The sequence below is a fragment of the Balaenoptera ricei genome, chromosome 15 (assembly GCF_028023285.1).
Source record: "Balaenoptera ricei isolate mBalRic1 chromosome 15, mBalRic1.hap2, whole genome shotgun sequence".
Taxonomy (NCBI): Eukaryota; Metazoa; Chordata; class Mammalia; order Artiodactyla; family Balaenopteridae; genus Balaenoptera; species Balaenoptera ricei.
Genome location: NC_082653.1, coordinates 88,642,904 through 88,778,407, shown reverse-complemented (window position 1 = coordinate 88,778,407; position 135,504 = coordinate 88,642,904). Strand labels below are relative to the sequence as shown.

General features: G+C 63.0%; 5 protein-coding genes across 19 annotated transcripts; 1 reads left to right on the top strand and 4 right to left on the bottom strand.

The window, feature by feature from the left end:
* Positions 1 to 16,953: 16,953 nt before the first annotated feature.
* MICALL2 (MICAL like 2) lies at positions 16,954 to 37,850 on the bottom strand. 3 transcript variants are annotated; one of them, XM_059897065.1, is made up of 17 exons: positions 37,525 to 37,850; positions 29,283 to 29,331; positions 26,872 to 27,013; positions 25,909 to 26,066; positions 25,125 to 25,237; positions 24,131 to 24,904; positions 22,264 to 22,532; positions 21,532 to 21,616; positions 20,523 to 20,677; positions 19,925 to 20,089; positions 19,301 to 19,365; positions 19,091 to 19,214; positions 18,883 to 18,976; positions 18,700 to 18,773; positions 18,017 to 18,131; positions 17,517 to 17,563; positions 16,954 to 17,164 (listed from the first exon to the last, which is right to left on the bottom strand). In XM_059897065.1, the coding sequence occupies exons 1-17, from the start codon at positions 37,665 to 37,667 to the stop codon at positions 17,070 to 17,072; spliced, it is 2,667 nt and encodes an 888-aa protein (XP_059753048.1). In that variant the 5' UTR covers positions 37,668 to 37,850; the 3' UTR covers positions 16,954 to 17,069. The 3 variants fall into 3 exon arrangements, with proteins under 3 accessions (XP_059753048.1, XP_059753049.1, XP_059753050.1); XM_059897066.1 differs by having other exon boundaries at positions 19,091 to 19,190; XM_059897067.1 differs by having other exon boundaries at positions 25,942 to 26,066.
* Positions 37,851 to 47,199: 9,349 nt separating this feature from the next.
* Positions 47,200 to 76,455, bottom strand: INTS1 (integrator complex subunit 1). 3 transcript variants are annotated; one of them, XM_059898920.1, is made up of 47 exons: positions 76,077 to 76,455; positions 75,209 to 75,499; positions 72,802 to 72,998; positions 72,576 to 72,713; positions 72,189 to 72,348; positions 71,930 to 72,035; positions 71,644 to 71,830; positions 71,412 to 71,557; positions 71,181 to 71,322; positions 70,747 to 70,923; positions 69,997 to 70,105; positions 69,275 to 69,395; positions 68,789 to 68,866; positions 68,034 to 68,191; positions 67,293 to 67,389; positions 64,931 to 65,022; positions 64,691 to 64,751; positions 63,412 to 63,609; positions 63,007 to 63,136; positions 62,514 to 62,693; positions 62,225 to 62,374; positions 61,637 to 61,816; positions 61,455 to 61,559; positions 60,296 to 60,463; positions 60,066 to 60,219; positions 59,048 to 59,209; positions 58,262 to 58,408; positions 57,896 to 57,994; positions 57,505 to 57,629; positions 56,867 to 57,121; positions 56,191 to 56,350; positions 55,811 to 55,951; positions 55,473 to 55,647; positions 55,254 to 55,377; positions 54,400 to 54,530; positions 53,798 to 53,885; positions 53,464 to 53,690; positions 53,114 to 53,237; positions 52,037 to 52,170; positions 51,476 to 51,668; positions 50,813 to 50,940; positions 50,420 to 50,532; positions 49,554 to 49,667; positions 48,471 to 48,541; positions 48,008 to 48,099; positions 47,736 to 47,845; positions 47,200 to 47,557 (listed from the first exon to the last, which is right to left on the bottom strand). In XM_059898920.1, exons 1-47 carry the CDS (start codon positions 76,132 to 76,134, stop codon positions 47,442 to 47,444), a joined length of 6,612 nt encoding a protein of 2,203 aa, XP_059754903.1. In that variant the 5' UTR covers positions 76,135 to 76,455; the 3' UTR covers positions 47,200 to 47,441. The 3 variants fall into 3 exon arrangements, with proteins under 3 accessions (XP_059754903.1, XP_059754904.1, XP_059754905.1); XM_059898921.1 differs by having other exon boundaries at positions 60,108 to 60,219; XM_059898922.1 differs by having other exon boundaries at positions 60,296 to 60,406.
* Positions 76,456 to 93,836: 17,381 nt separating this feature from the next.
* MAFK (MAF bZIP transcription factor K) lies at positions 93,837 to 105,452 on the top strand. Of its 5 annotated transcripts, none has more exons than XM_059898297.1 (4): positions 97,264 to 97,433; positions 97,967 to 98,159; positions 101,892 to 101,971; positions 102,808 to 105,452. In XM_059898297.1, the coding sequence occupies exons 3-4, from the start codon at positions 101,936 to 101,938 to the stop codon at positions 103,240 to 103,242; spliced, it is 471 nt and encodes a 156-aa protein (XP_059754280.1). In that variant the 5' UTR covers positions 97,264 to 97,433; positions 97,967 to 98,159; positions 101,892 to 101,935; the 3' UTR covers positions 103,243 to 105,452. The 5 variants fall into 5 exon arrangements, with proteins under 5 accessions (XP_059754277.1, XP_059754280.1, XP_059754279.1 ...); XM_059898296.1 differs by having other exon boundaries at positions 97,264 to 97,465; XM_059898294.1 differs by lacking the exons at positions 97,264 to 97,433; positions 97,967 to 98,159 and adding an exon at positions 93,837 to 94,003.
* TMEM184A (transmembrane protein 184A) lies at positions 104,955 to 116,105 on the bottom strand. Of its 6 annotated transcripts, none has more exons than XM_059898290.1 (10): positions 115,872 to 116,105; positions 115,040 to 115,295; positions 112,254 to 112,419; positions 111,660 to 111,750; positions 111,474 to 111,549; positions 111,273 to 111,364; positions 110,330 to 110,499; positions 109,660 to 109,857; positions 108,551 to 108,843; positions 104,955 to 108,033 (listed from the first exon to the last, which is right to left on the bottom strand). In XM_059898290.1, exons 2-9 carry the CDS (start codon positions 115,214 to 115,216, stop codon positions 108,584 to 108,586), a joined length of 1,230 nt encoding a protein of 409 aa, XP_059754273.1. In that variant the 5' UTR covers positions 115,217 to 115,295; positions 115,872 to 116,105; the 3' UTR covers positions 104,955 to 108,033; positions 108,551 to 108,583. The 6 variants fall into 6 exon arrangements, with proteins under 6 accessions (XP_059754273.1, XP_059754275.1, XP_059754271.1 ...); XM_059898292.1 differs by having other exon boundaries at positions 108,572 to 108,843; XM_059898288.1 differs by having other exon boundaries at positions 104,955 to 108,843.
* Positions 116,106 to 123,413: 7,308 nt separating this feature from the next.
* PSMG3 (proteasome assembly chaperone 3) lies at positions 123,414 to 125,369 on the bottom strand. Of its 2 annotated transcripts, none has more exons than XM_059896594.1 (3): positions 125,351 to 125,369; positions 124,470 to 124,707; positions 123,414 to 123,909 (listed from the first exon to the last, which is right to left on the bottom strand). In XM_059896594.1, exons 2-3 carry the CDS (start codon positions 124,683 to 124,685, stop codon positions 123,757 to 123,759), a joined length of 369 nt encoding a protein of 122 aa, XP_059752577.1. In that variant the 5' UTR covers positions 124,686 to 124,707; positions 125,351 to 125,369; the 3' UTR covers positions 123,414 to 123,756. The 2 variants fall into 2 exon arrangements, with proteins under 2 accessions (XP_059752577.1, XP_059752576.1); XM_059896593.1 differs by lacking the exon at positions 125,351 to 125,369 and adding an exon at positions 124,906 to 125,344.
* Positions 125,370 to 135,504: the final 10,135 nt, after the last annotated feature.

The window sequence follows — 135,504 nt, the reverse complement described above, 5'->3', positions numbered from 1 at the left end:
CATCCGTGCACAGCGTGTCCGGCTCTGCACGAGGAATACCTGCTTCGCGGACCCGGCAGGGCCTCACCGCCCGCGCCCCTTAGGAAAAGCCGCAGCTCCACCTGCCGGCCGTGCTCCGGGCTGCACAGAGGGCGCGGGGCGGGGCGCGAGGCCCCGCCCCTCCACCCGAGGCCCCGCCCCGACGAGTCCGGCCTCGCCGAGACCCCGCCCTCTTATCCCCGCCCCCACCAGGCCACACCTCCCGGTGCCCCGCCCCCGCCCCTGGGGACGTGGCTCGGGAGGCGGCTCTGGGACCTTGACCCACTGGTGCCTCGGAGAGGCGGGCACCTGGGTCTGGGCTTTTGAGGTCCCGGCTGAAGTGGGGACAACTGCGAGGATTAAACACGCACCAGGGGGACAGTGAGCGCACCGCCCCGATATGGCCCCATTTCACAGATGCGGAAAACAGTCACCCGCCAAGGTCCCACGGGGGGCGAGGCCGAGCGGGCTTTGAGCCCGGCAGCCTGGGTGCAGTGTGCATTCAGCCACGACCAGCAAAGTGAGATGTATTTGTTAACTATTAACTATTAATGAACCCATTCGCCCTCACACCGCTTTGTGGAGGTACGCTGACAGCCGCTGCAGGAGTGAAGGGCTGAGAATTGCCTGTATCCGGAAGTGACCTGGCAAGACTCACCCCCGCCTTCTGGGCAGTCTCCAGTACCTGACGTGGGCAGGAATTTGGGGTGCGGGCGGGAACGGTCAGGATTTCAGAGCAAAGTCAGTAGTGCTTGACCCCCTATAGGCTTCAGTTTCCACACTGTACAGTGGGGTGGGTAGGGGGAGCCAGAATAGACATTTTCTCAGGTTCTGTCCCTGCGGCTCGCCCCCCACCCCCAAGGCACTGCAGGATGCCAGGAATCCGTGAAGGACTGAGCTGGTGCAGGGACTGGGGGTTCAGGTGGTCTATCCCCTGGCCCAGCCCCCCGAGGGGTCCCTCCCGATGCCCATGGCTGTCCCTGACGGGAAGCTTGAGCGCCTCTGCCGGCATCTGCTGCCCAGGGCCCCACCCCCTCCATCCCCCTCCATCCGCCTCCATCCCCCTCCATCCCCCTCCATCCCCCTCCATCCCCCTCCAAGGAGGAGGCATCTCCGAGGGTACGGGGCTGCCAGGGGCAGGTGGCGTCGCCCCGGTGCCAGCCCAGCTGAAATCGCCAGAGGAGCCGGCAGAGCCTGCTGCCCCAGAAAGCCTCTTCCAAGTGCATGCAGCCCTGCCCCGGGGCGGCCAGGAGGTCATGCTGGGGAGACCCGGAGGTGGGGGGCAGGGGCAACTGCCGGCCTGGCTCAGCAATATCCCTGACAAGCTTGACCTTGGGCAAGGCCCTCTGCCTGGCCTCCTCCTCTCCTGGGCCCCAGGCCCCTGTTAGCCGAACTCCTGGCCACCAGCTACCGTGTCACTCGGGGGCCCAGTCACACACAGCTCCATTCACACCCCAACTGTGCCCCTGACTGGCTGTGTGGCCTCGGGCAGGTCGCCTCCCTTCTCTGAGCCTCAACGGCCTCGTCTGGAAAATGCGCTGACACCTGGGCTGGCTCTGGCCGGCGTGTGGGCCCAGAACCGGAGCCCGGAGCAGAGGAGGGCAGTTCTGCAGCCCTGGGTCTGACTACAGCAGGTCTCAGGAGGTCCCACCGTGCACGGGTGCAGCATCGGACGCAGGCCACTGCTGTCCACTCCGTCCTCACAACTGGCCCAAGAGTCAGGCCAGAGTGCCCTCCCAAGGAAGTGACGAGTCAGCTGTAAGCAGGATCGAAGTGGATCACGGCACCCCATCCTCAGGCCCAGGGGTCCCCCCGTCTCACACCTGGCCTGGCCCGGGTCCTGGACACTGGGACTTCTGGAGAGAGGAAGTCCACACAGTTCGCAGATACTTGGAACGTGGCTCCTCCTCCCAGACAGGGGCGCAGCTGAGCACTTCAGCCCATTTTATGGACGGGCAGCCCAAGGCTGAGGCAGAGCTGGGGGGGGACCCCGAAGTGTGCGTGCCTCTGAAGCCCACCGCCGTCTGGACACAGCATGGGTGGCACAGCCACCCGGCCCCGCTAGCGCCCGGCACGTGGCACCTGCGGCCCCTTTCACCACGGTCACATCCCCACACCGACGCACAGGCCCCTCTGGGGCCCCAGAGAACAGCAGGAGCAGAGAGGTCGGGCACCTGCTTTCCTCCATCCTTGGGTTCAATCCCCAGCCTGCTCAGGTCAAGGAGGCCTGAGGCCAAGGGCTCAGAACTAATGTCCCTCCAGGCTGTAACCATTTGCCCAATCCCCCTCACACACACATGTGCACACACATATGCATACAGGTGTGCCCAGGCTCACACCTGCCCACCCACCCGCCACAGGTGTGCCTGCTAGGGTGAGCTGAGTCAGGCACCTACTTTTGTACGTTCAGACACTGGGCAGCCAATATAACCCTACAAACATCCACTGCAGTTGCTGGATGGATGGAAGGATAGATGGGGCAGGAGGGACAGACAGATGGACAAATGGAAGAGTGGCTGGTGGGTAGAGAGACTAAAACTAAGAGTGACCAAGTACACTGCTGACACCCCCTTGTTTCCCGGTGGAGGTGGGTTACTCTGAGGCCTGCTATGAGCCCATTTCATAGATGAGGCAACAGAGGCAGGAGGTAGGAAGTGACTGGCACAGGGTCATACAGCGAGCTCTCAGTGACGCCCAGGACCTAGTCCTCAGGGAGGCACCTGCCTGGCCTAAGTGGCACAGGTGGTGTCGGCACCACAGCCACGCAGATCCCCTGAGACCACAGATGGGCACCCAGGGCACTCTGGCACCTCCGGCAGTCCTATCCTGGCGGTCCACCTCCTCCCCTGGGCCTGCATGTCAGGCCTCAGTGACCTGAGGACCTGCCCCACCCACCTCTCTAGAGCCCCCCTCACCACATGGGCCAGACACGAGGGGCTCAGAAGCAGGGCACGGTGGGACGAAGGGCGGGAACTCTGCCCACTCACGGCAATCACAGTGCAGCGTTACACGGGAGCTGGTAATTAAACACTGGAGCATCATCAGACACCCCAGCACGGTGCCTGATGAATTAATTACCAGAACACCAGACCCCCCACTTTTCAGCCTCCCCACTGAGTGTGGAGTGGTGGCCCTGAGCTCTCAAGTGGGGGAGACATTCTAGGACAGCAGATCCCACCCTCACGGCCTCCGCAGCCCTCCGCAGGCCCCCTCCCGCCCCCAGCTCCGTCAGCCACCCACGCCCATCCAAGCGCCCAGGCCAGAAACCGAGGTCCTCCTGGCCCCGCTCCCCAACTGCTCCAGACTCAGCTCCTGAGCCGCCCACCTGCCCCTCCCCTCACCGTCCTCTGGCCACCCCAGCCCCTCTCCCCCTCCCCTCCTGCACCCGAGTCCCGTCCATCCCACCCTAAAGGGCCTGGACGCAGCCACTGCCCACACTGGCCTCCTGCTCCCCCACACCACCTCCCCAGGCAGCCAGACTCATATTCTCAAAACCCAGATCTGATGGTGGGAATCTTCCTCCAGAAACCCAGAACCCCAGTCTAACCACGGGGAAAAGCTCGGACAAACCCAAATCGAGGGGCGCCCTGAAAAATACCTGACTAGTACTCCTCAAACCTGCCAAGGTCCTCAAAAGCAACGACAGTCACAAAACAAAGGAGGCCAAGGAGACGTGAGGACGAAATGCATGTGGGATCCTGGAACAGAAAAGGGGATTAGCGAAAACGAGGAAATCTAAGTAGAGCGTGGGATTAACTACCAGGAAGGTACCAGCCAAGGTGTCTCAGCGCTGACACCCACCGGAGTGACGTAAGGTGTTAACATGAGGGGGAATGGCGTGCGCGTGAGCAGGGACCCTCCGTGCTGTCTTTGCAACTGCTCTGTAAATCTAAACTATTGTAAAATAAAAATTTGTTTCAAAATGAGAGAGTACGTACAAGGGATCTGATTAAAGTACAGTGAAATGTTCACAGTTGTTTAATCTTGGTGGTGGGTCAATAAGTATCTATTATATTGTTTTCTGTGTGTTTGAAATGTCTCATAATTCAACATTTAAGAAAAAACAAACCCAGATCCAATATGTCACCCTGGCCTGACACCCTCCAAAGTCTCCCTTGAACTTCAGGATTAAGTGCAAAATTCTTAACCCCGCCCACAAGACAGAACAGGACCCTCCCATCCGCCACTCTGCCCCTGACATCACACAGGGCCTGGCCAATCCCAGTGTCTGGCCGCCTGATGTCACGCAGGGCCCGGTGCCTTCCCTTCCGCCCTGTTCTGGCCCCTGGACCAGGCTCCCCTTCTGCAACTCTGGCAGGTTCAGCCTTGGCAGGGAGGGGTCACAGGTCCCAGACCACCGTGAGGTCACCTCACTGGACATCACTGGTTGTGGTTCACGAAGCCCTTCCCTCCCCCAGGCCTGGGTCTGGGGGCCACCTGTGAGGCAGGCATCGTTCTCCCATTTCACAGATGGGGAAGCTGAGGCTGCCCAGTGATCAGAGGGATGTGGGCTAGAGTCCAGAGTCTGTCCCCCGGACCAGCGCTCTCCACCACGCTGCCCTCCCGGCCGTGGTTTCCCACCTGTGAAATGTTCCAGGGGCCATGAATGCAGCCTGCTGCCCAGCCTGGGTGGAAGAAATTGTCAGGCCCTTGTGTTCTGGGCCCTGTTACCTCTCCCCCCTCGGGTGAAGGACACCATATTAATCAATCGATCCATCAACTGATTACTTAGGCAAAAATTTCCTGAGCACCTAGTATGCGCCAAGCCCTGGGGATACAGCAGCAACAGATCAAGGCCCTGCCATCGTGGGGCTTGTGTTCTGTGTCAGGGCGGGGGGCGCACAGTAAGCAAGCAGGCGCATGATGTACTGACTGGAGGTGTGTGACCGAACACAGGAGGGAGAGCGGATGGGACATCATGGGAGGGTTCCTGGGAGACCCCCTGAAAAACCAAGATGTCCTTGAGGAGGTGAGGGAGCCAAGCAACGACTCCAGGAGGGACATCCCAGGCTGGCAAGAGCAGATGCAAAGGCCCTGAGGCAGGAGCTCACCTGCCCTCTCTGAGAACAGCAGAGAGGCCGGCGCTGCTGGAGCAGAGTGAGGGGACGCGAGGAGAGTGGTGAGGGCGGCTACTAACCCCAGGGCCCCCTGGGTGAAAAGCCCCCCGGGAGGACACAGGTGGTCACAGGCCACAAAAGGCCAGGCTGCTGGAGTCTAAGGACCGGCCAGCTGGTGGACCCTGGGTGTCATGGGCACCAACGGCACCGGGCTCATCCACCATCTTCAGAGGTGCCTCTGGTTTGGTGAATGTCCCCCCACCACCAACCCCACCACAGGACTGGCAGGGAAATGGTCTTCAGCGTCTGCACAGACCAACTCCCGTCGTACCAAAGGGAAACCGAGGCCCCGAGGCATAAGCCCTGGCTCAGATCCCTCAGAAACTCAGAACAAGCTGCTGGGACCAGCTCTTGGGTCCCCTGCTTCCTCGGCCAGGTGTGTACAGGTTGGCAGGCAGGTGCGTTGCTTACCTGGTGGGCGGGTGTCCCAAGGCACAGCAGAGTGTTTTGGTGGGAGAACTTGGCCCTGTGAGGCCACGGCCCTGTGAGGCCAGCTGGGCCCACCAACTTGGCTTCAAGAAAGGGAAACTGAGGCCCCAAGAGGGCCTGCCCCTTCCTAAGATGCTCCAGTGCACCTGGGTCAGCTGGCCCCCCATCTTCCTGCCCTACCGCCCGGCCTCGTGACAAAAAGAAGCCTGGGCCTGGGGCTGCGGCCCACCCTGGACTCACCCTGCCCCAGCCTCCGAGGAACAATTTACCTTTCAGAGCCGGTCCAAGATATTAATTAAGATAAATCTACCTCAATTTTGAGATTCTCTTATCATGTAATTTATCAAAATTATGTTAATTATTTCTGTAGGGCAGCAAAATTATTACCTCTTTTGTGTCTGATTTGTATTAATATTCATAATTTAATAATTCAGCATCCTGGCCATCTGGTCCTGGAGCAGCTCCCTCCCATCCCTCAGTCCCAGCCGAAGCGTCCCCACCGCACCCGCCCAGTGTCCCTGGGGCTGGGCCTGCCCCTCCCCACGCCTTCCGCGTCCAGCCCGGTGGCCACTGCCCCCCGCCGCCCGCCCCAGGCCCGCCCGCCCCCAGCGCCCGCAGGTTGGAGCGCAGGTACCGCGCACACGCCGCCACCCTCGCCTGGCAGGTGAGCCAAGCTGAATTGACATTTTCCACACTTTGTGAGTTTTACACTGTAATTTGACATAATTAATGCCTACATTACTGCTGATAATTTAGCTAGTTAATTAAACTCGGAGGAGATAATTAAGGAAAGGCTACTGCTTGGATTGCTAATTGTTTTTGTCATTATTTCAGGGGCCGACAGCTGCCGGCTGAGTCATCCTGTTTTGTCAGCTGACGGGTCATGTGACACAGGGGTCCCCCGGGGGCCCCCCCACTTCCAGGGGAGGGAGGCACGCAGCCGGCTACCTGGCTGCTGCCTGGAGCCCCGCCAAGCACTGCTGGCCAGTCCCGCCCTTCCCCCTTCTCCCCTCCCCACCTGCCCTCCCACTCCCCCTCCTCCCCTCCCCCCTCCTCCCCCTCCCCTCCTCCCCTCCCCCCTCCTCCCCCTCCCCCCCACACGGAGCCCCTGCCTGAGAGCTGGCCTGGGGTCACTCGAAGGTCAGCCTGAGCAAGCCAGAGGATGTTGGGGGGACCCCTCCCAGCCCCACATCCAAGCCCAAGGGCTGAAGTGGCCCTGGCAGCACCCCAGTCTTCTGCAATGGTCAGAAAGGAGGTAGGACTTCCTGGGCCCACTGGAAGTCAGAATAGATTATCCCACATGGCAGAGAATGACGGGAGATTGTGGGAGCAGGGGAGGGGGAGAGAGGACGGTGGGGCGGGGCTGTGAGCCCAGCTCTTTGACATTGATGGGGTGGGCGGAGCTGGGTTTGGAGAAGTTCTCTGACTCTGCTCCAACCCTACCAAGGCCCCATGCCACCCACCCACCTGGTGGCAGGTAGATCTGAAACCAGAGGAAAGGGGGAGCTGCTGAGCTCCCCACCCCGCCACGGGCCACACTCCCTGGGACCGGCCGACAGCACCTCCTGCATACAAAGTCACCTGCAAACAGGACAGCGTGGGGTGTGTCGCTGTCACCCGGTGTCTCCATTTTGCAGGGAAGCCGGGGCCCTGCTCGAGGCCACACCACAGACCGGATGCAGGCCCTGTGGAGGGCGGGGAGCAGGAGGACAGACGCTGGGCCCAGAGCCACACGGTCCCGGATGCGCTGGGACAGCAGCTCTGCCCCCTGAGCAGGCCCTGAGGAGGGTATGACTGTGTGTGCAGGGCCAGGTCCTCATCTTCATGGGGCTCACAGGCTGGGTGGGGGCACACACAGGCAAGGGGAAAGGGCCGCACCACGTAGCTGGGCATCCTCAGGGTGCTCAACTTGGCTATCGGAACATGCAAGACAGAGGCTCAAACAATCCTGGTTTATTATCCCTCAGAACAAGAAGTCTACATGTAAGAAGGTTCTAGATTGGCTAATTCAGGGCTCAGCGACAGCCACGGGATGTCAACTAAGACCCAGGAGGCTTCCCTGTTTCTGCCCTGCCAGTCTCTGCTTGGTGGCCATATCCTCCCACATGGTCCCAAGCTGGCTGCTGCGGCACCGTGAATCTCAAGTCCCACCATGGCACCCCACATCCCAGAAGACATCCAGCAAAGATGGGAGGAGAGCAGTGTCCCACATAATCATATTATTGTCTTAATGGGCCTAGAGAGGCCCATTAAGACAATAATTTGTCTGTCCTAATTGCAGAGAGGCCTAGAAACTCGAGGTTTTCTCCTGCTGAGCCTCCTACTTCCTTTCCGCTGTTGGCAAGAGCTTTAACTTGGACCAAAGGAACTGGCTTTCCTCTCACAGCAAAGCTCCTTTGTGGAATGCTTAATCAGTTTAGATGCCTCGCCTTGGACAAAAGTGCTCTTTTAGCAAATCCAAAATGTCCTTCCACTAGCTTTCAGGTTGGCTGCCTTCACCCCAAACTCACCTCTCTCGTATGACTTACCAAAAGCCACAAGAAGTAGTCAATTAATACTGATATTCTGAATATTTTCCTACTATTTTCGCAGCCTTGATGAATTTGTGGTCTGGGATCCAAGGTACCACAGGTAACAGCTATACCTAATTTTACGTGAGATCATCACAATGATCACCAGCCTCCCAACCAGAACATGAGCCTCACTGCCCGGTACCCGCCGGCCCCCCCTTAGACAATTCCACATCTGAGGTTCTGTTCGTTGTCACACCCCCACTCCTGGAAATAAATTCCAAATCATCTGCAAATATCAGAAAATCTGAGTAAAAGTTTAACCAGAAAGGAGATTATTTTCCCATATGTGGTGGGTTGAATGGTGTGCCCCCCACAAAAGTTCATGTCCACCCAGAACCTCAGAATGTGACTTTATTTGGAAATGGGGTCATTAGGGTGCACCCTAATGCATTGTGACTGGTGTCCTTGTTAAAAGGAGGCATCTGGACACAGATGCAGACAGACTGACGGCCACAGGAAGCGATTGGAGGGAGACAGCCACAAACCAAAACACCAAGGATTGCTGGCAACACCAGGAGCTGAAGAGAGGCCTGGAACAGACTCTCCCTCACAGCCTTAGCAGGAGCCAACCCCACCGACACCTTGGTTTCAGACTTCTAGCCTCCAGGGCTGCAAGAAAATTAATTTCTGGGTTTTTTTGGCTGTGCCGCATGGCTTGTGGGATCTTAGTTCCCCGACCAGGGATGAAACCTGGGCCCTCGGCAGTGGAAGTGCAGAGTCCTAACCACAGGACCGCTGGGGAATTCCCAAATTTCTGTTTTTTTAAGTTACCAAGTTTGTGGTATTTTGTTTTGGCAGCCCTAGGAAATTCATACACCATAAGAAATCCAGAGATAGGGAGGTTCTAGGACTAGCTAATTCAATGATGTCATGAAAGACCCAGGTGTCTTCAATGTTTCTGCCCTGTCATCCTCAACATATCAGCCATGTTCCCCCTCATGGTCACAAAACAGCTGCTGCAGCACCATGCATCCAGACAGGTATGCTATCCTCCAGCAAAAAAGAGGGTGTGTCCTCCCGGTGGTGCCTCCTTTATTGGGGATGAGAAGGGCCATGATTGGCTTGAATTAAATATGATTCATTTCCTAGGGTTGGGGAGGGGGCCATTTCTCCTGAGCCTACAGGACGGGGTGGGGTTGGGGGGCGACATCCAAACAAAACAGGGAAAACCAGCAATGTCTGCCATCATGCATACCCAGGGTCCCGGGAGTGAGTGGCAGACGAGACTGCAGCACACAGAGGCAGGAGGGGAATGTTGTGGGGTCTCTGGGGGGAAGGGGGAAGCAGGTAGAAATAGGTCCCCTGTGGGTGACTGGGCAGCAGACGCTCGGCCCTGCCCGCTGCAGCCTACTCAGAGCTCGACTTTGGGCACTGGCCGCCCTCGCCGCCAGACAGCGTGGCCCCTGGACCCCCGGCACCATCACCCACACCTGCCCAAGGGAACCACGAAATCATCCGTGTGTGTCTCTGGCTCACCTTCAGGACTCAGGGCCCAGCTGGGTCCCACAACTGCCCCCGGGTGCCGGAGCAGGCGGGGAGGGCCTGTGGCCTCAGCAAGCCTGCGAATTATCCTGTTAGGGGTTGACTTGCCTCCCAAAAGATATGCTGAAGTCCCAACCCCCAGAAGCTATGAAATGGGGTCTTTGCAGGTGTGATTGGTCAAGATGGGCAGACGCTGGACCGGGGTGGTCTGCAGTCCGATGACCGGGGTCCTTATAAGAAGAGGGGAGTCTGGACGCAGACCGGCAGGGAGAAGAGGGCCGTGCGAGGACACTGGTGGGTGGGAGCGAGGCGGCCGCGAGCGGAGGAGCGCCAGAGGCCCCGGGAGCTGGAGGAGGCCGGAGGGACGTCCCCCGGAGCCCTCAGGCAGAGGCAGCCCTGCCCGCACCTCAGTCCTGGACTTCTGGGAAAGGATAAACTGCCCCTCTTGCAAGCCCCCCCGCCTAGGGCGCTTGGTTACAGCTGCCCCCACCCCGGGACGCTCAGAATCCCCAGGACCCTGCGGCCTACGTGGAGGCCTGGACGCAGACGACGCTCCCTGGTGCCTCTGCAGCCCGGCGCGGCCACGCCGCGAAATTCTGCGCGCAGAGCACGTCACGCTGAGCCGCGCTGGGTGGGGTGGGGGCGACCCGAGCTGCCCCCACGTGCTCCCCCTTTCCCTGATCACGGGGTTCCCACCTAAAGCTGCTCCCCAGCCGAGTCCGAGCTGCAGCCAGAACCCCCTCCTGACTCAGGGCCCCTGCACAGCTGCCGCCCGCATCCGTCCCCCGACCCCCTCACCCTGCCCGCCTCTCCTGGGCCGTCCCTTCCCGCGGAGCCCCCTCCGGGACTGCAGCTCCCCGTGCTTGCCGTCCCGTGCGCCGAGCCCTCAGGGCAGGAGCTGGCCTCCGGTCTGCGGGTGGAGCCCGGTGCGCGGACGTGCCGTGACCCCTCGCTGCACGGGCAGGGCGTGGCGCTGCGGGCCCCGCACGGCGTCTCCCCCCGCAACAAGCGGAGGTTTCTCCCCCCGGGGGCGGGGGTCTCGGCACGAGGGTGGACTCCCTGCAGCGTAGCGGGGAGACCCCGAGGGTTTCAGCCTCTTGGGCGAGTTGGGAGCGCGGGGAGACGCCCAGAGGACCAGGGGAGAAGAAAGCTCAGATTCGGGAAACATTTTGAGAGAAAATGGACAGGGAGTGGACAGAGCGGGGCGGGGGCGGGGCCGGGGGGCGATGGCAGTGCCCACACCCCAGAGGCGATGAGGAATGAAGGGACACAGAGCTGGCACAGGCGGACACCCCAAAACTGGCAAACGAGATCGTGATGAGCCACTGACATGGTCAGTAGCCCCCGCCCACCAGAGGGAGAACGCAAGCCACGACTGCAAGGGCCGTGTGTGTGATTTTGAATTTTCTAGTCGTTGCATTTAAAAAAAAAGTAAGAGGGACTTCCCTGGTGGTCCAGTAGCTAAGACTCTACACTCCCCATGCAGGGGGCCCGGGTTGGATCCCTGGTCGGGGAACTAGATCCCGCATGCCGCAACTAAAGATCCTGCGTGCAGCCAAATAAAGAAATAAATATTAAAAAAAAAAAAAGTAAGAGACGAGATTGGTTTTGATAACATATCTTAGTGAATCCGATATATATGAAATGTGTCCATCTCAACATGTGATCAATATATAATTCTGTAAGCGAGCTGTCATATCCTTTCTGGGGGCTCAGTGTTGGAAATCCCGCGTGTCTCTCACTCTGAGGGCGCGTCTTACCTCGGACCGGCCGCACCGCAGGTGCCCGATGGCCACACGTGTTGCGCCCGCTGTCACCGTCCCCCGGGGCCATCTGAACGCCCCTCTTCCGCGGACTGACAGGCAGGGGCTCTGTCGGAACTCAAGGCTGCGGCAGAGCACCTTTTGCTCCCAGGAAGCCCAGCAGACCAGGCCCCGTCCTCAAGGCCACACCTCTGTTCTCCCACCAGCCCGCCCTCTGTCCCCCAGCCCTGGGGACCTTCCTTCCTGGACTTCTGCCCCCCTCCCCGTGCCCTCGCTGGCCCCTCGGCTTGTCCCTCACCGTGCCACCAATTCCTGCATCTTCCCCCCGCCCGTCCTAGACACAGCATTTTACAGCTAGAACTGCCCCCGTCCCGAGCGGAGCCGCGGGCCCTGACCCCAGCCCCCCTCACCCCCACCACGTGCTCACAGAGGGGGCGGGTCCACCCCAGGCGCCGGCCCCAGAGCCTGACGCCTCCGCGCACCCGTCCTATCACCTCTTTCCAGAAAGTTCTCCCTCATCAATAAATGAGAATAGAAATGGCCCATATGGAAATATTGTTGTCAAAACCACTGATTAAGTTTTACACAACCAGTGTGAGAGCAAATGAAAAGGTTTTAACTTTAATTTAAGGAAAGAGGAATATGATATAATTTCAATTTGTGATAAGATGTTCTCAAGACTGCGTTTCGATTGGATTATATCCTCGCGGACTTTGTGAAGTGTCAGCTGCAGGTGAAGGTGCGGGGGATGTTCGTTATTAACAACGTAATGGGCCAGCGTTCATGCCATCTGCCTTCAGCAGCATCTCCTGGGCCCACCTGAGAGACCTCGTTAGCTCAGAACCTGGAACTCCGGCCTGGGACGGGAGGGCCTGGGGAGGCACCTAGGTGGACCCGCAGAGGGGCCCTCAGGACCTGCCCTAGCCACCTGGGCACAGGCCTCTGCTGGGAGGGGAGGTAGGGGGCGGAGGCCCAGGGTGGGGGGAGCCCAGAAGTCAGAGCTCCTGACTTGGGGGTGAACGGGAGCCAAAGCACCCTCGGGGGGGAGGGAGGTCCCAGTTTGCAGAGGCAGCGTGCAGAAGGGCGGGGTCGGCAGCGCATGTCTGGTAGGAGGAGGGGCTGGGACCCCTGTCCTCTGGCTGCACCCCTCCCGGGGGTTTGGGGGCCTGCTGGGCCGAGGGGATGCAACCACCCCAAGCTCACGTCCACCACCCACAGCACAGCTCCGGGTACGCGGGCTCCAGAATGCCGTGACCTGACCTCACGGCCCCAACGCCCCCTTTGGGACTTCATGAGCCCCCAGCCACTCGTGTGCACGCCCCTAGGCCTACCCCGCGTCCACCACAGGCAGGGAAGCCCCTCCCAGGGCAGGACAGACCCCGGTGGGAAGCGAACGGGGTGGTCCGTGGGCCCCGGGGAGGCCCCTCCCCTGAGCAGGCCCGGCTCGACCCCTGGGCGCCTTCTCAGTGATTCCGCGATGAAGGCACAGCCAGCCCTGGGGTCAGTGGCCCAGGAGGGACCTGGTGGGTGTGAGGAAGCCTGGTCACACCTCGATGTGTCACGTAGAGACCTGAGCAGCCCTTTCTTTCCGGGACCCCGAGAGATGCTGGGATGTGAAGACACAAGACCACACAGAGATTCTGTTTGTGGGGCGACTGTGGCTCCCGCCCACGCTTAGCCAAACAGGGCTCCTCCCGTGGGGAGCTCCCAAACGGGAGGGGGCCCTGGCCGGGGGAGTCCAGGCTGTGCTCCCCGCACCTCCCAGACGGAGGCCAATGACACCAAAACCCAGGCCCCGGCCATGCACCTGCTTCCGGGGGGCCAACCCCTGCCTCCCCATCCCAGTGGTCCCCCTCTGCCAGCTCTGCCCACAAGGACAGCCCTGCTGTCCCCTCCTCCGCCTGCATCTGTCCTTTGTGCTGTGTGACCCAGGGAAGGCCCTTCCCCTCTCTGGGCCTCAACCCTTTCCTCTGGGAAAGGAGGGGAGTTGGCTGGGGGGTGGGCACAGGGAGCTCAGGTGCCATCCATGGGAAGGGCCAGGCCAGCCTCAGTTGTCACAGACCGAGACCACTGCCCTGTGCACACCCACTGGCCTCCACCCAGGCCCTGGCTGAGGGGGGAGGCTGGGACCAGCCAGTGGGGGATGCCGGGGTGAGGGAGGCAGGTGGGGACACCCCCTGGGGTCTCACAATTATTTACAGCCGCTGGGGCCTCATGTGCCTGCTAATCCCCCACTCCTGGCCAGGGGCCGCGTCGGATGGGGGTTGCCGAAGGGAGCCCCTCTCTCTGACGCTCCGGGGGTGGGGGCCTGCAGGCTGTGCAGACCCCTGCACAGGTGCGGGGGCAACAGCAGGTGGAAACTGAGGCTGGGGACGGGGTCGCAGCGTCCCGTGGGCCAAGCTCCCTCTGGGCCTGGGAGGCAGGGCCACCAGCTTTGAGATGCCCCAGAAAGCGCCCGAGCTCTTGAACCCCTTCCTGCATCATTCCCGTCTCTCTCAGGTCCAAGCGGGGTGGGAGGGGCCTGCTGTGTGCCCTCCCACAACCCGTGGCGCTCTGCCCACCTGAGCCCACGTACTTCTCCAGCCCCGGTGGGCCCCAACCACAGCAGGTCTGTGCCCGGCCCGGGGTTGAGGCAGGCGCTGTCCCCGGGGGGCTATGGGCACCCAGCAGCTTCGCTATCCCCCTTCCCAGGTGAGAAAACTGAGGCCGGAAAGGTCGGCCGAGTGGTCCAGCGTCACAGCTTGAGATGCAGGTTTCATTCATTCACTCAATCACTCACCGGACAAAGTGCGCTGAGCTCCACCACGTGCCAGGCACCGTCCCGCGTGCTGGGGACACAGCCCAGCTCCCTGACTAGGGGACGTGGAGCTCCATCTCAGAAGACAAAACACCCAAATTCCAAAGGTGACCTCCAAGTGCTGAAAACGGGCCCGGGCGATGGGCAGAGTCAGGGGCTCAGGGGAGCCTCTCCGAGGGGAGACCTGTCGTAAGGGGCCAGGCTTGTGGACGGCGGGGCTCCAGGCGGAGGGGCCGCAAGGGCAGGGCCCTGCGGTACGTCTTCCTGGAGGCCTTCCTGGAGGCCGGGGCGCACCATGAAGCAGAGGCAGCAGTGGGAGGAGGCCAGGGTGGAGGGACGGCGGGAGGCCGGCCAGCTTCCCCGGGGCAGGCAGGAGCCCCTGCTGGGTCGCTCCCCCCACCCTTCCTGCTGCAGCCACGCCGGCCCACTCCCCACCCTGAGTTCCCAACAGCCCAGACCCTCCACACGGCCAGGCCTTAGTCAGGGGTCGCCTCGGCCCTGAATGTCCTTCAGTTCAGGCCCCAGGCCCTCGGGGCTGCGGGGTGTGTGTGGGCGTGAGGGGCGCTGCCCAGGGAACAGCCCTCCCTGAACCACCCACCCCGGACCCCGTCCACGGATGGGAACATGGTTCCTCTGGGCCACGTCTGGGGAAAGGCCCTGATACGTATTAAGCACCTCCTGTATGCACAGACGGGATCTCAAAGCCCCAGGAGCCACTCAGCAGACAGGGGCTTGCGTCCAGCTGGGCCTCCCACTCGGTGCCATGCCCTGCCGTGCCCTGCCATGCCCGGCTCCCCTCTGGGGTGTGGACCCCCTTGCGGCTGTCGGGGTCCCTGGGGCGGGTGAGCACTGGCTGATTCTCTTCCAAGCTGGGGGGCAGCAGTGCAGCCAGGCCCCGCCTGTACCCTCAAGGGTGGTCCCATGGCCCCCCCTGCCCTGCCCCCTGGCTGAATGGACGTTGCATGACCTGGTAACTCCCCTGCCCCTGAGGACACCTCCGTGCCTGTCCTGCCGTGACCGGGTTGTACGCGGCCTGCTGGCAGCTTGGGGCCTGGGGACGTGACCACCAGAAGGGGCTCTGCTACCCGAAGCCCACCCAGTGCCCCCGGGGCGGCCTCTGGGCTCCCAGGGAGCAGCCGTGATGGAGGGCAGCGTGCGTGTCCCCAGCAGGACCAGCCCCAGTTGCCCACAGCCTAATGGGCTGGACAATACACCATCGGCGGAATCCTCCCTGCCCTGTCCTAAAGATGCCTCATACACCCCAGCCCACCCGGACTCCCAGGACCACGTGGAGGGCACAGCCCTGGGAGTGCTGGAGGCGGGCCTCATGCTCCAGTCCCAGGCCACAGCTAACTTGCTGTGTGACTCCAGGGGGGTCGCCTTGCCTCTCTGAGCCTCAGTTTCCTTATCAGTAAAATGGAGCTCCTTTCCTGAGTGGCCCTCTGCTTCCCCCTGGTGGTGAAGAGGCCACATTGCCGCAGGTCCCAGGTGGGGCATGCCTGGAAGGACAGTGTGGCTGGGGGGGGGTGGGGGGGGGCTCTCAGCTAAAGGGTCAGGCAGGCTGGTGCAGGCCGCCCTCCACGGCCCTCCTCCTAACACGCAAGTCCCACCAGGGCCTCTGCTCAGAACCGCCCGTGGCGCCCAGAACCTGAGGAAGGAAGCCAAGCTGCCCCACCTGGCCAAGTCCCTGCACGGTCCAGGCCCCACCGACCACTCAGGGCCACCCATCTCCCTCTATCACCCCACCCTCCAGTGGGGGGCTCGCTGTGATGGAGGGCAGCAGGCAGTTTCTGAGCTCCTCCACCATCACTGCTGGTCCAGACACAACCATGTGACCCCATCAACCTCACAGGCAACAAGCAACCCATCGGTCACCAAAGGCTCAGAGAGGGCAGGGCCCTAGCCCAAGGCCACACAGCTGAGCGGCACAGGCGTGACTGTGAATCCGTCTCCAGGCCAGGCAGCTGCCCTCCTCGTCCCAGATCACATCCTGACCTCAAGTTCCAAAAATCCCCACCTGAGACCCTCCACCACCCCGTAAAGGCAGCAAGGAGCGGCGAGACCTCCTGGGGCCCAACACACTCAGCCAGGGTCTCCCAGCTCTGTCCCCACCAGGACTCACGGGGTCCTGACCCAGCCTGCCACCAGGTGGGGGAGGACTGGCACTTTGCCATCGCTGAGGGTCCACCAGGACCACCATGAAGGGCTCTGCGGTGGCTGCAGACAGCACAGGAAGACACAGCTACAGCCGCCGTACACAGGTGAGGAAGCTGGCGCCCGGAGGGGAGGTTACGCTGCAGGTCTCCCGAGGGTGGGGGGCAGCGCTGCTGAGGCCTCGGGGCTGGGCCGCAAGCAGGCTCTGCTCCCTCAGTCCTTCCCTGCACGGCCGTGGCCCCCACCAGAAGTCGGGAAGGGCGGTGGGCCCCATTCCCTTGCTGGACGCCAGGAACTCGGTCCCAGGGCCCAGCCGGCCTCCGTCCTAAAGGTCAAGGTCACAGATCTTGACTGCGACCCCCACGTGGGGGTGGGGCCAGCACCGAGTGCAGCTTCGAGACCCGTCCTGTCCCAGTTCCTGTAAGGCTCGTGTCTAGCCTGTCCACGTAGCCAGGTCAGGAAGTGGCTCAAATGCCCGTCTCAGAGGGCCCGAGCCAAGCCCAGAGGGTCAGCGTCTTCTCAAGGCCATGGGCACATCCACGCTGGTGCAGAAACGGAACGTGGCCAAGACCCCTGGGCTGCCCAGGAGCGCGTGACCACACAGGACAGGGAACCCAGGCCACATGGTCAGTTTCTTTATTGAGGCTGCCCAGACCCCACAGAGAGGGCGGTGCAGCTCCCGCCGCCCACATTCCTTCCCCACCCGCGGGTGAAGGTCTGGAGCCCCGCCAGGCAGCTACTCGGGGGTCCTGCTTCTGCTCTTCGGGGACCAGATATTGGACAAGCGGAACCTGGGCTTCTTCCTCTGGTCCCCACCACTCCTCTGCAGGTCTGGGGGACAGACACAGAGGGGTCACTCGCCCACCTGATGGCCAGTGCCCTGCGGCCTTCCCTGCCACCCGCAGAGCCTCCCGGGCCCCAGCAGAGCCCAACCGGCTGCCCTCCCCTGGGGAACCACCGTGCACCTGCCCTTAGAGTGTCCACTGGGCTGGGCACGGCTGGAGGGCAAAGCACTCCCCTCACCCTGACCACAGGGCCATCCGTGCTTCTTGGATCCCTCAAGCGATGGGGAACTCACTCCCTTAGGGTGAGTCTGCCATGTGGGTCCCAGCACCCACTCCTACAGGAGGCCCAACTCCCCCTGGGTCCAGCCCAGCCCCGACCTCCCACGCCACCCAGTCACCCAGCTTCCGGATCATGTTCTGCAGCATCTCGTCCTCCTCCTGCTCCCTGAAACAGAACGGGCTGTGAGGACCACGCCCGCGGTGGGACCGCCTGGGCCGTCGTCACACCAGGGCCCTGAGCCCACCCAACACCAGGGGCACCTGCCCTCTCACCTGCCTGTAAGCCACACCCTGGCACCACCCTCTCCCCTCCCAGGGCAGGTGCCTGCCCCCTCGGGGCCCAGCCCCTCAGCAGTGACCTGGGGACAGGAGGGGCCTGGGTGCACAAGAGGCCTCATGGGGGAGAAGCTCGAAGACAGGCTGCCTGGCAGGGCCTGCCCTCGGCCTCACCTGCACGACGCACCTGGCGGGTCTCCTCCTCCCGATGATCATGATCGGGAGGGGGAGGTTCTGAGCGCGAGGTGAGAACCTGGGCCCCCCTCCCCTGGGCTCCACCCTCACTGGGCCCCAAGGCCCTGCCCTCCCCTGGGCTCTACCCTCCCCTGGGCCCCGCCCTCACCTGAGCCGGTCCTCATCCAGGAAGTCGATGATGTCACTGCGGTCGTTGACGGTGTTCACGTACTGGCTCAGCAGGTCCTGCTCCCGCTGCCGGTCCTGGGGGGACTTCAGACCCTCTGCAGGGACAGCTGGATCAGCCGGAGCCCTGCTGTCTCCACCCTGGTCAGGGACACAGTGACCCCACTCCCCAAGGGTCAGGCTCCTCCACTGGAGGAGGGGGTGGGGTCTTGGGGCCTATGGTGGGCTCTTGGCAACGCCGGTTGAATGAATAAGTGGACGTATGAATAAGTGAGTGGATGAATGAATGAATGAATGAGTGAATGAGTGCGCAAACGACCAGCCGTATCAGAGACTGGGCACTCACTACCCGCCCCCTGCACACATTAACTCAGTCCTCACAACAGCTGAAGGAGGTGGCACTAGAACTGCCCCCACTTTCCAGGGATGAAACCCAAGCACAGAGAGGTTGAGTGACTCAGCCAAGGACACACAGCCAGGAAGGGGAGGAGCTGGAACTCCACTGCAGCTCGAGAGAGAGTGTGCCATGATCGCCTCCTCCTGGCAGCCAGCCATGAGAGGGCCTTGGAAAGCCCACACCCATACCCACCTCCTGGGACTGAGACCCCCTCCCACCCCCTCCCACCCCCGCCGGCCTGGGCTCCACGCTGGGCGCGGGGGACGCACCCGGCTTGGCCATCAGCCGGCGCAGCTCCCCCTCGATGTCCAGCTGCTGTTCCTCCAGGCGCTGGTCCCTGGCCCTGCCGAGGTGACACGGATGTGAGCCCGGCCCGGCCACTGGCCTCCCCGCACCAGACAGGCCCGTGCGGAGAGGAGGGCTTTCCGGGAGGCCTCGGGGGGACCACGCACTTGTACATCAGCTCGGACTCCAGCCTCAGCAGCAGCTGCTTCTCGTGGATGAGCCGGAACCAGTCCACCATGAGGGCGTCCTCCGCGGCGGCGTCTGCGGAGAGGCGCTGGCTGGGCGCGGGGCGGGCGGGGCCTGCGCGGGGGCGGGGCCGGGGCCCAGGGTCGAGCTGGCGGAGGGGGTTGGGGAGGGGGTCGGCCCGGGGCTCACCCTCCTCGGCCGCACGCAGGCGCTTCTCCAGCTCCACGCCCCGGAGCTCCAGGGCGTCCAGCTGCTTCTCGATGTCCTGCACCTGCCGCTGGATCTCCTCCTGGGGCACGTAGTCAGGGTGCAGCTGGGGATGAGGACGTGGTGAGGGGGTGGGGGCGGGGGGCCCCCCGGGGCTGAGCCCCTCACCCACCTGCACCCTAGCCTACTCACCCTGACCGGGGAAGGCACTGACTCGCCAGGCGGAACAGGGATGCCGGCTGGGCCCGAGGGCCTCCCTGGAGAAGGGGCAGGACAGACCTCTTCAGGCACCGGGCCCAACGTGACCCAGGCGTGGTCTGGAAGGGGGCCTGACCCCCCACCCAGCCCCATCCTCCCGGGACACCCCCTACACCCCGGCTTCCCTGCTGCACCCAGCAGGCCCCTGGGCAGCCCCGGCTGGTGTCCAAAGGGCGAGAGCTCACGGACAGACCCAGGCCCCGTCCCCGAAGTCCCCGTGCCCACCCGAGCCCCTGCCCTCCTCCAGGTCAGCAGCATCGGACACGCTGCCAGCACCCCGGCCACCCTTCCCACCAGCTGCCAGGAGCAAACGCTCCATCGTCACCGAGCGTCTGCGGACTCAGGCACCAGGAGGCAGGTGAGGCCCCCTCCGGGCCTCCCTCCCCCGCCCCGCCTCCTCCAGGTGCGCGAGGCTGCTGGCCCCCAGGCTCGTCTTCCCTCCATTCTAGGCTCTGTGGGCTCCTATACATCCTCCAAACCCCCGCCGGGCACATCCTCCTAGAGGAGCCCCCTTCATCTGCACCCCAAGCAGGAACCAGGCGGCGTCCCTGGGCTGACCTGGTTTGCCCTGGGGAGGGGCTTTCTCCTCCTTCTTCTGGCTCCAGGCAGGGGCTTCCTTCCCCAAGGGCTCCGGCTGAAGCCAGTTGCCAGAAACATCCAGGCTGGCAGGGACCGCCAGCTTCCTGCGGCGGGATGGGGATTGCAACGGGGAGGGGGATGCAGCTGCCCACGGGTGGGGGACAGAGTCACATGTCAGGTCAGCAGGCCCGGCGCCCTCCCCCCACCGCTTCCCTGAGCTGGGCCCCCCCAGAGGGGCACCAACACGGGAGTCAGCCCTCACAGCCACGTCCTGCCTGACGGGAGGGGTCACGTCCACGGGAGGGGGAAGGGGCAGAATCCTGACCCCCAACAGCACACGGGGAAACGAGCCCAGTGGGTTGGTGACCTGTGCAAGGACGGCTGAGTGCTAAGAACAGACACGCACAGTCACGCACGTGCACAGGCATGCACACGCGCATTACACACACACACACACACACCCGCCAGAACCACCAGCTCCCCGGGCCAAGCAGGGCCACTGCCCCCAAGGAGGGGACCACCTAGACCCGGGTTGCCTGGCTGGGGACAGCCGGGGGGGGCTTTTGTCTGGCATTACCTAGGAGGCTGGTCCCGGCCGGGCCTGGTGTCCTGTCCACTCGCACAGGGGTCAGGGTGATGTGGACACCCCCCTGGGAGCTCCCAGAGACCTTCTGGGGTGCGTCACCCGCCCTCGGCTCTCCCAGGACCTGAGGCTCCTTCAGCTCCAGAGCCCTGAATGGGAGGCAAGAGGTCGGTGGGGCCGGGAGGCTGTCCAGCAGCCCTGTGCAGACAAGCCTGGGGGAGCAAGCCGGCCCGAAGCGGGGCCTCGCGGTGCCCCTCGGGCTCGCGTCCCCGACTCTCCCCCCTCCTGGAGCACAGGTGCATGTGGACAGGTGCACCTACGTCACAGGTGTGAGCATGTGTTCAGGTACCCACAGCCGATGCACACATGGGCACCGGCCCCACCCCTACCTGGGACCCCGAGCATGTGTGACGGACCCCCGCGGGGCACACGGGGCAGCTGCCACGCACAGCGGACCCGGACCAACATGGGCTCAGTCTCCTGTGTGACCCCAGCGGCTGTGACCTCATCCACGGAAGGCTGCAGTGGCCTTCTCTCCCTCTCCATCCTAACTGAGCTTTCTGGGGGGGCCGCCCCCTCCCCATAGTGAACGGGGGTCCCAGCCCAGCACCAGGGTCAGGCCTGGTGGGCGCACACCAGCGAACGTGCCCTCATTCCCCAGGGCCTCCAGACTGGTTCAGAGCGAGGATACCGAGGGTCCTGATGGACCCTCCCTGACCTTCCAAGTCCAGCTACCCGAGGGCACTTGGCCTGTGTCACTCAGGCTGGCACGAGCTGGTTTCTGCTTCTACAGCTGACACGCACGGTGAGACGTGCACAGAGCCCTGCTGTGGATGTCAGTTCACATCCTCCCGGTGTGTGTGTGTGCTGTCATTCACCTGCAGGCACGTGTGAAGCGCCTACTGTATGCCAGGCCCTGTGCGTGCCCCGGACACAGGCTCCTGTGCGCACAAACCCACGGCACGGGCATAGGTCCAGCGCCCCCAGCCCACCCACCCCTCACCTCTCAGCGGGGCTCTTCTTCTCCACGGGCTTCAGGCGGGCCCTCCATCCTGCCGGCCCGTCCTCCTGGGGGCTGGCACTCGGGCCTGGGTGGGGGTGAGGGGGGGTGGTCTGCTGGGAAAGGCTGCACCCCCCCCACCCCTTCTTCCTGCTGCCACCCCACCCTCAGGTACCCCTGCGGCCGGCCTGGCTCTCGGGATGGAGTGGGAAGAATGCTTCGCGTGGTGCGTGCTCTGAGCCAGCTCAGTGATACCACGGGTGCCCCTAAGAGACAGCCCAGCACCCAGAAGGGACCAACCCTGCAGTTCCGCAGAAAGTGTCCAAAACAGCCCAGAGCCCAAGGCCAGGGCAGTCAGGGGGGCTTCAGGGCCTTCAGAGCACAGGGCCACCGTCGCCAGGACAGGGCAGTGATGACAGACGCACGCGGACAGCGGCGGCCAACCCCACAGGAGCGGGGAGACCCCCCAGAGTGCGGCAAAGCGGGAGAGCAGCGTGGCTGCCCGCCGGGCGCTGTCACCAGGGGACAGCGGCGCTGCAGGGACTGGGCCACGCGGCGTCCGGCAGGCGGGTGATGGTGACACAGGGTGACGGATCCCCAGGCCGGACCCCGGGAGCCAGACTGTGCAACAGCAAACCGCGGCAGAACCACAGGCCAGGAGCAGAGCGGCCGCGACACACGGCGACAGCCTGGGCGCGGTGACCCCAGCTCCACCCATGACGTGGGGGCCCTTACCCTTGGCCCGCGGGGCCTCCGGCTTCAGCCTGGAGCCAGCGCCCGCCCCGACGGCCCCTGAGGGTGCAGCCGAGCCTTTCCTGCCCGCCTGGGGCGGCGCGGACACCCGCGAGGTGCTGCCCACGCTCAGGGGGGCCGGCGGCGCGGTCTTCTCAGCGGGGCTAAGGGCCTGCAGAGACACCGACTGGGACCGCTTGGCTGATGGACTTGCTCCTGGCCCTTCGGATCTGGGATGGGAACCGGGAGCAGGGCTGGTGGCGAGGGAGGGCCTGTGGGTGAGGGCGCAGGTGTCGGGCATGGGTGCATCCGGAAGCCCCCCGCCACGACCCCCAGGCAGAAGCCCCTCGGCCTCCCCTGGCAGCTGCTCCCCAGTGCCCACCCTCCCCTCCCGAGGGATGAGGCGGGCCGTAGGCAGACGTCACCCTCCTGTTCAACCCCGGCATCAGCTGACATTAACACACCCCCAGACGCACCGCGCCTAGGGCGCTGCCGTGGGGTCTGCCCCCCGGTGCCTCCCTCCTCCACCCACCCGCCCGCTCAGGAGCAGCTGGGCCTTCAGCGTGGAGGCCGAGCTCCATCCTGAGCCACATCCAGGAGGCCCGTACGCGGCCACCCTGCATCCCCCCCCACGTGCACACGTGCAGGAAGTAAGGCCGTCGGCAGGGTCCCCGGGCACCCCCGCAAGCCAGGGAAGCTCCTCCGTGTGCCCCGGGCCCCTTATGCGACCAGGTCCTCTCCCCCTGCTCCTCCCCCATCCCAGGCTGGACTCCCAGGAGGAGCCGGGCCAGGTGCGCCCCAGGGAGCACTCCCGGGAGAGCCCTTACACACCCTCACCCCCGACAGCCTCGGACACCGCTCAGCGCTGAGGCGGCAGGCGGGCCCGCTCTCCCCACCCCGTGCCCTCCCTGGGAGCCCCTGGCACCACCAGCTGGCCCAGCGGGGGTGAGCAGCTCCAAGCGGGGAAGGCCCCCCACAGGAGAGGCAGCACGAGGCAGTGGGCACAGCCGTCGCCAGCATGGTGTGGAGACTTGCTGGGTGACTATAGTGGGGCAAGCGGTGTCCCCCCAGATCCCCGCCCCCCGGAAGCTCAGGGTGTGACCTGACTTGGAAGCAGGCTCTTGGCAGGTAAAATCAAGTTAGGACGAGGTCATCCTGGACTACGGAGGCCCTGACACCGAAAACAAGCGCGAAAAGGAGAGGACAGACGCACAGAGAGGAGGCCGTGAAGACAGAGGAGACACGAGTCGAGGGCGGCGGGCGCCCCCCGGAGCTGGAGGAGGCAGAGGGAGCCCCCGCGAGCCTGCGGAGGGAGTGGCCCTGCCCACACCTGGAGTTCCGACTTTGGGCCTCCAGCTCTGTGAAGGAATAACGTCCGCTGTTCCAGCCACCCAGGCTCGGTGCTGTGTCCAGCAGCCCCAGGGCAGCAGCACGGCGACCCTCCTTCACCCCGTCACCCCGGCTGCTCCGTGTCCATTGTGCAGAAGGCACGAGGCCCTGGGCAGCCCCGCTCGGGTCAGACCAGCCAACGCTCGGACCACCCCCGGCCTCAGTTTCCTCATCTGTGAAATGTGTCCTCACGTAGGACTGGGTGCTGCCAGGCCCCGGGCGGCAGCGTCACTGCACCCGTGCCCCCAAGCACGTCAGACCGGCTCTACAGTGTACAGCCGTGTCCCCGTCCTGCCGGCCACCTGGCACTCTGCTCCCTCGTCTACGTCGCCACATTTCCCAGACGGGGAAACTGAGGCAGGGGACATGCAGCCCCGCCGTCACACAGCCCCGCAGGGCCAGAGCCCAGAAGCCCTCCCCGGCCGCCCCAGCCCCGCGGGCCTCCTGGGGCCGCAGCCCCTGCCCCTCCTCCTCCACCCACCTGCCGGGTGCCTGAGCGCCAGCCGCCCCCAGCTCGGGGAGCGCCTTCCGGAGGAAACTCAACGCCTGCTCCCTGCTGCCATCCCTGCAAGGAGCGTCCGCGGCAGCCGGGGCCCTGCCAGCCGGGCCGGGGCCGGGGCCGGCGCCAGGCGTCTGGAAGAACCTCTCCCGGGCCTGCTGCGTCCTGGAGGACGATGGGGTCCAGGCCGGGGCGCTCGCTGGGACCGGAGACGCTGGCCTTGAACTGAGCTTGGTCTGAGGGGCTGCCCCTCGGGGGGTTACCCGGCCTTGTGGTGTGGCCGGGCGAGAGTCCCGGGCACTCGGGGTCACGGCGGAACGAGGGCTGCCTGCCGGCGACGACCACCCCGTCGGAGAGCTGTTGGTCACGTGAGTGCTGGCCTTGCCACCCACGGGGCCCACCGAGAGCCTGGCCCCGGCTGGGCTCCCCGCGTGGACGTGGGAGCAGGCGGTGGCCGGAGGGTCAGCTGCAGCTGGAGGGGAACCTTTGGCAGTCAAGCTGCCCGCCGCGGGCCCCCACGCCGGCGGCCTGGCCTTTGGCCCTGCGTCTCTCTGCCCGCTCGCCTCCTGGGCCTTCTTCGGGGAGCCAGGGGTCTTGGGGTCCATGGACATGGCTCCAGGCCGCCTGGAGGTCAAGCCCGGCAACGTGGGGCCGGCAGAGGCGGTTTCAGGGTGGTGGCCGGAGCAGACGAAGACGCCGGGCTCTGCCGTGGCCTTGTAGGCCCCCGAGTGCAGCGTGTTGGAGCACTGCTTACACCTGCGGTGGGCGGGGAAACCGGAGGGGGCTCCAGCCACAGGCGCGTTCACTCGCGCCTCCCCAGAGCAGGCACACGTGGATCCCGGGTCCCCTCGTGCGGGTGGCGGCTCACTCAGCAAACACCTCTTCTCCCAGGCTCCCCCAGGGCCCTCATCCGGGCCGCTCGTCCCACCGGCACGCACACGGGTGCACACTCGCGCACACACGCACACGGGCCCACCTGAAGCAGCTCCGGTGGTACAGCTTCCCATCTGCCAAGTGCCGCTGCACAAGGTGCACGTGCTGCCCACAGACGCCACAGGTGCTGCTGACAGAGCCACCTGCAGCCTGGCCCTGGGGGGGGAAGCCATTGACGGGCCTGCCCCACCTTCCCTCCTCACAGCCACCCCGTCAGCGGCCAGAAGATCCCACTGTACAGACCGGAGAGCGGAGGTCCCGGAGAAGGCTCGTGCCCAGGCCGCCGGACTCTGCGTTCAGGGTCTCCAGCCTGGCCCAAGGGGAGCGGGCTGGGGGCTGACTTTGGGGGTCTCCGGGGGCCAGGAGGCAGATTCTGGCACCTCCTATTCCCACCCCAAGGTGCAGAAATCCTACCCAATCCCCAGTGCCCCGCCCCAAGTCATCACCCTGTCCTGTCTCCACCTCTGAAAAGTGGGGCAAGCCTACCTCACTTTGCAGGGCTGGCCTGGGAGTGAAGGACATGCCCACATGCTCTCCTGGCCCTACGGGGTGGGGGGACGGCCTAGGCAAGACACCCGCTCGGGGCCCTACTTGGCCTTTGGGGCCTCCCTGGCCTCGGTTTACCAGTCTGTACAACGGGGATCATATCCCGACCACCACTCGGGGAGCCAGTCCAGGGGGCAGCTGAGGCCGTGTCTGGGACCCGAGGGGATCCCACCCCACCCTGGGCACTGTGGGTGAGGGACACACTCAGGCCCAAGAGCCTCACTCAGTGGAAGCTGGTGGAAAACCCAAGAACCAGAGGGAGGGCGGGCCAGGGCGCTTACAGCCTTCCGCTGGACAGTGGGGTTTGTGCTGACCGGAGACAGCGGCTGCCCCCGGGCTGGGGTGGCCGAGGGCCTGGCAGGTTGGGACGGGGCCTTCTTTCCAGAGGGTTCCTCACTGGCGTCCGACAGGGGCCTCTTCACGCCGGCCATGCCCCCAACTGGCACGAGACATACAGGGTCAGGGGCCCCGGCCCCACATGCTGGCTCTGAAAGACTCTGGGGCCACCCCTGGTCCGGGTTCCCTGGGGGTGCCAGTGCCCAGCCCGAGACCTAGAGCGGGGGGTGGGGATGGGCGGCCCCTGCTCTCTGGGGGCCGGGGAGGGGTAGCCCCAGCGAGCATCCATTCCCAGCAGGGGCCTGGCCTCCCCCACGCTCCTCCCCTCCCCTCCGAGAGCCCGATCTGAGGTCAGGAAAAAGGGACTTTCTGTTTCTCCACCAAGTAGGGCTCTAAGGCAGGCTGGCCGTGCGCCCAGAGCGATTCCGGGGATTTCTAAGCCCGGGTGAGGCGGGGCGGGGCGGGGGGCTGGTGCTGAGCTGCTGGTGCACCAAGTGGCTGGAATGATGAACCCAGGCCGGCCCCTCCCCTGCCCGGCCTGCCCTCAGCCACCCTGCCAGGGCCAGCTGACCCCCAGCACCACGTGGGGGCCTCTGCAGCAGGGCCTGGGAGCCCACACAGGCCAGCCACGCCGCCCGAGGCAAGAGCTGTGCGCACAGATCCCAGGCGTGCAGACGGGCAAACCCAGGCCCAGGGAGGGAAAGGCGCGGAGCTGGGTGTGTCGCCCGGTGGACAGGGAGGGGGACGGCTGAGCCGGCTCCAGCAGGGGCAATGGGAGGCCTGGGGGCCTGGACCCGGCTCGTCACTTGCAGCAGGACGTGGAGGAGGTGGCAGCACCCACGGCGGTGCTGGCTGCGGGCTGGGGGGCCGGGCGAGGACCCGAGAGGGAGGGCCCTGCGGGCACTCACTGGGGGAGCGCCCGTGGAAGTAGTTGTAGTACTGGGACACGTAGGTCAGGACGCTCAGCCGGTCGGGCACCTTCAGGGCCACCATGTCCTCGGCGTCCAGCAAGGCCGGGATGCCGAGCTGCTCCTCAGCCACACGGAAGGCCTGGGGTGGGGGGGCGGTCAGTGGGGGGGCTGGGAGGCCCCTCCCCCGCCTCGGCCAGGCCGCCAGCTCCCCCCGGAGGGAAGGCGGGAGGGGCCCGAGGCGACAGAGCCGCTTGCAGCCCGGAAAGGTCTGGACTCAATCAGCCTGCACGGCCTCCCCGGCCTCGGTTTACCCGTCTGTACCACGGAGAGCACAGCCCAGTCACAGGACCGAAGGAGCTCTGGGGCCCGTCCCGGCGGGTCCTCGGTAACAGCAGCTGAGGCCATGGCCCGGTCCTGAGGGGGCCCTGCCCAGCTCGGGCTATTTGCTCTGGGACTTCAGCCCCAGGTCACCGTGGAGACCCCCTCAACAGCCCCCACACCCCTAAATCTGTACGCCCCTGGCCAGCACCGACCTTACAGGTCAGGGGGCAGCTTTCTCCATGGGAGGAGCCTTCCCCAGGCCAGGGGGAACACCTGTGTCCTAGGAGACAAAGCCGGGCAAGGGACACTCACTGGGCGGGGGTGGGCTCCCCGCCCTGGGGGACGCAGATCTCTGCTGCTGCTTCTTCCCCGCCCCCGCCACAGTTGCTTCCTCTGCCCTGACTCTGCAGTAGCCGGTGGGGGCTCCTCCCCTCCCTCCCTCCCCCATCCCCTTCCTCCCCTGCCCTCCCTCCCCTCCCTCCCCTCCTCTCCCCTCCCTCCCCTTCCTCCCCATCCCCTCCCTCCCTCCCTCCCCTCCCTCCCCTCCCTCCCCTGTCCCCTCCCTCCCCTGCCCTCCCTCCCTTCCCTCCCCTCCCCTCCCTCCTCTCCCCTCCCTCCTTCCCTCCCTCCTCTCCCCTCCCTCCTTCCCTCCCTCCTCTCCCCTCCCTCCTTCCCTCCCTCCTCTCCCCTCCCTCCCTGCTTCCTCTCCCTCTCCTCCCTCCCTTCCCCTGCCCTGCCAGCCCAGCGGGGCTCCTGCCTTCACACTCTAGCCCTCCCCTAAACTACCACGACCCCCACCTCAATCTTTGTGCATCTAAGACGAGGCCCCTGGGCTCCCAGACCCGCAGGCTCCAGCAGTGACCACCCCGCCACACTAGGAACAAAGGCCTCCTATTGCCTCTGACTCCTTCAAAATATTGACTTGGCCAAAAAGTTCGTTTGGGTTTTTCCGTAGGATCTTATAGTAAAACCTGAACGAACTTTTCGGCCAACCCAATATACCCAGAAGCTGGCCACTCCGGCTGCCAGCGCCGGCCCCCTAACCCCGCCCTGCTGTCTGCACAGAGCCTGCGGAAGCGAGCAGCTCCTGTCGCGCAGCAGCCTTCAGAGAAGAAGCCAAGTCCCCCCACACCCCAGCCTCCTCTCTGTCCCAGCCTCCCCGCCGCCCACCCGTCCCTCTGTTCCCGCCGCACCCCCCTTGCTGCTTCCCACAAGCTTGGTGCCCTCCAGCCCCAGAGCCTTCACCCCTGCAGCCCCCTCTCCTTCGTCTTCGCCCAGCGTCCCTGCCCCTCACCACGCCCCCACCCCACCTCTTCCCTGCGGCTCCCGTTCCCGCCCGCACGCTATCTGTGGTCAGCGTGGCCCGACGACCCTGTCACGGTGGACACATCCTACTCTCAGCCATCCACGTGTGGCTAGTGAGTGCCTGAAACGTGGCCAGTGCAGCTGAGGAACTGAATGTGTCATTTTCTTTCATCTCAGTTAAGTTAAATTTAAATTCCAATCGCCAGCACCGGGGGTGCTGCCCCCAGACTCGCAGACCTGACGGGGGCGGGCGTCCTGCTCGCGGCTGCACCCCGGCAGGGGCCACAACGGAAGCGCAGAGGACACGGGCCAAGTTTCTGGGCATCAGCCCCGTGGGGTCACGGAGCTCATTTTGCAGCAGGGAAGCTGAGGCTGGCCGGCACGGGGTGGGGTCCCACAGCAGGATGGCTGGGCAGGACGTGAACCCAGCCAGCCTGAGAGCGGGTCCATCCCCGGACCCACCTGGGGGCCCTGCCCCACAGAGCCACCTCTGACCCTGCTCTGCCTTGGGTGGGAAGGAGGGTCCGGCCCTCCCCTCCCCTCCCCTCCCCACCAAGAAAAAGAGGGACCAGGAGGCCTGGCTACGAGATCAGGGGCTATTCTGGGGAGCTGCGGTTGCCCAGCTCGGGACAGGCTGTAGAGCCCGGCGGCGAGTGCCCGGCCTCCCCCTGCCCACCTGTGGGCAGCAGTGACTCCGCGGCTACCCCGTGGGAGGCTGTGCCCACTCGGGTCCCTGGGACACGGGCTGGGGACGGCGCAAACCGGGCTGAGAAGGCACTCACCAGTTTGTTGTTCTCGTAAATGTTTTCCTTCCTGAGGGCATCGAAGTTTCTGGAAAATTAAAACACAAGTGTTCAAAGTAGCTCAGGGTCCAAAAAGGGAGGGGCCACAAGGGCCTCAAAGGTCATCTTGCCCAAAGGGGGAAACCGAGGCCAGGGGTGGGGCAGTGAAGGAGCGAGGTCACACAGCGACCAAGAGGAGGGCTGGGCACCAGGCCTCAGGTTCTGGCCCTGCCCTGGGCCCGGGGATGCCGTCCAGCACCTCCCGTGACCTGGGGCCCAACGGCCCACACGGGCCCCCAGCTGCAGACTCCACCCCTCGCCCTGCAGAGGCTGAGCCCCACCTCCGCACCGCCCAGTTAGGTGTAGCTGGAAGCAGGCCCTGGGTGGCCGAGCGGGCGGCCCAGCCAGGGCCCAGCTCAGGGTGGGCTGCTTCCCCCTGGGCAGCTCACGGGCCTGGTGGGTCACGGGAGGCCGATGTCCTGGGGTTGAAGGGCTCCTGTGGGCGGAGCTCCACGCTGCCCACTGGTCAGGGCAAGCCGGGCCCTCGTTCCACCTCCCGGTTCCCACCATTTGCTTTATTTACCCAGCGCCTCCCATGAGCGCAGCTGTTCTCAGCTCTTTAAAAATATCAACTCGCACCTGCAGACGCCATCAATGCCCGCCTCTCACAGATGAGGCGATGTGGCACAGAGAGGCTCCGTGACTTGCCTGAGGTCACACAGCGGGAAAGCAGGACCAGAGCAGGGCCTCGGCCCCAGCGTCCAGGTGTTTGGGGTTCGAACGCACCCACCAGGTGCCCAGCCGTCCTCCCGAGGGGGCAGACCCTCAAGGCTGAGAATATTAGAGCCCCCGCTGCCTCCCACACACACTTGACCATAGGGGTGCAGGGGCCCCAGGCCCGGCCAGAATGGTAGGCCTCCCCGGAGAGGCCAGGAGCACAGCGATCGTTCCGAAAGGAGGAGAAGCCCAGCGCCAGCTCCAGGCCGGGCCCGGCACTCCACACACACGCCCGGCACAGCACACCTGGGAGGGAGCTCCGACCGGAAAACACAGCCAGACCCCAGCAGGCGGCCGGCCCAGCACGGGACGTTCGGCCACGCGGCCCAACGCCTTCGGGAGGGCTGGTTAAATACAGATCTGTCTGTCTGTCCGTGTGCTGGGCGGCAGCCTTGCCACTCTGAGGTCAACTGGCTTGTTCCCGAAGCCTCGTGGCACAGGAGAGAGCTGGGGGCAGGGCAGGGGGGCCCCATCCCGACTCATCCCGGCCGTGCTGTCTGACCCGGGCGGGCCCCCCTCTTCTCCTGGGGCCTCAGGGTCCCCGTCTAAGAGGGTGACCACAGCTTCTCATGGTGAATTTGAGGGCGTTGGCTCAAGGTCGGGCAGGTGGCAGACAGAGGGGGCAGGGGAGACCCTGCGGCCACCTGGCCTAGGATGGCCTGGCTCCCAGACCTGACCGTGCACTGACCCCACCTCCCTGACCCTGTGACATCCCCGGGAGGCCTATTACACAGATGAGGAAACTGAGGCTGGGGCAGCGGCTGGCCCTGGGCCACACTTCGGGGGTGGGAGGAGGACAGGGGCTGCGGTTGGCCCACCTCCCGCCTCAGGGGCCCCATCGGCCTCCAGCTGCCGTTCATCAACCTGCCCGGCTCTTCGGGAAGCCTCCCAGTTTCCGCCTGGACCACCTCCCAGGTAACATGTTCCAGATGTGAGACCACCCCAGGAGAACAGAGGGTGCTTTGTGCCCAGGACAGGACGGCGGACAGACCTGTCTGTGGGGGACAAATGGCCGGAGGAGTGGGAGGGTGGGCGTGGCAGCCCGACACCCAGCGATGTCCACGGCACGTGGAGTGGCCGGGCTCCGTCCGCCACCCCGGGGGCTCTCAGCCATGCAGGCCCCTCCATCCTCAGCGACTGGGGTCTTGGGAGCGCCTCTCCCTCCCTCCCCCCACCACCCCTTTGAAAGCTCAATCTCTTCTCCAGACCTGCCCAGGGTCACTGACCGAAACGGCCGTGTCCTCAGCAAGATGCCCGGTGCTGGAGGGCAGGATAACAAGGTCTGTTTTGTCTCCAAACAAGAAGGAGAAGGAAGCCCTCTGCCCCCTGCATTGGCCTCGGTCCCCCTGGGGGGCTCCAACGGCTCCGTCTTGCGATCTGGGGCAGCCAGCTGCCCCCAGCGCCCTCTCTGCCTGCAGACCCAGAGTGAGGGTCTCAGAGCTCAGCGTAAATCAGGGCACCCACGACGCGGTGCCAGCCCCCCTGAGCAGAGTCAAAGGCATGCTGGCCAGAGGGTGCAGAATTGCCCTTCCACTCAAGTTCAAGGACCACCACCCTCAGCACCAAAGCCAAGCTGCCTCCCTGGACCCACAAGCCTCCACGGCTGGGCCGGACCACCCTGGCCAGTCCCATGACTACCACGCCCCTCCCAGACTGAGCTCCCTCCAAGCACCCCAGGGCCTTGGCTCACGCTGCTGCCCGTGCCCAGAGTGCCCCTGCCCATCTCCCGAGGCCTGAGCTCACGTCCCCTCAGCAGGGGGTTCCGCCAGCATCAACTGGGTCCCTGAGAGCTGCGGGGCCGGAGCTCTGAGGCCAGCGGGCTGGCAAAGACGGGCGAGGGGTCAGAACTGCCTCGCAAATCCCTTCAGAGAGCGCCAAGGAGAGGCCCGCCCGTCCCCGTCAGGAAGTCCAACGGGACCAGGTTTCTGCCAGCAGGCGAACCCCTGGTGGGATGGGCTGAATTGTCCCCCAAAAGAGGCCCGATGGAGTCCTAACCCCCACGACCTCAGGACGTGACCTTATTTGGAAACAGGGACTTTACAGAATCAAGTTAAAGTGGGCCACTGGGGGCCCTAATCCAAAATGACTGGTGTCCTCACAAACAGGGGAAATTTGGACGCAGAGATGTGCAGAGAGGGAGGACGAGGAGGAGGCCTGGGGAGCAGACAGCATCTGCACACCCAGAGCGGAGGCCCCAGAAGGAACCAGCCCTGCTGACACCCGCCCTGGGCTCCTGGACGGAACGGGTGGACGGCTCCTTTCTGTGGTCTCAGCTGCCCATTTGCAGGACCTTGATCAGCAGGCCTCACGGGCTGATACCTTGGGCTGGCCTCAGGGAGGCGGCCGGCTTGCGTTTAAGGCCTTGCAGGATCAAACTGCATCAGCATCTTCATCCGAGAACCTGCGCACCGGCGGGTGGGGACCGAGGGCACCCTCCCCAGGTAGATCATTTTTTTAGGTGAACTCCTGTATTTAAAATCGGGGATGTTCTGGAAATTCCCAGTGGTCCAGTGGTTAGAACTCCGCGCTTCCACTGCAGGGGGCACAGGTTCGATCCCTGGTCGGGGAACTAAGATCCCACAAGCCGCTTGGTATGGCCAAAAATAAAAATAAAAAAATAAAAATCAGGTATGTTCTGATATGACTCCAAGGTACCTGCCTGGGGCCAGGCACACAGCTGGCACTCTGTGAACGGTGCTGATGAGTTAGTTTGTCCAGTGCTTGCTGAGTGAGGGGCCTTCGGTGGCACTTGTTTACTCTTTCAGCACCGGCCTAATGAATGAGCTCACTGGGTCTGTGTGCCGTGCCCTGCCCTGGCCGGCGCCGGGCCTGGCTGAGAGAGCCCGAGGCACGCACGGCCCCTCCCGGCCTGCTTCCCGCCGGCCACAGCTGACCAGGGCTGCTGACCTCCTCCTGCCCCCAACGCCTCAGGGGCTCTTGGGAATGTGTACCCCCTTCCAAATTCCTGGAGAGCTGACCTCACGCTGTTTATTTCCTGGAACTAAATGCAACGGCACAGGGGTGGGCGCTGGGACTGGGGGCGGAGTGGGGTGCGGGGGCAGATGACAGAGGCCCAGCCTTTTTTCCGGGCATCCCCAGCACATCTGGAGTTAATCCCACCGGGAAGGGGAGCAGAGAGGGAGAGTGAGAGACAGACAGACAGACAGAGAGGCTGAAATACAGATGGAGGGAGACATGGGTACCAAAGTGCCCAGAGATGAGACAGGAGAGCCCACAGGGCAGAAGCGGCGGGGAGGCAGGGTTCAGGGACAGAGACACCAAGGCAGACACCCTGGAAGAGGCCAGGGGAGAGGGTGGACGGAGGAAGCGCCCGAGGCGGGACGGGGAGAACGGGTCCCCCCTGCTGCAGGCCTTCCTCAGGCTGGCGCAGACCCCGACCCCGACCCCGACCAGGGCCCAGCCAGGAGGGGCCAGCCCGGGGCTCCTGCAGCGGCCTAAGGGGGAGTCAGGGGGGCGTCGGGCCGAGCCCCTTCTCAGCCGCAGGCCCCCAGGCCAAGAACAGAGGCCGCTGTCCCCAGGCGGCTTCCTGCTGACCACGAAGCCGGCGTGGGAGGGGAGGCCGGCGCGGACCCGGGGCCCAGCCCCCTCTGCTCCGGCCCAGGAAGCGGCTTCCGGGTGCCGGCCTCCGGGGGTGAGTCTCCTGACACCCCACGACGGTGCGTCTCCAAGAGCAGCCAGGGAGCCGCCCCCACTTCTGGCCCAGCCTGGCGGGGCCCAAGAGCTGCAGGGAAAGGTCAGGTCGCCCCCCACGGGACTGAGGAGCGGGGGAGGCCCGGCGAGTTTACACAGAACCCACTCCCTGACCCCCGACCCCTCCGCGGCTCCCAGAGGGCCGGCCGCCAGCACCCCTCCCGCCCCAACGGCCCCGGAGAAGGAAGCCCAGCCCCTGCCTCTGGGAAGGGCTGCAGCCCTGGCGTCTTGCCTGCCCCCCCTCCGCCCGCCCTCCCGGCCTCCTGGAGCTTCAGTCCCTCCTGGTCCGGCTAGAGGGGAAGGAACACTCCAGCCCCACAGGTTTACAGCCCGGAGGCAGGAAGGGTGTGTTTGTTTTGAGCGGTTCCTGCGCTCACCTGGCCGCTCCTCGGCTGGCGGGCGGCGGGCGGATGTGGCGTCACTGGGGAAACAGACCCTGTGGGCGGCGGGCACCTCCAGGCCCACCTGCGAAAACTACAGCTATGGGGTGGGCACCTACAGCTATGGGGTGGGCACCTTCAGCTATGGGGTGGGCACCTACAGCTATGGGGTGGGCACCTTCAGCTATGGGGTGGGCCCGGTGGCCGGCCAGGTGCGGGGATGGGCCGGGCGGATCTCTGGGTGAGCCTGAGACCCCCACAGCTGTCCGTGTCCCCAGGGGGCGGCCACTGCAGGGCACAGGTGAACTCGCAGACCCCGGTGGACAGCGCCAGCGCGAGGACAGCCAGGCGGCCGGAGTCCCCAGCCGGCGGGCTCAGCGCCCGGCTCCTCCTTTCACAGCTGCTCTCCTCCGCTGGGGGCCAGGAGGAAGCAGGCTCACGGGAGCAGGAAGGTCAGGGATGAGATAAAGGGAAGGACTTCTTGGTGGCAAAGCTGGGAGACAGGGAGACAGGATGTCCACTTTCCTGCTGCCGGAGGGTCTTCACAGGATGGGGAGGGTGGGGGTGAGTGTCACCGAGTCTGAGCTCGGGGGCTCCCCTGGGAGGACGGCCACCCCACGAGGTTCCTGCGTGTTTCCTCCCCTTCGTGCACCACGGGGAGCCGGTGGGGTGGCTCAGGGCTTCTTGGTGAGACTACCCCTCCCCCAGCCACCAACTTGCCCAGAGGCATCGCGGGGACCAGAGGTGGCGGAGGGGTATTTAAGGCACAGACACAGGCCCGTGACACACATGGGCCCACACGCACGGGATTCGATCAGCCGGTACCTGTGGAGCCCCTTCTGGGCCCCGCCACGTATGGGAGCCTGACTGGTTCTCCACTGCTGCCTCAACGACTGTCCGCAAACTGGGCGCCTTAGAATAACAGACATTTATTCTGTCCCTCCCAGTCTGGAGACCAGAAGTCTGACATCAAGGTGTCAGCAGGGCCAAGCTCCCTCCGGAAGCTCAGGGGGAGATTCTGTTCCTTGTCCCTCCCAGCCGCTGGTGGCCTTCCCTGTCTGTGGCCACGTGCCTCCATCTCTGCCCCCGTGGCCTCCTCCTCCCAGGCACCTGCAGAGCCCTCACCTGGCAGCAACGGCCATACTTGCTGGGCCCCAAGCGGACCTCCCTCATCCACTGACCTCCGACTGCGTGCTGTTAACTACTGAGCGCGTGTCACGTGCCAGACGTCGTCCAGGCACCGGGGACACAGCAGTGAACAAAGCAGACAGACATCCCCACCCTCTGGAGCTGAAAGTCCAGTGGAGGCAGGTGGCCAATGACCAAGCCAGCAGTAAGTGAGATAACTCACTCCCGTGTGCGAGGGTGCGGCCTCCTCCTCCTCCTCCCAGCGTCCTCCGTGCACAGCCTTCACCACCCTCTGGAGCTGCCTTGAGCTTCTGTTCATTTATCTGTTTGCTGTCTGGCTCTGTACCTAAACCGTCACTCCCTGAGGCAGGGGCCAAGGCCACCTGGTACAGTACACAGTGCTGTGTATACAGCAGGCACTCAGTAATGGCTATGTGAACTGCTGTAAGACACCAGCTTGTGCCAGCATGTGGACACACCCACACGTGCACGCCTGTGATCACCCGCGGGCAGTGCGTGCTGGGACAGGTGCACGCGCACACACACACACACACACACACACACACACACACACACACAGAGGTCTCTAACCCCAGCACAGCTGGGAACAGATGGAAGCTCCCAGGGCTCGGAAAGGCCCCAAATCTCCATTTACTCCCACGCGGCGTCCTGAGGTTGCTGGGCTGGCAGAGGGCGGCACCCTCTTTCCCGCCAACGGCGGACTTCTCCCGCTGACCCGGTCCGGGCTCCCTGGGGTCAGCCACCAGCCAGCCTCCCGGGGACCCTGCCTGGCCCAGGCTCCACTGCCAGTCCGTCTCCCAGTCTCCCAGTCTCCACGACCCCGCGCCCCGGCCCCCCACAATCAAAGCTCAGCTCCGGGTGTTCAGAGTGGAAGCGCATGCTGCCCCGACATCTGGCTCTGAGGGCAACTAGGGCAAATCCGCGGGCAGCGAGCAGAGAGGGCTCCCCACGCCGCCCCACAGATGCGTTTCACAACCCCAGGGGGAGGAGGAAATCCATGCAGGCCTCTTTCTTAAGACTAGCTTCCCCATAGAGGGCGGTGCTTGGGGACAGTCCCTGGGCGTACAGCGGACATCTGGGTGCAGGGAAGGAGCCCCATGTGCCCGCCCTGGTTCTGCCTGACATGCTCTGTGTCCTGAACAAGGCTGTCTCCTCTCTGGGCCTCAGTTTCCCCGTCTGTACAGCAAGAGGCCCAAGGGCAGCACTGAGAAGGTGCTGCCTCTGGCTGCTCCCAGCCCGAGCCCTCCCTGGCAAACACGCTCCACCCACCCCTGGTTCCAGCCATGACTTCTCAGGAGAACACTTTTAACATTTGACAAACAGCATGCTTTTTCCAGGAGGCGTCTTCCAAGGACACCCTTCCTGAGCCTCCATCCGCCCAGCCCAGGCACCCTCCCTGGCAGCTGTACTCATTGTGAATTCTCACGAGGCAGGGGGGCCAGGGCCTCACAGCACAGAGCTGTCCCAGCAAGCCAGGTCCCAGTCACAGCCAAAGAGCGTTTGCTGAGTGAATAACAGACGGAGCGGGTCCAGGGCGGGGACAAGATCTGGCAACAAGGCTGGGCCAACCTCCCAGCCTCGACCCCTAGACCCTCCTGGGGGGAGACGACCTAGCCCCCTCCCCTCCCCACCTCCCAAGGCTCCCATCTTATGCCCCATCACCCTAGGGTAAGGAGGCCCGGCCAAGGGGACCTGGGGGCTGGGTGTCTCAAGCTTCCTGCTCTGCATTGGCCCCTCCCCCACAGTGACCCTGGGCTGCATTCCTAAAGGTGCCGGAACAGGCTGGGGGACGGCCAGTACCACACAGTAAGACCCGAGTGCCCCACACCCCCTGATCTGGTAGGTAGGTCCCAGGACAGTGGGGGTCTCAGAGGGCCCAGAAGGGCAGCTATGCCGGCCCTTTCCCAGGGAGACCGACGGGGAGGGCTGGCTGTGGCCGGAGCCCAGGACGCTGGCCTGAGTCACGGACTGACTGACTAAGCCAGCGGGGGCGGCCGGACGTCCTGGCTCCGGCCCAGCTCCACTTGGTGGTCGGGCAAACTGAGGCGCTGCAGGGGCCACGGGGCGGGCGTGCCTGCAGGGTCCGGCTCCGCTCGGCCCCAGAGCGTCCCACCAGGCCCTGGGCCGGGAGTTCTGACCGCGGCCCATTGCCCCGTCCGCAGTCCGAGCAGCCCGGCCTCAGTTTCCCAGCCGGAGGCCGGCACGCGGGGAGCGGGCGCACTCACATGAGGTCGGGCCGGTGGCGGTGCAGGATGGCGCAGAAGGCCAGGCCGTCGCGGAACGACGTGGTCATGTTGGTGATGCTCACGTCCCGGTAGCCCTCGCACTGCTGCCGGCACCACTGCTGCAGCGCTGTGATGGCCGCCATGAGGGCAGCGGCGTCCGCCCGGCCGGCGCCGGGGCTCCGAGAGCGCTCCCGGGGGCTGCGGCCCGGCCCGAGCCCGGGGCAGACGAGGAGCCCGCCCCAGAGCGCCGGGAGGACTAGGAGCCGGCGGGAGCGCGGCGGGACTCAGCCCGCCAGCCCCTGTCCCCGGCAAGGCCACGCCTCCGCCACCACAAGGCCCCGCCTTCCAGGCGCCGCTCCTCCCGGCCACGCCCCCGCCGCACAAGGCCCCGCCCCATCAGGTCCCACTCCTCCCGGCCAGGCTCCGCCCCGGAAAGGCCCCGCCCCCGAGACGGGACCGGCCCCGGCCCCACTAGGCCAGGGGCAAGGCTCCGGCCTCGAACAGGCCCCGCCCCCTATAGACCACGCCCAAGGCCCCGCCCGCCACTCGCCTCCCTCCCTCCCAGGGGTCCGCGGGAGGCTTCGAGACTGTCTTTCTTTTCAACGCCTCCGCCACCACCCTCCTGGAGCAGTGCGGTCAAGGCCACTTTACAGAAGGGGAAACAGATCTGCCCGAGGTGCAGCCGGGCAGGCCGGCTGGTGGCCCCCACCCCCGCCCGGAGCGAAGCAGGAACGCCCGTCGCATTTCTGGGCTTTGAAAGGATTTTCCCATCCGCCCTCTCTTGCCGGCGGGCATGTGAATCTCCCGGATTCACGGAAGAGGCAGCGGAGGCTGGGGAAGGGGCATGGTGCCCGAGGTGGCCCTGCGGGGGGCGGGGGGGGGGGCGACTCCCTCCAGGAGTCTCCCCGCCTGCGGCCTGTGCGCACGGGCTGCTCCTTGGGCCTGAGACCCCTCGGGGGTCTTGGTGTCCTGATCTGTTTCCCAGTTTTCCACTTTGAGCATCTGTGACCCAAGTCATTAAGGAAAAGTACCTCTTGTGGGGACCTCAGTTATTGGGCTGCTCCCCTCCACATTCTCGGGGAAACCTGTCTGTGGGCATGGGGACAGACAGCCAGAAACACTGACACCAGACAAGTGAAGTGGCCCCGCCCACCCGGCCCCAGGCCCAGGGCTTGTCCAGACAGGGCCTGGCAGGAGGGAAGGTGTTTTCCTGAGATAGGCCTGGCAGAGGGGCAGGGTGGCTTCTGCGCCCACTTGCAGGAGCGGAGACAGTCTTCCAGTCCAGAGCCAGCTCTTCCCTGCAGCTGGACCCTGTGGTGGCGAGCTCCCCGTCACAGGGGGCAAGCAGGCGCTAGACAGGGAGCCCCTGTGACCTGGGACTGTCGCTGGCTGTGGATGCTGCCCTGCCCTGAGGTTTCCCAGCTAGAGGACAAAGGGCAATGTCCTGCCAGTTCCGTTGGCCTGGTGGCTAGTCCCAGAACCAGGAGCCAAGTGGGTTTTCCTGACCCCCAGGGCAGCATTTAGGAGAACTGGAAAAGCCGGTGAGGTCGGGTAAAGCCAAGGTCGGGGGCGGGGGGCGGTGGTCACAGGGCTGGACGAGAGGCAGACAGGGCTGGGGGCTCAGAAGGAAGAGGAGGAGGTGGCCAGAGCTCTGATTTTGAGGAGTTTAAGCTGCACTCTTGCCTCCACTGGCCACCACGTGGCCGCCTCTGGGGACAGTGACTTGGGAGGCGGCATTTGTGGGGGTGTCCCCATCAGCACCTCACACACAGCACGTCCTTCTGCCGGCCCTGCTCCTCTTCAGGGCCCCCCAGTCCAGGACACCCCCAGCCTACCCACTTCTCCCCACTGCGGCCACCAACGTCTTGCCCCTGACCACTGGTCAGTCTCCCTCGGCTCCCTCCTGCCCTCTGGCCACCATAGTCCACCCCTCCCCAGCAGCCAAGGGATCTTTCGAGAAGGCCAGTTGGACAAGCCCTTCCTTGCTTGGCCTCTGCAGCGCTCTGAATGAAGTCGGGGCCCCTTATCACATCTCCAGCTGCTCCCTGGCCTGCCCTGCCCTGCTGGCCTCAGAGCCTCCACCCCTCTTGCCTCCTGCACTCAGCCACTCCTGGTCCTCCCAGACCCCCAGCCAGCCCCACCCACAGCCAGCCCACGGCGTCCTGCCAGCTGCTGGGAACACAAGCCTGGGCAAGCTCCTTGGCCCCTGTCCTCTCACTGCCCACATCCTGTCCTGCAGGAAGCTGACCACTGCCACCACCTCCACGGGCACCAGCTGGTGTGAGCCTGGGTTTCTACAGGAATCTTCTAACCATGGCTCTGCTTCTGGCTTGCCACCTGCAGTCTATTCTCAACACAAAATCTTTGATGACCACGGGAGCCAGAACTTGCCCCTGCCACTTCTCCAGCCCCTCCTCTTCACAAGGAAAGCACGGTCCTCAGCATGGGCCATTGTTACCTCTCCCATCTCCCCTCCTACGACCGCCCCAGGACCTCAGCACTCGCCATTTCCTATGCCTGGTCCGATGTTTCCAGCCTCCCTTTCAGGTCAGGGGGGCTGTTGTGGCTGAGTTCTGGCCAATGGAGGTGATGGATGCACCTCACACTCTAAATCTTCCCCGGTCTGCTGGCCAGAGGCAAAGGACCTACTAGATGATGGGGCCACAGGTGGACGAGCTTGGACACTGCAGGGTCAGGCAGAAGGTCATCACTGACCCGGGACATCCAGATTGGCCTCTGGGTGAGAAATGCAGGCCGGGTCCAGTTGCTGGAACTTTGGGACCTGTTTGTTACAGCAGCTAGCATTCTTACCCTGACTGAGACACATACACAGATAAACGCAAAATTGCCCCTGTGACAGTGCTCCAAGGGACACACGATGCCATTAGGTGGTGAAGAAGGGGCCCTTGTCTTGGTTCAGAGGCCGGAGATGGCTTCCCTGGGGAGGGGACATGAGAACTGAGACCTGAAGGGTAAGTGGGAATTGGCTTGTCACAGAGGAAAGGGAAGAGTGTCCCAGGCAGAGGCCCTGCAGCAGGAACAAAGTCACAGAGGAGTACCCGAGGAATGGAGGAACTGGGCAGGAGGCGGGGTGCGGCTGGAGAAAGGGTCGGGGAGGGCTTCTAGCATTTTCACGCCCATTTTCTCACTTAATGCTTAAAGCCACTCTTTAAAAGTGGGTTGACCCTACCCATTCTGCAGCTCAAGAAAATTAGGTTCTGAGGAGAGAGGAGACCAGTGGATCAGCCAGGCAGAGCTGGGACCTAGGACCCAGCATGGTGGAGGGCCCAAGGAACCCGGGTCAACCCAGGCCGCTGCCCTGCCCGAGCGGCTGCCCTTGTCTGGGTCAGAACTTCCAGGCCAGGTGTCTCAATTCCCCCCCCTCCTGCTTTCCAGCACGTGTTCAGACCCCTCGGTGATGATGGGGGCCCCTCCCCGGGAGGAAGGCTGGCAAGGACATTGCTGGGGACCCAGGGTCAATCCGGACCAGGGCAGCACTAATTTGCATCCAAAAAGCCAGCTCCTAGAGGATGCACCGCCCACTGGGCCCCTAGGACGGTCCTTGGTGGTGGGAATGGGCACGACACCTTGGAGTGGTGGGGTGGGATCTGTAGACCCTTTAACTGGTAGATTGAGCCCCAAGTAACAGATTTGACCAAGGCTGATGGCATGAGCTGGAACATAATCGGGGGCGCCTGTCCAAACACAGCAGATCTGGCGGTGCCCTGAGCCTTCAAGGCAGAGCGGGGAAACCAGGAGAGGCGGGGGGGGGGGGGGGGCACGAGAGAAAGAAGGGGGGAGGCATCCACCCATGCGGCCCTTCCCCCAGGACTTCTCAGAGCCTTCATCCCCTGCCGTGCACCGTGACCCCCAAGGGAGCGGCCACACCACACAGGGGTTCCCAAACTGACTTGCCCACAGAACCTCTGCTGCAGGGGTGTCTCAGGAAACGAGTGCCACACAGAACAGAACCGGGAGCCCTGGCTTGTGCAAAAGACATGCTTGGACTCCAGCGGGCAGGTCCGGGTTGGCAGCCTCGCTCAGCAGCTTTGCCCTGTCACCCTCACTTCTCTGAGCCTTCACAGCAAGCTGGGGGCCCTCATCCCCAGTAGCACCAGGCTGAGCTGTGGAAATGCGGCTCCCTGCCCCGGTAACAGTATTACCTAGCCAGGTAATTGTGATCGATGCCGCCCGTCTTTACATTGATTGGTTTGGACTAGTTAAGGATATCATTCACGTCACAATCGCACCCTGATGGTGCATCACCATCTCACCTCACCTTTAATACGTAAGTGAAAAAGGCAAATAGCGCTATCTAGGTTTGGCTTTCCTCAAGCTCGATCCATGAAAAACAATTAATTTTCATGGCCACTGTGGTTGTGAGAGATGGATGCTGGAGGGTGGTAAGCAGAGCCCCCCAGAGGGATGCCAGCCCCTTGCCGCCTGCAGCGGAACCACCTTGGGGGGTCACGTTGGCTTCACAGCAGAGCATCCAAGGGGTGTCCCCTCATTCCCCAGTTCCCAAGGCCACGGTTGGGTCAGCCAACGGCTCACGCAGGCGGCTGTGGATGCCCGCACCCCAGGCAGGAGGGAGCTGGAAGCTGTGACACCCCATTTTAAGGGGCCACCCATTAATTAATTAGGCCCAATGAATAATGCATGCTGCCTTGTGTATATTAATAGCATATTTATACAGCGTGCTACGGATAGTATACGTCCTAGTCCGAACACCTCACAAATAATTCACAACCCACTCCTTCCCAGGCTCCGGGGGAACCTGGCCAGTGCTTCGGCTGGGGCTCGTGGGTTGCTTCCAACAGCCAAATTTTACATTTCATTATAAATGGCTTTGCTGGGCATGTTGGTAACTTTTACATTTCCATCCACTTTATTATTAATGGCTTTCCCGAACTGTAGCAGCCCAACGCTGCACACGATGCGTTATAAATATTTTATCTGGCATCTATAGTCTGCCATTTATCATTTATAACGGGTTACAAAAACATTATAAAACATTTACCGCACATTTATAGATCATTTTTGGCTACCACGACGATGTGTTACAAATACATTATTAATCCTTCTCACGTCATTTATAGGAACCCCTTGTAATGGGGACTGGCCCTCCTGTCCCATTACCAGCGCGCAGGGGCTGGCAGGGGCACCAGGGAGCAGGACCAGGGCTGAAGGAAGCCTGGCCCTGCCTCCAATGGCTGTGTGTCCTTGGCCAGATCACAGCACCTCTCTGTTCATAAAGCAGGTCACAGTGACAGACACCCTTCACTGAGCACTTCCTCCATGCTCACAGTGCCCTGAGACTCAGGCGTTATTTTCACACCCCTTTTATAGATATGGAAGCAGAGGCGAGTGGTTTGCCCAAGGCCATAGTCAGGGAGCGCTGAGCTGGCCTCAGAGCCCTGGGGTGCCTCCAGAGTTACCTGCCCCAGGTCTGGGGGTGAGAGGTCAGTCAAGGCTGCCCCTGGCCTTGAAAGGAGGACTGGTGGACTCCAGGGGTGGAACACAGAGACTCAGGGTGAGGGTGCCCAGAGTGGGGGGACCCAGGGTGGGTGGCCTGGGGCGGGGGGACTTGCACTCTGGCCTCTGACCTGGCAGCCCCCCAGCTCCTGCCGCCATGTGCTTTGCCATCCCAAAGGCTCTCCTGGCCACGCTCTGGCCTGTGGGCGCCTGGGGTGCCGTCTGTGATGTGGACCCAGGATGAAGGGGTCCAAGGGGTCTTTGGGACCCAGCGTCTCGGGAGGCCCCCAGGAAGCTGGCCCAGGTGTGCCAAGCAGGTGGCAGTCAGCAGCTGCTTCCTCCATCACAGGGGTCAGTGGGGGCCTGGGCTCTGCAGCCAGAAGTCCCGCCCCATCCCACTCCTCTCCCCCCGTGTGGCCTGTGGCCACTCACTGGACAAACGGCCACTGAGCCCCACAGTCCCCTCCAGGCCACACTTTATACCCGGAGGGCAGACACAGGAGACCAGGGCTGTGGGCTCACCACCCACACGTGATGAGAGCTCTGTGCCCCGATGCAAGCTGAGAAGCCGAGTCCTCACCTGGAAAACCCCTGCTCATCCTCCAGCTCCTACTCAACCCTCCACCTTCTTGAAATAGCCCTTCCCAACTCCCCCAGGCACGAGCCTTGTGGGGTCTGACCTCTGGTCCCCCTGGGGGCCCAGCCTGGGCCTGGACTGGGGAGACGGCTACAGGGTGAGACCTGGACTCCAGTTCTGTCTGCCTGTCCTCCTTCCCCAGGGAGAGATGGGGCGGGCAGGCCCTGGGAGAGCCCTCAAGCCACACCCCTCCCTGCCAAGACACCTGAAGTAACCCCACCACGGCCTGGGTCAGAGTTTTAAGTGGCTCTGAGGAAGGAAACAGGGGAGAGGGGAGGGTCCTGGTTCAGGACCCCGGGGCAGTTCTACCCCATGTGACCTTGGACAACTAACTGTGCCTTACTGCCCTCATCTGTGAATTGGGGCCATAAGCCAGCCCTCCCAGTGCGAACGTGGGGGCCCTGGTGCTGGGAACCCTCGGGGGGAGACCTGGGGGCCCTGGGGCCCCAGCTGCCCATGCCTCTCTGGCCCTCTGCCCGGCTGCTGGCTGTCTGGCCTGTTTGAAGGTCAGGGTTCACCCCTTCCCAGGACTGAACATGAAGGAAACAGGTGAGCTCATCACCATGGCAACGCCGCACCCGGTCCCACCCTTCCCCACCTGCTGAAGCTGGTTGATGGGGTGCCCTTTGATCCTCCCTGGGGGGCCTCCCCTCCCCCAGAGCGAAGGGGACTGTGGGGTCTGAGCGGGACGCCTCGTTTTCTTGTCAGTGGGTGAGCGCAGCCCCTCTTAACAAGAGGGAGGCTGAGGCCCAGAGAGGGGAGCTCAGCTGCCAGGGTCACGTGCCAGGACAGGAGCCCAGGTGGGCTCCGCCCCGCCCCCTCCACCTCTCCTCCTTCCTGACGCTCAAGGAGCCCCTTCCCCAACCTGACCTTGGACGGGTCAACTTCCCAGGACTCGCAGGCTGTGAGCCAGGCGAGAGCAGCCCTGTGGAGAGCCCGGGGCTGGGGGCTGGGGTGGGACACCCGGGCTGACCTCACGTCTTTGCCCCAGCTCCCCCGGCCCGACCCCACCCCGGCTCCCGCCAGGTCCGGGTCTTTGGGATCTTGGAGGAGACTGGACTTCACTTCCTCCCTCACCTGCTCTGCACACCCCAGGCCAGGCAGACCCTGGCTGGATTGACAACTCCAACCACCCAGCCAGATCCCCCACCTCCCAGTGTGGCATAGAGCGACAGAGAACACACAGCACCTGTGGGGAGAAGGCACCTGACCTTGGGTGCAAGAAGCCTTCCTGGAGAAGGTGCCACAGGAGCTGAGAGCTGATGGAGTGGGAGCTGGCACAGTGGGCAGTGACGGGGGAGAGCGGCCCGTGCAAAGGCCCTGTGGCAGGAGGGAACGTGGCAAGCTTGGGCTTCACAGTGGACGTGGCTGGGTGCTGAGCTGAGGCAGAAGAGTTGGGATCCAGAAGGTTCTGCCTGGCTGTGCTCCTGTACCTTGGACCTCCCCGCGCAGCACCCAAGCCCCATTGCGCTCTGCGGGGCACGGGCTCTGGGTTCAGGCCCACACAGGGAGCTGGCACTCCAGCTCCCCACTCACGCTGTGTAGACAGGAGTAGGTCAGGTGGCCTTGACCCCAAGGGGGCTCACCCGGCCTCCAAAAGCCCACACTCACCCCACACACATGCACACCCACGCCCCTGCCCGCCACCCACTGGGCCCCCTGGGCCCCTTCTCCCCGAGGCCCTGGGCAGGGCGCAGCTGTGTGAAACGAGCTGGCGGGACGGTGTCCATGGCAACGCGGACCGTCCAAGGAGTGCTGCCCTGCGCGCCCGCTCTGCCGGCACCCTCCACGCCCCACCGCCCGTTCCCATGGGCCGTCCCCAAGGGTCCCGCTGCCCCCCACTTGCCAGGCAATGCTGCAGCGCCCAGGCTGGCAAGCACGGGTTCCGTGGGTACCGCCCGTGCACCAGCCACCTGCCCACAGCCCCGCCAGGATGTCTGCCTTTGCCCGCAGAAAGGTGAAGGTGGAGGGTAGTCAGAATCCTGGCTCCCCCAGAGCCAGGCCGCGTCCCACCCTCAGGCTCCCCCAGGCCTCGGCCCTGACATTGGTGGGACTGGGCAGGAAGGTGGTCCAAGGGCTCCCCCAGAGCCTGCCTCTGCCTGCTGGGCCCTCACACAGCCCAGCGTCATGGGTGAACTGCCCCAGCCCCCATCCTCCCAAACCCCAGGGGGCCTGTGCTCCCTTGGCTCTGGGTGAGGCGGTGGCACTTTGGGGCACGCAGGTGTCCCAACAGCTGTCACCCAAGCCCAGATGGGCAGGGCCGTGGCATCCTGCAAGTGGCATGGCACTTCCTGGTAGGGCACCCAGGGCAGGAGGCAGGAGGGGGCCCTTCAGCTCCATGTCCCTCTCTGCAGGGACTGCAGTGGGGCAGGAGCTGCCAGGAGTGGCGAAAGGCCAGTTCCACGTGCCCCTGAGCAAGAGCCACACAACGGGGGCCAAGAAACAAGCCAGACGGGACGGGGGGTCCTGGGGCTCCACCAAGGACCGGGCAGGACCTGGACACTGACGGGCTGTCGTACGGGCAGCGGCGTGCTGGCTGACCCGTCAGGGGCTCAGGGGCGAAGGGAGGCTGGTGAGAAGCAAGCACGGGGAGAAGGGAGGCTGGCAAGGCTGTGGCTGGCCAGGGGCCTGTGGGGCTAGGGGCACAGCCCTGTCCCTGGTGGGCACGGAAGCAGTGACTGCCCCCCACCCCACGAGGGTCTGTCCAGCCTCAAGCAGGCCGGACTGAAGAGCCTGGGTCTGTCTTTAGCCTCAGCGCCCCCTGGTGGCCCCAGCTGAGCAGGAGCCAGGCAGACGGGGACCCTTTTGGGGGGGGGGGCACCAGAACCTAGGGGCCATCAGGGAGACTGGGGCTCTGTCAAGTGCTGGGCGCTCACGGGAGCAATGGGAGGGAGGAGTGGGACGCCATCTGCGTCGAGCCTGGATGGGGTTGGGACGGCATTGCCCTCAGATGAGGACACTGGCCTGGAGAAGCCAGTGCCGCCTGGGGGGACCCCGGGGCCCTCACTAGAGGGAGCACTGCCCCCTGCCCTCAGAGTCCCAGGGCCAAGTTCTCGGGCGGAGCCCCGCCCCCGTCCCCTGCCCCAGCACCGCAGCTCCACGGGGAATGTGCCCCTCAGTGGCTGCACTGTGCCAGCCCTCACCCCGCGGCCAGCACGCGGAAGCTTCCTGGAGCGATGCCCGAAGCTGAGGGTCTCGGGGAACTGAGGTCCTTTTTGGGGTGGGAGAGAAGACTGCTCTGCCGACCCCCAGCAAGCCCCGCTCCCTCCAGGAGCTGACGAGGCCGAGCCCGTGGGCAGAGAGCTCAGGGGCAGGGGGCGCCTGGGCACTGTCAGCTCTCCCCCAACCCCGATGCTGCCTGAAAGCGGGGAGCTGGGTGGAGGGCAGGGAGGAAGGGCCGAGACTGTGCCCAGCAGGCAGGCGCCCTCCTGTCTCCAGACGGACACCGCCACGTGCCCACCAGGAGCAGGCAGGCTGGCCGGGCCCTGGGGGCAGGGCTCCAAGCTCCCAGGTCCCACTCACTCCCGGGGTCTCCAAGGAGGCAAACCACACAGGCAGCAGTATCGGGGAGTTCAAAACATTTCATTTGAACCCAGCCCCTCGCCTCGATTGTCTAGGAGGTCAGCATCCCTCCCAGCTGGGCCGTGCCCCCGCCACTCCGCAGGCGGGACAGCCTCCGGGGCAGACGGCCCCCCCCACTGCTGGCCAGGGGCGGCTGGGCGTCGGCTGAGTGCTGGCCCTGCCTGCCTTGGCGCTCCCGGAGACCACCAGGGGACCAGGCGTGCAGTCGGGCTGCGGCCCGGGCTCACATCACAGCCTCCATGTGCAGGATCCTCAGGGCCTCGGAGACCTGGGCGCTGGTGTCCATCTGGCCGTACATGCCCACCAGGAAGGCCCGGTGCAGCAGCGCGGCTGCATGCTCTGGGGACAGACGAAGACCCTGTCAGGATGCGCTGCCCTGACATCCTGGCCGCGGGGGCCAGGTCATCAGGCAGCTCTCAGAAGTGGAGCCTCTGGTCTTTCCCCGAGAGCCCGGGCCCGGGTACCGAGGCCTCCAGGGGCACCAGGGCCTGGGCGGGTGGGGTCGGGGCAGACTCACCCTGGCAGAGGAGGGTGTACTCCGGCAGGTTCCGGAGGGCCGTCTGCGCCACTTCAAAGTCCCGGCTGCCCAGGCAGTACATGAACGTGGGCAGGAAGTCGGCTGCGATGCTGAAAGAGCCACGTGCTCAGGTTGGCACCTCCCCCCGTGCCAAGACGGCCAAGGCCCCGACGCCTCCCCAGAGCCCCGTGCCAGGTCCCACCGGACAGGAGCAGCGGGAGGCCTGGCCCAGGGCACCGGGCGGGCCGCGGCGGCGGGTGACGCCGGCTCACCTGGGGTTGTTCTGGATGGAGCGCAGGGCCAGGCTGGAGGCCAGGTCGCGGCAGGACTCCTCAGCCGAGCTCATGAGCCGCTGCAGGCTCGTCTGCGGGGGCGGGGCGGGGTCAGCAGGGCCACCCTCCCGTGCCGGGGACCCCACTCCCTAAGCCCCCAGCCCCCTCAACACCCCCGTCGCTGGGCCCTGGGACCTCAGGCCCCATGAAGCACACAGGAGCTCCAGCACAGAGTGGAGGAGCGGCCGCCTCCGTTCTGGGCGGGACTGTGGGCATCTGGGGCGAGGCCGGGGTCTGACGTGGTGCCCGCCCCCGAAGCCCAGCCGCTGAGGGCTGAGCGGGGGGCACAGCAGGAAGGAGGGTGGGGGCGGCGTCCCTGTCCAGGGCCCAGCGTGGTTTTGCCCTCCTGCCCCAGCCTCTGACATGTGTCCCAGTTCCTCCGGGCACGTGGCAGCTCCCGCACCGAGAAGAAGCCCAGGATCTCGGGTCTCCGCCGGGACATCTCGTCCAGGTCGCTCAGAACCTCCAACAGATCTAAAATGGGTAGAAAGCGTGCTGTGAGGGCCAGGCTGCAGCTGCTGGGCTCGGGGGCGAACCTGTCCCCCACGCAGCCCAGAGGCAGGAGGGGTGGAGACCCGGGGCATCTCGTCCAGGTCGCTCAGAACCTCCAACAGATCTAAAATGGGTAGAAAGCGTGCTGTGAGGGCCAGGCTGCAGCTGCTGGGCTCGGGGGCGAACCTGTCCCCCACGCAGCCCAGAGGCAGGAGGGGTGGAGTCCCGGGGCCAGAGCCCGCTGCCCCACAGCGCACCTGCCGGGCAGGGACCCTGGCCCGGCCTCAGCACAGGCTCTGGCGGAGGAACCTGGGTCTACAGGTGCAGCACGGCTGCGCACAACATCAGCACCAGTGCCTCCTGGAGCTCCCATAGCACCTCTAGCGCTTGCTCAGGCCAGGGGGCCCCCAGCCCCTTGGGACGGAAAGCACTGGGGGTGCCGCTGCCTTCCCAACTACCGAGCCAGCGACCCCAAACCGGAGGTGCTGGTCGACCAGGCTTTCAGAGGTCTCTGAGGGGCCCAGGGATCTGCATCGGCACCACGCTCCCCAGATGTCTGCCCTGGCTGCCCCGAGGCCACGCTGCGGAAACACGGCCCTGCCCCTCCCCGCAGGTGGCCACCCAGGCCCTCGGCTCCCCCGTAGGGGACCAGGGGCTGTCGGCCAGCTCCCCGCCAGGCCCCTCTTCCTCGGTACCCATGGGGACTCCAGGGGGCTCCCCAGTGCCACTGGCCAGCAGAGGAGCCGCCCCCAGTCTCCAGCCCCGCTTCTCCCCCCGACCCCCCCTCTACCCACCCCTATTCCCACTCTGAGGAAAGAGCCCAGCCCCTCCCGGGACCTGGCAGGGGCCCTGCTGTCTTCTGGATGCCCCACCCAGGAGAAGCCTGGACGGCCAAGGGCCGCTGTGGGACCCAGGATGCCGGAGGGACAGAAAGGGAGGCCACCACCCACCGCGGGGCCGACTGGGCCTGGGGGAGTCAAACCCCCAAACTTACCCTCGACCGTCTGGCCCCGGGAAAGCCTCTTCACATAGGGGGCCATTTCAGCTGCAGTCAGAGGGGTGAAGAGGGAGATGCTGACCAGAGGCAGGGGGCCAGCCGAGCTCTCGTCTGCAAGACAGGAGGCCAGCGCTGTCAGGTGGAGACGTGGACAGCCCGCCCCAGGCCACTGTCCAGAGGGCCTGAGAGCCCCGGAAACACTCGACACCGAGGCCGCAGGATCCATGTGCGTAAGCGAGGGGCAGCCTTGCTGAGCAGCGCCCGGAATCACACCAGACCCCCAAAGATGCGGCCCCTGCCCTGGGCTGAGCACGGTGCCTGGTACACAACAGGCGCCCAATAGATGCGCTGAAACGATGAACCTGCTGGGAGCTGCCTGGGAGACGCGGCGCCTCTCTCTCCAGCCTCTCACCCACCACACCGTGCACGTGGCCTGCCCTGCCGCCCCCGGCACACAGCAGGTGCTCAATAAACGCGCCTGCGTGCAGAGCACTGTGCTAGGCGCGCCCGTGGGCGGCCGAGAGTCACACTCAACACCAGCGACTTGGCAAAACCAGGGCAGAATGGCCGTGAAGGGCCAGCATCGGACCTGGGCCCCGGGGCACTCGGCCCGTTCACAAATCCACCGCGTGCCCGCTAGACACAATGCTGCAGGTGCCGGGTCGCCCCACCGTAGGGGCCACAGGATGGAGACGGGGACGAGGACAGAGAACAGAGGGACTGGTTGGCCCCACAGAGGGCAGGTGCTGTAGGTCACGCTGGCCACAACACGACTCGGTGCTGTGCGCGTGTCACGGACCCGGGGCCAACGATGCCCGAGGGACGCCCAGGGCAGTCCAGCCTGCAGCCCCGGCCCCACTCACCCTCGCCCTCCTCGTCCAGGCCTCGGTCGGCCCTGCCGTCCCTGCTGGGAAGGCTCAGCCCCGCCAGCAACGACTTGAGCATCACCAGGTCACTGCTGTCGAAGGATAGGTCACTGGGGGAGCAAGGTTCTCCGTGAGGACCATGCCACAGGTGGGAGGCAAGCAGGGCCCCGTGGGCAGGGGCTCAAGAGGTGCCCCGGGGGCCGAGGGAGGAGGACGCCAGCTCAGCATGGCCCCGGCGCAGACCCAGCATCTACAGCCCTGCCGCCCCGGGCCCCGGCGCCGTGGGCAGTGTCCATCCCCGCCACCACGCCCCTTGGGAGCTCCCAGCCCTGAGCGCCACCACGACGGGACCCCGGCCGGAGAGGAGCCGTGCCAGACGCGCACACTCACTGGAGCGCGTCAGAGTGTTTCTGCAGGAAGGCGACGGCGGCCGGGGCGTTGCAGGTGATATACTTGTGGGTGAACTGCACGAACTTGCTGATGAAGGGGGCCAGGTGGCGGGAGGACTTCCTGTAGTTCTGCAAAGGGAAGCGCAAGGGGGGGAGCATTCAGGGCCTGAAGCATCCCGTCTTGCCCGCATCGTTCCCCCTGGGGCCTCACAGTACAGAGCCTGGACACCACCAACACGCTGCCCTCTGCCGGGCAGCATGTTAAGGTCCCTGAGGGTCAGGAGTGACCTTGTCCCTCATGAACCCTGAGGAGCGTGGGGTCTCCCCAGGCACGTGAGCAGCTGGGGGCCTCCCCCGGGTGAAGCTATCAGGCAGGCAGGTGGCCTGGCCCTGCCCCTGATGCAGCCAAGGGGCTGTGCCCTCACCCAGCCGCCTCAGGTGGACAAGGGGACGGACCCTCGGTCCTGGTCAGAAAGACCGGGGCTGCCAGAGTCGTGGGAGCAGGAGGGGGACGAGCCGAATGGGGAGAGAATTCAGAATGGTGGAAGGAGCAGGCAGGGCGAGCAGGGTCACCGGCTGAGAAGGGCGCAGGGAGAGGGACCAGGGCACCTGAGCCCTGGGGACTCCCGGGGCCCAGGGTCCGGAGGGTGGGCGGGGCACCCACCAGCAGCAGGCGGAGAAAGGAGAGCAGGCAGTCCCACAGCGCCCCCTGGTGCTCGCTCTGGAACACGCGCGGCTGCAGCAGCTCCAGGATGCCCAGCACGTGCAGGAAGAAGGTCAGGTGGTTCTGCTGCCGGAACTCCTGGAAGTTGAGGTGGTTGCGGCCGTGCAGCAGGGCGGCGATCATGGGCAGGTGCCTGCGGGCGACGCGTGCGCTCGGTGGTCCTGGCTCGTCTCCCCCCGCCCCCCGCGGGCCGACATCAACTTGCACGGGGAGACCGCCCGGAGCCCGCTAACCCCCGCCGTGATGTCGCGGGCCACTCACCTGACCCGCCCTCTCCCGCGTCCACCAGGCCCCTGCCCCCGAGACTCCGCGTAGCCAGGAAGCAGCCGAGGCCCCGGCTGCCCGTGACGGCACCAGCAGTGTCCGTCCACCCGCTCTTAGCCGCAGAGCCCGCCTCAAAGGAACGCCGGGTGTGGGGGCCGCTCCAGGCTGGGGCGGGGAGGGCACCCTGCCGGCGAGCTCTGCCCACTCAGGCTGCAGGTGGGACAGGCCAGGTGGTACCTGAGCAGCAGGATGGGGTGGGCCACAGCCAGCTTCCGACAGGCCATGTTGGCGTCGGCCACGCGGTTCTCGGCCGCCCGGGAGTCGCTGGTGTCCGCGAGGAGGGTGATGAAGCGGTGAATGAGGGCGTCCAGCTGAGAGGGACGGGGGTGGTCAGAGCCGGGGCCGCCCGCCCCCCGCCGAGTCCGTTGCCCGCCACTGCAGGGGCTACGATGGGGCTCACCGGGCGGCGTGCGCACCCCTGCTCCAAGGTCCCCAGACCCCAAGGCCCCGGCATGGTCCCTAAGGACCTACGCAGCGACCCAGAGAAACCTGTTCCCCCAGTGCTTTCTGATGCTCCTGGGGGTCAAATAGTGGCCAGAGCTCCCAGCCAATCTCAGCACTTGGTGTGTGAGGTCACCCTCTCCGCACAAACAGAATAAAAGCCCTACATTAGCTCGAGTGAGAAAAACCAACCTTACAAATAAAGCATAATTTCAGGTGTGTAAAACACATAACACACAAAACTGGAAGGAAGCACAACTGGAAAAACATCAACTTCCCTCCCCGTCCCGAGAAGCAGGGCAGGCGGCAGATCCGACTCCAGGGTCCAGCCCAGGGAACATGGGCAGGGGGCCCACCAGACACCCCTCCCCCCACCATCACCCAAGGGAGGTGAAGGCAGATGCCACGCAGACCCGCACACGGAGGCCCCACGCTGGGCCAAAGGCCAGTGCCACGGCAGGCAGCCAGGAAGGGATGGGGGTGCTGGGACGCATGCGACACCGTCACACACGCACCACGCAGCCTGTTGTAGTCAACGGTCCCTTATCAGGGAACGAGGGAGACACCCACTCTCCTCTGCTCCACACCCAGAGGACTTCTTGGAGGAGAGAAAGATCGTTTCCAGACCCTTCGAGAGGTCGGACAGGCGAGGGTGGCAGGGCAGGCTCTGCCCTCAGACATGCCATCGACCGACACTCACCCGGTGCCTTTTTTGTCTTTAGATCTGAGAAAAGGCATTTCTCTACCTCCCAGTTGGCGTTTCTACCTCCAAGTGAAGAACAAAGGCGGCCCGATGACCCCACAGGGCTTTACCTTGCAAACGCTGCTGCCGGCGGCCCCTTCGCTGTGCAGCAAGACGTCAGGCACAGGCACCCGGAGGTCTGGCCGCTGCAGGTAGAGGTACACGAGCAGGTCTCGGCAACGCCTGCCCAACACGCTGTGAGAGACCAGAGACCAGACTCGGGGTGGCCGTGGGACCAGGGAGCCGCTGTTCCCACTGCGGGCTGCGTGCAGAGCTGGTGTGCCAGGCCCCTCACCCCTACCCCACCCCCACTGGTGTCCTGGGCTCATTCCCACGGTGCTCACATCTGAGCCACGGCCTCCCATCACACAGGCAAGGGGACAGGCGGGGGGCTCCGGAGCCCGGGGTCCAGCACCCTCACCTGTCAGCCCACTGCTGGATGCAGCTCGTCAGGTGCACCGCCACCTTCCTGATGCCCTCGTTGTCACCGCGGCAGCAGCTGAGCAGCAGGGGCAGCCGGGCCTGGAGAAGGCTGCAGGCGCTGGCGTCCCCGTCCTGGCTCCTGGTCTCTGCCTCCGCCAGGATCAGCTCCACCAGGCCGATGAGCTCTGGGGCCTGGACCCGCAGCACCAACTCCTCCCGCCGCTTCTGCAGCCGGGCACCGCCAGTCAGGCCCGGGCGCGACGGGCGTGCCCGCATCTCGCCATGTCCACCCGCCACCCCACCCTGCGGGCAGGGGACACCCCAAAACCTGCCTGAGGGGTACGCTGGTCCCTGCCCTGCCAGATTCGAGGAATGTGGATGCAGGCCCAGAGGAAGTCCAGGGAGGCCGAGGGGTCAAACCTGGAGGACGCGAGGCGGCTTGGCTGAGCGTGAGGCACGTCTCCAGGCGGAGGGAGGAGGGGGATGGGGCGGGACGCTCCCTGCCAGCCGAGGGCCCAGGTCAGCTGTCAGGGGACGCGGGCTGCCCCACCTGGCCTCTCTGCAGCTCACGGTGGCAAAGCTAAGGTCGGCCCCGCCCCACCCCACGCTTGCAGCCGCGCACAGGGGCCTCTGGTGCCCCCGCAGCACAGCACGGACGCCAGCCATTCACACGACCGGAGGACAGTGAACCCGACTGTCTGCCTGCTGGTCACCCAGAGAAGGGACACGGGGCCAGGCAAGAGAGCCCCGGTTCCTGAGGAAGCCGGCAGGGAAGGGTGCTGGATCAGATCCCCGCAAGGCCCCCGACGCTGCCCTCTGAACGCGGCTCCCGGAGGAGTCTGGGCAGGGCGGCCGCCACATGGCACCCCAAGGCCCACACTGCCTGCGGCAGGAACAGACCTGCCGGTGGGGGACAGGGATCTGGGGGACTCACCTCTCCTCCCGGCTCTTGCCCAGCAGGACGTGGATACACTGGTGCAGCGTGGGCCAGCCGGACTGGTGCGTGAGCAGGGCTAAGAGGTAGGGTCGGAAAGACGGCACCTGCGGCCCGGGAGGGCCTTTGCCCTGGGGAGGGAGGAAACCTGGGATGGTCCCCGCCGGGCTGATAGCTCCGCCGGGTAGCGTCAGCAGATGACAGCCCACGTGTGCCGGCACAGAGCAGAGGAAAGCGTCCGTTTTGAGGCAGATCCGAGGCTCCCGCCCGGGAAGCCACCCAGCCCGGCCGGTCACTCCGCAGATTAAACACGGGTTGAGCTGAATCCACTCCTCAGAGACCAGGAGACACGCGAACAAAACCCTGGGCGTGGGAACGCCTGGGCAGGCGGGGGGCGCGGAAGCATGACCGCCGCGGTCAGAAGCGCAGACCCGCCAGCACGCGGCGGGATCACGGGCAGGGGTTGCCCAGCCCCTCCCCCGCGACCTGGTCAGTGTATCCTCACCTTCCCCACGGCCAGATGAGCTGGGGGACCCCGCCACCCCCGCAGAGCCCTGACGTGGGCTCCGACCCCTCAGAGGACCCCACCCCTCGTCAGGGGGTGCTGAGCTCCACTCCCCCTACCGTCTCGTGCCCTGTGAGGACCTGAGCCCACAAAGGACCAACCCACCCCCCACCCGCCTCCGTGACCAGATCTGGCCAGTTGTGGTGACCCGCTCAGAGGAAACATGGGACCTGTCTGGCCACTGAGACCCAGGCCTCGGATCTGCTGGAAGCGAGAGAGAGGCAGCCCCCCCCGCCTGGGGCCGCCGCATGGACTGTGGCCCAGGGTGCCAGGTCCGCGCGAGGCCCACCTTGCTCTGGGAGAACAGCAGCCGCTGCTGCAGGTCAGGGCAGCTGCTGATCACCTCGGGGTCCAGCATCTCCAGCCAGTCGACGAGGAGCCCCGAGCAGGGTCCCAGCCGCACAGCCTCCAGGCTGCAGGGCAGGTGGGGTGGGCTCAGACGCGGCCGGCCAGGGCCGCACCCCGCCCCCGCTCCCGCTCCCAGCCGGCCACCGCCCCGCCGGCTCACCTGCAGCCGTCAGAGTCCTGCTTCCCCAGGGCCGGGGGCTCCCCCTTCTCCTGCAGCAGCAGTGAGCTCACCACGGCCACGGGCCCCGAGGCCGGGAAGGCGGAGGCCGCGGAGAAGAGCGCGGCCAGCAGCTCCTCCAGGTGAGGCGACCTCACGGCGACCAGACCCCGGAGGACTGAGGGGGGCAGAGAGGGCACCTGTGTCACTCGAGCTCAGGGGGCCACCGGACTCCAGGACAGACAGCCCCACCCCCGGGCCCTGTTCTGGGGGCGCCCAGGAGAGGGACCTGTGTGCGGGGTGGCGAGGCGGGGTCTTTGTGGCGCCTGGGGCCCGAGTACCTTTGCTGATAAGCTCGGGCTCCACGTCACACCCCTCCCCAGACTTGAGGGTGGCGGCGATGGCGCGGATGGTGGAGCTGACCACTTCCGGGTCCCCGCGGAACGTCAGGGCCTCCGCCAGGTGCAGGAACCCGCTCCGCACTGCAGGAGAGCGCCGTGTGACCCATGGGACTCCTGCCGGGGTGCCGGGCAGGCGACTCCCCTCGGCTCCCACACGTACGCTCCCCTCTGGGGGGCCTCCCCAGTGCCCCGACCCCCAAACCGCTGGGCCCCACTCACCCCGACGCCACCTGGGACCCCTCTGGGAACAAGGCCCTGGTCCCCTTGATGCGACGGCAGAGAGCCCAGGACCCCCGCCGGCACCATCGACCCCATCTCACCATCGCTGATCCGGCGTCGTGCCGAGTACTGGGCGGCAAACAGCTTGAGCTGGGCCTGCAGGGGCCCGGCCTCCACGGCGGGGCTGTCCAGCCACTGCAGGGTCTGCACGAGCACTTTGAGGAAGCGCGACGAGAAGCCGGTGTCCTGGGGCACGCAGCGCTGGGGACAGCGCAGCACGGCTCAGACACAGCCAGGGCCGGGCGGGGCCGTCCCGCCTGCCACAGCGGGGGCCCCTCCACCGCCCGTACCCGCAGCCCGCGAGGGGTCTGCTGCCGCCCGTCCCCATGGGGCACAGAGAGAAAACGATCGAGGAGGTAGCACGCACGTGGGCACAGACAGGGGCAGGTAAGGTGAACGTGGCAGAACTACTGGACCCAGGTGGTGGATGCGGGAAAGCCCAACACGCTCCCGCCCTGCTCGTGGGAAGTTTGTGTCACCCACGCAGGGCGTCTGTCCCCAGATCCGCAGCAAAAGCTGCATCTCTTCACTTAGGAGCAAGAGACGAGGCCCACAGGACAACGTCAGGACACCCAGTCAGCCGGGGCCCAAGCAGGCCTGGCCACAGAAGCCCCGAGCCTGGGGGGACGGGACAGGGGACTGAGGCCTTGGCCGCACGAGGCAGAGCCCGGGCGCGGGGACTCGGGGAGCGAGGCGCAGGGCTGTGCCAGGGCCTACCTGGTACTGGCAGAGCTGGCGCATCAGAGGGCAGGCGAGGAAGTGGTTCTGGTGCATGACCATGACCAGGGCGCCGCCGTGCGGGGAGTTCAGCAGGGTGGCGAGGGCCTGCAGGAGGCGCACCGCGACGCCCGGCACCTCGGGGCTCCCCTGGCGGACTCGCGCCAGCTCCCGGCCCAGGGCCTGCTGCAGCGCCAGGGCTACAGGGCGCGCGCTGGAGCTCTGCCACCGCGGGCTCGGGCTCAGCGGGAAGATCTGGTGAAAGGCAGCCATCAGGACCGCGCGGCTGGCAGATGGGGCCTTCCCCGAAGAGCCCTCCTCTCACCCCACACCCCGACCCCACGGAGGCTGCCGGCAGTTGGCACTGGTGTGCCCGGTCCCCAGCAGACTCTCCAGAGGGGCGTGGGGTGGGGGCCAAGGACTGGGACGAGGCCCGTGGCAACAGGCCCAGGAAAGAGCGCGTGGACCTGTGCACACACGTGCGCATACAGGTGTGTAAGCGTGAAGACGGAAACTGCGCACAGCTGCTCTGCAGCGCCTGTCACTGTGAGGAGCGGGCGAGAACACACGTGCCCAGGGAACCCCTGGCCGTGGATTCCAGGCGGGAGGAGGGACCGGGGAGGGAGGGTGTCCCGTACCTGCAGGAGCATGCCGGCCAGGTCGTCCTCGGGGCCCAGAACCCGCACCTGTGTCACGGCCCGGGTCCTGCCCTGGCCCGGTGGCTGCTCTGGGCTGCTTTTGGGTTTCGGCGCCTCCGTGCTGTCTGCAGGCAAGGAGGAGCAGGTCGGCTGAGAAGCCATCACGGCCAGCTGTGGCGGGGACCTTGCCAACCAAGGCCAGGCTCGCCCGGCAGCCCACCGCCCCGACAGGAGCTGGCTCACAGGCCCTGCAGAGGGCTCTCACCCCGGGACCCCCAGCCTCGCCAGGCCTGCCGAGGCCCACGAGGAACAGGGCCCGTAAACAGAAACCCGGACGCCGGCCAGAAGCAAACGTTCCCGAGTGGCCGTGCGAGCCGGGATGGGTGGGTACCTCGCCGGGCGGGCAGGGAGGCTGTGAGCAGGGAGTGGAAAGTCTGGCCTCCGGACGCCCCTCGCTCGTGCTGGACCTCGACCAGGTGAGCCATGTAATCTGCGGGGGGGCAGCCACGGGTAAACACGGGCCCCCAGGGAGGAGGGAAGCCCTCCGCACAGTGCCCGCAGAGCTCCAAGCCTCCCCAGGACCCGGGAAGCTGGGCGACAGGGTCTTTCCGCAGAGAATCAGGCAGCGCCCACAGCTCCCTCCACCCTCCAACCCGAGGGGTGGACGCAGCTCCACCTTCCTGCTCGCAGCCCCTGCCCCGGGGCTGTTCCACTCCACCCACAGCCTGGCTGCTCGGCCGAGGACCCCGGCTCTCACTCTTGTCCATGATGTTCTGCTCCAGGGTCTGGGGGTCGTGGGCCACCGCCTGGTCCAGATACTGGAGAAGTTTGCTCATGCTGGACACAGGGATGCCGAAGGACTGCACGAACAGCAGCAGCTGCTGGGGCTCCAGGTCCTGCAGGGCTGAGGGCGGCTCTCACTCAGTGACCGCCGCTGGTGACCCTGGCCCGCGGGGCCTGGTGGGGCCCCGGGCCCAGAGGGCAGCTCCAAGTGTGGCTGGTGGGTCCTCAGGCCCCCCACCCTGCATCCTGAGGCTGCGGGCCAGCCCTGCGCTCCCTCCAGCTCAGAGTCAAGGCTCCCCTGAGCGTGTCCTGCTGCGCTTCCCAAGCCAACCCACCCTCCAGCCAAGCCACCCCCCAAACTGCCCGGCCTGCCACCCCCGCTGGATACCACGCTGACCACCACCGGATGCCCTTCCTCCTTGCCGCAGGCTGCCCAAGGCCACTCTGCGTCCCAGAACCAGCTCCGAGGCCCCAGCCCCTCCTCCTCCCCTCCGAATTCCTGGACCACTTGGTCTTCGTTCCTCCTCCAGCACCGCTTCTCACTGGAGGCCCTTGGCCTCCCCGCCGGACCACAAGGGCTTGTGGGCAGCTGTCAGTGCACTGACAGATCCAAAAACATCTGCTGAATAACAGACGCCCCGGAACCCACCAGAGGCCCCCGAGCCGTCCTCTCTCATCGGCAACAGCTAGAACACACGCCCAGGCCTGCAGCAGGAGGCAAGACCTGGTCCTCCCCGCCCAAGCCCCGCCCAGGCCATACCAGCGTCCACCAGGCGCGGGACCTCCGAGCGGATCATGCGCAACTTCAGCCAGTCGGGCAGCAGCAGCGCCTCTTCCGACGTGTCCACCAGGAAGGCCGTGGGCAGGGGCTTCTTCTCTGGGAACCAGATGTCCAGCAGCGCCTGGAACTCACTGTCACCAGCTTTGGGAGAGACAACAGGGCAAGCACCAGGGCCGGCTCAGTGAGGCCTTCCCAGACCTCGCCACCCTAGGAGCTCCGGCTGCACCGAAGGCTGAAGGCTGAGGCCAGCGCGTCCTCGGTTTATAGGTGCGAACTGGGGCTTCAGAGGATGGAGAAGAATCTACCAAGAGCTGAGCGCGGCCCAGCGGCAGAGGCTTTGTGCAGTTGACTTGTGTAATCCTCACAATCGCGGCATTGCCCCGTCTCAGTCGAGGAAACGGAGGTGCAGAGCTGGCCAGGCCGCCCAGGGGACGGTGTGAGGCTGGGGCCAGCACGCTCCCTGGGCTCTGTGGGCTTGGCCAAACCGGCTCCTTCCAGGGCTCAGGCTGCACAAAGCCCCGGGCAGCCAGTAGGCCAGGCCGGCACGAGGCCAGCCTCCCCTGGACACAAGTAAGTGGCAGAGCAGCCCACGGCGTCAGCCACGGGGAGGGAAGGAGGGGCTGCCGGGCAGAGAGGTCTCAGGAGGCCGGAGGATCAGCCGGCTCTGGACACAGCCCACGGCCAGCGAGTCGAGGGCCACACCCCAGGCCTGTGGGGAGGACCTGGAGCTCACTGCTCTGGGCACCAGTGTCCCCTCAGCTGGGCAGCCCCACGTGGACACCTCCACCTCCAGAAGCCACAGTGCAAAGAGGAGCAGGCCCCGAGGTGCCCAGCAACACCCACGTGCGTCTCACGACGACAGGACAGCGTGTGGGCCGAGGCGGCACGGAGTTTGGAAACCCCCAGCCCATGGATCGGAAGGGCCGGCGGTGCCCGGGGTCCCGCCATGTGGAGGCTCGCGCGCGTGCCCCCAGGACGGGCAGGGAAGGGTACCTACCCCCACGGGAGACCCAGGCCCCACCGCCCGCGGGCTGCTCACCGCGGGGCGGGCCCAGCGTCAGGAGGATGACCATGGCGTGGACCACCAGGATGTGCATGGTGGCCGTCTCCCCGCTGGTCCAGCGCAGGAAGACCTGGTCTTGCGACTCCGACTGGAGGGGGAGGAAGGGGGTGAGCGGGCCGAGGTGAGGGCCACGGGGGCCGGCCCAGGGCGCCCGCCCGCCTTACCCAGCTGTAGACCTCCTCGCCCTCCTTGCTCTTGCGCATGCGCTGCACGTAGCGGGAGAAGATGGAGAGCAGGGCGGCCAGCACGGCGTCCGACTCGGCGCTGCAGGAGCGCTTGGAGAAGAGGTGGGACATGATGGTGGAGCGCTCCACGATGAGCCGGGCCACGTCCTGGGGGAGCACGGCGTCAGAGGGCGCGGGGCCCTCCTCCAGTCGTGCCTGGCCGACGGCCCCGTCCCCTCGGAAGGCCGCCCCGACGCCACGTCCGCTCTGCACAACCACCACCCCCCGACACCGGGCAGCAGGCCGATGACGGACAGAAGGGCCCCACATGCAGAGCCCTGCAGCCGCGCAGGGCTGTCAACTGCCAAGCGGGCGGGAGGGGCAGCAAGAAGTGACAGGCTCCCTGGAGAGGGCCGGCCCCGCACGGAGAGGAGAGCGAGCCATGGGGCAAGGCGCCATCTGCCCTCGAGCGACAGTAACACACGCTTCTCGAGACCCGAAGGGAAAGGCCGTCTGCAAACAGCCGGACACCACGTTTACTTGAAACCTGCAGCAGTGACGCGGGGCAGGCTGGCCCCTGGACCAGACTCAGAAGGGCGAGGCCTCCAGCCCGGACTTTTATTACTGTCCAGCCCCTTGACGAGGAGCCCAGGCTTGGACAGAATCCCCCTGCCCACCGACCTCTGTCTTCAGCCCGTTCCCTCACTCCCTCCACTCACGCATTCTACAAAGACCCAGGGCCTCCAGAAGCTCTGTCACTGTCAGCTGACCCGCTAGCGGAGTAGCAAGGTCAGAAGAAAGACGGCCGGAAAAGAGCAAGACGAAGTAGAAAACGGGCACGTGCTCAGCTCCCAGGGCCTCCCCGGCAGGGGGCGGGATGCGGGCCCCAGCCCCAGCCCCGGACTCCTGGGCTGGCCTCCTGCCCCTTGGCCTCCTGGGTTGGCCAAGCCACGCCTCCCCCAGCCCAGAGCCACAGAGGCAACCAGGCCTGGATGATCACAAGGGCACTGGGGGCTCCTGCCCTCGACCCCTGCTCCGGACAGAAGGTCACCAGCAAGGCAGCTGGGCGCTCAGAGCCCACAGCCAAGGGGTGGCCCCGCTGGCCCCGCAACCCGGCTGGGCTGGCCAGGGTCCCCCCGCCCCGCCCCGCCCCCCTCACCAGGGCCAGGTCGCTGTGCTGGCTCTGCTCCTCCACGGGCGTGTGCTGGGACAGGTAGACCAGGTAGGCGCTGATGGTCTGCGGGTCTGTCTCCATGTGGATGGCCTGGGGAGTGGGGGGAAGGAGGGCGTGTGAGCGCACGCCCCGCAGGGCTGCCCGCCGCCCGCCCTGCGGCCCCTCACCTGCTGCAGCGCCAGGGCGGTGGTGGTCCTGACGCTGTCGAACAGAGGCAACCTGGGCAGGTCTCGCAGCAGCCACTGGTAGCCCTGCAGCGCGTCCGAGTCGCCCGAGTCCTCCTCCATGGGGGGCTCCTTCTCCTCCCCGTCCCGCAGGCTGCCCTCCGAGAGCACCAGGGACAGGCCCTGCAAGCAGACATGCGCCCTGTCTCGGGGCCACCCAGTCCCTCTCAAACCCGCGCGAGGGGGCCGCTTCCCGGCAGAGACGTGGTGCGGTCAGAGCTGCCACGACTGGGGCGGAAGGAGCGCTACCGGCTCCCCTGGAAAACCGTCGCCAGCACCTTGGGAAGCACGGCAGGACGGCGACTGAACTGCTCTCGGGACGTTTCCCATTACCACCGAGGAAGGGGGCCCAGATAGGGGAAAAGGGCTCTGAGCCCTGCACGGTTTATGACTGCGCCCTTTCTGTGTCCGGAAGTCAGCTAGGATAAAAGTCTGGGTGAGTAGAGATGCTCATCGTAACGAAAGAGGACAGAACCGTGCCGGGGCGAGCAGGGGAGCGCGGGGAGAGCGGGCCGAGGCCGGCCGTCGCACCTTCATGGCCAGCACCCGGGACGCCAGCTGGGAGGAGCCGAGGCGCCGCAGAAAGTAGTCCAGCACCTCGCACGTGGTCTGCTCGTCGGCCCTGGGGCCCAGCAGCAGGTCCTGCAGGCGGCCCAGCAGCTGCCGCTGCTTCTGCTGCCTCTGCAGGGACAGGGGGCCTCAGGGTGGGCCTCCAGGGCCGGTGGGGACCCGGCTGGGCTGGGGCCGGGGCCGGGGCTGGGGCGGGGGCGGGGCCGGGGCGGGGTGGGGCGGGGCCGGGGGGCGGGGCCGGGGCTCCGACCTGCCGCTTCTTGGCCTTCTGCTCTTTGCTCTCGCCCTCCTCCTCCTCCTCCCCGGAGGCGGGCTCGTCGGCAGCGTCGTGCAGCAGGAACTCGCACAGGCACTGCACGGGCAGCACGTCCAGGGAGCCCTCGCTGGACTGCACCAGGTCGGCCAGCCAGGGCATGGACTGGGAGGAGGCCTGGGCAGGGCGGCAGCCACGCGGCTCTTTCCGGTTAATCCTGCCGCGGCCCCTCCCGACCCACCTGCCCGCCATCCAGCGGGGACTCCCGAGGCGGCCCTGTGTGCGCCCCGCCGGCAACGTGCCACGGCCGCCAGCTGTGCTGGGAGCGATGTGCACGCCCAGGAGCCCGTCGCCACGTAGCCCTGTCTCTGGGTGTGCCCTCTTCTGGCCACGGTCTCATCTAACGCCACAGCCCGCTGACGCCCCTAGAAGGTTCCCCGCCCGCCCGCCTGCAGCCAGCCTCCTCCTTCCAGACCCCGGCGGGACTCACCTGCCTCTGGATGATGTTGAGGAGGAAGTCCGGGTTCCGGCTCCGACACAGCAGGTGCCCGAGGCGGAGGGACTGGTTGAGGCCTTTCACCTGCTCCAGGACGTGAGGGGGAGGCCTCCGGGGCGGCCCTCTGAAAGTTCCACAAGACCCAAGCGTGTCGAAGCCGCAAGCGCAGGGCTCCCCAGGCGACAGTGGCGGGTGAGGGCGGGGCCGCCTGCCTCCCACCTGTGGGCAGCTGCCCGTCTTCCCCAAGGCCCACGGTCCCTCCCCTCCCAGCCCAGCCACGGGGGCTCTCGGCTTCACCACGGCCCGGCCGCGCGGAGAGCCAGGACAGTGGCCAGGACACGGCGCCCCCGCCCGCCCCTGCCAGCCCAGGCCCGGCCCCGAGCTCCGTGCAGCGCATACTGGGGCTCAAGGCTGGTGAGCTGGGACAGGAGCAAGCTGCTGCTCTCAGTGATGGTCTGCTTGGTGGATGCAGCGGCCAGGTGCCCCTCGAACGCCAGGATCTCCTGCTTCTCCCGCTGCGAGACCTGCAGCTCCCGGGTGACCATCTCAGTCCGGGTCTCCTCGTCCGTCAGGGTACACGGCGGGTACGAGTAATTGCTGGGGACCAAGCGGGAGGAACCTGTCGCCGGGCCACCAGAGGCTGGCTGCCACCAGGCGGCGCTCAGGGTGGGGGGTCATAACTTAGGACGGCGTCCCTTGCCCGGGCCCAGCTCGAGCCGTCAGGCTGTGGAAGGGACCCGGGGGGGTGGGGGGGGAGGGCGTCAGCAACATGGTCACAGTCAGACCCCCATGAGAGAGCTGGGCAGCCCTCAGAGCCCACAGCCGGCCACCCTCTCCTCCCACACAGCCGAGTGCTGGCGCCTCCAAAATCGGCCCACGTGTGTCAGGATCCTGGACCCAAGTGGCGTCTGTCCGGGATGGCCACACGGGACCCCTGGACCCTTTCCAACAGGCCAGGTGGCCCAGGGCGTACAGGGCACCCCAGACCGACTCACGGCTTCAAAGACACACGCGGCTTTCTGGGGGCACGAGCAGCTGCACTCCTGTCACGTGTCCTGAATCTAACCTAGCTTCCCGTGACACCACAGGATGGCCCTGCCGCGTGCAGCCTCGGGCCGCACCCAGACCCCGCGCGCCCGGTTCCCACACGCTACGGCCTCAGGCTCCACTCCACCTCAGCCAGTGTCCCGCAGCGACCCTCGCTGCCCCCGAGTGCGCCGGCAGGCCGCGCCCACCCCCGCCGCAGGAGCACAGCACACACACGCCACCCGCCCAGGCGCCCACGCCGCTTCCTCAGCTCATGGCTCGCAGCGAGCACAGTCACAGCAGCCCTGGCATCTGGCGCCCGCCGCGTCCCGAGGCAGTTCCCTGCTGCTGACCCCGGCAGCGCTCACGCCGCACCTGGCCCCGTCCCCATCCCGCCGCAGCCTCTGGCTCCCCTCCGCTCTACGCGATGTCACAGCGTCACCAGCCTGACCGTCCCCACGCCCACGGCAACACGAGTGCTGCCCAGGAGGGCCCAGGGCGCCGCCTGATGCCACTGCCCCCAGCCCAGCGAGGGGGCAGCCCCGCAGAGCAGGGAGACCGCAGAGCAGCGGGAGCCCCAGCGCGCCCTCCCGCTCCCAGCGCGGCACCGGTGGGCCCGCCCCCCCCGCTCCCAGCGCGGCAAGCCACTTACTTGGTCATCACCATCTCCATGAGCATCTTCAGCGTGGGGTACTCCTCCCAGGCGGCCAGGCCTAGGGAGCAAGGCGACAGCAGGTGGTAGCTGGGACTCCCGGCGGAAGACCCACCCCCTCCCCCGCCCATCCTCCAGTCCCCAGCCAGGCTCTGCTCCAGGCCCTGACAGGCAGGAAGCCCAGAAGGGGGAAAGGTCAACATCGGCCCAGGGGACCACGGCTGGCCAGAGGGGACTCACCGATGTTCTCTGGGTTGAACGCGGCGACGACCAGCAGGAGGGGCCACGCCTTCCAGTAGAGGGTGGAGATGGCGAGGTTCGGAGGCTGGTACCTGGGACGCAAGGTGCCGATGGCTCAGCCTCGGGCCACGAGGTCCCGACGGGAACGGGTCCAGGCCAGGGCGGCAACCGCCTCACAGACCCGAACGTCAGTACTGGAGCCCCAGTCACTCCTCTCTGGGACTTGCGCCCCCAGGATGTGCATGGCTGTACCCAGCACACCCCTCGGGCCCACACCCCAGCCCCGGGCTCCGGGACACGTGCCCCACTTCCCTCAGCCTTGGCCTCCCACCCTATAGCACGGGAACATGGGAAAGGTAATAAACACTCGATAATGCTAACTACTGTTGTTATTCTTTGCATCAGAAAACCAGAAAACACCCCAGTATCCATTGACGTGTAACCATAATAACTTTCAAAAGTCACGCATCATGCTATCGTGATTACAGTCCTTTCAGATGACGCAACAGAAAGCAGCTAAGAAGCCGTTAGGAAAAATGAAATAAACCTGATATGATGACTTGGCAACACTCCCCAAACTCATCTATAGCTTGGACGCAATCCCACCACAATTCCAGTTGGCTTTTTTGTGGAAATTGACCAGAGGACCCTAAAATTCACGTGGAAATGCGAGGACCCAGAAAAGCCAAAATAATGTTGAAAAAGAATAAAATTGGAGGACTCACACTTCCCAATTTCAAAACCCAGCACAAAGTCACAGTAATGAAGACAGAAGTGTGGGCGTGAGGACAGGCATATAGGTCAGTGGAACAGAACTGAGGATCCAGAAATAAACCCATATGTTTAAGGTCAACTGATTACCCATGAAGGACCATGATGCATCCGCATGAAACAGAATGAAGTCAGAGCCGCACCTCACACCGTATACAAAAATAAATTCAAAATGGATAACAAACCTAAACATTAAGGCTAAAACTATATAAAACTCTTAGGAGAAAACACAGGAATAGATCTTTGACACCTCAGATGAGGCAATGGTTTCTTACGCGTGACACGAAGACCCAAGAAACCAAAGAAAAATAAACTGGACCTTATCAAGATTAAAAGCTTCTGTGTCTCAAACGGCACTAAGAAGGGATATATCTACAAATTATAGGTATGTTAAGGGTCTCACTCCAGAACCTATAAAGAGCCCTCACAATTCAACAACAATATTCAAACAATCCAGTTTAAAACTGGGCAAAGGACTCAGATAGACATTTCTCCAAAGAAGGTGTTCAAATGGCCCACAAGCATGTGAAAAGCTGCTCAGTGTCACTAGCGATTACAGAAATGGAAATCAAAGCCAAAATGAGGGACTTCCCTGGCGGTCCAGTGGTTAGGGCTCTGCACCTCCACTGCAGGGGGCACAGGTCTGATCCCTGGTCAGGGAACCAAGATCCCACATGCTGCGGCCAAAAAAAAAAAAAAAGCCAAAGTGAGATGCCACTTCACACCCACTAAGACGACTAAAATAAAAAGATGGACCATCAGTCTCGGCAAAGATGTGGAGAAACAGGAACCTTCGGACCCTCTGCTGGCAAAGTGAAACGGCGCAGCCACTGCGGGAAAGTCTGGTGGTTCCACAAAAGGTTAAACACATGACCCAGCAATTCTACTCCTGGGTATCCTCGCGAGAACTGAAAACATACATCCTCACAAAAACGTATCCGTGGAGTTCCCAGCAGCACGGTTAACAACAGCGGAAACCACCTAAGTGTGCGTCAACCAGCAAACAGATCCACAAAACGCAGTGCCTGCACTTGGCCACGGAGAGGGACAGAGTACAGGCGCAAGCTAAGACTCGGAGGGGCCCTGGACACGTGACGCTCAGTGGAAGGAGCCTGCCACACCGGACCACGCGCTTTATGATTCTGTTTACACGAAGTGTCCAAGAATGTCCAATCCACAGGGACAGAGCTGATTCGTGGGGTCTAAGGGCTGTGTGTTTGGGGGAGGGGGGAGGGGGGGCAACAGCTAGCGGGAACAGGTTCCTTAAGGGGACATGGCAATGGCTGCATAACCCCACGAATGTACTAAAAGCACCAAATCACAAACTTTAAATGAGTGAAGCATATGAGAAACGAGAACTGTATCTCAGTCAAGTGGCTTAAGGAAACAGAGCGCGAGCTCACTGTCGTCCAGAAAACACTGTGAATGTGTTCACACACACGGGAAGCAAGCATCTAAGTGACGAAGACCAAAAGGAGAGAACAAGGGAGCAGGTCAAGAGAGCCAGGCGACGGCAGTCAAGCAGGCCCTGGGTCGTTCGCCGCACGGCCCAGCCTCACGGGTGTCTGTGGATGGGCCCCTGGCGCCTCACCCGGGCGGGAGCTGGATGTTCTCCGGGTGATGGTAGGTGCACAGGTTCAGAACAGCGTCGATCAGCTGGATCCTCTCCACCTTCAGCACTTCCATGTCTGAAACCCAGAAACCACACACGGCTCACTCGGTGGATGTCCCGGCCCAGACTCAGGCTGTGGACATCAGAGAGCGAGGAGACGGGGCGGGGGGGCCGGGGACGACACGGGCACAGGGCAGGATGCAATGACACGCAGCCAGCGTGAACCGGCCTGGGGAGCCGGGGCACGTCTCCACCACGTGGCACCTGAGCTGGCCAGGGAGCAGGCAGGACCGGACCGTGGGCAGCACAGCGCAGCTGGGCTCAGGGCAGGGCCGAGACGTGACCACACCCGTGTCTGGAGCAGAAGCGCCAGGGCAGAGCCCCCGGGGAGGCAGCGAGCCCCGCCACACCAAGGGGTCGGCTCCAGGCCCATCGGCAACGGGACATACGCACGCTCTAGGACGGGGACCGCTCTGCGTAAGGCCACCGCGGTGGCCCGTTAAAGAGGCGAGAGACACACACTCTTGCCAAAGTTCAACCACGTGGAGAATGGGCACGAGTCCAGGGTGAGCTCCAGAATCAGCCTAAGGACTAGGTTGCCGTCCGAGACACACGCACGGCCTGATGCCCGATGCCCGTGAGGTCAGCAGCGGGGAGGGAGGAGCCCAGCGGCGGGGGGCCGTCGCCCACAGCGGGCAGGACAAAGCACCAGGCCCTCACCGTCGGCCTGCACGGCTGCAGCCCGCTTCACCAGGTGGTCGGCCAGCTCCATGGCGTCGGCGGGGCCCAGCGGAAGCTCCCGCGACAGCCCGATGACCAGGACGCGCATCAGCGTGTCCTCCAGGATGGGCACCTCCGAGCAGAGGCGGAGGAAGAAGCTGCGGGCGCGGCAGGGAGAGGCCGGGCTGGCGGGAGCCCACCCCGAACCCGCAGGGCCGCCCACCCTCCCCGTGGCCACTTGTGCCCAATGCCCCGTGGACCATGCCCCGCCGTCCCGAGGAGGAACGTGAGGGGAGCCCAGCCTCGTCCCGCAGCCCCCGGACTGTGACACGAGACGGGTGTGGAGCACAGGCGGGTGTGAGACGAGCACGCTGACCGGGCCCACAGTGGGGACGGACGGGAGCGACCGCTCAGAAGCACAGGGCAGGGTGTCCCCAGGCTCAGGGGACAGAGCACGACACTGGCTGAGGGAGGAAAAACGTGTGTGCAGCTGCTCGGAAGCGAGGAGGGGCAGGGAGCTGGAAATATCCCGGGGGTGCTGAGCTGGGGGGTCCTGGGGCACAGGCACCGGCTGAGTCCCCGGGAGGGTGCAGGTGACTTTGCAGAGACACTGCGCCCTTGGGAAATGCGGCACAGGGTGTGCGGGGCAGGACAGGGACAGTGACCCTGACCAAGACCAGACAGAGCCCCTGGGCTGGCTTCAGCGAGCCTGGCCTGGGCAGCCCTCGCGGCCCAGGGCCGGAAGGCACGCTCACTTGCGGTCACTCTCGGGTGGCCAGTTGTCCCATTTGTAGTAGGTCTCGGGCTGCTCCGTGAAGAGCACCTTGTGAAGGCTGCAGGATGGAGAGAGCCGTCAGGGTTGGAGTAGACGGGCCCCCCGCCAACCCCGTCAGCCCCCACTGGCTGCGAAGCCGCACGTGCAGAGGGACCGCCCGATTCCTGAGCTCGGCAACCCCACGGCACTTCTGGAGGGCCTCCAGCCACCCCCAATAAGGCCTGGGGGGCTGGCAGGTGACAGAGTCCCCCAGCAGGGGGCTCCCAACCCCGGTCAGACGGGACCCCACCTCCCCTGTAAGAGAAGGCTCTGCCCGAGGCCCTGACGCCACACGAGGGCCGGCCCCGCTGGTTCCTGAGAGGCTGGGGCCAGCCGGCAGCCTGTCACCTCTGTGGTGAGCGCCGTCACTGGCCTCCAGGCAGGCCAGGCAGCGGCCGCGCCCCGAGCAGGAGAGCGCGGGCCGTACCAGTGCGCGTAGTCCCTGGGGGCGAGCTTGCTGACGGACGGGACGACGGTGTGCAGCCACCAGACGGCGTCGCGCTGGATTGCGGCCATCTGGTTCTGGAAGGAGCGCAGCGCCTCCAGGTCTGCGGGGGACGAGAGAGTTACAGAGCCCGCACGGCAGCCGGAGGGTCCAGCTCGAGGCCAGGTGCAGGAAGGAGGCCTGGGCGGCACGAGCCTCCTGCAGCGTCTGCAGGCTAGAAAGGCAGACCTGAGATGGAGCGGGGAACTCGGCTAGGATCAGGTTCAGCGAACGCCTGACCATCCTCACGTACCCAGGGCAGCTCGGGGAGCTGAAACCCGCAGGTTCCAAGTGTCCTTCCAGCCCATCGCTTACGGGGCCTACGCAGCCAGGCCTGCCCAGGGTCAGCCACGAACCAAAGCCGGCTGACCCAAACACCACCGCCCTGCTTCCCCACCTACCCTTGGCCCAAGGGCAGCGAGCCCGAAATGCCTTCACAACGGCACCAGGATCCGCGTGAGCAAACCGTCCAGGCAGAGAACGGGCCTGGACCAGGAGCTGGTGTTCTCAGCCCAGACGGGAGGAACAGGAACCAGCAGCTTCCGGAAGCTCCCTCGGTCTCTAGGAGCTGTGCCGTGGGAGCGCCCCTTCCCGCCCCCTGCCTGGGCCTCGGGGACGGCCTACAGCCACGGAAGCACCCACCACTGCCAGGCCCGGAGCCTTACTCTTTTTCTCTCCTTTGTCCCAGGCGACGCCGGCCTCCTTCACCTGGGCCGTGATGCCCAGCATCATGGACACGGCCAGCACGTCTGTGATGTGCACCACAAAGCGCTCCTGCAAGCACAGCCCAGCTCAGCGGGCTCTGCACCCCCTGCCCAGGCCCTGGGCACACGAGCCGCCGGGACAGGAGGACGCTGGACGGAAGGAGGCCTTGGGACCAAGAAGCGGCCGGCAGCAGGGCCAGGCCGGGCCACAGCGAGGCGGCTCAGCCAACAGGGCTGGACTAAGCCCGCCCTCCCGAGAAGAGGGCCGCCCCGTGGGCTGTCTGCCGACCTGCCCGCGCGGCACTCAAGATCCTCCACCCCCGGCCCCAAGTCCTGCTCTCCAGCGGCACCTCCCACTGCCCCCAAACACCCCAAAATCTACGGCCCTCTGTGCACCGTCTGCGTCGCCCTGCCTGCTCACGCCGTCCTCTGGCCTCCCCAGCCCCGCCGGCTACAGCTCTTCCCACCTCCACACCCAGCCCCGAGGTCACCGGCTCCCCTGGGGGCACCCGGCCAGCCCCTCCTTGGACCTCGCAGGATGGAGCCTCCGCTGCCTCCGGGACGGGCCACCGTGCACGCGGGACACCCATCACAGACTGGTGCACTCCGAACGGCACCGGGGAAACCGCTGGGCAAGACCCAAGCAGTAGGTAGCCTGCCCGGGCTTGGGGCATGGGGGGCATGGGGGGCATGGGAGGGGGGGCTGCCCACCTTGAACTCCATGTCCAGGTACTGGGGCTCCTTGCGCTCCTGCATGAGCCCGAGGCAGAAGGCCTGGAAGTTGATCTCGTGCTTGGTCTGCTTGATGATTTCGCGCAGCAGGGCCCGCGAGGCCCGCAGGTAGTCATCCTTGTTGGTCAGCAGGTCCTGGAACACCATGGCCAGGAACTGGGGGAGAGAGAGTGCCAGCAGCTGCCGGGGCCGCCCGCCAGCTTCCGTCCTCACCAGGCTGCAGGAGGTCTTCCCAGAGCCCCCAGACGAGGCCCCTGCCAGCTCCTGCTGCACGCCCAGGCCCGGCCCCTTGCCCCCCCCACCCCCGAGCCTCTCACACACGGCCTGGCACCACGCCGGCCGCCGCCGTGCCCTCGTCTCCAGCCCGGGCGCGGGGTGGGGGTCGCAGGTGTGAGGCCACGCCGGGCTCCCACCTTGGGTGCCAGCGCGGGGCTGTGCTGCAGCACGGCGTATAGGGTCTGCATGTTGTTGGGGTTCCGCGCGTTGGAGAGCTCGTTGAAGATCACGAACTTGATGGTGGTGCCCAGGTTGTCCTTGTGCGCGTTCAGCAGCTCCCTGGACGTGGGCCAAGCAGGCGGCGCTGGAGTGGCTGGGCCGTCCCCGCCTGCCACCCGCCCCCGCCCGCTCCTCCCCACCGGGCGCACCTGATGCAGAGCATGTAGTGGTTGAGCAGGACCTTGGGCTTGAGGCGGATCTTGATCAGGTGGGAGATGACGTCCATGTCCTCGGGGCCGTGCGTGCCGCAGTTCATGCACACGGACATGAGCAGGTCCTGGGCCGGCCGGGTCAGCTGCGGGGCGGCCGGGGCGGGGGCAGCGCCGTCAGCCCCGCCGCCTCGCCCGCCAAGGGGCACCCCACGCGCACGGCACCCCTCACCTTGGGGTTCTGCAGCCACATCTCCAGCTTCTGCACCGCCATCAGCCGCACCTCCTTGTAGCCGCAGGCGGAGGTGAGGAGCCGCAGCAGGTTCCGCGAGACGCTGTCGATGGGCTGCCGCCGGTTGAGCTGGTCGCGCAGCACGTCCAGGACGTACTCCTCCACGCTCTCCGCCAGCTCCTCGTACCTAGGCCAGAGGGGGGAGGCAGGCGGGCGGGAAGGCGGGCGGCCGGGGAGGCGGGCGGGCTCTCGCGGGGCCGGGCCGGGGGCTGCGTGGCGCACCTACCTGGGCATGAGCTGGCCCTCCTGCTCGGGGCTGAGCTTCTCCTCCGCAATCAGCAGCTCCGTCTGGCTGTCCTCCTCCTCGGTGAGGGACGGGTGAGGGCTGCTCCCTGCACACGAGTGCCTTGTGGATACGCGCGCCCAGCCGGCCCTCGGGCACCCCCGCCCCCGGCGGTACCTGGCTCCGTGGAGGGAGACGGCCCGCCCCGGCCCCCCCCCACCCCCCGCGGGGAAGCCCGGCCTGGCCGCCCAGCATCTCTCACCGGCACTGAGCTCCCCTCCGCTGCGCCCCGCCTCCCCCTGCAGGAGCGCGCTCTTGGGGGGCATCTTGGTGTTGAAGGCCGTCTGGACGTTGTCCACGAAGGTCCTGCAGTGCGGGCTGTCCACCCAGATCCGCTCCCCCAGGGAGTCTTCAATGTACACCTGCGAGCACAGGGCCTCTGCCACGTCCAGCGGCGCCGCGGGAGGAGCGAGCCGGGTGCCTCCCCAGGGCCCCAGCGGACAGAAGCGGGGCCGCCAGACACAGCCCTCCGGAAAGAACGCATTCAGTTGCCCCTGTTTCGCCCTGGGGGTCCAGCGGCGCACCCCACCTCCCATGGCCCTCTGCCCCCTTCACCAAAACAGCGATCTCCCGGGAGAGGCCCACTCACCTTGACAAAGATCTCGGGCCAGTTCTCATCCTCCTCGTACGCGGCCATGAGGAGGTTGCAGGCCAGCACGGACACCAGGCTGTTCCCCTTGGCCTTGAAGTTGATGGAGGCGTCCCGCCGCAGGAGACTGCACAGAGCCTGCAAGAGACGGCGTGGTGGCCGGGGAGGCCCGTCTCGCCTCCACCTGCCCCTTCCCAGGACGGAGGAGGGGACGCCCGGCCCTCACCTCGATGACCCCCTCCGTGGCAAAGATGTTGGGCTTGATCTTGGCCAGGTACATGAGGCTCAGGTACAGGGTGCTGTCCGGCTTGGCCCGCGTGACCTTCAGCTGCTTCACGGCCCCGCACAGCACTCCCTCCAGCCTGTCGTCATTGCCCTCCAGCTCGGCCGCCTCGATCTCGTCCAGCAGCACCGCGGGCGGGACTGGCCGGGGAGACGGGGCCCTGTCAGGCGGGCAGCTCCGAGCAGAGGCTGCCTCGTGGGGGCCCCAGGCCACGGGCTGACTGGGCCAACCACCAGAGACTGGCCAGCGAGGGTCTCAGGGCTGAGCCGGTCTCCCGGGAGGACGCCGCCGGGCAGATGCTGCCCCGACCCTCGGGAACGACCAAGACCACGAAGGGTCGGCGTTAGCCAGGTGCCACCAGAGCCCTCTCGCCACACCACACGGCTACTCCAGGGTGATCTGTTCTTGAAACACCTATTTTCCTACAAGTTGGACATTTTTTCTAAGCTTTTCAGTTAGCCGGCACAATGTACCTGCAGCCTTCCTTCTCTTCTGTCGTGGCCGCTTCTTTGCTGTCCCTCCCGGGTCTGTCCCGCAGAGGCTTTTCTGCTCCATCTTTGCAGGGAACCCACCGGGGGTTTCACCCCTCTCCCTGCACGGCTGCCCGCTGCTCTGCTCTGCTCTCCACTTCCTTGTGCGTCCTCTGTCCCCCACCTTCCTTCTCGACGGGAACCGCAGCTCCGGCACAACCCCCCGCCCCCCCACCCGTACTTGAGTCCCCGCTCCTCTGAGGGTCCCTCTCGGCCGGGCTTCGGCTCCATCCCATGTTTGCTTCGTGCTGCGTTTGTGATTGTTCCATTTTACCTATTCTCTCACTTCCATTACGATATTTTCTCTGACCCAAGGCTTTTTTTAGGATTGTGTTTTTAGATACCCAAACGACGGAAGGAGGCATTGTTACTGATTTCTAACTTAACTGCACTGAAAACAGAGGATTCAGCAGTAGCCCCTGAGTGCCGTCTACGTGCCGGGGAAAATGACAAATAGGCAGGAAGGATGGACCAGAGCTACGGAAGGTCCTGGCTGTGGAGATGTTCCAAACACCAGACGCTATAAGTAGCTCAAGTCAGCCTTTTCTCCGTTTTGTTAAAGGTGTTTGTAAAATACGTTATTATTCTGGACGTGCTTTTCACAATCATATTCCATCCAACCTTCAAAGCCACCCTTTCTGAGAGTCACGCGATGGTAAAACAATACCGAAGCACAGCCATCAGTGCAGAGGACCGTGGCCTGAGTCAGGACTCGGCCCCGCAAGCGCTTCCACTCCTGACCGGCACCAGCTGCCAGCGGAGGGCCCTGAACCGAGGGTCTGACTCGGCTCCCAAAGCACTGCTCCAGCCCCGTCCTCCGCCTCGGCTCTGGCCACCATGTGCCCTGTTCCCCAAGCACAGGTCCCCGCTCCAGGACGCGGGCCTCCACTCAGTGGTTTCTCCTCCAACAGCCTGCACTGCCTGTTAAGATCCCATCCAGCCTTTCAGGCTCAATTTCACGCTGCGGTTCCCTGATGGGCCTTCCCTCGCCCGAGGCTGTCCCGTGAGCACCTGTACGCACAACACCTGCGACCGGTGTGATGTTTAACAGACCTGATCTACAGGGCATCGTGGGGCCACCAGAAATAATCCACGGAAAGATGGTACAGAGAAGTAAGGGAACGTGAGGTGCACACAAAATTAAAAGCTTTCGTGTAAACAGCGGGCTTGTGGATCAGCTATAACCTGTCTTCAATGCTGCCGTGTTACCTTTCCAAGCCCTTCGCTGTCAGGAGCCGGGAGAAAGGAGGAGGCAGCACAAGCCTCCTCGTCCCGGGGGGAGAGGGGTCCTCACGAGACGCACAGCCCCCGAGAACAGCACCTGTCTGTGCGCTGCCCTGTACCCGCCATGCTCGGAGCAGAGCCTGTCACAGTGGAACGAGCCCGTTCCCAGAGGGCAGGCTCTGGCGGCCCCCAGGAGCGCATCAGCCTCACACCAGCTCCGCCCCTGGAGCTGGGACAACAGAAATCCGTACAAGGCTTTCCAACCCAGGAGGCCCTGGCGCACGCTCCGTCTACCTCACAGAGAAGGCCACTGAGGTGCCTACGTGGCAGCAGCCCGTTCGGGCCCCAGACCTACCTGTGCCACCTTGCCCTGAGTGACACAAGCACTTCCCATCACTGTCACAGAGTCTGAAGCACAAGCGGGGCGAAGGCACCCTTATGAGAGGTGCTTTGAAAAACAAACTCACAGAGGACTCCTGCCCTCCATTCTCCAAAGTCCACCTACAGTGCTAAGCCGGAAGTGGCCGTTCCGAACCCCTGGTGCACAGACAAGGCGTGGGCTACATTCTCTGGGGGACGTCAGGGGCTGACCTTACCTTCAATCGGGACCACAGACGGTTCCTTAATCGAGGGAGAGATGGCACGTTTCTCTGCCACTGCGGCCTCAGCCAGGCGTCCCAGGGCACTCAGAGGGGGTGTGGAGGAGAGTTTCGGGCGCTTGGTGAGCCCGGTCAGGGCCGAGGCACCTGCCAGAGCAGCCGCAGCGTCCCGCTTGCGCTCCGAGGGCAGGCTGGAAGGGGCAGGCTTCAGCAGGGTGGATGCCGTTTTCGATTCAGTGGTCTGACCCTTCGAGCCCAGAGCAATGAAGTCTCCTGGAGGAGGGTGCCCTGCAGAGAAGAGACGTGGAGAAACGGGCACCTTCACACAGCAGCCGAGGTGGAGAGGGTGTCCGAGACCAACTCCAACCTCCTGCGATTTCCGAGGGGATTAAACAAGGGCTGGGGGAGGCAAGAAACCAGTCACCCAGCAAGTCCACGGCAGAGCTGGGACCGTACGACGGGAGCAACAGCGGCCACACGGAGCTTACTACCGACCAGGCCACCTCTAGTTGACAAGTGTCAGTCCCCTTAATCCTCAACGAGGTTCTGGAACAGGCAGCATTACTCTCACTTTACAGGTGAGGACAACCAGGCACAGAGAGGTTAAGCAACGTGCCCAACGCCACACAGCTGGGAGCGGCAAAGCGCGGGGCGGAGGCCAGTCTAGCTCCAGCCTGCTTTTAACCACTGTGTTTGTGCTGCCCCCTCCTCCCGGCTCGCGACTCCCAGAGCCGCCGGGACCAAGGGCTGCTCTTCGAGACCCCATTCCTGGAAACCGCGTTCGGCTCGGAGTAACGAAGCCGCGACCCGACAGAGGAGCCGGGCCGGAAGCCCCGAAGCCGCGCCGCCGGGAGAGGCCGCGCACCCGAAGGCTTGGCCGCAGCGCTGGGCCTGCGGACGGTGGTGGGCTTGGCCCGGTTCATTCTGTCCCCGTCCCTTCGCCGCTCCTCGCTGCCGACGCCTCACTTGGGAGAAGACCAGCTTAAGTCAGTCGTCCGCCGCTCGCCCATTCATTCGGATCCACCGTCCGGGGTTGGGGTTCGGGGCGAACGGCCAGCCCCGCCGCGCGCAGCCACTCCCGAAGGAGCCGCGCGACTCCGCCTCCCCGCCTCGGACCCCAGGAGGGTCTGTCTCGCCGGCAGCCGCTGCCCAATCACTTCTAGCGAGATCACCTCTAGCCCATCGCCCCGGCGCCCCGCCACCGCCACGGCCGCCCTGGAACCGGAAGCCGCCCTCGGAGCCCGACTTCCGGAACACCCGGCAGCAAAACAGCGCGGCAGGGGCGGGAATGCGAGAAGGCGAGAGGGTCCGCGGGGCCTGCAGCGCTCTCTGGCGGCGGGAGGCCGGCGGGGCTCGCAGCCGCTGATCTCTACCTGGCGAGGCGGACGCTGTCACCCGCTCCTGCAGGTGAGGCTGACCTTAGAAAGTGACGTGCCCAAGGACAGACAGCCAGGAAGGGTGGCCTCCGATGCTAACCCATACGTGCTGGAACTTCAGAGTCCTCTCCCATTTGTGGGTCAAAGGGCAGGTTCTGGGTCCCCCGGTGGGGTCCAGGAGGGAGCCCAGCGGCCGCGAGTGGGCAAAGCCGGCAGAAGGGCGGGGGCCCAGGTGAGGCCAGGCCCTCATCAGAGCAGCACGGAGGGCATCCACCAGCCTCAGTTTGCCGGCCTGCGCAGTGGGTCACGGTGATATTCACCAGGTCTGCTCAGTGGCAGAGGACTTGGGGTCCATGCTGAGACCCTCGCGTCCTCCTCTTACTGGGGGTCTTCATGCCGTCCTGGGGCTCTGCACCCCGCCACTTGCAGCGGGCAGCCTCCCTCGAGGGCAGCCCTGACGGCTCCCTGCAGAGCGGAGCGGGGTCCCTGCGCGAAGGGCGAGGTGCTCCTCACAGACCAAGCGCGTCAGAAAGGCAGCATCGCAGACAAACGAAGCCGGACGTGGGCCAAAGCTGTGAAATGGATTTTACTCAGTAACGACTGCGGCGGGAAAAGCGCTGCGTTTTAAGGGGAGAAGGAGGGGGTGGGCCCAGGTGAAAACTTGCAGCCGGTGACGTGTGGGCGTGACGCTTGCGGACCGAGGCCACCAGGGGCGTTAGGGCAGGCGGCCTCACCGACCTCCAGCCACTGAGACTCGGTCCAACAGCTCAGGCCGTGCTTGCCTGCAGCCTGGAGTGCAGAAGGGCCTGACTTCTGGAATGTGTTCCTCGTCCCCCCTCCACCCTGAAGCCCCCACCAGCCACCATCCAAGGTAGCGCGCCATCTTGGAAGCTCTCCCACCCATCGCAGCGTGGAGTGGAGACAGCCCTACCCAAATTGCAGACGCGGGAGCAAAATCGTGATTGTTATTATTGTAGGTCACTAAGGTTTAAAAAACCTTTTGGGGACATAATTTCAAACTTATGGAAAATTTGCAAGAATAGTACAAAGAATTCCCATATATCCCTCACCCTGTACCCTAAAGGTTAACGTTTTACTATCTTTGATTTATTCATTTCTCTCCGTTCAGATTTTTTTTTCCTGAACCATTTAAGAATTGCAGAAGAGTCCCCTTAACTCCTAAATTCTTGAGTGTATATTTTCTAAAAATAAGGAATTCTGTTATGTAACAACAACAGTACAGTTATCAAATCAAGAAATTAACATCAAAACAATACTCTTCGTTATGCTAAGGGCTTATTAAGACTTTGTCGGGACTTCCCTCGTGGCACAGCGGATAAGACTCCATACTCCCAATGCAGGGGGCCCAGGTTTGACCCCTGGTCAGGGAACGAGATCCCGTGTGCTGCAACTAAGAGTTCGAGTGCCACAACTAAGCCCATGTGCTGCAACTAAGGAGCTGGCAAGCCGCAACAAGGAGCCTGCCTGCCACAAGTAAGACCTGGTGCAACCAAATAAATATTTTTTTAAAAAAAGGATTTTGTCAGTTGCTCCTATAAAACCCCTTATGGCGGGAGGCCATCCAGGACCCTGCAATGCACTCCGTTGCCGTACGTCCCAGAGACCCTTTCGTCTACAGCAGTCCCTGAGTCCTCCTTGGTAGTTCACGACCTTGACAGGCCTGCTTGTCCAGGACTGCTATTCTGCAGAATTCCCCTCAATTCGGGTTTGTCCAATGCGGCCTCATGAATAGGTCCAGGTTATGCACTTTTGGCAGGAATGTCGTGGTGTACTAAATTCTTCTCTGTACATCTTATCAGGAGGTACATGATGTTAATTAAGCCCATTACTGGCAAAGTTAATTGGATTACTTGGTTAAGGCGGTGCCTGCTGGATTTCTCCTTTCTCAAGTTACCACTTTGCCTTTGTAACAAAGAAGTGCATGAGAGATAAGTGGAACATGCCTTGAGACTGGACAGATGTCTTCTTCCCCCTCAAACTTTTTTTTTTTTTAATTTTTATTTATTTTATTTTATTTTATTTTTGGCTGTATTGGATCTTTTGTTGCTGCATGTGGGCTTTTCTCTAGTTGCTACGAGCGGGGGCCACTCCTTGTTGCAGTGTGCAGGCTTCTCACTGCGGTGGCTTCTCTTGTTGTGGAGCATGGGCTCTAGGTGCATGGGCCTCAGTAGTTGCGGCACGCAGGCTCAGTCGTTGTGGCTCGTGGGCTCTAGAGTGCAGGCTCTGCGGCATGTGGGATCTTCCTGGACCAGGGCTCGAACCCGTGTCCCCTGCATTGGCAGGCGGATTCTTAGCCACTGCGCCACCAGGAAAGCCCCCCACCTCAAACTTTTACCAGCTCAGTTTCAGCGCCCTGGATGGCTCGAGCCAGAATCAGTGATGATGATGATGGTGATGGTGGTGATGATGATGATGGTGGTGATGGTGTCAGTGATGATGATGGTGATGGTTATGATGGTGGTGATGATGGTGGTGATGGTTATGATGGTGGTGATGGTGGTGATGATGATGATGGTTATGATGGTGGTGATGATGATGATGATGATGGTTATGATGGTGGTGATGATGATGATGGTGGTGATGGTGGTGATGGTGATGGTTATGATGGTGGTGATGGTGGTGATGATGATGGTGGTGATGATGATGATGATGATGGTTATGATGGTGGTGATGATGATGATGGTGGTGATGGTGGTGATGGTGATGGTTATGATGGTGGTGATGGTGATGATGGTGGTGATGATGATGGTGGTGATGGTGATGATGATGGTGGTGGTGATGGTGATGATCATGGTGGTGATGATGGTGGTGATGATGATGGTGGTGATGGTGGTGATGATGATCATGGTGGTGATGATGATGGTAATGATGGTGGTTTGTGATGATGAGGATGAGGGTGATGGAGATGGTGGTGATGGTGGTGATGATGATCATGGTGGTGGTGATGGTGATGATCATGGTGGTGATGATGGTGGTGATGATGATGGTGGTGATGGTGGTGATGACGATCATGGTGGTGGTGATGGTGATGATCATGGTGGTGATGACCGGGAAGAGGTGCTCTTCTTTCCCTTATTCTTTCTGCATTCCTGAGCTGGCATTCTAATGTCAGGAAGAGCTGTCATGTCTTCTCCATTTATTCATTTATTTTTCCCATCGGTTTGGACGCTTGGCTTCTTTATTCAGCAGATCATAATCCTTTGCTATTACTATTTATGTGATGCTCAGATTGTCCTAGGTTTGGTCAGCCGGGGCCTCACCCAGCTGGTTCCTGTCTTCTTTCGATGTGACTCTTGAAACACTTCCTTGCTTCCCTCCCTTCCTTACTTTTCAAAGCCACTAAGTTTTGTGGTTGTTTGTTACACAGGAATGAATAACTGATATAGATGGCTCAGAGGGAGGATGGAAAGAGTGAAGGATAGATGAAGGATGGAGCAAGGGAGGTGACACTCAGTGAGTGGAGAATGGTACCCGCCACCTGAGAGGGGAAGACAGGTGGGGGGAGGGACACAGGGGTGGGCGGACCGCTAGGGGATGAGTTTGGGTGGATGCGTCAAGAAATGCCCCCTCTGCATCAGCCTCCTGGCGGCCTCCCCAACCTGCCCCATCAAGGCTGCCCCTGGTGGCTCTGGAGAGACCCTCCTTTCAAACCTTCGAGTGGGAGCTGGGCTGAGGCGGCTGCAGACAGCTGGGTTCTAGGAAGACCGTCAAAGGGAGCCATCAAACCAGGGCCAGATTCCAGCAGAGACTCTGCCCAGTGCTGGCCTTCCTCTGGGGGGCGTCCAGCCGGCCCCCATGCTGTGTGAACTCACTACCATTGTGGGGAGGGGGGGACGTCTAACGAGAGGCTCCATTCTGTGAGCTGTGCCCAACCTCTGACCCAGCCTCCATTCCTAGGATTTGACCCCAACTGTGCAGAAATGTAGGCTCCAGGTTGATCTTCTCGGAGACCCAGTGTCCAGCCGCCTGGACTGGTCCGTGCAGCCATGGGGCCTCCAGACAACACACTTCTCAGAAGCTTCTGCAGAAGGACCAAATGGCCCCTTCTGTGATGAAGCAGCCCAATCGGTGGTGAAGGGAAGGAAGCCATTCGTGCACCAGGATGTAGGAAGTGACCACATCTGTCTCGAAGTGGGAAAAGTCTGGAACGAAACACACCCAGTGGTCCCCATGGTTACGGGGGTGGGCGGGGCAGCCATGCAAGCCGTCCTCTCTGTGTGGTTCATTTTTGCAATTATGTGAAGGTCCCAGAAAAAGAAGTTTCCATTAGGGAATGAAGAGCAGTGCGCTTGCCCTGTGGGATCCTCCCGCAGGGGCCGCCCAGGTCCCAGCCTCCCTCTCTGTCCCAGGACGGGACAGGCATGGTCCAGGCTGGCATTTACGGTGCGGGTCCCCCCCGGAATGCTTCCTCCATCCTCTTTCTCACTGGACACAACCTCTTCTTCCTTCCAAACCCAGCCTCCCAGCTCAGTCGCTTCCTCTGCGAAGTCCTCAGGGGTTCCCCTGCCAGGGCAGGTGGCGGCCACTCTCCTGCTGGTACCTTCCCACAGCGATTTGCACGCCTTTGCGGCTGTGCTCGAGAGCAGTGCCCCCGAGAGACAGCGCCTGGCCCTCGCAGAACACAGCCTGCCTGCCTGCCTGAACTTTCTGGGCAAGCCCCGAGGCTGGGTCGGGGTTATGGAGGTCAGAGGTCAAGGGGTAGATGGAGGGATCTTTCCCTCGGGGGATTCTGGGGCAGCAGCAGGCCAGGGACTCAGATGCACAAGCGGCATCGGGGGACTGTCCCCCACGACGCCGCCCGTCCACCCGGAGGATCGACCGCGCCTGGTCCAGGAGAAAGGAAGACGCTGCAGAGGGGCAGCGAGGGGCCACCAAGCAGCCCACCCAGGATTCTAAGTCCAGTGGGGCCCAGGAATCTGCATTCCACAGTCTCCCCGAAGATGCAGGGTCTCCAGACCTCCCCGAGACCCCACTGCGTTAGCTTCCTGGGGAAGCACCTCAGGCCGGGCGGCAGAACCACAGACCTTTCCGCACCCAGTCCTGGAGGCTGGACGTCGAGGTCAGGTGTCCCAGGGTCGCGCTCCCTCCAAAGGCTCTGGGGGAGGGTCCCTCCGGCCTCTCCCAGCTCCTGGGGGCCCTGGGCTTCTGGGCTCGGGCCGCGTCCTCCGTCTCTGCTGCCGGCTTCCCAGGCCTCCCCTCTCTGCATGTCTCCTTTTCTCTCGGTGGATTTAGGGCCACCCTAACCCAGGATGATCTCAGCTCGAGATCCTTACCCAAATTATAGCCACAAAGACCCTATTTCCCAACAAGGTCCATTGCCACAAAGACCCTATTTCCCAACAAGGTCCATTCTGAGGGTCCTGGTGGCGTGTGTTTTGGGGCCTCCTTCCCACCGACGGCACCGCTTCCCCTTCCATCCCACCCAGCACCCCAGCCTTCTCGCCGTCTCTGGGACACACCAGGCTCCTGTCTCAGGGCCTCTGCTCGGGCTCTTTCTATGTCAGGAAGCCCAGGTGCTGCCATCCTAGCCCCCAGAACCACAGCCCAGCCCCCTATGGGAACTGCTGCCCCCAAAAGCTCCCTTTAGAACCCTCGCCGCCCCCGAGATCCTATGACTTACCTACCGGTCTCCTTTTTAAGGCCTGCTTCCCACCTGACTCAGCCCCCAGCAGCACCTGGCCTGTGTGTCCCCTGCCCGGTCCAGGGCTGCAGGCCACACTCAGTCATCGTGGGCGGAGTGAGTAGACCAGGTGTGCAAAGCCCCGGAGCAGAGGGAGACCCCAAGCAGAGAAGCCATGATGGTCGGGAGCTGGGTTCAGCCTGGAGGGACACGTCCAGCGGGCAAGCCCAGGCCTCTGACCCCTGCAGTGCCAGGTCATCTGTACTGTGACCCGGAGCCACGCAAGAGCCCTGCCCCCCAGGCTCCGGACCTAGCGACTGCGTGGGGGGCACGCACGTCCGCCAGGCCCCCCGCGGCTCCACGGGGGGAAGGAACCCACCGACGCCAGGGCTGGGGTTGCCGCAGGTGGGAGTCAGAGGTGAGAGGGACCAGCCCAGGCCCCCAGGGGGGTGGGTGCGGAGGGCCGGGCTGCAGCTGTGTGTGTCTAACGTCCTCTGGGCAGGAAGCAGCTGCTCCCGGCTGGGGACCTGGGCCCCAGGCTGGGCTCAGGCCTCCTTGCCCGGGTCAGGGGTCCCCAGCCCAGCCAGGCCCGGCCCTTCCCAGCACTCACGGTGGGGGGAGTGGGACTTGGGTACCCCCTGGAGCAGCTACAGAGGGGCCGGGGGCTGGTCGGCTCCCAGCTACCTGGTCTCCTAAATTTAGAAACTGCCTCACGCGCACTGGAAGCCCCGTCAGCCTGGTGACTGGGCTTCAGCGCCATGAGTCAGTGCTTGTGGGGACTCAGACACCCGCGGCCGGGCAGGGGCAGCTGGGTGCCCATCTGCTCTCACGTGGAGCATTCGGGAGTTTCCTCCGGGAGTGAACAGTCCTGTCCAGAGCGCTGTGGCCCTGGAATCTGCCCGTGTGATGCCGCTGCAGGGAGGCCGGGCCGGGAAGACGGGTGCCCCGGGCGCCCCCAACCTGAAGCCGGCTTTGGGGGCCAAGAGCTGGGACTGTGCCGGGCAAATCCTGGCCGGGAGCGGAAGCCCCAGGGGCCGCCTCTGGCCGGAGGGGGGGAAGCGCTTTCCAACAATTGTCTGAAAATAGAACGGGCTGGCTCCCGAGGAAAGGAGTCCCCTGCCACGGGAAGGGAGCACATGGGAGCAGGAAGCCTGCCGAGCAGGGAGGGGCCCCAGGCCTCCCACCCCAGGAGGCCCCGAGGCCTCGGTTTCTCGCTTGGGGAAGTGGAGCTGAGGAAGCAGGCCTGGGGTGCAGCCCGCCCCCCGCCCCCATGCGTCTCGCATAGGGCACGCTTCCTGCCAGGCCCCAGCTGTGTCGCTGCTCGCCCCCCTCATCCAGTGGGGGCCGGAGGCCTGGCACACTCTGCGGAGTTCAGCAGTCCCCCCACCCGAGCACCCAGGCCCCCAGGACCAGGCTGGGCACCTCCCGGGACGAGGCTGAGCCCAGGGCCCACTTCTGGTGCAAAAGCAGATGCACCTCGGGACACAATCCACCTTGGGACACGCTGTTTCCACGCCTACCAGAGACCGCGAGGGGGCAGGAGGCTCGTGTCACCCACAGAGAGCAGGGCAGAGAGGAGCCAGGTGCCCTGAATGGGGAGCGCGGGGGGTGCTGGACCTTTCTTCCTGCAGAGCCCTGAGGTTCCAGGGAGCACAGTTGGAGAACCAGTGCAAGGGGACTAAGGAGTAGGGACCCCCAGGCCCAGCCCCACCCTGCCAGCCAGCACCTCAGCAGATTCCAGGCTCCCCGGAATGGCTGAGGCCCAGCAGGAGGGGAGGGAGGGTATTCGTTTCCTTTGTTGTGGTGGCTGAGGAAGCCCCAGGGGCACCCAGTCAGCTGTGGTGGGGAGAGGAGGTCAGAGGTCAAGGGCATGGGGCTGGCAGAGTTGGGGTCACTGGGGTCACGGCCAACATCAGGGGGGATTGAAAGGGGGCCTGGATGGGGAGGGTCTCTTCTCCAGGCACAGCACTTCCTCTGGGGGCAGCAGACGGAGACCCTCAGTCCCAGCCCCCGCCTTCTCTCCCATCCTAAGGCTGGTGCGGCGGGATGGAGGGCACCGCGACAATGACCGCGTCCCTCCCGGCCTGTCCGGGGCAGCCCTGGTTTCACCTCTTCCGTCTCACTGTCCCGACACGCCTCAAAATCTCCCCAACATCGCCGGTGGGGTGGCTACGCAGGATTTAGTTTCCTTGTTTGGGTTTGTCAAGCTTCCTGCAAAGAGCATACATTAGGTTTGAAATTAGAAAAATACCCTCAAGCACTTTTTTAAAAATAAATTTATTTATTTATTTATTTATTTTTGGCTGCATTGGGTCTTCGTTGCTGCAGGCGGGCTTACTCTAGTTGCAGCGAGCGGGGTTTACTCTTCCTTTCGGTGCACGGGCTTCTCATTGCCGTGGCTTCTCTTGTTGCAGAGCACGGGCTCTAGGTGCGCGGGCTTCAGTAGTTGTGGCACGTGGGCTCAGTAGTTGTGGCTCGTGGGCTCCAGAGCGCAGGCTCAGTAGTTGTGGCGCACGGGCTTAGTTGCCCTGCGCCATGTGGGATCTTCTCGGACCAGGGCTTGAACCCGTGTCCCCTGCATTGGCAGGCGGATTCTTAACCACTGCGCCACCAGGGAAGCCCTCATGCACTTTTCTTAAAAGCAAATACATACATAAATAAAAGTCCCAGAGATTCTAACACACATCCCAGTCCCACTTTTCCCTGTTGACGCTTTTCTTTGAGAAGCACCGCCACAAACTCATACTACATCATGTGTTCGAACTTTGGCTCAGAAATTAGGGACAGATATTCCCATGTTGTCTTGGTCCACCATGACGTTCTCAGGCTTAGGAAATGCCAGCCAATGGAGGGAGAGGAGGCCCAGCCTCCAGGTGGGTGACATCCAGACTGCATTGGTCATGGGATGGATTATTCACAGCTCGGGTTATTCTCTCTCCTGGTCCGGGGCTAACTCAGCTGGGCGGTTCTTGTGTGTGTGCATGGGGGGGCGGGGAGAGGCAGGTGCAGACAGATGGGCTGCAGGCATCCGCGTTTCGTCTGGCCACAGGCTGGGACCTTCGCAGTGGCACCTGCACGTGGCTTGGGCTTCCTCACTGCATGGCACCGGGTTTCCAGGTCAGGAGGTCTGAGAGACAGAGCCAGGCAACACAATATAGTAAGAAGAATGTGTTTGGTCTTCTTCCAGCATTCCTGGCACAGAGCTCAAAGCCCTTGGAATTTCCTGAGGGACAGGGCTCTTTGGTTACTCCTAACAAGCCCCTTTGGACCACACCTGAGTTTATGCTAATGAGATGACTCAGGGTGGGGCCCCTAGTCAGCTGCTGGTGGAACCAACCATGTGATGGGAGGGTTGGAACTTTCAGCTGCACCCCACCCACCCCTGACTCCGAGGAGAGGAGGGGCACTGGAGATGGAGTTCAATGGCCAATGGCCAGTGTGGCTGGATCGATCTTGTGTACATAAAAAACCTTGATGAAAACTCTAGAAGGAGAGATCCTAGGAGCATCCGGGTTGGCGTACACAAGGTGTGCGGGGAGGGCGGCTGCTCCAGGAGGGTGTGGAGCTCTGCACCCCAACCCGGCTCTGCACACGCCTTGCCTTGTGCACCCCTTCCATTAGGCTCTTCCTGAGCTGAAGCCTCTGCGATGCACCTGTCCTGAGTATAATGATTTCCTGCGTTCAGTGCTTTGTTCATATAGTGAATTATTGAACCTGAGGTCGGGTTCATGGGAACCCCGGAATTTGTAGTCAGCCAGGTAGACTGTGGGGAGCCTGGGGACCCAGGGCTCAGAACGGGCACCTGAAATTGTGGGGGGACCTCGTGGGACCGAGCCCTCACCCAGGGGAGTTAGTGGTGGAGTTGAATCGAGTCGTAGGATGCCCCGTTGGTGTCGGAGAGTCACAGGATTGGCTGGTGTTTGGAAGAACCAAGCAGTTCCTTTTATGACCTGCCTGGACGGCACGGCACTTCCACCGTCCTCTGTGGGTCAAAGCTGTCACGAAGGCCTGGCCCGGTTTCCTGGGAGAGGACACCCGCTCCACTAGTTGGAGGACGATGTTTTTGGGGCCGTCCCAGGGCACATGGTGCTACAGTCGTGAAATCGTGACTTGGCGATTGGCCCACCGCTGACCACGGCATCCGGTAACGAGCCGTGCCCGTGGGTTGGTGGACGCGTGGGCTGTTTCAGTTTGGGGAGATTACGAATAAGGCCAGAATAAACACCTGTGCACAGGCCTGTCACTTGGACCGACTTCACCGCACCCAGATACCCAGGCGTGGTTCTCTGTCCTCCTTAACTTGGAGATGACAAAGCTGTCTTGCTGGGTTCTTCAGCGGGGGTTGGGGGGGGTGGCTAATGAATGCATCTAAGTGCCTCACCCTGTGTCTGGGGCAGAAAAGGACTCTAAGCTCAGCTATTAATATCCTTGTTGTTGTGGGAGGGTGGGGGGAGACATGTGACTTGCATTTCCCCCGAGCAGTTCCTTAACATTTTGTGCTGGATGATTCTTTGTTTGCTGGGGCCGTCCTGTGCATTGTAGGATGTTTAGCAGCAACCCTGGCCTCGACCCACTAGACGCCAGTAGCAATTTTTTTTCTCGGTAGAACAGGGGGAAGAACCATTCAGAATTTACTCTTACATAGCCCACAGCATCTGCAGGGAAAACTACAGGCGTTCTCCGCAGATCGCACATACACAGCATTATTGGCTTCACAGGTGAGAGAGCCTCTGGTGTGTTCTCTGTAACAAAATCCACATCACCGAGTAAACAGGTACCATTATTGTGTTCACTTACGATTCCAGAAGGAAAGGCACGATTTGGCAAAAAAAAAAAAAAAAAAAAAAAAAAATTTTTTTTTTTGGATCCTAAAGTCAATTGCAATTATTGAGAGACGCACTTCTGATAACAGTCTTCGTCACTTCTCCAAGCTGTGACTACCAAGAATACAAAAACGTGTCCTGTCTTGGCCAAGTGTCCCCCAGGCCAAATCATCCTAGATGAGAACCCCTGCCCTCCAGCATCTCTAAATTCCAAGGGCAGGAAAGGCGTGTTTATTTGCAGAATAAAAGGTGTGTCTCCTGGGGTGAGGGAGGGAACACAGCACGGGCCTGTACCTGGTAAGAACCTGGTATCAGAGCCGTGGTCACTGCTGGCCCCCACTCGTTGTAATTCACAGGGTTTGGGCCCCAGGCCCTCAGACAAGGGAATGAGCAAGTTCAGTGACACACTGGTGGCCACGAGCACAAGTTTGCCATCACCTGGGTCTCAGGTGTCCCACCTGGAAAATGGGACCAAGTTGCATCTGTGTAGCCGTGGGTACCAGTTTGAGGAGTGGCTGCAGACCCCAAGAGCAGCTAATATGCCCTCTCCAACTGGCCGGCCGGCAGTTGATGGGCTGGAAATATTAGGGGGAACCCCACCTGGGGGGGGCACTTTGCAGAGGACACTGCTGTCGCTGGCAGTCGGGCAGGGGGTTGCAGGGGGAAGGGAGGTTAGGAATCTTGACAGAATTGTTCTCAGGTTGTGACTGGGAATCAGCTATATTACTTAACAATACATGAACATACAATAATCATAATCATGATAACGGGAGTCTTTTCCTTTGAGAACAGTTGGCCTTTTACAAAGAGCTCCCCTCCCCCCATGTGAGCCTCAGTCAATCCTATTCCCAGTTCAAGGGTGCAGAGACAGGCCCAGAGATAACCACACAGAGGAACCTTTGGAAGCCAAACTCTGCTTCCTCCCTCTCCAGGGCCCCTTGCTCCCCTCCTAGATTTGAGATGCCGAGGGGCCCCTTTCCCCTTGGCTAGAGGAGGAGGAGACCCTTTCAAGACTGAGGGTTCCAGACCAGCTCCTGCCCCAGCCATGCCGACCACCTCCTTCACCCCAGAAGCCAGGAGGGGATGAGCAGGCAGAGCCTCCCAGCCACCCCCAACCCCTGCCACAGCCCTGCTCCCCGGCGGAGGACCAGGCTGCAGGAGCACCCCCAGGAGGGGCCTTGGCCCTGGGGAAGCTTTCCCGAGGGAGGGACCAGGGACGGCTGCAGCCCAGCGGGGCCCTGAGAGCAGGTGCGTCGGTGGCACTGTGGAAGGCCAAGGAGGGGACCTGGCTCTGCCCGGCCAGTGCCCTCCTCCCCGAGCCTCACGTCCCCCATCCTCAAAGGGCAGATGTGGTCAGCGCTGGGCAAGGGGAGAGCACCGCTGGCCGGGCCGAGGGCAGGAGTCATTTGTTCTTGGGTCAGCAAACATCCCCCAGCAAAGGCAGCCCCGTCACAGGCGTGGGTTGCCAATACCGGCCCTTCAGTTCCTAGAGAGCCCCGCTGGCCTGCCCGTGGAGGGGTGGGGCCTGCAGCAGGTGCCCCATGGCCCGGCCCATCCAAGGTTCCAGCCCCCTACCTTTCTGGGGTCTGGGGCTCTGGGGGCAACTGTGGGGATCCTGAGGGGTAGTAAGTGCTGGGAGCCCCTCGCGGCTAGAGCTGCCCCTCACCTCCCTGCTGAGTAATAATTGATCTCGGGGCCCCAGTGTCCCTCCCTTTCCCTGGACCTTGGCCAGGGCCACCTGAGTCTGCCCACGGCACGCCCGACCTCCAGCTCTCTGGAAGGAGGGGACGGGGTGGACCCTGGGCCGGGAGTGGCGCCCAGGCTCCTCCCTAGGAACCAGCTCTGCCCAGCTGGGCGATGGGCTGGCCTGTGTACCCCAGGCGTGGGCCCTGATGGTCACAAGACTCTTCCCAGGGCAAAGAGGAGCCGAGTATCTGGGTAAGCAGTGCTGTCTCTGCCATAAAGTGGTCAGAAAAGGACCATTTATGAAGGCCAACCAGGGTTAGGGTGAGGGTTGTGCGAAGGTCTTCACGGCCATTTAGAAACTGCACCCTCACACCAGTCCTGTGAGGTCGGCATAGTTCCCTCCATTTTATTTCATTTTTAATTCGATTCTGTAGTTTTGAAGAGCTAATACATTTCACGGTCTGGCAGTCAGAATGACATAAAGAAGTTGACACAGCAATCTCGTTTCTATCCGCGCCCCATCGTCCCCCAACGGCCAAAGGCAACCCTTTTCCTTAGTTTCCTTTTTATCCTCCCAGGCTTCCTTCTGCAGGTACAGACATGAATACAGTCGCTGGCCCTCCACGGATACCAAACTCTGAGGATGCTCAAGTCCTTTACATAAAATAACACAGTATTTGCATGAAACCTACGCACATATACTTTCAATCATCTCTGGATTACTTATAACATATAATACAAGTGCCATGTAAATAGTTGCCAGTGTGTTGCAAACTCAAGTTTTTGCTTTTTGGAACTTTCCAGAATTTTTTCCCCCAAATATTTTCAGTCTGAGATTGGTTGCATCCCAGGATATGAAACCCAAAGGTACAGAGGACAGACAGTATACGTTTTTATATCCCTCCCTTCCTTACACTAAAGGTAGCACATCACACCCCCAGTTCTGCACCTTGATTTTTCATTTACAACAGACCCCGAGGTCTTCATTGTCAGTGCGTGGCATTCTCCTGCATTCCTTTTACATGGCTGTGTAGTACTCTGTCATACAGGTGTCCCACAGTTTATTTAGCTGGTCCCTTGATGAGGACAACTTGGTGGTCTCCCATCTTCCTTTATTATAGCCGCTGCCCCAATGCTGAGCTCGTACACCCCCAAATTCACATTTGACCAGGTGCCTGTGTGGCACAGATTTCCAGGAGTGGGATGGCTGGGTCAGAGGACAAGTAAGGTCCAAGGTAAGTATGGAAGAAGCTGCCAGATGCCCCTCCTGCACCTTCACCAGCGGTGTACTCAAGGGCTCTTTCGCCCAGCCCTGCCATCAGAGGAAGTGGTCTGCCTTTTGGATTCTGACAGATGAGCAATGGCGTTGCAACCTCATTATCACGTGCGTTTTCTCTTATGACAAACATCTTTCCTGTGTTTGTCATTTAGATGTCTTTTTCTATGAAGGATCTCTTCGTATCCTTTGGTCCTTTTTAATATTTATTTATTTGGGCTGCACCAGGTCTTAGTTGCGGCACATGGGATCTTAGTTGCGGCATGAGGACTTCTTAGTTGCGGCATGTGGGATCTAGTTCCCCAACCAGGGATTGAACCCCAGCCCCCTGCATTGGGAGCACGGAGTCTTACCCACTGGGCCACTAGGGAATTCTCTCCTTTGCTCTTTTTTATTTGTCTTTTTCTTTTACATTTCTAGGAGCACTCTGTACATGAGGAAGACAGTCCTAGTCTATACTTTGTGTTGTGACTTTGCTTATGGTGATTTTTGCCCTAAATTACTTTATGTGTCTGGATTTTTAATCATGATTAGAAAAACCTTTCCCCACTGCAAAGTTTTAAAGGAAGTCACTCACGCATTCTTCAATATTTTAATGCTTTTTTAATCTTATTTATTTTTATCGTGGTGACATACACATAACGTGATATTCACTATTTTAACCATTTTCAGTGTTTCAGTTCAGCAGCATCAAGTACATTCGCATTGTTGTGCAACCATCGCCATCCATTTCCAGAACCTTTTCATCATTTCATGGTTTCTTTTTTAAAATGTTAATTCTTTGATCCATTCAAAATGTATAATACTGCTGTACCGTGTGGGTAAACCGTGGACCCAACTTTATCTTTTACTAAATGGTTATCATGTTGTCTCAACATCATTTATTTAAAAAGCCCATCTTCATTTGATTTTATCAAGCCCATTTTATTTTTTTATTTATTAAAAAAATTTTTTTATTTTATATTGAAGTAAGTAGAGTTTATTTATTTATTTATATTTATTTATTTACTTATTTCTGGCTGCGTTGGGTCTTCGTTGCTGTGCGCAGGCTTTCTCTAGTTGCAGTGAGAGGGTCCTGCTCTTCGTTGCGGAGCACGGGCTCTAGGCGCGTGGGCTTCAGTAGTTGTGGCACGTTGGCTCAGTAGTTGTGGCTCGCGGGCTCTAGAGTGCAGGCTCAGTAGTTGTGGTGCATGGGCTTAGTTGCTCCGCAGCATGTGGGATTTTCCTGGACCAGGGATCAAACCCGTGTCCCCTGCATTGGCAGGCAGATTCTTAACCACTGCACCACCAGGGAAGCCCCGGGGTAAGTTGAGTTGCTTAACAATGTTGTATTGGTTTCAGGTGTACAGAAAAGTAATTCAGTTATACATACCCATGTATCCTTTTTCAAATTCTTTTCCCATTTAGGTTATTACAGAGTACTGAGCAGAGTTCCATGTGCTGTACAGTAGGTCTTTGTTGGTTATCTATTTTATTTTTTATTTTATTTTTCAAAATATTTATTTAGTTAGTTAGTTGGCTGTGCTGGATCTTAGTTGCAGCATGCAGGATCTAGTTCCCTGACCAGGGATTGAACCCAGGCCCCCTGCATTGGGAGCACAGAGTCTTAACCACTGGACCACCACAGAAGTCCCTGGTTATCTATTTTATTTTATTTTTTTAAACATTTTTAAAAATTTACTTTTTATTTATTTTTGGCTGCGTTGGGTCTTTGTTGCTGCATGCGGGCTTTCTCTAGTTGCTGTGAGCAGAGGTTACTCTTCGTTGTGGTGTGCGGGCTTCTCATTGTGGTGGCTTCTCTTGTTGCGGAGCACAAGCTCTAGGCGCGTGGGCTTCAGTAGTTGTGGCATGGGCTCAGTAGTTGTGGCGCACGGGCTTAGTTGCTCCGTGGCATGTGGGATCTTCCAGACCAGGGCTCAAACCCGTGTTCCCTGCATTGGCAGGCGGATTCTTAACCACTGCGCCACCAGGGAAGCCCCTGGTTATCTATTTTAAATATAGCAGTGTGTACACGTCAGTCCCAAACACCCAATCGTTCCCTCCCCAGCTCCTTCCCCCCTGCCTCCCGTAACCATAAGTTCCTTCTCTAAGTCTGTGAGTCTGTTTCTGTTTTGTAAATAAGTTTGTTTCCCAAGCCCATTTTACAGTCGAGGAAACTAAGTGAACCGATGTGAACGGCTCCAGCACAGGTGTGATCTCTCTCTCCCGGGTCCACCTAATGCAGCCTCTCCAGGCCCCACTTTCATGGTGTTGATGAGACTATTTAGACAGTGCTCTTAGCAACCAAAGGTTATATGAAGAGACTGCAGTCCAGTTAGGGAAACGAGGACACTGAGGAGAGAGTCAATTACCCTGATCACTCACTGTGGTGTCCTGCTGAGAGGGCCACAAAGCAACAGCCTCTGAGGACAGAGGGTGTGGGCTAAGGGAAGGGGAAACACCTTTCAAATTCCGGCTCTGAAAACATCCTGGAGAGACGGGCTACCGCTGCTGCCGCTGTGTTTATTGGCAGCTGCTCCTGTTGAGGCCGGTGGCAAGCTCCAGCATGCCTGGTTGCCCCACGAGGCCAGGGCGCCCCAGGAGAGCAGGTTGCTCAGAAGGAAGCCCACCCGTGGTACCGACTGCAAACGCAAGACCCGCAAACCTCTCGGCACTTTCTCCCATTCCCTGAGGGGCCTGAGAGGGTGGGAGGCCTGCCCCCCTCTCCCAGAGCCTCCGCATTTTTCCCTGTTCTCTACTCAGAACTCAGACTTGTGGCCTCATTATTATTCCTGAGAAGGATCCAGGAACCGTCCAGGGGCTTGGCCTCCCACCCAAGCGCTGGGGAGGGGGAGTGGGCCAGGCCGTGTGACCGGACGGGTCACCTCCCCAGCTTTGTCCTCCGTCTGCAGCGCGTGGAGGCGCTCCTCTCCCGGGGTGGCCCTGACCTGAGGCCGGGGCACCATGCTGGTTCTGCCTTTGCTGGGTCTGTTTTCCCGTGGCAACCATCAGCTGGGCCTTAGGTGGGCACTGTTCCAGGGGTCTTGGACCCCTAGACATAGAGGCTATGGGTTGAAGCCATTTATCACCATTTTGTGTTGTTCTCTTTCCAATAGAAGAGAAATAGTTCTCTTTACTCATATCTTGGTCAAGACAGGAAATCAAAAGATAGGGGAGCCTATCAGGAGGGGACTCCAGGTGCCCTTTCCTCATTTGTGGGGCCGGCCTACCCCGCAGACAGGGAGGTGTGTGTGTCCCTGGACCCATCTCCTCTTGTGATAAGACCACTAGACCGTCCCCAGACACGGGCTTCCGCTGCGACCACTCCTGGGGAGGGCGGGGTCTCCGAGGGCCCTGGTGAGGCTAAGGGATGCGCGGGGGTGGGCGGTGGGGTGTTTAGGGTTAGGGTTAGGGGAGGCCAACTGGAGAATACGGATGTGGAGTCCAAACAGGAGCCTGCCCTTCCCCAGAGCTGAGAGAGGGCGAGCTCGAGGGAGAATGGGGGTGCTCCCGGCTCGGTTCGACGTATGGGGACGACTGCCGCCACGTGTGGGGCGGAGCGCACGCCGGGGCCGCCACCAAGCAGCGCGCACTGCACCTGCGGTCATAGGTACCGCCAGCCCGCCTTGCACAGGTGGGCGCGGGGGCGGAGCCTCCGGGTGGTAGGAACCTTGGGGCGGGGCGTCGGCGCGCGTCGGCGGGCGGTGCCTCGGGTGGGCGGTGCGCTGGCGCGCGCGCGGCGGGTGGGCGGGGGCGGTGCGCGCGGTGGGCGGGGCGGCGTGACGCGCGCCGACGCCGATCCCGGAAGCGGTGTCAGATGCTGGGGAGCCGGGCGGGCGGGCTGGCGGCGGGCGGCGGGCGGCGGGGGGACTTGTTGTTCTTCGCGAAGTCCGAGCCGGAGCGCGCGGCGGAGGCGGTGGCCGACGGGGAGCGCGAGAGTGAGCGCGAGCGCGAGGAGAGCGCGTGCCCGCGAGGAGCCGCCGCGCGCCCGCGCCCCCCGCGCGACGCCAGGTGAGGAGCTGCCGGGCAGGGCTGGGCCAGGGGCCTGGGGCCGGGGGGCCGGGCGGGGGGCGCCAGCCGCTGAGTCACGGCCCCCTCGGACCCGTGACCAAATTGGGCCGGACCCCGGGACCCCTACCCGGCTGGCGCACCTGCCGCCAGGTGTCCCGTCCCGAGCGCGCCGCGCGGGCTGGGGGCCTTCCTTCTGGGGAGGGGGAGCGCGCCCCCGACCCCCGACCCCCACCCCGTGTCCGGAGGCGGCGGGCGCAGGGCGGGCCGGGAGAGGGCCGGGTGGGGAGCGCGGCGTTCCGGCGGGCCCGGTGCCCCCTCCCGGCTCGCCCCACCTGTTTTGCTCTCAGGCCCCGGAGATAAACTCCGGGGGAAGCGGGGGCCACGTGCCGGGGAGCGCGTGGCGACCGGGGCGACTCGGGCCTCGCGCACCTGGGCGCTGCCCGGCTCGGCCGCGCGGTCCCGCCCCGGCGGCGCTCAGGCCCGGCCTGCGCTGCACGCGCCGGGGTCCCCACCGCGCCGAGGGTGGTCAGGGCGAGGAGAAGGGGCCTCGCCGACCAGGTCGCGGTCCGAGCAGCCGACCTGCCGGGGTTCACGGAGGGAGGCCTCGGTGTGGGAGCTTGGGGTGGGGAGGGGGACGGCGAACGCGTCACTTCCCGAACCCCATGGCTCGCGGCTCATTTTTCTCTGTGAATGGGGGTCTCCATCCCTTCTAACTGGAAATGCGGGTCCTTCGGTGCCTCTTCCGAGTTCAGGACACAGATGATGTGTCAGTAGTCTGCCTGCTTCCACACACCTTCTCCGGAACCCGGGAGGGAGGGAAGTGTTGGGCTCTGGCCCCGGGTCTGCGTTGGAAAAGCACATCGCTTTGCCCTCCGTCTCCTGTCTCCCGTTGTAGTATCCTCACGCGCCACGTGTCCTGGAGTCTTCACCCAAGCGGCACTTGCCCACTTTCTGCCCACCTTCCCGGAGCACTCGGTGTTCGGGTTGCTGGAAGTCCCCTGATCCCTTTCGTGTGTTAATGATTACGCTCTTGTTTACCTTCCCCACGGCCCTGGTAGCCCAGGCAGAAGTGAGATCTTCCCCCTAACAGTTCATTCAGAGTTGACCAGCACTCACCACCCCCTTGCCAGGTGCCTGGCCTCACTCGGGGAGCTCCCGCGACTCGCGTGCCCACACCCAGCCCATGGTGACAGATCAGTGGCTCCCCCGCAGTGTGGCTTGGCGGCCCCACTGCCCTCCCCTTGCCCCTTGATTGGCATTGGCGAGGTTTTGCCCGCACAGCGGTTGCTGCACAGGTGTCTTAATGAAGTACGGCTGTGTGCCATGTGTGCCGTCTCTGGAGCCCGGTCTCCAAGCCTGATGTCTTCAGGGGATGGCGCTTTTTAAAAAAGTGTTTGTCTAAACGGGTGGGAGGGCCTGGGAAGCTGAAGGTGGGCTGTGCCATGGGTGGGGCACACCTGCAGCTTGTTGCATCCTGGATGGTTGACACCTTTCTGAGAACTTCTCTCCCTGGGTCCAGTAGGAATGTTTGATTGAGTCTGAGCTCGGTAGAGGGTGTCTGCTCTTATGACTTAAAGCTAGATCTCTCGCTATTCCAAAATAAAACATTTATTAACTCAGAACCACAAGTGAGGCTTCTCCCCAGAGCGCATTTGCCTCTTGTGCTCGAGCATAGCTGGCCTTTAAGGGCTGGCTTCCAAGTTCAGCATCGCTCACTTTCAAGGTGGTTGCTAAAAATGGGAGTTGAATCGAGGCTACTGGGGAAGTCGGCTCCGGGGCTTGCTGCGTTCCAGCCCTTTCTCCAGCCCTGCAGCTGAGGCTGCCTCCGAGCGAGCCAGGTCATTTTCCGGACCATTCTTTGTCCACCGCGGTGCGTTCTTTCACTCTGGGCTCTGCCATAGCTGCAGAGTTTGTTTACAATCTCGGGCAACCTAGAATTCCTGCCCGTGTGCTGGCTGTTCCCGAGTCTAAAGGTTTCTGGATGGACTTTCTGGATGTCGGGTCCAGTCCACACGGGAAATGGAGCCCCGGCCAGCTGGGAGCGTCCTCTGTGTAGCTGCTCCTCAGAGCAGTAAACAGTGACTCACGCTCCCCTCTGCTCCCCGCCTCCCTGTTCTCTGCTAATGGAAGATGCGTTGCTCCGGTATTTACTTTTGCTTTTTATAAGTCACAGACTCGTCATGTTTCCTCTTTCTTACAGTTCCAGGAAATTGAAAGTGTCATCTTAAAATTGTAGGATTTTAGAGCAGGTAGAAATGAACCTGTGTGGTCTCAGTCTACACACACACATACACACACACACACACACACACTCCATTTTATGTGAGGAAACTGAGCCCCGAGCCTCCTCGCCTGCCTGTGGGGCGGGGTCCCGTGTCCGGGGTCTGTGCAGCACCTGCCTGCTTTTCTGCGCTGCCCGTCTGGGTGCCCTGGGCCAGGGGGCAGAGAGGAGACGGGGTGGAAGCCGCCCCAGGCCCCCTCGCTTCAGTGCAGTGCTAACACACCTGCTTATGCAGCAGACCTTTCACCTGCCAGGAGTTGGGGGAGCAGGTAGGTAAGAGGGTCCCCTGCTCTCCATCCAGCGAGGGAGGCAGGGCTTGGACAGAACGACCAGGTCTTGGGCTCAGCCCTCGATGTGTGCTCAGGAGGGGGCACCCACCTACCACAGGGAGGGCAGGGGAGTCTTTCCGGTGATGCCAGGGTTGGGGGAGGGGAGGGCAGGGGGCTCGGAAGTGGGAGGGTACCCAGCACAGATTTGGCGGGGGGGGAGGCCTGGCACGGCAACAGGTGGTCAGGAGAGAGTCGGACTCGGGAGGGACTCTGGGCAGGGGGGCTCCCTCTGCCTGCTCGGGGGGCTGCATCTGAGGGACCGAGATACGAATCCAGACGAGATGCAGGGGGCCTGAGCCCAGGCGGTGCTGTAGGGCCGGAGCATCTACAGGGTGATGCAGGCCGAGCCTAGCAGGTGGGCATGGAAGGAGAGGTGAGGCCTGGGGGGCCATCATCACCTGAGCTGGAGACCCAGGAGGAGGGCAGGTGTGGAGAGAGGGTGAGCCTCCGGGGCCCGTGCAGGCTGTGGGTTCTCCAGGGGCATCCGTGGCTGGACTTGGAGGTTGGGCTGCTTGGAGCCCTGCATGGCACAGCTGGGCTGGGGGAGAACAGAAGCCAGAGGGGGACCCCCCGGGGGCTTGAGGGGAGCAGGGCCTGGCCTGAAGCTGGGTGGCAGGAGCAGAGGGGCACGGGGCGTGGCGGGTGCGGGGCAGCGTTCGGCCTGCTGTCAGCCCAGCAGCTGCCTGAGTCACCTCTGGACGTAGCCAGGATGACACAGCTTCCTCGGGCTGCAAAGGCAAGGTGACCAGACGTCCTCCGAGGCAGGCAGACAGTCACGTCTTGCCGGAGGGCGGCCAGCCAGGGCCAGCCTGGAGGCCAGGTGCGGGCCGGGCTGGTGGGGTGCTCGTAGAGGTGCGGCAGGACACACACCCCGTCTCGGGGAGCTGGGGCCGGGCGGTGGGAGCCCTTCTGGTTCTGGGACCTGTCTTCGGCTTGTTTGTTCGTGGGATGAGTCGATATGTGCTTGTTTGGCAGATAGGTGCCCGCCGTGCGGCCAGCCAGAGGGGCATTCGGCCTGGGGTCTCTCGTGAGAAGGTCCCCAGCCCCCAGAGCGGGGGCAGCCGCGTCACGGTGGCTTCTGGCTTTGGGGTTTGCTCTCGGCTGTGGGAGTGGGAACCTGCCCTCCCTCCTCTGACCTGACACCCTCGAGGCCTGGGAATGGAAGGGCTGCTCTGTCCGCTTGTCTTGGGCTGAGGGGCACGGCACGGGCTGGACAGGAGCAGTGTTTCGGGGGCCCACCCTGCTCGGTATCAGAGACGCGGCTTCTCATGCTCAAGCTCACGATCTGGGCAAGCGGGCTAGTCGTCCAGTCTAGGCGAGAATCTGAAACTCTAAACCCTCCTTTGCTCCTAGGTAATCTAAAGCCGGGGCTGTTCGGGTGGGTCAGTGCTCCTGTCAGCCGCTGGCTTCCCTGATGGAGAAAATGTCCCCCGGGCCCTGGACCCTGGCCCAGCCCCACGAGGGCCGGAGCGCACTGGGGAGGGCCAGGCCGTGAGTCACCTCAGGAGCTAGGTCACAACTGAGGAAGGGATTTGCGAGAGGGAAGGTAAGAAGTGATCCTGGCCCAGGCTCACCTGCCTTCTGGAAGATCAGTCCTGAACTGTCAGACCTGGCCTACCTGCCCTGCCCTGTTCCTAATGGGCCCGGAAGGGGAGGGACACCCCAGCTCCCGAAGGTCCTCCAAACTCTGCGGTCACCTGAATTGCCTCCATCTAGGCTGCTGGGGTTCCCTTTTCCTAGAGAGGAAGCCCTCTTCCGTGTTCAGCTGTACGTGAGAATGGAGTTTCCGGCTTTGGGTTGAAAACCAGCCTTAGTTAGGCTGACGGTCTCCTGGAAGGTGCTCTAGGGTAGAAGTGCTGGCTGCGCGCCGTCTGGCCCAGCAGCTCCTTCAGGGCTTGGGGAGGGGGCGAGCGGGGGGCAGCCCCGCCATCCGGCTCCCAGTCTAGCGCTGGCCACCGAGCTTCGGGGGTGACCCCGCCAGGACGAGCCCGAGGGCTCTCTGCACGTGGCGTCGCCAGCTTCCGTTACTCGGCGGCTGGGACGCAGTGCCCGGGCGTCCTTGTGCGGGGCTGTTGGAGAGGCGTGTGGGGTGACCAGGCTCCGACGCGGCAGCGCTGGCACTGAGCACCCCTGCCCATGCCCGGCTGCTGTCTCCCACCCCAGCCGGCTTCCAGCCGGGTTCCAGCCGAGTCCCAGAGACCAGTCCGTCCTGTGTGAGCTCTGAGGCCCATGAGGTTGCCTGATGTTCCGTGGTTCACAAATACCCTTTTAGGGCGGTTGTTTCAAAACCAGTCGTTTTATAAACTCTTCTTCAGACGTACAAAACTCTTCTCCGAACCTCTTTCCAAGAGCGAGCTGTTGTTTTTCTGAAGTCTGAAGTGACGTGAGGTCAATACTTTGTGTGTTTTGGGTGTTGGGCGAGAGGTGAGTAACCGTGCCGCTCCTACCCCTGCACCGAGTCCGCAGCAGGGCCCCTGCCCCGGGCCTGCAGCCCTGACTCTGGTGTGAGCCCGTCGGGCAGGCACCGGGCCGGGAGGAGCAGGTCCCTGAGGAGGGGGCAGAAGCCAAGGCAGTGGGGTCACGATGCTGAGCAGGGCGCTGGGTGTCTGCTCCCGCCCCGGACTTGCCACCTTTCCCCAGGGCGGGGTGCTGGTACAGGCCCTGCAGCCCGGGGGGTTGAGAGCGCGGCCCTCGGCCGGAGTGTCTCGCGGCGTCACCTGCGTGGCCCAGCTGAGGACGTTTGGCACTGGGGCCCTTGGTTCTGATCTCCTCGTTTTTCAGAAGGGAAGATCGAGACCCACAGAGAGAAGGGGGTCTGCCTCGTCACCCCCAGCGGTGACCGGCCCCTCGGCTCCATGTTTACGCGCGTTTGCGCCATCTGCTCGGACGCAGAAGGCCTGAGAACTGGGGAAAGCTCCGAGGTCAGACCCCGGCCGGGACCCCAGCCGGACCGCTCTCCCCCGTCTCTGCCGAGGCTCCTCGCCCGTGGTCCTGGGCCCCAGTAGCCCGGGTGGTGGACGAGGTGGGCTCAGAGCCGGTGGACGTGGCCTGAGGGTCTGCCCGGGCAACCTTGACCTGGTGGACAGGGGCGCCTGACGCTCGTGGGACCTGTGCAGAGGGCAGGGGGCCGAGCCCACTGGGTGCTGAGGCCCAGGCCTCCTATGTACATGCTGGGAATGGGCGACCCACCAGGTAGTGTCACGGTGGGCAGGTCCCCAGGGGAGGTGTCCCTGCCCTGAAGGTGCCCGGGTCCCGGCCAGGCCGGTACGTTACTGAGGGTCTGCTCGGGGTCCGAGCGGAGGGCCCGAGGCCCCCCCCCCCCCCCCCCCGCCCTTCCTTTTCCCACCGGGTGGGAGCTGGTCCGGGTGGGTGGGCGGGGCCTCAGTCTGTGGGAATGTGAGCCCAGCTCTGTAAACAGCTGGTGACTCACCGCCCAGCTATGCCCTGGCGTGCTGGGAGCGAGCTGGAATGATAGCGGCTCCTCCTCGCTCAACGTGGAGAAGTTTCTCATGGCCTCCCAGCCGCCTGGCCCACCAGCCCTCCCGGTGGCTTCTCCAGCCCAGCGTTGACCCCTGCACCGGAGGGAGGGGTGGCCCGTGGGGCACTCTGGGGTCTCCCCGGACGCCAGGGGTCAAGCCACCGTCAGGAAGCAGCTCTTACTTCCCTACTAGGATTGCCCCGAGTAGCGGCTGCATGTCTGTCTTAGCACACATGTAGCTGCGAGGAGCACAGAGGGGCACGGCTCCCCCCGGAGGCCATACTGGCCCTGCTGCCGTCCTGCTCTCCCGCACCAGCGCCCTGGAGAGTGGCTGTGTTGCGGGGGGCGACCAGGGGTCCACAGGCCTGGGTGCTGAGACCCTCTGGTGGTGAAGGGTGGCGGGCCGCGGAGGCAGGGTGGGTGGGTGGAGGGTCCAGGCAGTGCTACAGCGAGGGTCTCAGGGCTGCAGGGCAAGGCCGTCCACCCAGGTCTCCCTCACCTTGAGATGGAGGCTTTGCTGTGGCTCCACCTCTGGCCCCAAGACCGTCCTTGGGTGTTTCTCTGACGTTCTCTCTGCTCAGTTCACCTCGTCTGGCATTCGGAACTTGGGGGGCAGACCCTGACCCTGTAAGCTGGCAACACGGTGCACCAGCGAGTCGGGCCGGCTCCTCCCCATGCCTTCCCCAGCCGCAGGCACGAGGGGCCTGCTTGTTGCCCCACAACCTGTGCTGTCTGCTCAGCCTGCCCCAAGCCATTGTTGCTGTGGGCTTCTCTGTTTCCATGACGACCATCAGGGGTTGGCTACGTCCCAAGGTCGCCATGGCAACTATCAGAGGGGAATCATGCTTGGGATGCTTTGGCTGGCTTTTTCATGAATGATTAGAATGTGTGACACAATGCAGACGCGAAAACGAGAAGGGCGGGCGGAGGGGGCTGGCGGGCGGCAGGCGGTGGCAGAGACGGCTCCCGCCAGACGGTCAGTGAGCTCTGGAGGCGGTGGCTCCCACCTCCCCTGGTCGCAGGCTGGCTGGCGTAGGGAGCCCCCGCCCACGCTCTGGGCCTCAGGTCATGGCTGTGGGGCAGCCTAGGTGAAGGCGGTGATGTCACAGCTGCAGTGCCCTTGGCGGAGGTAGGTCTGCTGGGGAGGGTGGGGCCTGGCCAGGGCGGGCGCGGGGCTCCCCCCACCCGTAATTGGGGTGAGCTCAGCAAGCCAGGGGCTCCCCACCTGGCCTCTCGGGGGGCCAGGTGGGCCCAGAGTGATGAGGTCTTGCCAGGGCAGGGGCTGTCCCTGGGTCCAGTGGCGATTCACAGGGGCTAGGTGTGGCCTTTCGGGAGGGGGCTTTGCTGCCGCGCACTTGGACCCCTGAACGTGGCGTCCTGCCACAGGTGCAAACGTCTAGCTCGGGGCCGGAGGCAGAGCAGGAAGCAGCCGCTGCTTCTGCCCGGTGCCAGCCCACGGCGCTGGCGCTCATGGCCCAGGCCCAGTGGGTGGGGGCAGCGTGGGACAGCCGTGTGGCTGCCAGGCCCCAGACAAGGTGCGTGCAGGCCACTCTGCGGGCCGCTGCTGGAGTTGGGGGTGTGGCCAGGTGTCCTCCCGGGCCCCCTGGGCAGCGGCTCAGGCCCAGCCGGGGTGCCCCTGCTTTCAGGGTGCTGCGACTGGACAGTGCAGAGCGGGGAGCTGAGCCTCCTCGGGGCCTCGCTGCAGGGGGTCGTCCCTGCTTTGGGTCACCTGTGACCGCAGCTTGCCCTGTGCCCAGCCAGGAACTCATCACACTCGCTTCTGTGCTCTGTGATTTTCAGTTACCATTTCCAAGCGGTTCTGTCCGGGTGACTGTACCCAGGTTATGACGACTAATCCCAAAGCGAACAAGGCGTTGAAGGTAAGGGGGTGGGATGGGCACAGGCCCGAGAAGGTCCCTCCCGGCCCCCGAAGCCCCTGTCCCAGGACCGCCCTAGAGTTGAGGAAGGAAGTCTGTCACCGGGTGTGGGGAGGGGCCGTGGGCTGGAGGAAGTACCTTTGGGAGAAGTGATGCCAGAGTCGGGGGCTGTGGCCTCGGGAGACGCCGGCTCTGGCGTCTGGGGGTGGAGGGGTGGGTGCCTGCCGGCCAGGACGTACTTATCAGCCCAGCCCCGGACGTGGGCAGGATGGCGTCTGGTCCCGCAGAGCCCCTGGTGGGGTGCCCGCGAGCGGGTGCTGCAGCTCCGGGCCTGGCGCCGTGAGTCCGCGCCAGGTGCTGCCTCCCTGGGGCTGGCCGTTTCCCCGCTTAGGAGCAGAGCTGGGTCTGGCCAGAGTCGGCTCTCTGTGCATCTGTGGGCTGTGCGCTTCCAGGCCCCTCCTGGGGTCCCGCTGGGTCCATGTAGCCTCGTCCCACCGGCCTTGGCGGGACCTAACGGGCCTGAGGGGTGCAGGAGGAGGGCTTGCCGTCAGCCCCGCACCAGGCACTGGAGAGTCCGGGGGCGGCACGGCCGGGCCGTGGCCTCGTGGGGTTTGGGTGACGGAGGGCGACCGGCTCTCGGCCGGGCGTGGCCAACGGCCCCCCTCAGGGGACACCCTGCCCCGTACCGCGTGCACGCTGCTGGGCGACCCCGCGGCGCCCGTCCCGTTCCCGGGGTGGAGGGCGGGCCGGCCTGGGGCGCAGAGGGGAAGGGAGCCGAGCCCTCGCGCTCGCGGCCTGTGTTGCCGTCCCCGCCCTGACCATGCGCTGCGGCCCCACAGGTCAAGAAGGAGGCGGGCGAGAACGCCCCGGTGCTCAGCGACGATGAGCTGGTGTCCATGTCGGTGCGGGAGCTGAACCAGCACCTGCGTGGCCTCACCAAGGAGGAGGTGGTCCGCCTGAAGCAGCGGCGCCGCACGCTCAAGAACCGCGGCTACGCGGCCAGCTGCCGCATCAAGCGCGTGACGCAGAAGGAGGAGCTGGAGCGGCAGCGCGTGGAGCTACAGCGGGAGGTGGAGAAGCTGGCCCGGGAGAACAGCAGCATGAAGCTCGAGCTGGACGCCCTGCGCTCCAAGTACGAGGCCCTGCAGACCTTCGCCCGCACCGTGGCCCGCGGCCCCGTCACGCCCACCAAGGTGGCCACCACCAGCGTCATCACCATCGTCAAGTCCGCCGACCTCTCCTCCAGCTCCGTGCCCTTCTCGGCCGCCTCCTAGTGCCTGGCTGAGGGGCGGGGCCCCGGGGTGCCGGTCGAGGGTCCCATGGGGAGCAGACCCCTTCACACCGGAGTCAAATCGCGGACCCGTGCCGGGCTCGGGCCGTGGCTGGAAAAGAGGAGGATCCCGAGAGCCCGAGTGCCAGCTGCTCTGCACACGCACGCGCCCACGCGCCCTGCCTTCCCCTGGGCCCTGCCGCCTCGCCCAGGGCTGTTGCCAGGGCTCTGTCTTGCGCTGGGGGAGTTGGGATGTGTGGAGGGAAGGTCCTTGGGAGGTTCCTGGCCAGACGTCTTCCGCCCCTCCCACGAGCAGCACGTCCGTCCCCTGCTCGGCCCCCCAGCCGGGGCAGGACCCCCTCACCGCCCTGACTGCCCTTGGGTGCCCCAGGAGGAACCGTGCCCCAAGGGGTCCGAACACCCCGGGATCCTGCTTCAGCCTCAGCCAGAGGCCTGTGCCCCGTGAGCGGGTGGAGGAAGGGCTGCATGTGCGTGAGAGCGTGTACGAGCCTGTACACACGAGTGTGTGCAAGCACGTGTGCACGTGGACCTGTCCTCCCGTCAGTGTGCCAGTAGCTCTGGGGGCCTTGGGGAGCGGCTTGTTAATGGGGCTCGGGCGAGCCTTGGGTTTTCCCCTCTGTGTCGGGTGACCTAGGGCTGGTCCCCGTCGAGGAGTAGCAGCCGCCTGGCCGGGGAGGGGCGCCCTGGGGCGGGCGGGCACGTTCTGTGTGGAACAGGCGTGAAGGTGGCGGCGGCAGCCGCAGGCGCGGGCCGCGGAGCTGGGCAGTGGCGCCCGTGGTCCTGCCTGTGGGTCCTGCTGCTGGAGGAGATGAGAGCAGGGAGAAGGGTGGGGTTGGAGAAGGAGGAGTGTGGATGGTGGGGGGAGGTGACGATGGGGGCGGCACTGGGCTGGAAAGGTGGCAAGGACCAGCTGCCGGGAGTGCTGGGACGGGAGTGCCCGGACGGTCTGTCGGCAGAGGACACGGGGACTCTGCAACCTTGGTGCTTAATCATTGCCTGGACCCTTCACCCGCTCTTCCTTTCTGGCACTCGGAGCCACTGATGACTGGGGGGGCCTTTGCTGGGGTGTCCTTTCCCAGAGAGCCGCTGCGGGGCTTCTCACGTGGCTAGGCAGGGGCCGCCCCTTCCTGCCCAACCTGGGAAGATGCCGGGGCCGAGGGGCAGGCGGCCGGTCCCGAGCCCACCACAGGCCAGAAGCCCTGGGCTCCAGCTCGTGGTTTCCTCTTGGCTTGCCTCCCACCATTTAGTAAGCCCCCCAGCAAGCTGCAAAGCCCCTGCGCAGGGTGCCAGCCGCCCCGGGAGGAGTGGGGGGAGGGGGGAGGGCGCCAAGGGCTACAGACAGAAAGCGTCCCCCTGTCCTGGGAGAAGGCGCAGGGTCTGGGGCGTCTGGGTCCTTCCAGAGCCACGGCCGGTGTGTAAAGAAGCTGTTGATACCATAGCCATGGTAGGTAATCCACATTGGATATCAATAAGGACCATGGGGATATTTAAAAGAGAGAAAAGTATATATATATATAAAATTATATACACATTTTATCGTACAGATTTTCATACCTTTTCTTCCTATTTGATACTGTAAGCCTCTCTAGGGCAGAGCTGCCTGGGAGTGTGGGTGGGAGTAGGACCACCGCCCGCACCTGGCTTCTCAAGTTGGCCGCTCGCCGCCCACCGCTGCCCTTGGGCCGCGCCCCAGCCGGGTGCCCCACGGGGCGGGCGGGCAGGCGGGCGGCCTGGGCTCTCCGAGCACCCGATCCCGCAGCCTCCACTGCCCGGGACCAGGCCTGGGAGACCAGCGTGATCCCTCCCCCTCCTCTCAGAGCGTTGAAATTTCATTGTCACAGTTTTAATATATGGATTTTTTAATTTAAGAAAACAGGCACAGCCCCCTGGCTGGGGGGGCTGGTTTCCCGTCCCCCGTGCTTCCGGCTCTCTCGCCGTCCGGGCGACAGGGCCCTGCGTAAGCCCCGCTCCCGTTTCCCGCACCTCTGGCCACTCAGCAGTTTCATTTCAATATTTATTTTTGTGCTGCTTTTATCATGATATAAATTATTGAGAAGAGACCCTATGTCGTGGCCCCTGTGGTGTGACGTGCGGCCCACGCCCGCCCGTCCCCTCCCGGCCACACCTAATTTATTGCTGTACATCTCTGCCGTGACGCTTTTGTACCTTTCAATAAAGAGTTTTCTGGTTTCACGTTGTCTTGCTGCACGGTTGGTGCTTTGGGCCAACCCTCCCTCCTTCCCCGGCCCGGAGGGCTGTGGGCCGCTGCATGCGCCGCCCCCCCCCCATCCTAGCCCCCGTGGCTGTAGCCCCCCTGGGGGCGGGGTCACCGTCGGATGCTGCTCGTGAGTGGGTCTCCAGGGCTGCGCGAGGAGGGCTCAGGCAGGTGGAGGCAGGCGGGCTCCCTTTCTGAGTGGTGGGTGGAGTTCCCGAGGCCCCTACTGCCCTGATCAGGAGCCCCTGTCGGTGGACGCGGCCCCCCCCTTCCCCGGGCGGCTCTCTTGGCTGGGGCTCTAAGGTGAGCTCGCAGCGGGTGGGAGAGATGGGGTCTGCCTGGGTCCGGGGGCAAAGCCAGTAAGCAGACTCTGCTGAAAGCCAGAGCCAGGGGCCCGGCCAACCTGGGCCTGCTGGCGGGGGAGGGGGTGCCCTGTCCTCGGGATGCTGCCCCCTTCTTACCCCACTGACCTTGGAGGGTCAGGTGGGTCAGCACTTGGCCTTGGCCTCTGAAGGAGGGTCAAGCTTGCAAGGAGGTGTGCTGCTTGTTGGGGGTTCTGAACGCTGGCAGCCCTCCCGCCCCACCTCTGCCGGGCTGACCAGGGTGGCACCTTGTAACCAAGGGCCTGTGCTTCAGCGCCAGCCACTGGGCTTGAGCCCCACCCCCAGCTTCCGTGTGGCCTCCGCCGGCTCCTTCCCCCCAAGTCCCCGAGCTCCCTTCTGTGGAATCAGGTGCGGGGACGGACGCACTCGGCACGGCGCGGTCACTGTCACCCCGAGCTGCTCGCTCGCTGTCTTCCCCCAGCTGAGCAGACCCCCGCAGCAGCCCCGGGAGAGCCCGCACCCCGGCCTGCTGCTCCCGGGAGCCCCCTGGGTGTGTCCCTGAGACCAGAGCTGGCAGCAGCCTCTGGGTGCAGGCTGGGGAGGCACAGACCCTGACCGGCTCTGGGCTCCAGGGAGGTTGTTAAAGGGTTCCTGCCCCCAGGCCGCTCAGCTGCTCTGGGGGCCGCCACCCTGCGGCTTGGACCGCTGGGGCCATTTCACAGGTGAGAACACCGAAGCCAGAGCATGTGGGTGAGACAACCGGCCTCCGTGGCCACCCCTGGCCCCACGCAGTGCGGCCTGGAATCCGGAGCCAGGTTTTTGTCAGAGACGGAGAGGTGGCCCGCGGTCCCCTCCTCGGAGCACCCACGCTTCCCCGTCAGCAGGGCCAGGCCCGTGAGGCCGGCAGCCCCTCTGACCTGCTCTGAGGCTCTGTTCCACCTGCAGGTGTGTTGTCCTCACTGCTTGACTTTGTTACGTCAGAAGAGCCTGGCCACGGGCAGAGGGGCCTGTGGGGCTGGGACCAGTGGGCAAGCAGCCCCTCTTGCCAGCTCCGTGACCTCAGCCAAGTGGCTCAACCTCCCTGGGCCCCGGCCACCCGCCCGGGGCTGTCGTGAGGATTGTGTGTGTGTGGCATTGCTGGCCCGGTCCTTGGCACACGGCGGGTGCTCCCAGAGCGCCAGGCCCGCCTGAGAGCACCCCAGGACCGCACGCTGTGTCGGGGTCTCCGGAAGGCGGCCCTGGCCCACATGCCCTCTGGGTACACAGCCTTGGGCAACTCAGGCCCCAAAGCAGGGCGCCTCCAGACGAGGGCCTTGGGGCAGCACCGCCTCCCCTGGCTCACTGCAGGGCCTCTGCCCTGCAGCCTCCAGAAAACCTCCCTCCTGGGTCAGCGGGTCTCTGGGGGCCCCGTGGCCGCTCACAAACCAGCTGACAGACGTGGGGGCCCGAGCTGGGCCTGCCAGCCGCAGAGTGCGCGGTAAGGCAGATGGGGGGCCTCCCAGCTGGCGGCAGGGAGGAGGCCGGCCTATCTTATCAGGCAGCCGGGCTGGGCCCTGGGAGAGGCCGCGGGCCTTGAGTCCCGTGCCCCAGGCCCAGGGAACAAGGGGACAGGGGTGACCCCACTCTGCCCTGGAAACCGTAGGCTGGTTCCGGCCCTGCTGAGTCTCTCTGAGACCCTCAGCGCCTTTCCCTCTCTCCCTGGGTGACGTGGGAGCCAGCGGCCGGGAGGCGTGGGAGGTCGTGGCTGGGTGGTGCCCGGGCCTTCCTGCCGCAGCGCTGCCAGCTCCGCACGCCTGCCCGCGGGCGCACCACCCGGCACCTTTCCCCGGCTCCCGCCCCACCCTACTGAGCGCCCCAGACACACTGGACGGACCAAGGCTCACAACCCGCTGCCGCCCCCTCCCCACGCGGGGCCCCCCAACGTCCAGGGCCCACCCTCATTCCCCCTGTCCTGTTCCACCTCCTGGGTCCCAGGCTCCCGGGCACCAGCCCCCTCCTCGGGCGGGGCTGGCACCGGGCCTTGAACTGGGGAAGCCAAGGCTCCGGACCGCACAGCCGTGCGCACGGCGGGGCAAGCCGTTCCGGCTCTAGTCCGAGCTTGTCGCCTGCCCGCTCTCAGCTGCTACTGTGGCCCGCGGCCCCAGAGTGGACGGGGGCCCTCCCCGCTGCACCCAGACTTCGCACGATGGGTCTCATCTGTCCGCCTCACTGTGGTCCATTCATTAGGGCACTGACCCTGCAGGAACACAGGCCACTAGAATCACTAGAAAACCGAGGCTGTTTAGGCATAAATAAGTGCAGTTCACCAGGAAGCCAGAGCCGTCCACCGGTGGCCCCGGCCCCTCCCAGACTCCCAGCAGCCGCACCGGCCCTTCCTCCACGGGGCCACCCCACCCCCTGCACTCTGCGGAGCCCTCCCGCCTGCAAGCCCCGCAGCTCCGGGCTGCCCAGCCCTGCCCGGGGGCTGTCCATCCAGGGAGGCCACCTGAGCCGACGGCCGAGTGAGCCTGGCAGGTCCCTGGGCTTGTCAGGTAGGCTCAGGTGCCCTCTTCTGAGGCCGAGGGCCCACCAGGCGATGGTGCGGCCCCGGGGCGCCTGGCAGGGCTACCAAGCGACCCGCTCCGCTGGCCAGAGGCGGGATGGGCAGTGGGCTCCACGGGCCTAGCAGGAGGCTCCCAGGAGAGGCCTGACCTTTGGCAAGACGGTCGGTGGGTGAGGGGCCCTGTCCTTTCCCAGCGGCCTGGACCACTGACCCCAGCCAGGCGGCCGCTGACCTCGGGGCCCCCCTACATCTCCTCCGCGGGGATCAGCATCCTCTTCTCCACGTTGCGGCTCTTCCTGCCCCCGCCGCAGCCACCATCCATGCCAGGGTGGGTGCTGGGCAAGGGGTCCCTGCCCTGGCCGGGTCCCGGGGCCTCGTGCGTGGCCTGCTGCGTGTACTGCTGGTAGGCGGGCGAGAAGTTGTGGATGGCGTCCTGCACGATGTCCTGCGGGCTCACGGTCTCCCTGAGGCCGCTGGAGATGCTCTGCATGGGCGCCGTGGGGGCTGGCGACAGGCAGCGGGTGGGCTGGGGTGCTCCCTGCGCCCCATCATCTCCCCCCGTGCACCCGGACCCCGGGACCTGACCCTGCTCCCCACCAGCCTCGGGGCTGCCCGGGGCCGGGGCTCCTGCATCTCCAGGCCCTGGCTTCGGCCCGCAGAGGGTGACTCCTAGGACCCCAGAATCCCAGCCCAACTTCTCCACCCCAGCCCAGCACTGGGGCTGTCCCAGCCCAGAACCCCTGCCAGGGGTGGCAGAGAGAGACCGCCGTGAGCTGGCCCCCATCTTCTCTCCGCCCTGCTGTGAACCCTTCACACCCTCGGCCACTCCAGGATGACCGGTCCAGGCTCAGGCCACCCCTACCCAAACGGGCCACTCTTTAGGGACACCAGCACCAGCCACCCCTTGGCCTCTCCGGTCAGGCTGGTCCAGGCACCTGGGTATGGTTGCTGGGACCCCCCAGGCTCAGGAGCTGCGCCAACCCCCTATCACCGAGGGACTCTGGGGGGCCCAAACATCAGGTCCAGCCCATCTCACTCAGAGTTCAGCCCGCCTGCCCGCCGGCCTGCCTGGTCTTTTCCCCCGGACCACGTGCACGTGAGGCACCTGTCTGGAGCTTGGGTCCTCCGTGGGGCCATCTCCCTGCCCATCAAGTCGACATTCCCAGGGCCCGTGGGCGAGACGGGGGAGAGGGACATGGTGCTGGGGGACCCGGGGAGGGCGGGGCTGGTCAGGCCCACCTCAGGCCCACCCTGTGATGGTCCGGGTGCACCAGCGCCACCTTCTCCACCCCCGCCCGGGGCTGGCGGGGCCCCGAGTACCTGGCGAGCGCTCTTTCTTCTCCGAGTACACCTGGCAGGTGAAGGCGTAGCGCAGGGCGACGGAGGCAAAGAACATCTCGATACAGATGGCGAGGTTCTGGTAGCCGGCGGCCACCGTGCCGGCCCCCACCCTGCTCCCCTCGATGACCTGGGCCTCAGGGAGGACCCCACACCTCTCCAGGATGGCCAGCAGCATCCCTGGGGGGTGGTGATGGCCACTCAGGTGCCTGCCCCGGACAGGAGGCTGGACTGCAGCCAGCCCCAGCCAAGAGTCCCCCTGAGGCCGGCCTCATGGGCTTGGCGGGGGTCTGCAGGGTCTGAGGTCCAGAGGGGCTGGGAGCCCCCAAAGCCGGGGCCTTGGCACAGCGGACATCCAAGAACTGCCCGAGCGCCTGTCCCGACCTCTCCCTGGCCCCACCCCTCACCGTCCCCTGAGAAGTGGGGGCTGGCGGTGCCCAGAGCCTGGCCCAGGGCCCACCGAGGACAGGGCTCCACCGCCCCCCGCATGGCCTCTCCCCCACACATCGGGCCAGACCTGCCGGGTGGGGAGCCCACCGTCTACCCCCCGCCAGGGGCTTGATGGCCTCCCGCTGAGAGGGCCGCCTGCTGACCCGGCTACAGCTGGGGGATCTCTCTGGGCTCCAGCCCCTGCCTCAGGAGCCCCACCCACCCTGCCAGAAAGAGAGGAAGATGACGGCCTTGATGGTGAGGAACTTGAGGACAGGCTCAAAGGGCTGCAGGAGCTCCCTGGTGGCGAAGTAGAAAAGGAACAGGGCGTAGAGGGCCAGGCTCACGGAGGAGTTGTAGATGAGGGTGACGTAGAGGTAACCGCTGTGGATGCTGGGGGCCAGAGCCAGGGCCGGTGGTGAGGGTGGGCCCACGCCCCCGTGCCCTCCTCACCCTCCAGCCGTGCCATTGGCCTGGGCCCCCAGCCTGGGCACCGGCAGTGGCGCAGACCTGGACCCTCCCTCCAGGGCCTGCAGATGGCACCCTAGGGGAGCGGCAGAGGAGCTGGTTGCAGGGCGTCGCCTCCAGATCAGGGGGGAGCCCTGCTGGCCCTCCCCTCTCTACCCTCCCAGGCACGGAACAGCCCCCTACGTCGTGGACCCACAATCGTGCGTGGGTGCTTCGTGTGCATGTCCACGGTATGAGCATGTGCACATGCTCACTGTGTCTTCCCATGTGAAAGCACGTGTGTCAGCACATGTGCATGTGCGTGTGAGCGTGAGTGCGCGTGTGCACACGTGAGCATGCGTGCGCATGCGCGTGAGGAGTTCGTGTGGACCCAGGGCAGGGGCACGGGCCAGCGCAGAGCTTGGCTCCCTGGGCCCGAGCGCCCTTAAATCCACGCTTGCCCTCCAGTGGCCCTGCTGTGGGGTAGCGCTGGGGAAGGAGCCCATCGCTGCCCGGGCCGCGAAGCCCTGGAGTCCCCAGGGCACATGTGTGACAAGGGTCTGTTTGCCATGGCCTTGCCCCCGGCCCTTTCCCAGGAGGAGGAGGGGGAGGGGATTTGGCCCCTGCTGAGCCCTCTGCTGGGCCCTGCCTACCTCCCCCGTGCCCCCCAGGCCGGGCCCGCCCACCCACTCCCCGCCCGCACGCCAGCCCGGCCTCACTTGAAGTCCCCGTCGTGGTATTTGCCGAACGCCTGCAAGACGATGGTGACCAAGGCCATGATGGGCTTCACAATGCAGAACTGCAACGTGGCCTGGGGGTGGGGGAGGAGAGTGAGGGGACGGGGGAGGGGCCGAGGAACCCCCAGCACACTGGGCGGTGAGGGGCGGTCAGGGGGTGGCTGGGAAGGGCCGGGCACTCACCTGCTTGCAGAAGCGCAGAAACCCGATGGAGTAGGAGATGCCCCGAAGGCAGCAGGTGCCATAGAAGCAGCTGGGCCTGGGGTGAGGGAGTCCCTGAGGTGTGTCCCTGGAGGACACACCCCCAGACTGGCCTGGCTGCCCACCCTGGGCGTAGGGGTGCCTGGTGGGCTCTGGGGAGACACTCACCGGATGGGTTTTCCCCGAATCTCAGCCATGATGGCACTCTCGCCCCCCAGGTACTGGAAACAGAGGCTCAGGAAGCTGTAAATGACAAAGGCTGCAGAGCAGGGGTGTGGGCAGTGAGCCTGGGCGGTCCACGAGGGCACCCGGCCTGCACGAAGGCTCCCTGACCGCTCAGAACTCCTTGGCGCCCATTTCCTGGAAGACGGCTGGGGTTCAGCTCACGCAGCAGGACCCACTCCTCACGGGGGCTCCCGGCCGGGTTCTGGGACCACACGCCATCCCTGGTGGGGGTGGGGCCTGCAGCAGTCACGGCAGCTCTGACGCCCCCCACCCCGTCTAGGGCCCGTTCCCCCCGCAGGCTCTGGGCAGGCCCAGCTGCAGTGTCGCCCCCAGCTTGGGAGCCTGGGAGTCTTGTATCGTTAGCGCCGCTGATCCCGACTGTCCCGCAGGGGCCTCGCTAAGCCAGACTCAGGCCTGGAGGGTGGGGTGCCCCGGGGCAGGCGGGGGGAGTGCAGGCGCCTGGGAGCCCCTCACTCGGCTCCCCCTGCCAGCCCAGCTTGGGGCCGCTCTGGGCCCCGGGGAGCCAGCTGTGCTCACCTTCGTAGCAATCCCGCACGGAGTCAAAGTAGACGTAGTGCTGGTGGCCCCCCAGGAGGAGGAGGCTGAGCCAGGAGTCGAAGGCGTAGATGGGGACGATGAAGAGCAGGCGGATGATGTGGCGCTGCTCGCTGGGGACGGTGTAGGAGCGCAGGTGCAGGTAGATCTGGGCGGGCGGAGCAAGGCAGGCCTGGGGGACATGGCCCACCCGCCACCCAAGCGGGAGGAAGCAGAGCGAACCTCCCTGGGCCCTGCCCTTAGCGGACACTCCGCACTGGGAACGTGCATTCACTCACGTGCTCATTCATTCATTCATTCATTCAACGAGAATTTCCCCTGGGGCAGGGGGATGGGTGGCAGTCACGGCCCCCTCGTGGACACGACTGGTCTGGAGAGCAGTTTGGCATTTTGACACGGAGGCATTAAAAGGGCTGATACCCTTTGACCCTTTCTAGGGATTTATCCCACGGAACAGATTTATTCAGAAACAAAAGTAGGATTTGCGTTCAAGGACGTTCGTTCGTCGTAGGGACACACACGAGACCGAGCACGGTGGTGGGGCCCGTGACCGAGATGCAGCCACGCAGAGGGCTACCCTACAGCCCCGAATCGCCAACGTGGGGAGACGCTCCGATAGAACGCAACCGGTCACGTCAGGATGACAAACCGAGCAGGACCCAGGTGTGTGAAAAAGCAGGGTAAAAATGAAGGGAAAGACATCCCTGGACAAAAGGAAAAGATGGGTGGTTCTCACGTTTATCTGTATGCCTTCCTAGATCGTCCACATTTTCTACGAGGACAAAAAAAAACAGTGACAGGGTCTTTGGAAGGAAGAGGCCCGGGGGGGCCGGGCAAACAGGTAGCTGGCTGTAGTCCCAAGCAACTCTGGGAGGCTTCCCGGAAGAGGTGCCATGAGAGGAGGTGGAGAGAGGGCAGGCAGAAGGCAGGCTGTGTGCAGAGACCCAGCTTCTTAGGGCCCAGCCAGCACGGGGAGTGGCGGGGGCAGCCTGGCGTCAGAGTCAGGCTCCTTATCAGCCACTCCCTCCCCAGCTGGTGCGGCAGAAGGGCACGGCCTGACCAGCTATCAGGAGACGGACTTCTGCTCCTGGGCTGGCACTACCTGGCTGGGGGCCTTGGCAAGCCACTGTTCTCTCTGTCCTTGGTTCCCTGTCTTTAAAGTGAGGGTCCAGTCTCTCTGTCCCATTGGGCTCTGAATGGGTGGGGAGGGTGGGACTCCTCCATGGGAGTGCGGGTGGGGGCGGGGAGGAGGGTGAGGCCTGGGAAGTGCCACCCACGGGGTCTCCATCAGCCCCGTCCAGGCTGTGGGCTGCCCAGGACGCTGGGCTCCAAACACACGTGCCCAGCTGGCACCCAGAATTACAAAAGGTCAGGGCAGGAGACAGAGGACAAAGCCAAGGCCCAGACTGTGGCTGGAACTGGCCTGGACCCAGGGCGTTGGGTGCCCGTCCCCCTTGCTGCTCCTTGTCCCACAAATCACAGCCGACACCAGACCTAAAGCCATTCTGCCACCAGGGAGGAAGGCACGGCTTCCCTGCAGATGCAAATGCACCACCCCCCTGTCCGGTCTACCTGTCCAGATGCTCCAGGGCAGCTTGGTAAGACTCAGGGCAAATGCTGCCTCCTCCAGGAAGGCCTCCCGGATGGCCCCAACAGGAAGGGACCTCCTCTTCCTGCCGCTCTCAGCTGCACCTGGCCCACTAATATACTTGCCGTGTCTCCCTTATATTCTGGTTATTTGAGGCCACACCTGGACACGCACCACACGGCAGGCGGCTCTCACTGAGAGGGTATCTGCCGCCACCGCCCTGCCTCGGAGGCCTCTGGCCACCTGCTTCCCTGCCAGCCAGTCTCCTGACAGCCCCCTGCCCCTGGCTCACCCCGCCAACCCAGTCCCTACGACAATGCCAGCCAAGTCACCCTACGGGGCAGCTCTGCTCTCAGCTCCCCCCCAGCGACAGCCTCCCCCCGCTCCCCAGCAGCCCCGGGCTGAAGGCCGAACTCCCGCGTGATGTCGGAGGCCCCTCCTACGGGTCCCAGGTGCCTCCAGCCCAGGCAGCCCTCTCCCTCCCAGCTCTGCTCGTGTCTCTCCGGTGCAGTCCTGGGCTCCCGAGCCCCTCCGCTGCCTGAGATACGCGGGACCCCACTGCCCAGCCCTGCACTCGGGCACCACCTCCTGTCACCCGCTCCCTGGCTCTTGCTGCCAGGCCTGGCGCCGCTGCGTCGGTGGGCTGCCTGTCTCCCCAGCTCTGGGCCCCTCCAGCCAAGCTCTGACCCTGCTTCCACTCCCGGAGCCTGGTCTCACTCCTCACAGAGCCACGTCCCAGCCTCACCAGCTTTCCCGGGGGATGCTGCACCTCTGGAGGGGAAGGACCTTTCTGCTCCCGGCTGCGTGAGCCTGGGAAAGACCCCGGCCTCTCCCAGCCTCAGTCTTCTCGTCCGTGAAAGGGGACAGTACTGCTGGCCTCAGTGAACAGGCTGAGGGGCCAACGAAATGCCCCGGGGGAAGGGCCTGGCGCCCAGCTGGAGCTCTTCACTCTGCCTGGAAGAGGCCGCCCACCTTCGGGCCCAGCTCTCTCCCTCCCCTGCCCCCTCCCCTGGCCCGATGCTGCCTCCGCGAGCCCCTGGGCCTCTGGCCCGAAGGCCTCCGAGGTCTACACCCAGGCCATCGCTCGTGGACCCACAGCCCCAGTAGGGTCGGCCAGGGCCAGGCTGAGCTGTGGCTCACGGAGAGTGGGTCCCAAGGGAGCGCGCAGGGGAGGGCTCACCTGGTGGCCGGTGAGCACCAGGGCGGTCCACACGAAGACGCCCGAGACGCCGCGGGCCAGCGCCGTGGTGAGGAAGAGCTGGGAGGTGCCCTGGGAGCTGTTCCCCACGCGGTCCACCTGCGGCCTGGCGGGCACGGCCCGTGGGGGGGCTCCCAGGGGCCCCGAGGCATTAGTCATCTGCAGAGGCGAGGCAGGACGCAGATGGGGGAGGAGGGAGGGCAAAGGTGCACCCGGACGCTGGAAGCAGCCCCAGTGCCTGTGAGGGGGAGAGAGCGGGGCAGGGACGGGGAGGCCGTGCTGAGCAGGGCACGCTGGGCTTCGGCCACCGTCCCTCCCGTGGGGGTTCCAGCCCGACCTTGCTGCCCGCTTGCCTGGGCTCTGGGCAGCCCTCTGTGTGCAGGGACCCAGGTCCAAGGCCCGGGCCTGGGCGCCCTCTTCCCCAGGGTCAGCCACCTGGGTGCAGACACCAGCTGCCTGACTGTGTCCTGGGGCAGTCGGTCCCCACCTCTGGTGTCCCGGGCTTGCGGGGAGCCTGCTTTTCAGGGGCCAAAGACATCTGAGAAAGTCGGGGAGCCCCCGGTGCCCTGCCTGCCCGGGGTGGAGTCCGGGAAGCAGGCCAGACTGGCACAGCCGCAGCAGCAGACGGGGTGGGGAGGCGCCCTGCACCCACCGGGCCTGCCTAACCGCCTGGCGCCCAGCTTGGCCAGGGCCCCTGGCCACCCTAGCCCGCTTGCCAGCCCTGGGTGCCCTGTTCTCCAGCTGCTCGTAACCCACTGGGGTGCTGGGCGCCTCCCGCCTCCCTCCAGACCTGGTCACAGGGTCCGGCACCTACCTCTCAGTCAGGAAGCTCCTGGGCCAGTCCTGGGAGGCCCGGCCTCCAGGGAAGCCTGGCTGGTCATTTGTGTGGCCACATGGCCCCCATGGGCAGCCCCAGCAGGGGTGGGACCAGGCTACCTTCTGGAGGCTGGGCCAGGCCTGGGGACGGGCGGCCAGCACTCAACTCCCGGGTGGCCCACCAGAGCCTCTGGCTGCAGGGAGGTGCCCAGGCGGAGGGGAGGAGCGGAGGGCTGTTCCCTCCCCCTTTGACACTCTATCCCTCCCCCGGCTGTTTGCTGAGGCAGCTGGCTCCCAGGAACCTGCCTGCCGCCAGGTGCCCTCACCTGCCTGCGCCAGAAGGCCAGGCAGCTGCTGCCTGGGCCTGAGATGGGGGAGGGGTCTGCGGTGGGCCAGGGTGGGCTGTGTGCGTAATGGGTACGGGCTTCCAGTTGGGGTGATGAAAGTTCTGGAAGGAGATAGAGGTGGCAGTTGCATGACATTGAGGGTGTATTAAGTGCCACTTTAAAACAGGTAAATTTATTATGAGAATTTCACCTTGGTTAAAAAGGCCCCCGTCCCCAAGAGGTGCATTGGAAACATTTCTGTTTTTTTCTGCCAGGGGGCGGGGGGGGGGCGGTGGTGGGGAGGATGGGGTGTGGGTGAGTCACAGACAGGCCACTGGGCTCACCCACCCCCAGGCTCCTGAAGGAGCCGGCAGGGTGGGGGACCTCAGCCGTCTGCCACCCTGGGTACGGGGACTAAGTGCCCACACGGTCCTGTCCTTGGTGCCGCCCGACCCTCCCTGCAGCCCTGGGCCGTGGGGTCAAGGACACTTTCAGAGGTGGGAGTCGGGGGCTCCCACGTGTCCAGGGTCCCCCAAGGGTACAGGAGGGTCTTGGGGGAGGCTGCCAGCCCCTCGGACACACCGCCCCGTTCCCCCACCCCTCCGCCCACACCGCCCCCCTGGGGAGTCCCCCAGACACGCCCTGAGGCCCCCATCCTGACTCAGGTAGAGCCCCGGGACCTGGCCCGACTCCCCTCACGGCCTCCTCCGGTGCCGACTCTCCTCCCGCCTCTCAGATGTCACCTCCTCTCTCTCTTCACCTCTTTAAATTCCACAGGCGCGTCGGGAACCCCGCTCCTTGCTCAGCCCACGCCCAGGGCGCCGGTGTCCTCCGCGTGGGCTCCCACTTGGCCCAGCAGGGCTGGCCGGTGTGGCCTGGCCCTTCTCCAGCCGACAAGGGTTCCTGCGAGCCACGCGCCCGCCCCCGAGCCCCGCCTGCCCACGGCGCCCGGACCTGCGGCGCTGTCCGCTCGGCTGCATTTTACAAACCTGGGGCTCTCCTTCCTTCTCTGGCTTCCTGACCAGGTCGCTCCAGAGGCAGCCCCGGCGCTCAGCCCTTCGCCTGCCCCTGCTCTCTGGCCACCTGGGCACGCCCCTGCACCTCGCTGGGGCTCTGCTTTCTCATCGGCAAACGTGAGTTTAGGGTCTGCCAGCCCCTGCCTGGGGTATGGCATTCAGGTCCCTGCAATCCCTGGGGACCTGGGACAGCACCCCCTTGCCTTCCCCCTAGCCCTAGACCCCAGACCCCGAGCAGGGCCACATACCAGGCGCGGCCGGGCGCAGCAGAGGCCCAGGGTGGGTGAGGTGTGCTTCACCCGCTTAGAGGGCACGACTGACATGGGTACCGGGTCTGGGGGAGCGAGGGACTCAGCACCCCGGTCCTGGGAGGGGCCGGGGAGAGGCTGACCCAGCGGCCACCCATGGGGCTGTCTGGCCAAACGAGGCCCCACCCCTGGCGGCTGCTCTCACAGCCGGCACCCACTCCGGAGAGGCGGCCTGGCCGGCCGGGCCTGATTTCCCTGCCTGGGGCTGGACACTGACCAAGCCTCTCGCAGGACAGACCTGCCCGCCCAGATGCGGGTGGCCGGCGCCTCTGACCGCTGTTTACCATGACCAGGTGACTGGGCCCTGGGCAGCTCCTGGCCGAGCTGTGGGGTGGCCGAGGAGCCGCGGGCCAGTCACGGACCTCAACGCCCCCCTCCCGACACCTGCCCTTCACCCCAGGGACCTAATGGCCTCAGTGTGGCACCGAACCTCCTTTCAGCCTCCCCCACTGTGCCAGCCCCCCTTCTAGGCCGGCCTGCCATTTCCAGTGGCACACGGCTACTCTCCCACGGGGGACAGGCTCTCCCCTCCCGCTTTCCCTGAGCCCAGGCCCTTCCAGCTCTGAGCTGCCCGCTCTGGGCTGGCAGAGACGGGGCTGGAGGGCAGGGTGGTGGGAGGCATCCTGACACGCCCCCTTCCCAGGCCGGCCCACCAGGGAGTGGCAGATGGGATTTGGCCCTGGGCTTTGGTGGCGGCCCACACAATGGCCACTGACTCAGCTAATGCCACCACAGCCTGGGCCGGGGTGACTGCAGAGGCCCCCAGCACGCCCCTGCAGCCTGTTGGTGATGAGTCCCGGCCGGGCCACCCGCCAGCCTGGGGACCCCCGAGCCACTCCTCCCCTTCCTCTGGGCCTCGGGGGCCGGGGGTGCTGAGGGTCCTTCCAGCTCTAGTTTGGGGGCAATTTGGGAAGCTGTGCCTCCCCGTGTCCAAGGTGCTGGCCCCTCTGGGCAGGGCACTGGGCCCCAAAGCCGGGCAGGAGCAGGGCCCTGGGTCCGACACGAGGGCTGGGACCCTGGCCTGGTCTCTCACCGTGTCTGTGACTTAGGGCCAACCGTGGGCCTCTCTGAGCGTCAGCTTCCGCGGGTGACGGACGGCTGTGTGCAGCAGGTCAGCCCTGGTAAGAGCGGGGACCCGGGAGGCTTTGCCCACTCCTCCCACAGGCTGCTGGTGCTGGGGGCTAGGCGCGGGGTGCCGCCAGCCTCGGGCACGCGGGTGGCCTTCCTCTACTTCTGGGCTGCCGGGCCCACCAGCCCTGCCCTGCAGCCCAGCGGGGCCCACACGGGGCCTCGGAGTCTTCCTCTCTTCATTCCGTAGGCCCCCCATCCTCTGTCCTGCCCATGCCCGGCCGAGCCCCTCCCCAGGCCTGTTGCCTCGGTCCCCAGGGAGAGCCTGTGACTCCCCAGGGCCTGTCCGTACCTGCCCGCTGCCCCAGAGCAAGCTGCCCCAGCCCTGGGGGGCACCCTTCCGTGAGGACCTGGGGCAGGGGTGCCGACCTGGGCCTGGCCCGGCTGGGCTGGCCTGAGACCCTTTTTGGTCACCAGGTGGCATCCTGGGGCCTGGCAGGGGGCACGGCCTCTGGGGTTGAGATGGGGTGGGGACGGAGCAGCTGTGAGTCTCAGAATTTCAGGGTGTGGGCGCTTCTCTCCAGAGGTGCACGGGGCCCCAGCCCGGACACCACACCTCTCTTGTGGGTGCGCGTGCACACACACACACACGTGTACACACAGGCGTACACACACACATAGCTCACCTCCCTGGTGGCTCCCTCGGCCATCTGGCCAGGCCCCTGGGGCAGGTCTGTCGCAGGTCTCCAGGCCTGAGGAGGCGACCGGGGTTGTCCGGCCCCGCCGCCGGGCCTCCAGGAGTCTGCTGTGCCTCCTCACAGCAGCCTGGGTCAGTCTGATACGATTGCTCCTGGCAAAGCGCTGGCCTTGCCCCAGACCCAGAAAACCCCTCCCTGCCGCCTGCCCCACCCGCCCTGCCAGGCCGGCCCTACCTGCCCAGGTAGCCCGGCCACACCCTCTGCTATGCCCTGCCCAGATTCGGGACCAGCCGTCCCTCCCACCCACCGTCCAGCCGGCTGTCGAGTCTCCGACATCCAGGCGTGGATCTTGTCTGGACCACTGACCAGGTGTGGTTCTGGGTGCTCCATCTCCCTGGCCCATCTGTGTAGGTGGGGGGGGGTCCCACGCCCACTTCATGGTGCAACGAGGGTTAAACAGGGTGATGCAGCATCCGCCGCGCACGGAGCTGGGATGTCCACCCCCCACCCCGTCCCGTTCACGCTGCTCCGTTCTCCTTTCTCTGGTCCCTTCGCCCCTTGATGCCCCACATCGGGGAGCGCCCTCCTGCCCGTTCGCTCCCCCACCTCCCCCGTGCTCCGGCGCCCCCCGTCTTCCCACAGTCCTTCTGGAATTTACGAGTCCCCACACAAGACCGGGGTTGCCCCCTGCTTCCGGCTGTGATTATGAAACCCCGACGACAGTGCCTCTGCCTGCTCTGAATTCGTTCTGATCCATCCGGCCACTCTCATCAGCTACCCGGCACCTGCCCCTGACGTCCGATTTCACTCCAAGGCGCTAAATGAAACAGCCGACGCCAGCTTATCCAGCTGGGCCCCGCGGTCACTGCCTTATTCCGTGGGTTATTTGTCATAATTGGTTCAGGTGGATCCAGGGCTCTGTCAAACCCCGGATAAGCTGCTCAGACTGGTAACCATGGGTGGCCGCCCTCCTGGCCTCTCTTGACCGCCAAGGGTACCCACTGGCCCTTGGCTCTGAACTGTAGCCACAGGCCCATGTCCACTTAGGAAAAGGGAGCTAGAGGGAGGGGAACTTGGGGTTCTCTACTTGTAGCTCAGCAGGAAACCGTGTCGGATGAATCATACCGCGTTGGTCCAAGGGCATGGCCTTGAAAAAGGGAAACTCATCCACCAGTCTGTGCCGCAGGGGCTGGCAAATCAGCTCCACGTTCGTTATTTACATTTGGCCATAAATTGCTGGAAGTTGTAATTACAGTTTGATCTCTGGGTAAGCACCATATTCAGCCTTTCCATCTAAAGGAATAACAATTTCCACAAAGCCGACAGCTCTGCCTGCGGAAACTGCGGCTTTATAGACCTCTTTATTGGAGAATGTATCTCTCCTCCTGAATTATAGCAGCTGGGAGCAGAGCAACGCGGAAAGCAAAGGGCCAAATGCCTTTTCACAGGAGTCACATGTCTTGATTTATAAGGCAGAGCAGAGCAGTGAGGCACTGGCTTCAGTGACGGAAGCCTTTGGTCTCAGCCTGTATTCTTTAATAGCTACCAGACAGCCTCGGGCAGCTGTGAATAAGTGCCACTCGGGAAGGCGCTGGGGACCCTGGTTTCAATTATACGTCAGTTGCCCCACCATGTTCCAGGCGGGCAACCGTGGGACTGTGCCAGTAACAGGGGCTCAGGTGTGTTTACATCCTGGGGCCACCACTGATCACCTGGGGGTCTGAGCGACTCGCCCTGTCCTGCTGAGCCTCCATTTTCCCCACTGCCTACCTGCCTCTTAAGGGCAGTCATAAGGACTCAGATGGTGTGTGCACTGCCAGGGCCTGGCTCGCAGGAGGCCCCCACACGGAGGCTGAATCAGAGCCAGGCAGAAGCACGGAGGCAAGTCTGCCTTCAGTGTTGACGAGGCGGACGGCCCACTCCTTAGAGAAAGGGGTCCAAAAATGAGTGTCAGTGAGGGCCCGGGTGACGGGGGACCAGCGTGGACTCCAGGCTCTCTGCCCACTTGCAACCCCAGCCCTGCGGCTCGGGGGCAGACATGCCTCAGTCTCCTCATCTGACATGTAGATGAGAGCAGTGGCCTCATGGGGTTGTCGTGAGGATTGAACGCGTTACCACGGCTGCATGAAGGGCTGACCCCAGACCCCACCAATAGGCAGCGTGAGCCCGTCCTGTCGTTGTGCACTTAGGGGCCAAATCAGAAAACCAGAGCTGCCAATCTGAACTTAGCCCCAAGGTGGAGCCCGACCCATGGTTCAGGTTCTCCGCTGGTCAAGCGAGAGAAGCACGTTTCCACGGACAAACACATCTGACTGTTAGATGAGGGGTGTGCATAATTACAGGCTGATTCTGAGCAAGGAGGCTCCTGCCCGGTGGTGCTCCAGTGTCATCGGACGGTGCCCTGCCCTTGCCCCCGGCCCAGGCACCGGTTCTCCAGGGGCTGCCTGCCCCCTGGACCTGCTGACGCCCCGCACATCTCCTTTACTCCACAGTGCCTGTGTCCCCAAACCTGCCATGACCTGTGTCACCTTTGGGGTCCTCACACGTGCATGGACAGGGCCTTCCCTTCTTCTCCAGTTGGTCAGCTGCTTTCTGGCCTTTAAAACTAGTGTCCTCCGGGCCCTCCCAGTGCAGACGCCAGGTGGGACCTTCTCAGGAGAAAGACTGCACTGAGAGCAAGCAGGGAGGGAGGGGCAAGGCTGTGGAGACGTCACACCGCAGTCCCCGAGCCAGATTTGGCCACCGAGGAGCCCCGTGTCTCCCGGGGTGGGTCTGCCTGTTTCCCCTGGTCAGGGGTCGGGTCCTGGGCCCCTCAGGCTCCCCGCACAGGAGCCTGCTCGAGCATCAGCACCCCCTCTGGGGAGTCTGGCGGATCCCGTGTGACTCCCTGGCCCTTCTGATGCTGAGGGCGCCTGGTCACCCCGTGAGCCTGGTGTGCACCTGTGGGTTTACCCGACTGTCCCCAGAGGGGACGCGAGCTCTGCAGGCTGACGGTTCTCCCCTGGGAGTCTGCTGAGGCAATGAGCCCTTGAAGACAGCTTTCCTCCGTCCCACCTTCAACAAACTCACGAAGTTCTTTTCAAGTTGGACCAGCAGTGCAGCCTCTCCCATCACCTGTCCTCAGCAGGGGTTTCTAAAATCAGACTCAGGATTCCAGAGGCTTTTGGTTCCAAGAAAACCAAATTAAAACATCCCTTTCTAATCTCATAAACACTCGGATCCACCCCCGGTGTTCCCCGGAAGGGCGTCCTGGCTGCCCACTCCGTTTCAGGATCCCAGCTGGTCTCTGCTTCCAGACCCCGGCTCTCACCTCAACTCTCCTGCTGCCCCTATTTTCTAACGAGACTAAGAGTCAAACGGCACAAAGATTTACTGGTCTGGTCTCTGGTACGATCAGTGACCCAGGTCACCACATCTGAAGGGATGAGGGACCCCAGGTGGGTCCCAGGCCTGGGCACCTACGGGCCGTCTTCCATGGCAGACACGCTGTCCTGAAGCCAAGCCTCGCCTCACGCTCCCACCTACCCTCGGGATACCTCCAAAGGGCAAACCCAGCCTGACTTGCAAGCCTTCAGTGGCTCCTCGCAGAGCTCAGGATCAAGTCCCAAGGGCTCGGCACACACAGAAGGCCCTGGCCACCTGTCCCCAGCCCTTGGGCTTCACGTGCAGCCGGCCCCCAACACCCTACAGTCTGTGCTTCTCCCGCCTCCTGGCCTTTGCTAGACACACCCTCCTCCCGCGTCAGGATCCCCTCGCCACGGAGCCTTCCCTGGGCAGCGGGGCGCTGCCTGCTCTGCCCCACGCGGGCCCTCCCCGGCTCACCCTGTGCCCGTGGGGTGATGCACGTCTGCCCCCAGCCTTCAAGGACGTGGCTCCGGAGGCTAGGGTACCAGCACACAGTGAGACCTCGAGCAGTGTCTGTGGAACGGAAGGCTCAGAGAAGTCACGGGAAGAGGGGCAGGATGAGGGCGCCAGCAAAGCCGGCTCCTGGGAGCCGTCCCACCGTGTGAACCTCAGGCCGAGTTTTCACCAAACAGGTTTTCTTCCCCACTATGGTTCACTACAGTGAACATAACACTGTGTGCCTGAAGTTTGGCAGCGCTGTTAAGAAGGACAGTGAAGTATTTTGGGATGTGCATTTACTTTTAATAAAAAAAAAATTTCCCCCAACAATTCATCTGCACACTGAGGGCCATGACTCGTTCCGTCAATTCTCAACCATGTGCAACTGTGTGGACCCAGGGAGGACCGCTCACAACACCCCAGGACACATTCCACGCCCTCCCTCCACAGGTGAGGTCAGCCCCCAAACCAAAGTGGGCCCGAGACGTGCATGTTTCTTCCAGCTTCAAGGACCAAAGCCAGATAAAGCCCCTCCTTCTGACTGAGGGAGGGTCTTCAAATCCTTGACAGGGTATCTGAGTCGCCATGTGGCCCTGCTGGATGGCACGGGTGGTTACTCTGTGGTCACCACACCTGGCACGTCCGGATCTCCTCCTTCAAGGCCGTCACCCCCTCCAGGCTCTTGTCCTTCACGGCTAGGGCGAGAAGGACTGCTCTGTTGCCAGCTTCCTGAGACACAAACGCCACCAGATTCTTTGCGAAGACATGGATGAGAGGCTGGCGAAGGCAAGGAGAGACCACTTTAACTGCAAGAAACCTGTTTTCTTCTTAATGCCTTCACTGAGTACCCCTGAGGGACCCAGAAGGGCTTCCCGCAGCACCATTAAAGCACCACCCGGCAAGTCCAGCGCGACAGTGATTCAGATTCAACGAGACTCTCCAGACACTCCAGTCATAAACACACTGCTAAAGAGCGTCATTAGATTTGTCTCCTCGGTGTTTTCTGGCTCCTGTCTCTTCCAGCTATCTTTACTCTGGAAAGACCCATGTGGGTCTGCAGAGGTGGGAAACCCTGTCAAATGTCACAGGTGGTCTTCCCTGAGCGGAGTAGGCACTCATCACCATAACGTGCTATGACCAGGTCAAAATGAGGGGAGGCCTGCATTACAGAAACAACTCCTCCGGGAGCGGCAGCCACCAAGGGCAGGCGGATGCCCTCGAATGCACGGAGCCTCCGGAAAATGCTGTCTTGGGCTGGAGGCGGGTCTCGCCTGCCAGACGCTCCACATCCGTACAGACAAATTACAGGCACCGGGAGCCCTTCCCGACCACTTTACCTCGTCCTGCCCGAGAAGGACTTTCGTGGTCAGCACGGGCTTGCCGACGTCACTGGTCACATTGCTGCGTTCCAGGGAGACCAGGGTACCCATCTTCCCGAACTGGGTCACCACCACCAGGATGTGAGTGCTGAAGGCTGTACAGACCACCTGGGTGGGGACCCCACACACCACTGCAGTCTTCTCTTTCGATATCACCAATGGCTTACCTTCCATAGCTGGGACTGCTCGATGGCACCTTCAGTTTACGTTAAAAAGAGAGAGAGAAAAAAAAAGAGTCAATCGATCAATGTCAGGTAGCCCTGAGGCTCCAAGAATAAGCATTATCGGGCATTAAAACAGAAACACAAGTGGGCCCATTCAAAAGCCTGTGCCTGTTCATCCATACAGGCTTCATTCGCCCGCAACTTTCTGGATCCCTTGACTAGACACATACGTATATACAGACAGGCGAGACGTCAAAATACACTTTCGCCTCTGGAGGCAGGTGAGGACTCCCCTTCCCCACGCGTCGGCTCCCGCCGTCCTGCATCACTGTGACCCCCACCGCATCCCAACGGCTCTCATTTGAGTCTTGGGGGCCTCAGTCATGCCATCGCGCGGGGGTGGGGGGGAAGTAAGCGCCGCAGGTGCAGAAACCCGGCGGAGCGGGTGGCGGCGCCCGCGTCGCCCCTCTAGGGCGCCCACTGAGGTTTCGTTTTCTGCGTTTGGGGAAACCATCGGTCCCACGGGAGAAGCAGCACCCCCAGCAAGGCGGAGGGCGGAGGGCAGAGGGCGGCTGTAGCCGCCCGGGGCCCGTGGGGACGCCCACGCTCTCCGCCCCCGTCCGGCCCTGCCGGATCCCCAGCAGCCCCGCCGCCCGCCATGCTGCCCGCGCTCACCGCGCCGCGCCCGGAAGTGACGCGCGTGGGCAATGGAGGCCCGCCCCCCGTCAAACCCCGCCCATCGAGCCGCAGGCCTGCGCGCTCGCTCCGCCGCCCCCCAGGAAGTGCAGCCCGCAGGGCTTCCGGTCCCGCCGGCGGCTTCCGGGCCCTGGGCTGCGGGGTTCCGTGCTGCGGGGCAGGGACGGTCCCGGCGCCGTGTTTGCGGGAAGGAGCTGCACCCCCCCCCCCCCGCCCCCCCCCAACCTGCCGGCCTGTGGCTTCTCCAGAAGGGGGTCCTCGGACCTTCCTGCCGGGGACCCTGCAGCTCTTTGGTTGGGGAACCTCAGGAGTGGGGTCTCGGGCCCCTTGGCCGTGGGCTCCAGGACCCTCACAGAAGCACAGGGAGCTGAGAGAGAAAAGCAGGGCCGGAGGGCAGTTAAAGCGCTGAAAACACTCCACTCAGGACCGTTGACATAGGGCACAGGAGACCTCAGTGTGGGACCCACCGGGCTCATCCCCAAATACCGTGTGGACTGAAAAAACAATGCACGACCTAAAAGTTGAGAGTTATGTTTTATTCGGTGGACAAAACTGAGGACTTAAGACCGGGACACAGCATCTCACATAACTCAGGGACTGATCTGAAGAGGTAAGGGAGGATCCAGGATACATAGGGGCTTTTACAACAAACACCGGGTAGTCGGAACGTCGCAAGACACTGTTCATTAAAGAAAACCAGACACCTCGAGTTAAGGAATTTAGTGCTTTTCTATGTATGGGGAGATGCCAGAGTCTGGGCTCACTGAAATCATTCCTTTGACGTGCACCTCAGCTCTCTGGGGCCAGTATCCTTCGCTTTCCATACTGAGGAGTCCCCTCAGGGTGCAGCGTCCACGGGCTGTGACGGGATGGCTTGTAGGTTGCAACATCCTTTGTTTACTGTTATGGCAGGTGACGTTTTTCACTTAAAACCGCAGGGGCCAGTGGGAATTTACAGCCAAGGAGCAGCATTAGGTCAGTGGGTGGGAAATTACTAAGAGGAAACATCAGGGGTTGGGGGTTTCTAGCCAAGGAAACCTAGCAGGATTCTTGCTGAAGGCAGGCCGGGGCGGTATCAGACCACCTGGGGGTCGGTGGGGGATGAGGAACTGATCCGACCTGGGGGGGAGGGTATCAGATATGGAGGATGGGGGGGCAGTTCTTGCTAAAATTGGAAAATGCAGAAGTCCAAAAAGTGAAGGCCTGGTTGAAAAGAAGTTCAGGGAGTAGAATTTGGTGTAGGAGAGAATCTTTGTCAGCGTCCCCTGCCTGGTGGTAACAAAGGCGTTTTAACCGCTCTAGGCAGTGCCAGGGGCCTCTGCCCTCAGAAGCCCATCTGGGATATCCTCCCATGTCCAGGGGCATAATAAGAATAGCTAACATTTATTTGGCACTTAGTATGTGCCAGGCGTTCTAAGTGCTTTTTTTAAAAAATTTATTTATTTTATTTATTTATATTTGGGGCTGCGTTGGGTCTTCCTTGCTGCGCACGGGCTTTCTCTAGTTGCGGCGAGCAGGGGCTACTCTTCGTTGCGGTGCGTGGGCTTCTCATTGCGGTGGCTTCTCTTGTTGCGGAGCACGGGCTCTAAACATGTGGACTTCAGTAGTTGCAGCACGCGGGCTCAGTAGTTGTGGCTCACGGGTTCTAGAGCGCAGGCTCAGTAGTTGTGGCGCACGGGCTTAGTTGCTCCGCGCCATGTGTGATCTTCCCGGACCAGGGCTCGAACCCGTGTCCCCTGCATTGGCAGGCGGATTCTTAACCACTTCGCCACCAGGGAAGCCGCTAAGTGCTTTCTCTATGGTAACTCATTTAATCTTAACATCCCCATTAAGTAGAGTTGTTATTATCCCGGTTTTATAGACAAGATGTTCAGGTTCAAAGAACTTGCCCAAGGTCACAAAGCTGATAAGGGCTGGATCTGGGCTTCGGACCTTTACCCTTAATTACTGGTCCCGCACGCAGCTCGCATGTCCGGGTAAAGGGGAAGACGGGCAGTGCTGCCCTGGAGCGGGATGATTTCTGGTTCCTCCCAGGGATTCTGAGAGCGCCCCCAGCCCCCCGCATATCTTCCCTCTCTCCACGCTGGAAGTGGTATTGGCAGGGTGGGGAGCCTTGTCTGATGCTGCAGTAATTTGAGCCTCGAGGCTCTTCCTGAGGGGATGAACACCCTTCAAAACCGCACACTCAGAAGGCTTTCTCTCCGGCTCCCTGACAGGCCCGTCAGGGCACATGCTACCCCACCCCCAGCCTGGTCTGTCCACATCACTTAGCCCCTTAGGAAGCTTTGGGACCCCTCATGTCCTTACCGCCTTTTCTCATGATGTAATGGCTCCTTGTACAATCCAAGTTAAGTCAAATGAAGCATGCTCATTCCACAATGATTTCTGGCCTAAAAGAAAAAGGCATGTCTACAAGACATTATCAAAATAGACATAAAAATCAAGAGGAAACTTGTTTTTGAGCTTTCTTGCAGCCAGTTCACAGTGGGAAAGGTTATGAGTTTTGTGGTTCCAATACTCAAAAAGGAAGAAACATATCAATTTCTCAGGAGAGTCTAATTTTTTGTTGGTTCTAAATTTAAACACACATCCACCCCACACACACCCCAAAAGCCAATTGCCAATGTATTGCCATGTGAAACCTCTAAAAGGTTCATTTACTTTTATTCACCAATTCATGCATTCTCTCTCTGTAGGCAGATTGGTACAAGACATCTGACCCTCCCCACACCAAAAACAAAAACAAAAACAAAAACAACCCTAAGTCTGAAATAAGCTTATCACTTTTATAAAAGAGATGTTGGAAGAACAAAGTGGGTGATGTTTTGATGACACTGGCGGCTTTTTGGTCTAGATCTTCGATAAAGACTAAGTTTGGAGGAAGCGAGGTGCAAAGGCTGTCCTCGGGTGAGGTGGAGGCAGTCCAGGGAGGAGGCTTCTTGGCGGCCTGAGTGGATGTGTGGGCAGGACTTACACACTTACAGTAGCGGGGAAGGTGCTCACTGCCTGCCGCTGACGTTCTCCAGTGCAAGATGGAAATCGAACTGGAAAGAAAGATCCCTTAAGTGAATTCACTTAAAATGGGAATCAAATAGTAATGATGTCAATGGTGGGGCAGAAGATATTGAGAATTTATCGTGAGAAAGAAAAAAAGGGGATATCTTGAATTTGTCTTGTATTCAAGGAAACTTAGGTTCTGAATGCAATTATATTAATTTGTAGAACCAACAAAGAATTAATCAAGGGTTGATTTGGCAGGCTCATAATTTTCCCGACAAATTGTGTGATAGCTCTCCACGTTCTCCTTCACATCATGTGTGATTTTCTCAGCTCCGTTACAAAGAGGGTCAGTTGCGCTAACATATACAAGGGCACCCTCCCTTTCCCCAAGAGCCTCTCTTTCATATTCGAATCCCTTCTTGTGGGAGCACCAGCCTGTCATTACCTTGTCAGATTCGTGGTCCTCAGTTGCACAGCCAGACCCTCCCACTCTGGCCAATTGCTTTGGGCTAGATCTGAACATCCCTCAGTATTATTACACTTATGGGCTTTCTGAAATCTTGCATCTTTCATAAGATTTACAATTTGACTTGATTTGCACTGTACTTCCACAGCCTCACAACATGATTCCCAGGCCTTTCAGTGTTGGGTGCGTGTGTGTGTGTGTGTGTGTGTGTGTGTGTATGTGTGAGAGAGAAAGAGATTCTGGAGCTATGCAGGGAGGAATGTTTGAGTGGAGCCCAATTATGTAAATGGTCAATTCATTTGTGAAACTCTTTGTGCTATGAGAATATCTATTTTCCTCTGCAGCCTCCTGACCGCAGGTACCCAGGTAGCCAAAACTTGGACCAAAAGGACCTCCTGGGTATCACAGTCTTGGAATGGGTAAGGCTTTGCCAGGGTTTGCCTGAGTCTCGTAGAGGCAACGTCCCTCTTAAGTTTTTGTGAGACAGGGTAATAGGTGGAACCACTTTATTTTTTAAATTTAAAATAAGTTTTTAGCTGCGCCTTGAGGCTTGCGGGATCTTAGTTCGCGAACCAGGGACTGAACCCAGGGCCACGGCAGTGAAAGCTACAAGTCCTAACCACTGGACTGCCAGGGAAGTCCCAGAACCACTTTATTTATATAAATGATAATCACTGTCACTTCTCTTGGCCGGTATTTTAAGAGACTCTGGGTAGCAGTTGTCGGAGATTACATTTGTGACGCAGGCCTGAGACACAGCCCATCAGATATTTTATGACATTTAGATTATAGATATTTTGAAGTGAGTGAGGGAAGCTGTATCGATAGGATTTTTTCAAGTGTAGGTGACAGACACAGATGTGAAACCATCTTCTTCCCCAAAAGGAGAACAGACGGGCTTTTCTCTGGGCTGAAAAGACCCAGAGAGTCACATGATGTCTTTCTCCGCCTCTTAGCTCTGCGGGCGTGTGGGCCCTACTCTCAGACGGGCTGTCGCCTGTGCTGTGGCAGAATCAACAGCCTGCACACCTCAGGAGCTTTCCTTTCCCCGTATTCCCAGTGAAAGTCCCAGGATTGAATCTCCTTAGACCAACCTGGGTCACGTGCCTGTCCTTGAACCAATCACTGTTTAAACAAAAAGTTAATGTTGGGAATTCCCTGGCCGTCCAGTGGCTAGGACTCGACGCTTTCACTGCTGTGGGTTCAATCGCTGGTCGGAGAACTAAGATCCTGCAAGCCATGCAATACGGCCAAAAAAAAAAAAAAAAGTTAATGTAAAAGCAACTTCCCATGCATCTGGGAGTTTAAAAAATAATTCTAACTAATGTATGTCAAAGAAGAAATCGTAAGTGGAAAGTACAAAATATTTAGACCTCCCCACTGGAAACCACTCATCTACTTTCTGTTCCTACGGCTTTGCCTGTCCTGGGCATTTCCTATAAACGGGCTCACCTTCTGTGGCCTTTCATGTCGGCTTCTCTCCCTCAGCCTTCGAGGTTCATCTATGTTGTAGCCTGTGTCAGTGCTTCGTTCCTTTTGGAGAAACCCATTCTTGCTTGTTCAGTAATGGGGAGGATTAAATGACATCCCATTTGCAAGAGGGCCTCGTTTAGGGCCTGGCACATACAGGGCGCTTGATAGAGTCTCCTTCCGTTCATGGGTCATTGGAATCCACTGGCAGTGCCCCACGCACAGGCCCTCGTGTGATCGGTGGCTCCAGTCTCTCCACGCCCAGGCTTCTGCAAGTAGCAGAAAGAGCAGGAGGGGCGATGTAGACCGACCTGCCCGGTCCCCTAACCGTCAGGGCTGTGAGGTCCTTAATGCCACCATCCCGTCTCTGGAGAAAGGCCGTGATGATACCGAAGCTGGGTCTTTCTGTAACAGGACGTCAGTTCCTAAGCCGGCACAAGAGCTGCAGAGGCAGCGAGGCCCAGCACGGCGACCGGGGTCAGCCTCAGGGCCGTCTGCAGATCTCCCTCGGCTCGGCAGCCCTGCAGCCAAGGACAGAGAGTCTTGGTGCTTGGGGACCCTGGTTGTTACCCCCAGCCTCGCCACTGGCCTTTCTCTGCCCCCAGCGGGTGCGAGCTGGTCTCGTGGCACGGCTGCATGCCCGGCTGTCGCCTGTGTGGCACAGCGCCTGTGCGCTCAGCGGTCGCACAGAGCCTTGAGTAAGCAGCAGCACGGGAATAAGACGGTTCTAACCCGGGGGCTCCGGGACTCAGAAACGACCTTTTACTGCACCTGCTTATCTAGAAAAAGATAGTGAGCAATTAATTTCTTATAAACCAGGTTTATCCAAGTTGAGGGACGGGATAGGATATAAAGATTAAAGGCAACCCTTTGAAAATCACATTTTATTTTATATTTTATTACAGAAACAAAACCCTGAGACTACGTGAAATTCGAATTTTTCCCGAGGGAAATGAATGAATACCATTAAAACCGAGCCCAGTTTATAAGGGTCCAGGGAGCGGTTCACCCGGAAAGGGCATAAATCCTCTTCCCAGGGAGCATTTAAAGATCATTTCCGAGATGCCTGCCGCCCAGGGTCAGAAGTGAAAGCATCACTTTCCCGTGGAGGCCGGTGGTGCCCTCTGAGGCAGGCGCCCGCTGTGTGGCCTAGGGGTGCCCTGAGCTTTGGAGTTTTATGTCAGCAGGAGTATTTTTATTTAACGTCACATGGTCAACACAAAGAAAATCCTCTATTTTTGGACCTAGTTCCAGCAGGGCACAGAATTGAGAGTTTAGCTTGTCACTTTGTTTTCTGCCGAACTTAGTCAAGCTCAAATATTACAATCTTTTTGTTCCTGGAGTGAGGCTTTCTGCCCTCGTTAGAAATATTGAAAACTGCCTTGTACCCACATCTTGCACTATTTGTTTAGTTCTTTAATAAATGAAACCTTAATCCATGTACAATTTCTGAAAGCCTTTCTTTCAATATTTTAAGAAGTTATTTCCCCTGATAAGAAGCCGTCTTGTTGCCCCCTGTCAAGCCAAACGACAAAGCCTGCCAGGCTGGTTATTGTTCGTACTCTTTTCTTTTACAGGGAGAGGACGGAAAGCCAGCATGCGGCTTTGATAAACGTTTGCCCAATTGGATCGCATTCAAGTTGGTGTGTAAAGCAGTGGGTCCAGAGTGGTGGGTGGGGCTAGGGAGGGGGCAGGATGAAGTGGAAAGAAACCCAAGCCCTGCCCCCAGGCCCTGGCACTAACTTGCTGATGACCTTAGACAATTTCCTTCCCTGCCCCGGGCCTCTGTTTCCTCATCTGTAAAATGGGCAGATTGGCCGGGTGGCCTCCGGGTGCCTCTGATCCATTCCTCTGTGCTCCTGCCCTCTGATGGGGACAGGGCCCTGGGGGATGGACTGGAGTTGGTTTTGTCTGAGCGGGGAGGGAGCGGAGTGGGCTGGGAGGTCGGGGCGGGCCCGCCTTCCTGAAGGCCCATTCTGTGTCTGTGGGCTGCGCCCAGGGCCTGTACCACATGCAGGTTCTGAGAAGGCAGATTGGGCACAGCACATGGACTTTCTGACCAACAGAACTTTCCAGGAACGCCAGGGCCTTCCGTGGGAGGTGGTGATTGCCCTCCTTGTGGAGGTGCTGGGACCAGGTGGTCATTGGGGCTAAGGGCGGTACCAGGAGGTCTGCACTGGGGAGACTGGACTCAAAGTGTGTTTTTGTTTTTTTTTTAAATTTATTTATGTATTTATTTATTTTTGGCTGTGTTGGGTCTTCATTGCTGCACGTGGGCTTTCTCTGGTTGCAGCGAGCCAGGGCTACTCTTCGTTGTGGTGCGCGGGCTTCTCATTGCAGTGACTTGTCTTTGTTGCGGAACACGGGCTCGAGGCACATGGGCTTCAGTAGTTGTAGCATGCAGGCTCAGTAGTTGTGGCTCGCTCGCGAGCTCTAGAGCGCAGGCTCAGTAGTTGTGGCTCATGGGCTTAGTTGCTCCGCGGCATGTGGGATCTTCCCGGACCAGGGCTCGAACCTGTGTCCCCTGCATTGGCAGGCGGATTCTTAACCACTGTGCCACCAGGGAAGCCCTGGACTCAAAGTGTTTTGAAGGCCTTTCCAAATCCCAACGTCTGTGGTTCTGTGTGTCAGGGTGGACTGATGACCACAAGGAGATGTGGCTAAATCCCACTAGAGTGTCCCCAGCAAAACACACAGCTAAACTCAACGGGGTCCGGCCACGCCAAGTGCTGGCAGGAACGGGGAGCAACTGGAGCGCCGCTGCCTTGCTGCTGGGAGCGCCGATCAGGGCAGGCACCGTGAAGAGCAGTTTAGCTGCTTCTCGTAAAGGGAAACAGACTCCTACCATATGACTCAGCAATCCCATTCCTGGGTATTTACCCAGGAGAAATGAAAATTATGTCCACACCAACGATTATGTTCACAGTGGCTTTCTTCATAGTGACCAAAAACGGAACACAACCCAAATGTTTCCAGCAGGTGAACGGTTAACAAACTGGGGTCCATCCACGTGATGGATCATTACTCTGGGCACGTGACAGTGTGGATGGACCCCAAAACAGGACACGGAGGGCAGGAAGCCAGGCACAGAAGGCAGCGTGCTCTGTGGGTCCGTCCGTGTGATGTTCTGGAAAAGGCAAGATTATGGATCAGTGGCTGCAGGGTGGGGGTGAGGGGCAGGTTTGAATGCAAATGGGGGGCCCCAGGGGATGAGGGATCTGCTGTATCTTGGCTGTGATGGTGTTTGCAGGACTGTGTATTTGTCTACACTCTTGGAACTGTGTGTCATGAGTGAATCCTAAGCTGCGTAAATTGAAGAAGGGCAAGTAAACGATTCAAGCAAAGAGCAGACAAACGATAGGAAATTCTCACCGCAGCCCAAAGCAGGCGCTGCCTTTGAATGAAGGCCCGTCATACCCGTTAGGATGGCTACTGTGCACACACATGCAGAGGAAGCAAGTGTTGGCTGGGATGTGGAGGAACTGGAGCCCTTGGGCACTGTTCACGGGGTGTAAAATGGTGCAGCCGTGGTGTGAAAACCATGTGGCACTTCCTCAAAACACTGAGCATAGAATTATGATGTGATCCAGCAATTCCACTTCTGGGTTTGCCCAAAAGAATTGAAAGCTGGGTCTTGAAGCGATATGTCAACATGCACACCCACGTTCACAGCAGCATTGTTCACTGTAGCCAGAAAGTGGAAGCAACCCAAGCATCCGTGCACAGACAGACGGACAAACACGGTGTGGTCTGTCCCTGCAGTGGGAAATCATTCAGCCTTAAAAAGGAAGGAAATCTTGACACCTGCTACAACGTGGATGAGCCTTTTTTTTTTTTTTTAACTTTTTTTTTTTAGTGGTTTGAGAGACGGCAATTTTTTAAAATTAATTAATTAATTAATTTTTGGCTGTGTTGGGTCTTCGTTGCTGCACGCGGGCTTTCGCTAGTTGCTGAGAGCGGGGGCTACTCTTCGTTGCGGTGCGCGGGCTTCTCATTGCAGTGGCTTCTCTTGTTGCGGAACACGGGCTCTAGGCGCGCGGGCTTCAGTAGTTGCGGCCCGTGGGCTCTGGAGCGCAGGCTCAGTAGCTGTGGCGCACGGGCTTAGTTGCTCCGCGGCATGTGGGATCTTCCCGGACCAGGGCCCGAACCCGTGTCCCCTGCATTGGCAGGCGGATTCTTAACCACTGCGCCCCCAGGGAAGCCCTGGATGAGCCTTTAGAATATTGTGCTCAGTGACCTAAGCCTGTGTGGGTGCTGAGGGTTCCAAGGGCCCTGTCCTGTAGCCCGCGGTGGGGAGGGGGGCAGACACGGAGCCAGGACTTACAGGTGTGGTGAGCCCCAGGGGGAGCAGTGTGGGGCTGGGGCCCAGGTTCCAGGGCCCTTCGCAGCTGGGTGCTGCCAAGCCGTCCTCAGGAGGCTGCAGCTCAGCCGGGTCCCAGGTGATGTCTGGGGCGTGGGCAGCTGAGTGATGGAACAGGTGGCAAGCGTCTGGCGCTCGGAGGTTTTGGATTCACTTTTTTACACCTAAGTCCCGGTAGATGGAGTCTTATTTCTTTTCTTCTTTCCTGAAATTTACTGATATTGTTGTTGTTGTCGTTAGAATAGCTAACGTGTTCATACCCTACACTATCCCAGTACACAAAGGGGTCCAGGGTGGAGTCAGCCTCTGTGTACAGCAGGTGTGGCCAGTGTCCTGCCCAGGTACCGTCACCTCAGCTCCTCCGTGCGCACAGGTCTGCTTTCCACTGCCTGGGCCTGCGCTGCATTGCTGGGGGCTTTCTCTGAAAGTGCTGAAGTCACTCGCCCATCCATCCGTCCATCCTTTCTTCCATCCATACATCCTTCTCTCCATGTATCCATCCATCTATCCATCCATTCTTCCATCCATCTATCCATCCATCTATCCATCCATTCTTCCATCCATCTATCCATCCATCTATCCATCCATTCTTCCATCCATCCAGGGGTGAAATGTGTGCTTGGTCACTCAGTCAATGAACATGTTCTGTTAGGAGCTGGCCTGAGGGGACCCCCAGATGCCCACCAGCTCACTGCAGAGAAGAGACCGATGCTGAGCAAACAGCTGAAGGTCAAGGCAGAGTCAGGGAGAAACAGGAATAACTCCACCCAACAGACGGAACAGGCAAGAATTTCAAAGGAGGTTGAAAGCAAGGTGGAAATACTCCCCTAGGAAAAC

Excerpts from the sequence above, each read along its gene's own strand:
- INTS1 (XM_059898920.1), bottom strand. The coding sequence starts at position 76,134 with ATGAACCGGGCCAAGCCCACCACCGTCCGCAGGCCCAGCGCTGCGGCC. Across the intron at positions 70,924-71,180 it reads GCCCCGCGCTGGCACCCAAG|TTCCTGGCCATGGTGTTCCA; the intron begins GTGGGAGCCCGG and ends TCTCTCCCCCAG. Across the intron at positions 63,137-63,411 it reads CTCACCAGCCTTGAGCCCCA|AGGGCCGCCCCGGAGGCCTC; the intron begins GTATGCGCTGCA and ends TGGAACTTTCAG.
- MAFK (XM_059898294.1), top strand. The coding sequence starts at position 101,936 with ATGACGACTAATCCCAAAGCGAACAAGGCGTTGAAG. Across the intron at positions 101,972-102,807 it reads AAGCGAACAAGGCGTTGAAG|GTCAAGAAGGAGGCGGGCGA; the intron begins GTAAGGGGGTGG and ends GCGGCCCCACAG.
- MICALL2 (XM_059897065.1), bottom strand. The coding sequence starts at position 37,667 with ATGGCGGCCATCACAGCGCTGCAGCAGTGGTGCCGGCAGCAGTGCGAG. Across the intron at positions 21,617-22,263 it reads GGAGGCCCCGCGGGCCAAGG|GCCCGAGTGCCAGCCCCCAG; the intron begins GTAAGGGCCCCC and ends ACCCCCACCCAG. Across the intron at positions 18,774-18,882 it reads GAGTCCGAGCTGATGTACAA|GGCCAGGGACCAGCGCCTGG; the intron begins GTGCGTGGTCCC and ends TCACCTCGGCAG.
- TMEM184A (XM_059898288.1), bottom strand. The coding sequence starts at position 115,216 with ATGACTAATGCCTCGGGGCCCCTGGGAGCCCCCCCACGGGCCGTGCCC. Across the intron at positions 111,365-111,473 it reads TTCTGCGCTTCTGCAAGCAG|GCCACGTTGCAGTTCTGCAT; the intron begins GTGAGTGCCCGG and ends CCCCACCCCCAG. Across the intron at positions 109,858-110,329 it reads CTTCCTCTCTTTCTGGCAGG|GGATGCTGCTGGCCATCCTG; the intron begins GTGGGTGGGGCT and ends ACCACCCCCCAG.
- PSMG3 (XM_059896594.1), bottom strand. The coding sequence starts at position 124,685 with ATGGAAGGTAAGCCATTGGTGATATCGAAAGAGAAGACTGCAGTGGTG. Across the intron at positions 123,910-124,469 it reads TCCTTCTCGGGCAGGACGAG|CCTCTCATCCATGTCTTCGC; the intron begins GTAAAGTGGTCG and ends TGCCTTCGCCAG.